Here is a 134,587-nt window from a genome sequence, read left to right on the forward strand (position 1 = left end):
TTTAGCAATTATAACATCTTCGAAAGTGAGTATTTAGGTAGTAAAATAATTGTTTTTTACGTAAATCATTTGATTTTTATATAGGAGGAATAATAAATAAAATAAAAATGTGAGAATTGAAGATGGGAGTTGAGATTCTGATATTTGTCCATCTAGTGAGAATGTAGTTTTTTCAAAATGAAATTGTTATCTACTGTTGCACGGTATCAAAGAAGGCCACGTTGATTGGATAAGAAAAGAAACAGGATGCTCTCCTGTAGGGCCCACTCCAAATATCCGAGGCGTTTGATCATGATTTTTTTTTAAGGATTATACAAATTTTATAAAGTTAAGAGTTAATTACATCTTATTTCTATTTTTTAAAAAAATTACAAAAATTTCTTAAATTTGATGGAATCCAAAAACATTCTAAAACGTCCCGATACATCACTTATCAGACGTCCCGATACATCATGTAAAGTGATTTGTATCCGACTGATGTATCACATAAAGTGATGTATTAGACTGATAAATTGTGTAAGGTGATATATCCGATCGATACATCACTTTAATACATCATGTAAAGTGATGTATCTGAAAATAAAAGAGAGTAGAATTTTTGTAATTTTTTCAAATGATAGGAAATTTTTAAAAAATATGGTAAAATAAGTTATGTGTTTATGTAATTTTACTAAAAAAATTTCGAGTTGAACTTAAAATTTTATTTTCACTTCGACAAAAAAAAAACTTTTTTTTTCAAATTTTACTATGAAACATGATTAAACGTCCCCTTAAAATATGATCTTTTTAGGTCATTTTCTTTCTCTACCACTATTTTTTGTTTTAGTTAGTGGATTAGTTAAAACATGTTTTTGATTGAAAAATCTCATTAACTTAGTTGATTGAGTATTCGAATTTTCATCACCTACTTTGAAAGTATGAAAGCTTTGTTACTACGGCGAAGCTTTAACGACCAAAATCTTATTGGGGAAGATTTGATTTTCATCTTGTCATTCCCTCCCCATTTCTTATTCTCCTGCCTCCATTTTTTTTTGCTTTATTAAAAAAAATAAGTAGATATATGAGCTAAGTTGATGAGAGATTGTTTGATAAGTATAATTTTTTTATTTAGGGTCTATTTGAAAAGTCACTTGGTAATTGGAATTGATGTAATTACTACGGTAGTAATTACTAGCCTAGTAATTACACAGTCTAGTAATTACGATGACCTATTTGTTTGTCAAAGTTTAATTACAATTGTTTTGTTTGGTTGCACAAGTGTAATTACAAGGTTATATTAAATTTAAAAAATAAAAGTTAATTTTTTTAAATTTAAAATTTATATTAGACAAATAAGGATCTTTATAAATGATATTAGATTAAATATTAATTAATAAGCATATGTTCTTAACTAATATTATAAAAAAATAATTTATTTATATTTTTTAAATTAGAATATTTTAAATAATTTAATCAAATAAACAAAAAGTATCAGATTTTTATGAACATCATGAAATGTATATTTGACAAAAATGTTAATATTATAAACATAATGTCATAAACTTATTAAAACATTTGACAAAAAAAATAACCAATCAAGTTTAACTAAAAAATAAATGTTTTGCAATGTGAAATATCAAGTCAATAGTACTAAAACAAATGAAATTGAAAATATGAAATAAATCCTAATTTCAAAAGAAAAAATCTAACATAATGTGCTTATATTAAATTTTAACCCAACGTACATAAATATGGTTTTAAAAATTAGAATACTAACAAAATTATTTTTTTAAAAAATAGAATAATAAATAAATAAATAATATAAAAAATTACATGAAATGAAAAAATAAAGGTTGAAAATGAGAATGAAATGAAATATAAATAAAAAAATAAAAAATATTTATTTAGAAAATATTAGAGTAGTAAAAATATATTTTTTAAAATAGTAGAAATAAGAAATAAATAAAAATAAAAATATATAAATATAAATAAAAATAGAATTTAAAAGTTTTATGTAATTATTACACCAATTTCTTACACTTTCTTGGAAATTGAAAAGTGTAATTACTCCCCTTCAATTACACTTAATTCCTCTCTTATTAAGTAATTACTTGATCTACCAAATATGTTAAAAAATGTAATTACATCCAATTACATCAAATCTCAATTAAATTATTGCTTTCCAAACATGCTCTTAAAGAAAACCATCTTGAAAAAGTTAATTTGTGCTTGTATATTTTTTTCAAACTTATAAGTAACAACAGAAAAATTGCAAAAGATAGTAGTAAAAAATAAAAAATAAAGATTTTTGTCACATCATGAGAGATTAGAAGTCAAATTTTAACAAAAATAAAGAGAAAAAAACAAGTGGTATATTTGAATTTAGATAAGTGGGCTTGACATATCGATGTTATGCCACATTTGTAATGGAGAAAATAAAGTGTATTTGAATGAAATAGTTAAAACTTATAATTTGATCCTAACATCATGACTACGATGTAAATTATCTCTACTTAGTAATTATTTTTCTCTCATAAAAAATTAAAAAATAAAATTATTTTTAAAATATTTCAATTTCATACGCTGAATATATTATTTTTGTGTTTTCGATCTCGATGTGACATCTAGTTACCATCTAAGACCATTTTGCAACTTGTGTTTCATTGTCTTTGTGATAATGTGATTTGATTGCTACTTTTATTCGAAAAACTATAAATAAATCATACGTCATGGATGAAAATAACAAAGAAACAAAAAGATCCATTTATTTAATATCAATAATACTTAACAATGAGATATTATATATTATAAGATGTCAAGGATATTCAAAGTCGTATTAGATTTAAATTTTAAACAGAGGAAGATATCAAGCAATGTATCTGGCCATGTTCTATGACGACTTACCTTTTTTTTTTTAACTCTATCATATCAGTTTTGGCTTAAAATTTACATTTTGAGCTATGATTAAGCTAGCGTTGATCATATGTTTCTAAATATTTTTGAAAAATCGGTTTTGGGTGAAGTTTTAATACTTGTTTAATCATAGTTTTTGAAAAACATATTTTACTTTTTTAAAAAAAACAACATGATTTATATCTGTTAATTCTAAATAATATTAAAAATATTGATAAGTCTGACAATAAAATTATAATTATTTTTATAATGAACTAGATAATTCATTATCCAAAAACTATAACCTGGTATTTTGATAAAACTGATAATAATATAGTTGCCATCTATAACAATTTGTGAAATTACAATTAGATACAAAGATTTATTGATGAAAAAGGAAAAAAAATGATAGTAATTAACAAAGATTTCGTTGATTACTTAAACTTTCAACTTGAAAGTAAAAGTTTGATTTTTCACTTTATAATTCTCTCTTTCTGGTACTTATAATATATAATTAAAAATATTAATAACAAAAAAACATATTCAATTTTTGGCAACTTATTTCAAAAACTTTTATGAACAAATGGGCATATATATTGAAGCTTGGAGGATCATAATTAGTAGATTAGTCTGATTGTTTATCTGAATTTTTACGTTGTTGGTGAGGATTGGTTAACTACTTAAAATTTTATTTTATTGGTAAGAGTTGTTGGATTTAAGAGGAGTGTGAATGGAAAAGAAGAATTTTGGAAAATGCACGGGAACCAAACGAAGGGAAAATGAAAAGTTATTTCTCCCTTATTGGTAGAAAAAAAGTCTTGTTACTTCTGAAAAGACACTTCCTTCCCAAAAGACATTGTGCCTATTCTGAACAAATGAGATTGTTTTGAACAGGCATATTCTAACCCATTGTTGGCTATAAATAAAGAGGTCTCCTCTCAATTTTAAACATCGAAAAATTTATTTTCTTCTGCATATATTTTCTTACAGAGAGATTGTGTTGGAGATTTGGAACATACAGGAAGGCGTCACGATTTTGGGTGTTGCAGGAGTATTACAGTCGAGGAGGTTAAGGGTGTTGTTCGTAGGTTGCGTTGGGGAAGAGCGATCGGACCTGATGAGATTCCTGAGTAATTTTGGAAGAGCGCGAGCTCGGTAGGTTTGGAGTGGCTGACTAGGTAATTTAATGTCATCTTTGAGACGACAACGATGCTCGAAGAATAGAGGTCGAGCATAATGATCCCTCTATAAAAAAACAAGGGGGATATCCAGAGCTGCAACAACTATAAAGGTATCAAGCTTCTACGTCATACTATGAAAGAGTGGTGGAGATGAGAGTGAGGAGAGACGTGTCTATTTCAGAGAACCAAATTGAATTTATGCCGAGACGCTCAACTACAGAAGTCATCCATCTTATGAGGAGACTGGTGAAGTAGTATAGGGAGAGGAAGAGAGACTTGCATATGGTATTCATAGACCTAGAAAAGGCTTACGATAAAATTCCACGAGAGATACTATTGAGATGTTTGGAGGCTAAAAGGTGTACTTGTGGCGTACATTAGGGTGATCAAGGACATGTATGAGGGTGCCAAAACCAGGGTAAGGATAGTAAGAGGGGACTCAGAGCACTTCCAGTTGTGATGGAGTTGTATCAAGGATCAACTCTCAGTCCGTTTTTATTTGCCTTGGTGATGGATGAATTGACGCGACAAATTCAAGGTGAGGTGCCATGGTGTATGCTTTTCATGGACGACATAGTCCTAATCGATGAGAATCGCAGTGAAGTTAAAACTATGCTGGAGGATTGGAGACATACCTTGGAGTCTAAAGGGTTTAAGATAAGTAGGACCAAGACAGAGTACTTAGAGTGCAAGTTCAGTGAAACACCTCAAGAGGTTGGCGCGGAAGTTAGGCTTGGTGACCAGGCCATTCACAAGAAAAGTAGTTTCAAGTACCTTGGGTCTATCATGCAAGGAAGCGGGAAGATTGACGATGATGTCACACACCATATTGGGTCAGGGTGGATGAAATGGAGGCTCGCTTCCGGTGTGCTATGTGACAAGAAGGTGCCACCACAACTTAAGGGCAAGTTCTACAAAGTGGTGGTTAGACCGGCTATGTTATATGGGGTGGAGTGTTGGCTGGTTAAGGTCTCTCACATTCAAAAGATGAAAGTTGCCGAGATGAGAATGTTGAGATGGATGTGTGGGCATACCAGGAGCGACAAGATTAGAAACGAGGCTATTCGGGATAAGGTAGGAATGACCTTGGTGGAAGACAAGATGCAGGAAATGCGACCTGAGATGGTTTGGGTATGTGAAAAGGAGAGATACAGATGCCCCAGTGCGGAGGTGTGAGAGGTTGGCCATGGATAGTTTCAGGAGAGATAGAGGAAGGCCGAAGAAATATTGGGGAGAGGTGATTAGACAGGAAATGACTCGATTACAGCTTACCGAGGACATGACCCTAGATAGGAGGGTGTGGAGGACCCACATTAGGGTAGAAGGCTAGTACATAGTCTCGTTATTCTTCCTTATTAGTAGGCGCATTAGCACACTATAATTTCTTGTTCTCTGATTTCTGTTATTATCTATTATTTTCTGCACTTTGATTACTCTATTTTATCCATGTCGTTCTCGTTATTTGTTTTCTCATATATGCCTTATCTAACCTCTTTTATGCTTTTATTGAGCCGAGGGTCTTTCAAAAACAGTCGTTCTACCTTGGTAGGAGTCAGGTTTGCGTACACTTTATCCTCCCAGACCCCCTGTTGTGGGATTTCACTAGGTTGTTGTTGTTGTTGTATATATTTTATTACAAACAAAGTTCTGTCTTTGTGTGATTATGTTGCTGTTTTTTCTGAGTTTCGCTGATATTATCGAAGTTTGACGTACCGCTACTTTATAAATGTTCTATCAATTTTATTTTGGGAGGAAATAATCCATAACCTTGAGTAGAGTAAGGGGATTAAATTTCTTAAGAACACACAATGAATTCTCCATCTTTTGATCCACCTTCTGATTAATTATTTGACCCCGATGTAATAATTTATTTATTAAAAAATATTGAAGCTTGGAATATTGGTATTGGATATTAGGTGATATGATATATCTTCCTCTTCTACTCCTTTCTTGCATGAACTTAAAGGTCATTAAATCGTGCACTCCATAACTTCCCTAATAACCATACTCGAAAAAGACAAATAATAAATTAGATATTAGTAGTACTACTTTAATCTATAAACCCAACAGTTGTAAAATGAAAGTTACAGGTAAAAGGATCGTAGTGAAGTGATGAATATTTGTTTATTTTTAACTAAATGTATCGGATTTGAGTCTTTCTGAATACAAAATCGTCTTTATTAAAAAATATTTTATCCTAATAAGATTTTTTGATGAGAATTTGAATTTAATCGAATTTCAATATAAATATCAAACAACAAATAAAAATAAGTGTAAGGTGAAGGAAAGAGAGAGCAAAGATTCTAATAAGCAAAAAAACAATATTAGCAGCAATACGTTCACTTCATCTGTCTATTCATGTTTGGTCCAATTGATGAGTTTGTGTGTATTTTGACAATGATATAAACGGCTAATCCAATTTAATAATTTAAAGATTAATATATATATATCCATTTCATACTATTTGGTCTTTGATGATGAGATACACCTTTTTTTAAAAAAAACAATAATTAGAAAATGAGGTATTTCAGAATTATGTTTAGAATTCTGAAATATAGACCACCTACCATTTGTATGTCTTGTATTCAATCAAGCAAAATATAGACCACCTACCGTTTGATTGCTTAGGCATAGCAACTTGTCTATATATGGGTTTAAAAGGTCCACGTAAATAAAATCCTCTTCATAGATTCCACTAATTCATTTGGCAATGGGCAGATAAGATTCAGATAAAGATCCTCCAGTCAGTTTGGACCAGTCTAATAAAATGGTAAAAATGTTAATTTTTTAATTTCAAAATAAGTGTTATTTTAGTAAAATTATATCGATCGACACTCTTTAAGTATATATGACTCTGACACTGATTATTTAGTTTACGAACTAAGTTATTTTGAGATTATAGTTTAAATAGAATAAAATAAGAAAGTTTTATCTTCACTCAAATAAAGTACTTTCTTCGTATCAATTCGTTTGTTCTATTTTGACTTTAGATGGAGTTTTAAAAAGTTATAAAGATTTTTAAATTAAAAATACGTTAAATATATTAAAATATCGATTCCCCATGTCTTTCTTGGTTGGATAAACAAACCCAACTGGCAATTTCCAACCGCAAAACTATGATCCACTATGTACATTTGTTGAGCAAACCATGCCTCTTGCTTTGATGGTGAATAGAATTGCTGTTCTTCGGCCCTTTTGTGGGCTAAATTTAATAGAGGAAAACATGCTTTTCTTTTCGTGATTACAATAAAATAGATGACGAATTTAATTTATTAGAAAAAGAAAGGACGACATCTCTCTCTAAAAAAAAACTACTTATGAGTTAATACTTAACACTTAGAAAAAAAAATCTTTATCTACTACTATCATCCCATGAATTCATCACAACACCACAAATAATGAGACTTTTGTCACGCTTACCTACCAAATAAATCGGTCCCTAATGAACCCCGAAAGGACTATCATCCAATGGGTACACAAAAGTGATCAAAAGAATGAATGATCACTAGAGGGGGGAAATGAATAGAAATTGGTTCCCTAAAGCATCTTCTATCTCCGTGCAAGGGTAAATAGGACAAACAAATTAAAACGACGGAACGTACATAAATTTAATCCGTCCTTTGAACCAAGCAACCCTTATAAAATTGTAAACATGGGATGTGGGTCCCATTCACCCAAAATATTAAAGTGAAACAGTCCAAAACCAATTTTTGGGCCGTTTATCACGTTGAATCTGTCAGTCTATCAATGCACTTATCCTTGGGCTTGGCCTTGATGCTTTTGTGTTGAAAATCATGGTGGAATTATACATAGTGGGCATGGAGTTCCTCGTCCTTTATCATCTACTTACAACAATAACTACGTATTAATATAATTTCATAAATAAAATTTAAATCGAATGATATATAAATAAAAAAATTATTTTTAATAAATCGCTGATCAACCAAAGCATACAAAATATAAGTAAGCAAACCATTATTATTTACTTATTACTCTAGGTAAAATACAAATTAGCCCCACTTTATTGAGGTGTAACATGTGAAAAAATAGACTCATGAAGGGTCCATTTCCTTGTTAGGTATGGAAAAAAGAGAAGGGAATATTACACAATAAAACATGTTACATGTGCTAAGATAGTAGATATTCATGTCCTCTTGTTAGTCATTTCACTTTTGGGTTAAAAATATTTACGCAGTTCAACTTTATTTTAAAAAACAAATTTATCTTTCAACTTTAATAATAGGTATTCGTTCTCTTCTTGAGGGAAGAGTTTGATTTTTTAAGATGAGTTAAATAGTATAATGATTTTCAGCCTTTTTCTTTTTTCTACATTTTCCCTACATGAATTCAATAAAACTTATTCTATAGTTTAATCTGCTTAAAAATCTTAGTTACTGATATTTCTTTTCTTGACGTAAAATTTGTCAAATTAAACCATTTTTTGTAGTATACTAGTTTTTAGAAATCAATGATAGTGCAAACAAGCATCTCATCATCACTATTCAAGTATAGACATAAAATACAAGTTAAGCAATTGAACTGAAATTATGAATACAAATAATAAAAGTAGACATGATCTGTGAACTGCTACATCTACTAGAATTGATGTGGGCATAAGTTCGTTTGAGTCTTCTAAGCGCTCAAAAAGTCTCACTGAGATGACTTGTTTTTTAAGAAGGAATTTCTTGTTTGGGAACTCGATCTGTGATGCTTTTTATATAATGTTTTACCATCAAAAATAGTTGGAGCAGTTGTTATAGATAATACGGTTCTCAAAGTTTATGGACAATTACTAGTAGTGGGACTCCTTTGTGTACGCGACATGATAATCACTAAAGTAGAAAATGACACACTTTCATTTACTTGAATGTTTGAAATCCCCTCAAATGAACTCTATTGTCCTCAGTCTATTCAAAATCATGAATAATGAGTCCAAATTAGGCTATAGAAGCTATTCTCAAATGGTATTGAAACACCCCTCGAGCTTCTTGTATTCCATCTCGAGCATAACAAGTCCAAAAACATTATGTAAACACGCAACAAAATATAAATACTCAAAAAAAGGGATTGAATTGTTACAATCTATGCCTTTCAAATTTTTCAGACTTAACAAATTGAAATGTCTATAATAATATATGACACTGAGAGTGTGTTCGGTACAAAGAAAAATGTTTTTCATGAGGAAAATTAGTGAATTTCTTCTTCTTATTATTATTTTGTGTTATGTGCAAAAAATATTAAAGGGATAATACACAAGTACCTCCTCAACTATAACCGAAATCGCTAGAACACATCTTTGACTATATGACTCCTATTACCCCCTGAATTATTTTAAATAGTAATGATCACACCTTAAACCTATATAATTACTCACATGAAGGGAGTTGTTTTACACTCGACTCCACATCATCCTTACACCAGCGCCACGTCACTAAATCGTCAGATCTAAAAAAAAAATTAAAAAATCATCATATCTAAAAAAAAAATAAAAAAATCAGCAAATCTAAAAATAAATAAATAAATCATCAGATCTAAAAAAAAATAAAAAATCGTCAAATCTAAAAAAATAATAATTTTTTTTTGAAAAAGTAATTTAATTTAAATTGTGCTCGCCATATATTGCCTAAACAAAATCTCTAATATGCAATTTTTTTTTGAATTTCATGTTAAGTGTTTGAGTAGAAAATTAAAAAAAAAGAAAAATTCTTTCGATATTAAACAAATTGATGAAATATCTAGAAAAAGATCAATGGCAATTTAAGTTAGTTTGTGGATTGGTAATCACTCCTGATTTGTAAATCTGCCAAAGTTTGATTCGAAAGTTCAGTTCTCAGTAGTTGATTTTGATGGAATGGTCTTAAGGAGGAGCTCATTTGGAGGGATGAACACCGGCTTTGGAAGATCATAACTCAGACTTTTGGTAACTTCGGTTATTCTTCCTTCTCTTTCTTTATGTTCGAGGACGAATATGACTTTTAGTAGTGGATAATGTATTGACCCGTTAGGTCATTTTGAGAACTAGTCCTTTTTGCTTTAATAAAATATCCTTCTCGCAAAATTTTAAATGAGTATTTTAAAATAATTAATTTAGTTAAGGGATAATTACGCCACATGACCATTCGACAAAAGTAATTACCAAAAAAAATGACCATTCGTTGTATAAGCATGTATAGTCAATTTATATTTCATGAATAGTCAAGTTATATTCAGTTTTTGAGTGTATCATAATGTATATTCCGTGTATAGCTTATGTATAAGTAATGTAAATAAAATACAGCTATATTTGTTATAAACTAATTAGTTTATTGTATATATTTAAAATTGTCCCTTTAATTAATGGTTATTGGGCCAAGTCCATAACTTATTTAAAAGCCTATATCACTTGACCTATGTATTGAAATAAATTAAGAAGGTTTAACAATTTTTAGAATATTATAATTTGAGAGAGAAGACTTATCGGTGTGGCTAATACAAAGAGCAACTGCCTTGAGTTCTTCAACTGGCATGCTTTTTTATGAAGGCACTTGTTTTGAAATAATTTACTACCTCTGCAATTCAAATTGTGAACATTGATAATTATTACTATATTATAATTGTTATGGGATGAATCTAAGTGCATCTATGTGTTTGATATAAAATGGATTAGGGGACAAGTCTTTGAGTGGGAAATCAATTGCAATGATTAGGTAATAATAAGGAAATGATGGAAAAATTGTGAATTGGCAACATTCTGCACATTCAGTTACGTGGTTAGTTACTCCCATGGTTAGAGTGAATTCGATATTTGAGATTTTTCTTTATTATCATATTATTATTTAAGTTTGATTTATTAGTATGCATAATTAAATAATAGGTGTATTGTGTTATATAAACACCATTAAATTTATGTTATTTGGAGAAATCAGGACTTGACCCTAGGTTTGAAATTTAAGAAATATGAGAGTTGCATATTAATTAAAATCCAGATTAGGAACTTGATTATAAATTTTGATAAGTTTTTGGGTCTAGGCTCAACATTAAGTAATATGGGTGTGATTAACTTAAAAATCTTATTTTGATTATTTATTTGAATAGATTGCATCGATTTGGAAGCCCCACGAAAGTCGAAGGCTCAAGTTTCGAAGTAATTATTCGATAAATTGAGGCAAGTGAACTTTTAAAACTTTGTTAAATCTTGTAGAATTTCTGAATTTCCTTTTTGTGTGTGTGTTGGGAAAGAGGTTTTGGGATGTTTCTTACATGATTTAATATAAGTTGAAACACGAGGTTAACAAAAAGTCAATGTGTGTAATCTTGTGATGTGAAGGTGTGAAATGCCTTGATTTCGATATGAATGTGTATTTGATGAAATGCTTTGATAGTTTTATTGTGATTGTGAACTTCTTGAACTTGTCATTCTTCATTATTGTGTGAACATGTCAATTGCATTTTGTTCTTGAACACTGTGATGAGACGGACATGTTGTGATGCCGAGGTCTTTTCCGACGATATTGTGATACCGAGGTCATTTTTGGCGAGAGTGTGATGCCTAGGTTATTGTCGAAGAGAGTGTGATGTCAAGATCATTGCCGGTGAGAGTGTGTTGCCGAGGTCATTTTTGGCGAGAGTGTGATGCCAAGGTCATTGCCGGCGAAAGTGTGATGCCGAAGTTATTTCAGGCGAGAATGTGATGCTGAGATCATTACCGGCGAGAGTATGTTGCCGAGGTCATTTTCAACAAGAGTGTGTTGCCGAGGTCATTGCCGGCGAGAGTATGTTGTCGAGGTCATTTCGTGCAAAAGTGTGATGTCGAGGTCATTGTCGGAGAGAGTGTGATGCCGAGGTCATTTTCGGCGAGAGTGTGATGTCGAGGTCATTGTTGGGAAGAGTGTATTGTCGATGTCATTTTCGATGAGAGTGTGTTGCCGAGGTCATTTCTGGCGAGAATGTGTTGCCGAGGTCATTTTCGGCGAGTGTGTGATGCCGAGTTCATTGCCGGCGAATGTGACTGATACTCAATTATTGTTTGTGTCTGAGCTTTCTTGCATATTTTTGTGTATGATCCGTGTGATACTTGTGATTCTGTCTTGTGATGACTTAACTGTAATTGTGAAATTTATACGAACTATGTAATGTAAACTCTAGGTTAGACTGATTTGCTGTGCAGGTTGTAGTTATGGAGGTTTGGTTGGGATGAGGGAGTTCTCAAATTTTATGAGATTTGCCTAGTTTTATTAGTGGCTTGTTGGGTACCTGTTGTTCGATACTCACTCCTTGCTTCTACACTTGTGTAGATTGTGAGCCTGGATAGTGAGTTTGAGTTATCCCTTATCCTCCGAGGCTTCGAGGTGAATTAAAGAGGTAGCTGATTGACGCCCCGTGATCTCCCTCGTCCCTTTATTTATAATTTGTTCTATTTGAGATACAAGGATATTTGAGACTTGTACTTATCTTTTATTTTGTATTTATTAGTGACTTGTGCACGTGACAACCATGTTTTGGGGTTATTTGAGATTACTAAAGACTTCCACATTTGTTTATCGTATATTGAATTCTTTCGCATTAATTTTTGTGTATGTTGGGTTTATGCTGACTTTTCTTGGTGGGATAGAACGAGTGCCATCACATTCGATTCCGGATCGTGACACATGTGTGGAATTATTTTTTGGTGAAATGAACTTTGTCTTGTCTCCTTTGATATATCCTCCTTTAATTGAACTATATATGTTATATTATCTTCGTACATGGTTATTGAAATATTTCTTTTCAAAGAAAAATCACATACTTCATGAATATGAAGAGTTATCGATTTCAACCAAACACACACCTGACTTGTTTCATGAATGTCTATTATTTCTGCATGATTTGAAAAAGTGACTAGTAGTATTTTTTTTCATTGAATGTCTGTCAAGATATTGTTATGCATTAACATCTAAATAAATATGTCATTTAAGACCGAACTTTATGCAAATCAAATTAATACAATGTATCTTTCCAATATCTTCTCGTTGGGGAGAATCTGAATTTTGCCAGTAAATTCAATGTAAAATAAATATCTGATCAAGTATTAGTAGCAAGGTACATTAGTGCCTTATTGCATTGTGATACGAAGTTTCATCACCAAGAAACTCTTCATCCTTCTCTTGAGGTCGAAATAACTTTTTATTTATATCAAGCGATCACACAATTATTGGGGTACTCAATGGATATTGATTTATCCATGTAACTGCTTCAATTTATTTTTTAATATTTCATTTGTCAAATTTTCAATCTGTAGGCCAAGACAAAAAATTGTCTTACCAAGATCTTTCATTTCAGATTCCCTTTCAAGCACTCAACAATTTTTGAAAGCTTTTCAAGAGTGCCAATGATGTTCAAGTCATTAACATACACAACTATTATAATAAAATTAGGTTCTGACCTTTTTATAAAAATATAAGGACAAATAGGGTCATTTTTGTACTCTTTCTTTCATGATTGTTTCAATCCACATGAGGATTCTTGAAGCTTTATTGAACAAGTTTCTTTCCAACTTGTATATGCTTCAAGGATTTTCATATAACCTTCATCGTCTAGCTACATGACAATTGTTCATTGTACGCATTTAAGTTTTTCATATATTGTCAAAACAAATTAAACCTTATTGTATCTACCACAGGATAACATATATCTCCACACAATAATGTTATGACTTTTGCCAAAAATCTTTATGCCCCAAGGCACAAGACGTACTTGATATGTTACGGTTATACTTTCACACTATAATTTATTTGTACCTCACAAACATTATACCTTGATTTATGGACTATAAGTTCAAAACACCACTTTTTCAAGTGAAATTAAATATATTTGATTGCATATTAATTTGGCCAGTCATTTATCTGTCCATACCATTTGCCAGATTAATATAATAATATTGAATACTACATTATATCAAAAATACCGTCTACGATTATTTGAGCTCCAATACGACATAACTTAACAAGTTTTCTTTATTTTTAATTACCTCAACCTTTGTCAAGATTTATGGAGTGTTATGTTGTGGTGCTCTTTTATGACAATTGTCTTATCATCATAACCATTTTGATCATTTGATTCTCTTCTTCCTCAGGGAGTTTTACATTTGGAGCTGATTGATCTATCGCGTTTCAGGCGTACCAAACACTCTGTCCTTCAAGGACTTCTTATTTGAGCATTTACAACTAAATTATAACATAAGGTTAGCAATTATGTCTAGAAATTGACTTGCAACTTTTTGCAATTATAATGATCTCTAGAACTTCAAATTCACATTTTTTAAAATGATGATCTAGATAATTCATTCTACATATAATACCTAACTGGTAATCATCTTTCTTCCTAATGTTAGGAAATCTAACATTTACCCTAATTTTATTTTGGGGATCCATTTATGTGCATGATGGAAAAATTAAATCAGATACCACATATTTAAATTTTCAGATGAAAATTATTTGGTTCTTGACCTTGAACCAATTGTGGTGGGGGAACCTTGTTGGCTTGATACATACATGTGTTGCTACGTGTTAAATAAACTCATACCAATTTTTATTTGAAAATTTTGTTCTTATAACCATGATCTAGCTATATTAGAGGCATACAAACTCTGCTAAACCAACTAATATTATCAACATAATTTTATAGTTGGCATTGTGTTTTTAATTTAACAATTCGAGCAAACAATCTTACAAAAACTAATTTATAAAAAGCACATGTGACCATTCCATAGATACAACTATTAAAATCATATAGTTGCAAACGGTTCACATGGCACGTGAACGAGCCCATATTCACCTTTTTATCTTTCAAAATTTCATTATGAGTACAAGCAACATAAGAAAATTCTTGAAAAATCATTTATTACTTCAACATATAGTCACGTGAATTCTCAATTACTTTGCATCACATTTGAATTGTAATGGCCAATCGGTCATGTCAAGTGGTCTTTGTTTCAGTAAACTATTTGCATATGATTTCATCATCATGTCCATTTTTGTATACCACAAACAACATAAAAAGAGGGGTAACCTTTTATTGTAGTACAAATATACAATCAATGACTATTTATGCAAAAATAAAATCTCTTTTTTTCTCTAAAAGTGAGTTATGACATATTCAATTCATAATGATATATAACAGTTTCATATTTATTATTTTAAAATATTTCCGTGTAAAAATAATAAATGAGAAGTCAAAGCAATCTTGTTGATTAAACTATGTGCCTATCATTTTCATTTTTTAAATTTTGCATTGCTCGTTTTCCTCTTTTGGTTTGAAAACAAAAAAAACACCCTTTGAATTTAATTCCTTAGTACTATTACTATTTGAATTATCTAATATTTAACTTAAATAATTAGAATAAGCATAAATTATCTTGTATTAGTGTAATAAAGCTGAATTTGGAGGGATATTTATGAAATTATTCCTTAATTATTTATATAATTACTTTATTAAAATACGCAATTATAATAAATTGAATAAAATTGACCAAAATTGACAGTACTCAATAAATATTAAATCACGTAATTATAATAAATTAAGCATAAATTAAGAGTGAATAAATATTGAATTAATGTAGCAATATTAAATGCACCTCAGATTACATATTAGCAAAAATTATATAGGGAAGAGTTTCCTAGAAAAAACTTTCATTTTCCTTGCAAACCTCAAACATGGTTCCTGGAATTGCACGGGATCGCCTTGCTAGAGAGCGCAAATCATGGAGGATGGATCATCCTCATGTATTCTCTGTCCTTATTTTTTTTTTTTTTTGTGTACTCGCTTCGTTTCATTTTATATGATAAAAAAAAGAAGATTTTTAAAAATTTATAATCTAAAATTATTTATGTTATTGAGAATTATTTCTTTAAGAGTAAAATGGAATTTTTTTAGGATGGACTGAAAAAGAAAGGTGGCACTTGAAATAAATGGGATACACAATGATGGGTTCTAAGGATCAGTTGATTTGATGGATCAGTTAACTTTATGTCTCTTTCTCTTTTTTCCTTAGGGTTTTGTGGCTAAGCCGGAAACTGGTCCAGATGGATCTGTGAATTTGATGGTGTGGCATTGTTCTATTCCTGGAAAACCCGGGGTGAGTAATGTTTCTTGTTTTTTTTCACTATCTATTTCAAGTTTTCTATTTTTTTTGTAATTGTTGTATGAATGGTTTATTTGTAAAGTTAGAATTTTTCTGATGCTATTTCTGAAAAGTGGTTTAGATACATACTAATTCATCATGACAACTAATAAAAGAGTGTCTGTTTGTGTGAGCTAGTTCATATTGCTTGTTCCAAATTCAAATAAAGGAGGAAGATTGGGGGTAGAGTGGTAGCTATCGTGAAACGTGTCAGTTCATGATGAGTTCTCATAATTGATTAAAGAGTGTAAAAACATGTATATATTCAGTGGTTTGGTGCAAATTCCTTGTCTGTTATTGGAATTTTTGGGCTAGAATTTGTAGCAGCTTATTGCTGATTATTGTTCCTTGGTCAATGGTTTTGTGTTGTAATTACCCCTACTTCCTAGATTCATGTGGATGTTTATTAATTCTATGTTATGGGAACTATGAAGAAAAGATTGTGAAGTCTAATTAATACTTAGACACATCAATTTGGATGTTTTCGCAGCAGTTACAGAAAGTATGCTATTATATTGGTTGTAACTTGCAGAGTTTTCTTATTGTTGCTAATGTTTTCATACTCCTTTAGTTTTATCTTTTGATTTAGTTCACTGAAAAGATCATTAAAGCAAATAATTAGTTAAAAGTGAATTGAATTTGGTAACAGGAGTAGGAAAAAGATTTAACCAGATCTAAGCTATGTCTAATTGGATGAGAATAGTTGTAGCTTGCATGTTTCTGTTCATGATTCTGGGTTAAGCTTAATTTCGTCAATATGTGGAAAATATTCTCTCTGAACAGAAAATATGAAACTCTGTTCTATTCTGAAAACAGTTTCAGCTTGACAATCAATATAAGATACATTACCTTATCAAAAGAAAAGGGGTTCAGCTTGACATGTAAGTGTATATATTAATTTAGAGGGCTCTGATTTGTAGTTAGAAACATATACTGATTAATAGGGCTCTATTTTGTAACTTAGAGTAGCCTCTTGTCTGCTCTGCTTGTATTTCCCTTACATTTGTTATCTCAATCTGCAAATTTCTTGATAAAAGAAAGAAAAAAAGGGTTTCAGCTTGGCCATTTCAACCGCTTAGAGCAACTTCCAATCGCCTTCTTGGTTCTAATCCTCAATTCAGGAAATCTTTTTTTCTTTTTCCTATGGTTGAAGATGTTCAATGGAGAAAAAGGGGAGCAAGTATTGTATTGCAAAGATTTGTGTGCACTCTACTCTACCCTCTCCAAACCCCATTTATGGGATCACACTGGGTATGTTGTTATTTCAAACATGTAATGCAAGTTCTCATTCTTTCATTAACTCCCAAAAGGTCCATTGAGGATCATAACTTACGCACGACACTTAAGTTCTGATCCTCAATGGACCTTTTGGGAGTTAATGAAAGAATGAGAACTTGCATTACATGTTTGAAATAACAACATACCCAGTGTGATCCCATAAATGGGGTTTGGAGAGGGTAGAGTAGAGTGCACACAAATCTTACCCCTACCTTATATGAGGTAGAAAGGTTGTTTCCGATAGATGAGATTCAATTCATGTTATTTGAAAAATGAAGAAAATGATATGGAGTCTAATGCGTGCATTTACAAATTAGGCAACAACCAGGTATCTGAGTCTCTCTTTGATACAAAAATCTATTAGAAAAATCATTGAAGGTGTTCACAAAATTCATCTTACTGAGTTTTTCACAGAGGTTGTAGTCTGTGATTTTATGGTTGATATTGTCAGCTATGGACCTGAAATCAACTTGTGTTGCATTTTGAGAGTTACTCCAGTCCTTGGAATTCTTTCACAATTTTCTAAACAAAGAAAGTTATAACGTTATAGCCTTGTAAGGTAAGTATGTTGATGATTCCCTGGATTTGATATATGGAGTAAGAAGAATATGATCTTTACGAGGATGCAAAATTCCATTTTCTCAAAGTACCATAAGGTTTGACCTTTAATCATTTTGTTATTTATTAATTGCATATAAATGAAAGAATGTTTCGTTGAAATGCTTTTAGTTTCATAAATCAGTTGTGTAAACAATCATGGGACATTCTTTCCACATTTTATGTAGGAAAAGCTCCCACTCTCTGACTATTTTTGAGTTTCTAAACGATGCTCTAATAAGTGTTGTAAATTTTTGGGAAGTTTATGAATTTTATCACATTTAATCCATTGGGGTTTAAATTGAAACACATTCTGGCTTCTGCAAGTTTTTACGGTGTTGAAACCCTGTTTTCTTGTTCCCCTACTTCTTTCTTCTAATATTTGTCAGCAATAGTGATATAATATATTTTAGTTCTATGGTACAGACTGACTGGGAAGGTGGCTTCTATCCAATAACAATGCACTTCAGTGAATACTATCCTTACAAACCACCCAAGTGCAAGTTTCCTCAAGGTTTCTTTCATCCTAATGTTCATCCATCAGGAACAATATGTCTGTCTATCCTCAATGAGGGCATTGTAAGTTCTTGTCATTGTTGTTTAGTTTCTTTGTTAGTTTTGTCAATTGGTATATTGGCTTCAAGATGAATCTTATGATTATTGTGTTGGTTATAACATTGTTTAGGGGTGGAGTCCTGCCATTCTAATTAAACAAATTTTGCTGGGTATCCAAGATTTGCTTGATCAGCCAAACCATAATTATCCAGCACAAATAGAAGGTTATCATCCAAACATGCTGGTAACTACTCAAGCTTGTTGTGTACTTCATTGAGATTTTTCTTTTAATTTTTTTAGAGTTGGCATTTTGATTTTGTCTATTGAAACTGTTTACCATGATAACTTGTGTATTTGACATTCTATGATGATTTCAATTGTGAAATGTGTACATGGATGCCCAGGTAACAAATTAATTTTACTCTGTATTAAATACATTAAAAATTGTTGTAAAGATACTGTTGGATTGTAGGAGGGATTCCAAATGATAATTAATTGCTTACAAATTTTGGTTAAATTGGTAACGAGAAAATTACTGTTGGTGTTTCTATTCATAGAACATGGTGCATTTGAAATGCGATTATTGGAGTTTTTTGGCTTGTCATTACAATATATGACCTTGCTTTTGCAGGAGAATGTTGAGTACAAGAGACGAGTGAGATACCAGGCCAAGCAGTATTCAGCTCTTGTCTGACATTACTTTGTTATGAATTATATAATTATATGACATTGTTAGTCCTCATTGACACGGCAGCTGTGTGGCTAATTTGGTGCTTATCTTCGTAATGATTGAACAATTAATATATCTGTGTGCAACATGCATGCTATCTGTTATTTTGACAATGTGGTTGATCTATTTCGTTCTCCTTTGTACTTCGACAAAGGCTTTGTTTTTCTATGCTAACAATCCAGTAGTTGCTGACTGTGTGAAACCAAAGAAGCAATCTACTATTAAGCATCCAGCTTTCTTGCTCATTTTCTTGGGGTTCGTCTCCTTTCCTTACCACCCAAAGAAATGATGAATTCTAGGCCTCAAGAGCCAAGACAATTTCATAGAGCCGAGCATCAAAAAACCTCCCCATTCTTCCAAAACAAATGTAAACAACAGAGTTTGGTTCTTGAGAGTCAAGCCAACTTAGGCAGTTGTGTCGCTCTTGAACTGTAGTGTTTTTTGAATTGCTCGACTCTTCTCTCTTTGAAAAGTGAAACAAAGGACCAATCAATTATGTTTTTTACCGTTGATTTCCTTGTAAAGCTCCACATAAGTAGACTGGAATTCATAGATACTGTCATGAATCACGGCATAGCACCGAGGTTCTGTTTCTGTAATTCTCTTCATCATCTCCTAGTATGGCTCTTCAGGGTTGGTTTTAATATTTTCTGGCAATTGAGATCTTTTCATTTTAATCTAATCTGGTAAACCCTGAATCAAGAAACTTTCTGAATCCGAACTTACCTTCTCATCAGGCATATACACGTTCAAACAATGTCCAACACAGTGGAACATAAGATTACGTGGATAAAACGGAAGTCTAGGTATCTTCAGTTGCTCGGCTACGCCCATAGTCCATGTAAGACTTACATCTGAAACTATGCAATGAGGACGAATCTCAACAAATAAGATCTTCCATTGGTTTCAGAAGCAACAATTCCCATAAATACCTTCACTACAACAGAACATGGATTAGTGGCATTTATTTAGAGGCAATTAACTAATTGCCGCTAATTTCTCCTCTAACTTCATATATTAGCTTCAATTAATTTTGTTCGATTATTAGATATTCTAGTGCTTGGGTTGTAATTTGGAAAATTTCTTCTCACACAATCAATTGCATATAGTGTTACAGTTCATTTTTTAAGAGCAAAACATGTTCATGATCTATCTCTCTTTTACCATTCAATGTAATACACCTCTAAATAGAACCCAAATACAAACATGCAATAAGACTTTTAGTCTATAACTGAATTTGATGGTGTATTACTGCTTAATTTGAGTCTAATTGGTATGTGCAGTAGTTGATATAAACTTAAAATATGCTATTTGATTGAACTTTATATTAGGCCAGCTTTGCTATCAGCTCGATTATTGTTTTTTCTGAATACTTATTATAATGAAGCCTTTTTTTTTTAAAATCAAGAAATCCCTGTGGGCAGCTGGCGCACGATTTTAAACTCGGTGTGGATAAGAACTTGAAGAAGCGGGACCGAGGTTCAAAAAGAACTCAGTAAGCTTGAAATGACATATTGCATTAATGTGTTGTAATAAGATTAAGGCCTATTCAAGTAGGTTTGCGTATACTGTTAAAAGTTTGTTTTGGGTAGATCACTGTTAATGGTCCTTTCGGATGTCTATGCTTTAAATTTCGCGATCTTGAATTACTTTGTTATCCTAAATGTATACAACTATGTAGAGGAGAATTGGACTATCTTGTTATTGACGTAGCGAAGTATTCCTTTTTTGTTTGATAAAAAAGATATTAACACAGAGTCATATTCAGAATTCAAAGTTATGTCCTTTTTTAGACAAAAGTAGGTGAAGTTGCTATTTTTATTGTTTCTCTGTATATTTTCTATATATGGGTGGTGATAGGAAACTGAGTTTTTTTACTTATATCCATGGTTATGGTGCTCAGACTCTCCAAAAATATTACCAAGTGTGTGTCGGATCCTCCAAAAGTAAATTCATTACTTTTGATATGACAAATTTCTAACTTCATTACTGCCCGAGGCCAACTTCTGTTCATTTTTACTTTTGCCCAAATTACTGAATTTTCTCGACTGCCAATGTCTGACTTTGTCCTCGTCTTATGCATTTAATATATACTTTTCATGATTGTTTCAAGTTTTGGACTACAATGTACCAGGAGGTTGGAATGAAGTTCTACTCTTGCTATTCTCTGCATCTAATATATACTTTTCGTGATTGCAACCTCTCTGCATCTAACAACTGAGAAAATCTTTCAAACACCTTCCCTTGGATGGTGCATTGAATGGGTATATGCAACTTAAGCACCTGGGGCCGATTTCTAACCCCCGATAAACATTATATCTTCTCAGTCATTTGATTTTGGGAGTGACTATTGTTTTAATGATTCTCACCGATTGGCGTGATTGCTGCTAATGATGGAATACTTCTTCATAACCACATCCCAGGAATTCTGAAGAATCACTTTAGAGGAAAGCCTTATTATATTGATCTTCTTGAATTGTTTAATGTGGTGAGATTTTTTACGCACAAGGAGGCCTTTGAATTAAACACCTTTTATTGTTTCTCTGTTTATTTTCTATATATGGCTAGTGATAGGACACTGAGTTTTTTACTTATAATATTCATGGAAGTTCTGATGATGATAGTAACATTTGTAGAATGGTGTTGTTGATGGTTGTTCTTTCAATTTTTTTGGGATTTTAAGTGATAATTTGGCTATTTGTTGATTTCATTCAAGGCGGTCATTTTGCTACCAATTTAAATCCTTTATGGTATAGTTTTAAAGTCTATATTATTTGTCAATGTGACAGAGCCCTTGTTGGTTGAGGTTGATAAGATTTCTCATCTAGCATGCCTGGCTTCTCCAATTTTCAACAAGTACAATCTCGTTAAGGTATTTCTGATCTTGTAAACATGCTCGTCAACTCCTTCAATATGTCAACTTCACTTAACATGCATTGTGTTATTTTCTTCTTGCTCCTGCTAATGAACTTTAAGTTTTGTCTTCTTCATTTTCTTGTCAACTCCTCTTAGCAAGTAGTACATCGTGATTTCTATTCATAGCTCATTTGCATAAGCTCTCTTATTTACCTTATTGTGTTGTGTTTATTTAACCTAAAATTCAAAGATTTTAAGTCCCCAAAGGTTAAAAAAACTGACATTGAATTTGTAGAACAAGCTTTTCGTTTAACTACTAACATTGGATGTTTCAATAAATGGAGATAAAGCCTTGTACGTGGAACTATATGTAAGTGCCTAATTTTCACTCTCTGCCTTACTCTAGTGCTGATGTATGTTGTCTATAACTTGGAACGATCTTTTTTTCTTTGCAGTCCTTCTGGTAAGCCTACTTCATCAGATGGGAAGTTGAGTTTGTGGATGAAGATCCGGTGGGCACCATCATCGATGGAGGACTCGAAAAGGAGGGCATTGTACTCCTAATATTTTATTGTTAGATCACATGATTTTGTGTTAGGTAGGTTTTTATTAATTCAAGGTATGTTTATTATTATGTTGCAACTATATCATATTCGAGATTAGGAAAAAGTATTGCTTATAGACCCACCGAATTTTATTTTTTTGTTGACAATAAAAGATGCTTGAAATATAACATGTTATTTCGTTTTCCCTTTTATTCTGTCATGTAATACATGCGAGTTCAGCATCCGTGATGCATATTTTAAAATAAATTAGTAAAGTTCGGGACATTAAATTTTCAATTCCTCTTCCAAGGTGCCTAAAACATGGCACTTGAGCTCCTGTATTAATGTCGTTAGATGATTATGAGAAGAGCCTCCTTTTTCCAGAGCCCTCTTTATCATGGCTTCGACGACTTTTGCTCTGTTTCTGATCTTTTTCACTTTCCTTGGAGGTGTTCATCAACATTTTCACACTTGCCTCTATCTTCTCCTTCTTGACAATTGTATCCGTGATGTCAAAAGTACTGTGACACACCTCTGCCCCAACTCCAACCCCACATCCAAGAACCTCCACCAGTTTCTCATTGTAGAACTGCTCTGCGAACAAGGGCCATGTCAGGACTGGCACTCTGGCTGTTAGAGATTCCAGGGTGGAGTTCCAGTCACAATGAGTCATGAACGCTCCGGTTACTGGATGGTTCAACATTTTCAGCTGCGGCACCCATCCTCTGTCTATCAAACCTTTGTTGTTTGTAAGCATTTTTTCCTTGAAGCTAGTAGGCATCCAGCTTTCTTGCTCATTTTCTTGGGGTTCGTCTCCCTTCCTTACCACCCAAAGAAACAATGAATCCGAGGCCTCAAGAGCCAAGGCAATTTCATAGAGCTGAGCATCAAAAACCCTCCCCATACTTCCAAAACAAATGTACACAACAGAGTTTGGTTCTTGTGAATCAAGCCAACTTAGGCAGCTGTGTTGCTCTTGAACTTTAGTGTTTCTTGAATTGCTCGACTCATCTCTCTTCGAAAAGTGAAATAAAAGGACCAATCAACCATGGTTTTTTACCTTTGATTTTCTGGTAAAGCTCCGCGTTAGTAGACTCCAAGTCATAGATAGTGTCATGAATCACTGCATAGCTCCGAGGTTCTGATTGTTTAATTCTCTTCATCATCTCTCAGTATGGTCCTTCAGGGTTGGTTTTAATATTCTCTGGCAATTGAGATCTTTTCATTTCAATCTTATCTGGTAGACCCGGAATCAAGAAACTTTCTGAATCCGAACTTACCTTCTCATGAGGTGTATACACGTTCAAACAATGTTCAACACAATAGAACATAAGATTATGCGGGTAAAACGTAAGTCTAGGTATCTTCAGTTGCTCAGCTACGTCCACAGTCCATGTAAGGCACAATCTGAAACTATGCAATGAGGACGAATCTCAACAATAAGATCTTCGATTGGTTTCTGAAGCAAAGCAATTCCCATAAATACCATAGCCATTTGTGAGGCAGTGACTGCACTGAAGTTTTCGATCCCTTCTGGTAAGCCTACTTCATCAGATGGGAACTTGAGTTTGTGGACGAAGATTTGGTGGTAAGAATCATTGATGGAGGACTCGAAATGGAGGGCATTATAGTGGGTTGTGATAATGCTAACTTTGACACCATCACTAGCAAAAAGTCTAGCTATATCAACTAAGGGGATCATATGACTTGGTGTAAAGTATGGAATGAAAACTACATGGAGTACTTCACCATTCTTTCGTGCCATTAGTGCTCACCTAAGAATGGCAGATGTAGGGTGAGAAACAACTGAAAATGTTACTAACCTTATATTAGATTCAGACATATCACAGATAGCCTAAAAAAGTCATGTTTTTTGTTAGATCATGTGAAAAACATTAAAATACAAAGTGTTATATTTCTTAAAGGAATCTTATTTCGGATTAGTTGTTATGTTAAATCAATACATTGAATGGTTCTCTCTGTTTTATCTTTCTGCAGAGCAGTTGAAAGGGAGATGTGGGCCACAACATACTATTCTCTCTGTTTCAATTTATGTGATATTGTTTGACTTGACACGAAGTTTAAGAAAGACGGTGTGTTTTAAAGTTAAATTGTTACTAAATATAGATGTGTCATTCTTGTTGGAATCGACTAAAAAGAAAAACGTGTCACATAAATTGAGACTAAGAAAACATGTGGTCCTAAAAGTAAGGCATGGATCCAATATTTAAAGTGAGCAGTTGAAATATTGTACCTCAGTAAGTATCATAGACCGCTCCCAATTGAGTAGTGGTAAGTGTTACTGAAGAGACAACATTACCTTTCACTTGTACACTTATGCAGTTTGACTTTTGAGTCGAGGGTATTTCGGAAACAGTCTCTTTATCTTCATAAGATAGTGATAAGGTCTGCGTATATCTTATCCTCTCCAGACCCCACTTGGGATTTCACTGGGTATGTTATTATTGTACACTTATGCAGTTATCATAGTTAAAGCACAAAAATGTCACAGCTCTTGTCTGATATTTGTGCCTTTCGAACTATATAATTATGCAGCACTGCATAGTGGCCCGTGGCATTCTGGCTAATTTGGTGTGTACTTCTTTATATTATGACGATGAGTATAGGCTGTGTGCGCGACATGCATAATATCTGTCATTTTTTCAGCACGGTTGGTCCATTATTTCAGTTTTTACTTGTGATTTATTAGATGAAAGTTCTGTTTTTTCTGTGCTAACAATCTTTCAGTTGCTGATTGTGTGAATGCACCTGGCCAAAACATGATAAACTTACCGTTTGATAAGTGAGTTTTTTTCATGTATTATCACATATTTTGCTGTTTCAAAAATGTAAAGAAATATTGCGACTATATCCCCTATTAAATGCAACTCATTTTGTTAATAGCTATATTTGAGAGAAGGGAAATCATTGCTTACAGATTCATCTAGTTTCATTTTCTTATTTGGTGGATCCCTTGTTTGAAACACACTATAAAAGATTGCTTGACAATAACACCATACCAGTGTAGTTCTACAAGTGGGTTAGGGGAAACGATTGCTTGAAACATAATATGTTGTTTCGTTTTCCCTTTTCTTCTGTCATGTAATGCACACGAAGCGTGATGCATTTTTTAGGAAAAATGTGTAGAGCTCGGGAGGACATTAAATTTCTGATTACTCTTCTGATATGCCAAAAACATGACACTTGATCTCCTGTATTAATGCAGTTAGATGATTATGAGAAGAGCCTCCTTTCTCCACAGCCCTCTTAATCATTGCTTCGACGTCTATTGCTCTACTTCTGATCTTTTCACTTACCCTGGAGATGTTCATCAACATTTTCAAACTCGCCTCTATCTTTTCCTTGTTGACAATCGTATCCTTGATGTCGAATGAATTGTGCCACACCTCTGCCCCAACTCCAACCCCGCATCCAAGAACCTCCACCAGCTTCTCATTGTAGAACTGCTCCGCGAACAATGGCCATGTCAGCATTGGCACTCCGGCTGTAAGAGATTCCAGAGTGGAGTTCCAGCCACAATGAGTCATGAACGCTCCGGTTGCTGGATGATTCAAGATCTTCAGCTGTGGCACCCATCCTCTGACTATCAAACCTTTGTTGTTTGTAAGCATTTTTTCCTCAAAGCCAGTAGGCATCCAGCTTTCTTGTTCATTGTCAACCTTTCTTACCACCCAAAGGAAGGGTGAATCCGAGGCCTCAAGAGCCAAGGCAATTTCAGTGAGCTGAGCATCAGAAAACCTCGCCATACTTCCAAAACAAATGTACACAACAGAGTTTGGTTCTTGAGAATCAAGCCAACTCAAGCAGTTGTGTCGCTCTTGATCTGGACTATTTCTCGAATTGTTTGCCTCTTCCCTCTTGGAAAAATGAAACAAAGGACCAATTAGCCACGGTTTTTTACCTTTGATTTTTTGATAAAGCTCAGCATAACTCAACTCTAGTTCATAGATAGCGTCGTGAATCATAGCATAGCTCCGAGGTTCTGATTCCTTAATCCTCTTCATCATTTCCCAGTATGGTCCTTCAGATTTGGTTTTAATATTCTCCGGCAATTGAGATCTTTTCATTTCAATCTGATCTGGTAATCCCGGAACCTTGAAACTTTCTGAATCCGAACTTACCTTCTCATGAGGTGTATACAACTTCAAACAATGTTCCACACAATGGAACAAAACATTAGTCGGATAAAACATAAGTCTAGGAATCTTCAATTGCTCTGCTACATCCACAGTCCATGGGAAAAACATGTCTGAAACAATGCAATGAGGACGAAGCTCGAAAATAAGACTTTCCATAGGTTTTTGAAGCAGTGGAATTCCCATATATACACCTAGAGCCATTTCTTTGCTAGTGACCACACTGAAATTTTCGATCCCTTCTGGTATGCCTACTTCAGCTGATGGGAATTTGAGTTTGTGGACGAATATTTTGTGGCCTAAATCAGTGTCATGATCGATTGAGGACTCGAAAAGGAGGGCGTTGTAGGGGGTGGTGATAATACTGACTTTAACACCATGACTAGAAAAAAGTCTTGCTATATCAACTAAGGGGATCATATGACTTGGTGTAAAGTATGGAACAAAAACTACATGGAGTACTTCACCATTTATTTTTGCCATGACAAAACTTCAAGAAGGGATGGAAACTCACTTATTTTGGATTATTTGTTCTATTCAATCAATACATTGAATGGTTCTCCCTGTGTTGTCTTTTTGCAGAGCAATTGAAAGGGAGATGTGGGCCACAAAGTACTAATTACTACTCCATCCATCTGCTATAATCATGTGATGTTTGGCCTGATCGGGTGCTTTGACAGTGATCAAAACTCTTTCTTCTTTACTTTCTTTGAAGGTCGAAAGGTGAAGAAGTGTTTATCCACACTTTCTGCGGAATAGTCTTATCCAATTGATTGGCGCATGAACGAAATTTTTGAAATTTTTAATTTAAAATAAATTATAGATATTTATATGTTTATAAATTATTTCATTAAAATAAAATAAGTATCTTAAATTAAAATTATTACTAAATATAAAATTATATATCATTTTTTTTGGAATCTAGGAAAGTATAAAAGGATGTATGTGGTCCTACAAAGTGAGCCAACGATCCAAAATTTTTAAAGTGAGCAGTTGAAACAGTGAGCATTTTTAGTCAGCTCCAACCCAAAAACCAAATTTTAGATCAAATAGTATTAACATCAAATTTGATATAAATTAACTCTAACTCATTGCATTAAATTTTACATAAAAAAAATATTTTTCTTTTTATTATTATATTATTATTTCTTATTTCATTTATATTTTCTTATTTCACCAAACAAAATTCTTTCTAAAATATTCATCATATATAATTTTTATATTATTTCAAATTATAATCATTTAATATAAAATTATTTTATATCATAATTTTAAAATAATATAAATTGCTAGCAGATATTACATATTATACATAATAATGGATAACACAAATAAAAGTGAAATCATTAAAGAAATATAATTAAATAAATATTACACAATTGAAAATTTTACTTTAAATTCTACATGTATAACTTTCAAGATCACTACGGTGCTCTCATAGTGATGTATTTTATATTTCAATTTTGATGTTTGTCAATTAGTAGTTTGTTGAATGTTTATTATTTTCGATAATTCTAAAGTATATTGTATTATTTGTCCACTAATTTATATTTTTGCATATTTAATTTTTGTGAAGGTTAATTGTACATATATCCAATTAAATTTTATAATAGAGTTAAAATAAATTTAATTTTTTAAAAAATCAAGTATAGGAAAATAATTTATAAAAAAAATAAATTTTTAATCTAAAATTAATATTATGAAAATATTACGTAAAAATAATAAAATGTTTAATGAAATAATAATAAAATATTTAAAAAGTATAATTGATGGGATAAATAGTGTAACACCAAATTTGATGTAACACTATGCTCACGCTAAATTTGGTGTGGATTGGAATAGTTGTAAAACCAAATTTTACACCAAATGCTTGGAGATGGCCTTAGTGCGGCTGGTCCATTATTTCAGTTTTTACGAAAGCTCTATTTTCTGTGGTAACAGTTGCTGATTGTGTGAAATCCAAAAGTAAGCTAGAATGCACCTGGACAAAACATGATAAAACTTCTAATCTTTCACAATCGAAAGAAGTAAACACACAAACTAAGAAAAGGGCATATAAACACAAAAAGTAATTTAACCATATATAAATAATATAATTTTTTACTGAACGAGATTCAAATAAACCCCTTGGACATAAGTTGGCTCCGCCGTGCCGATAAGAGTCATTTTTATGTATTATCACATATTAGGAGTTAATATCTCAAAAGACCATTTGGTTATGAGAATTTATATAGCAAAATCATTATACTTTCTTTTGTATCAATAAAATCATTCAACTTAGTATATTTCTCTTACAAAATTGATCAATGAAATTTATTAGAAAAAAGTCAGACATGACAAAATACATTATTTTTTATGTCACGTAAACATGAACTTCACTAGAATTGGAATAAATGCTAAAAAAGTAGAAAATCGGATTAATTCGATTCTTCGATTTCGGTTGTTTGGTTATTCGGTTGGGTGTGATTTTATTTTTTTAAAAGCGTTGTTCTTCAGTTTGATTTCGGTTTAAGAATTCTGGTTCAAGAATTCTGGTTCTTCAATGTGTCATTTTTATTGCCAGCGCAACTAGTACTATTATATGTTTTTGTACATCACTGCGTTTGATTGTAATTAGAAAATTTAGTTATTATCTTTTCTTATAAACTATTATCTCTTATAATTCATACGTATATTTACTTGAGATGTTGTGTCTTCTATGATTAGATTGAGTTGTTGCTGATCAAAATGAGAACAAAAATGTTAAGTATCATTTACCATATGTTTATTTATTTATGTTGCTCAACATATGCCTCTAGCAAGAAGCAACATATCATAATTTCAATTCTTTTCAACTGATTGATATTTTGCTTATAGAAGGCATCAATGGCCAAAACATGATAAACTTCTCATCCGGTAAGTGAGTTTTCTTTATATATTATCACATCCTTTGCTGTCTCAAAAGTCAAAACTGGGGGAAAAAAATTATTGCAACTATATCCAAATGTAACTCATTTTCTTTTTTCTCAACACTAGATTTTGATGTCAATAAAAAATGCTTGAAACGTAACATGGTATTTCGTTTTCTTTTTTCTTCTGTAGTGTAATACATGCGAGTTTAACATCTTGATACATATTTTTACATGTTCATTTCTCGGATGACCACTCAAGTAATAGTTATTATCTCATAAAGTTTCTTTATTGAGGAAAATTGAAATCAAGAAGAAATGCAACTTTTTGTGATAATAATTATTAGTTGAGTAACATTATGAGAAATCAACCCCATATTTTGTTGGAAAATATATATCAAGAACACAAATTTATATAAAGAAGAATACTAAAGAATGAAAAGATACACTCTTTCATTTAAAATATATACCAACTAAAGAATGAAAGGATACACTCCTTCATTTAAGAAAACTTATATTAATAATATAATTTAAACAAAATTTCACATATTTTAGGAAAAATGAGTAGAGCTCGAGACATTAAGAGCATGTTTGGATTGACTTATCACTTATAAGCCAAATGTTATAAGTTAAAATTTCTAACTGATGGCTTTTGATTTATTTTTATTATTTTAGCTTAAAACAAGTGTTTGTAAACACTTTTTTATTTTATCTAAACACTAGAAAACTATTTAAAAACTATTTAATTTAAAAACACCTAAAATAAGTCAATCTAAATTTGGTATTACTCTTCTGATATGCCAAAAGCATGATACTTGATCTCCTGTATTAATGCAGATAGATGAGTATAAGATGAGCCTCCTTTCTCCACAGCCCCTCTTAATCATTGCTTCGACGTCTTTTGCTCTACTTCTGATTTTTTCACTTTCCCTGGATATGTTCATCAACATCTTCAAACTAGCCTCTATCTTCTCCTTGTTGACAATCGTATCCATGATGTCAAATGAAATGTGCCCCAACTCCAACCCCACATCCAAGAACCTCCACCAGCCTCTCATTGTAGAACTGCTCCGCGAACAATGGCCATGTCTGCATTGGCACCCCAGCTGTAAGAGATTCCAGAGTGGAGTTCCAGCCACAATGAGTCATGAACGCTCCGATTGCTGGATGGTTCAAGATCTTCAACTGTGGCACCCATCCTCTGACTATCAAACCTTTTTTGTTTGCAAACATTTTTTCCTCAAAGCCAATTTTCATGAGATCTTTTCATTTCAATTTCAATCTGATCTGGTAATCCCGGAACCTTGAAACTTTCTGAATCCGAACTTACCTTCTCATGAGGTGTATACAACTTCAAACAATGTTCCACACAATGGAACAAAACATTAGTAGGATAAAACATAAGTCTAGGAATCTTCAATTGCTCTGCTACATCCACAGTCCATGGGAAAAACATGTCTGAAACAATACAATGAGGACGAAGCTCGAAAATAAGACTTTCCATAGGTTTTTGCAGTAAAGCAATTCCCATAAATACACATGTAGCCATTTCTTGGCTAGTGGTAGCACTGAAGTTTTCGATCCCTTCAGGTATGCCTACTTCAGATGATGAGAATTTGAGTTTGTGAAGGAATATTTCGTGGCCTAAATTATTGGCATGATCAATTGAGGAATCGAAAAGGAGGGCATTGTAGGGGGTGGTGATAATACTAACTTTAACACCATGACTAGCAAAAAGTCTAGCTATATCAACTAAGGGGATCATATGACTTGGTGTAAAATATGGAACAAAAACTACATGGAGTACTTCACCATTTTTTTGTGCCATGGTTGATTTGTTATCACTAATTAGAGGGCTTTGAAAATGAAGGATTTGGTATATGTTAATTTATATTAGCTTAAAGGGTTAAAAATTACATAGTTTTAGTTTCATTGGAGTCATCGCAGAGTACTATGTCTTTGCTGGGCACCACTTTGCATACGCTAAGTTGCATGTTCGAAACTTGTTACCTACATGTTTTATGCGGCTAAGTTCGAACTCGGGTCATGCGCCAGCGTTCTAGGACCTAAGTTGCACACCGGCCATATGAACCAATCCAACGGATTTGTTTGAGGGGTCCTTTTAAGTTACTACCTGATAGTTCTTTAAGTTAACGGGTTCGTGTACAACTCCAGGACCTAACAATAAGTAAAAAAAAAAAAAAGGCAGCCCGGTGCACTTAAGCTCCCGCTATGCGCAGGGTCCGGGGAAGGGCCCGACCACAAGGGTCTATTGTACGCAGCCTTACCTTGCATTTCTGCCAGAGGCTGTTTCCAAGGCTTGAACCCGTGACCTCCTGGTCACATGACAGCAACTTTACCAGTTACTCCAAGGCTCCCCTTCAGGACCTAACAATAAGTAAAAGTGAAAAACTATTTTTGAAATAATGAACAAGTAATAATGAAAACTTGTTATCCAAACTTTAACTCTTTTTTACCCTCCTTGTCATTATGATAAGAAAATGTCAATTAGTACATGTTCTCGTTAATTATTTTCTAATCTAATAGGAACTAAACCTTTAGTTTGTATTTAGTAATTCAGATTTTCATATTAAATTTGTTGCATTTCATGAAAGACCTTTTAAGTATAGAAATGTTTAACGTGTTCTATCTCTCTTTTTTAAAATTTAATTTATGGTTAATCCGGTTTATAAACGTAACACTACATGATAATATATCCTTAATGATCATTTGTTGTATGAAGAAATTTAATTTATTGTAAAAAAAAATATACATTCTTAATTAACTTGGTGAGTTTTAATTTAGGAGCGGAGCTACGGTGGTGTCAGGATGTTCAGTTGAACGCCCTTTGTCAGAAAATTACATTATATATAGATCAAATCTTACTTTATATTGGTATATATATTGCACACCCTTACAACCAATAGATTTTGGTAGTGCAGTGGCAATGCATTGCACAAAACTTATACGATGCCTAGATTTGAATTCGTGTGTCCATGTATTTTTTTTTTTATTGTAGTCTGCTTAAAATCTGTAGAAGTATGCAGGCATACAAGATTGAATTCCTATATTTTATTTTTTTAATTTACTAATCAAAGTTTAACATTTTTCATGAAATTTTTTACTACGCCATTGAGTTTTATGGTCGTATTTTTTGTGTGCGTATAATCCTACTTAAATAGTCTATTTGCTAATTATAAAAATAAACGTTTTTATTATTATATTATAAATACAAATACATCTGCTTAAATGACACATTCTAATTTTTTTTGTATTAATTCATGTCAAACTATCATCTTTAGGAAGATCTTTCTTCCTTATTTAGATGCTACAATGATTGATTTTTTGGTTTTTTTACATTCGATATTCGGTATGTGAATTGGAGTCCAAATAATGTTTAATTCATATTTAGGGCTCAAAATCATGTTTTTTAATTAAGGAAAAAATGGTATTATTCACTGTATCATATTCGTTGATGATATAATTAAAAGCTATTATTTTTTATAAGTTTTTTCCTTTTTTCTTTCCAATAATAGAATTCAATCACAGTACATTTTTAGTAGTTAGACACTACAAGAAGTATTTCCCTATATTTTCATCCCAATCACTAAATGAAAGGGCTTAACAAGAAAGATTTTGTTGGGTTTAACTGCCTTATTTTAAAACAATTTTTGTGTTTAAGTTGGATCATGAATGGATCGGATCATTTTGGGTTGGATTAGAGTTTTTGGTGGATCAACAAATGTCACATGTTTAATTTAAATTTAAATAAATATCATATAATTGTGTCACAAATGAAGAGATAACTTTAAGATTGAAAATAACATTGGTGATAAATTAAATTTGATTCAATAAGTAGAAGATAAGTATTTTTGAGTTATTTATAATATGCTAAAGATATTTTTTAAAAAAATTGAATAGGTAGAAGAACGGACAAAATTGATCCAACAGGTGAAAGGACGTTTTTGAATTATTTTTAATATGTGAAGGACAATTTAGACTTTTTTTCCTTGTATATAATATTTATTTTGATTATTACTAAAAAGAAATTATTGTATCGTATTGTTAGATTAATCGTTACGTGAGAATGAAAAGTCTCAGTTTATGCAAAGTCGATTTGATGTGACCGCATTTATGGGGAGCATAAATCACCAAATTACCAAAATCCAACCGACATTTATCGTATTGAAGTTTCATTATTGTGATGGACCGAGCTCTGAAAGTTCGGTATTTGATATCTACTTTTAATTATTGATTTATCAAAATCAAACTTTGAAAATATCGAATCAAATATCAAACGCCCACCTCTAACATTGTTGTTTATCATATATATGTGTAACATTAACAAGTGATTTGGATGTTTTGATTGACCTATACCAACAAATTCATAATGTTACGACTTGTGAGTGGAGACCCAACCTTTATACATTATTTCTCTTACAACTAACGTGTCAAATATTGGACAGCTTATGAACATATCTCGTCAAAATATATTTTCTTTCGATGCATATAATTATCAAATTACCGTATCGAAATTTAATTTGCCGTACTGAAGTTTGATTACCAGACCAAACTTTAAAAATTTGATATTTGATATCTATTTTCATTTATCAATTACCAAGATCAAACTTTGAAAATGTCAAACCAAATATCAAACGCTCACACCTAATCACGTCGTTACTCATTTTTTTTTCTCATTTACTCTTTCCTTATTATTTTCCTTTTATAATCTATTTTTCTTTATTCCATCCTTTTACATCAATTCAACCTTATATTATTTTTATTAAATTTATTTATTAAAAATTTAAAACACGACATTATATAATGATAAAAAGATAATATAATTTATTCAATTATTATATTATCAAAATAACATAATATAATACGATATGTTATAAAAACATACGTAATATGTTCAAGGAGATTGCTTGGTATCCAAAAACACCTCGTATTCCGTGCGCACGTGGCCCGAATCTCTTCCTTTCCAAAGCACGTGGCCCGATTTAACAAAGTAGAAGAAACACTAATCAATTTAAACCGGTCCTTGTCGTCATTAATCTTAAACCGGTCTAGATCAGTCCGGTCCAAAATAAAACCGCTGGCTTCTTTGATCATCAAATGAACGGCTGTGATTAATTCGTCACAAACAAAGTTAGGGTTTCTCTGTAAATCGCCGATATATATAAACCTTACAGTTCTCCCCAAATCGGCCGTTGCGGTGCAGTTTTCTCTGCCCTCCTCAACCCTAAAAAACCGAAAAATTCTCTCTTACAGTTTCTCTCGGATCTCCGACGCGACGATTTCTATCTCCATTTTACCCTCTCTCTTTCCTCTATTTTACATCTCAAAAACCCCCCAAAAAATCCCTAAATTTTCGCTTACTCTTTCCTCCATTTCACTCTTTGTAGGGTTTTCTTATCAATAACAACAACAGAGAGAGAGAGAGGGAACTGAAAAAAGGAAAAAAAAAGGAGGGTATCTCTTTATTTGTTCTAGAAAAGTCTATTTTAGTTGTTTTAGAAGGTTAGTTATGGCACAGATTCAGGTTCAGCATCAGACTCCAGTGACCGGAGGAAATGGTGTGGCGGCTGCCGCTGCTGCTGCCGGTGCTGCCGCTGCTGTAGCGGCACCAGGTGGAGGAGTGTCGAATCAGTTCACGTCGACGTCGTTGTATGTTGGCGATTTGGACTTTAACATAACTGATTCACAGCTGTATGATCTGTTCAACCAAGTGGGTCAGGTTGTTTCTGTGAGGGTTTGTAGGGATCTTAGTACTCGGAGATCTCTTGGATATGGCTATGTTAACTACAGTAACCCTCAGGATGGTTAGTAGTTTTTATTTCATGAATTTTGGATTTTGGTATCTTTACTAGTGTGATTGCATGTTACCAGTCTTTATTTTTAATGAATTTGGTGGTTGATATCATGGGTATAATTAAAAATACTACCTCACATTTGGTGAAATCACTAATTTTTGGTGGAAAAAATTGTTCTTTTACCTGTTTTAATACATTATTACATTTAACACTCCTTACAGTAATGTGATGGTAAATTTGCATTTGCTTGTGCTGCTGAAATATTTGGTTTGAACAAAAAAAGGGCCAGCTTGTGTGTTTTTGACAGTATAGTGCCAGTCTTGAGTATATTTAATTCGATATGATGAGGCTGTGTTGGAAAGTTAAATATACATGAAGGTGTTGCATGTGTAACTCAACTCCCTTTTGTGTTCGATGAAGAATGCATTGCATTTTTGTTCGAACAGAAAATGCTCAATATTCTGTTTAATTTGGAATGATGTCGTATGTCTATATTTTTAATCATCTGCCTTGCAAATTGTTTTTGACTTTCTTTGCTCTAATATTTGGTTACAGCTGCAAGGGCAATGGAGATGTTAAACTTCACTCCTGTCAATGGAAAGTCCATTAGGGTGATGTATTCTCATAGGGATCCCACTCTTCGTAAGAGTGGATCAGCAAATATATTTATTAAGGTATTATGGTTGAATCCCGGATCTTGTATGATGTGATTTGTCATTTCATGTGCTTTTTTTGGAAATCTGCTAGCTTCTCTTGTTCCTTCATATATATAGGGACATATACTGGACACATATCTATATTTAGAAATAGTTTGAGTTCTTCTTGTAAGTATCAGTGTTACTGCTTCATTTATATAATTGGAACTATAACATGACAGCAAATAAATGATGCTCACATCTGTTTAATCCTGTTTTTCCGTATCCTTGAAAAGTTTTAGATGGTGACACTGCTGTTGTGAGCACATTAGGGACCTGCAATATGTATTTTTGCTAGATATCTTTTGTATTTTTCTTCCTAATGCATTTGTTTGAATTATTTACACAGAATTTGGACAAGTCAATTGACAACAAAGCTTTACATGACACCTTCTCAAGCTTTGGCAACATTCTTTCTTGCAAGATAGCTACTGATTCTAATGGTCAGTCAAAGGGTTATGGTTTTGTACAATTTGACAACGAAGAATCTGCTCAAGGTGCCATTGATAAGTTAAATGGTATGCTGATGAATGATAAGCAAGTGTATGTTGGACACTTTCTTCGCAAACAGGAAAGAGAATCTACAACTGGCATGGCAAAATTCAACAATGTCTATGTGAAAAATTTGGCCGAATCTGCTACTGATGATGAGTTAAAGAATGTTTTTGGTGAGTTCGGGAGTATTACTAGTGCTGTAGTGATGAGGGATGCCGATGGAAAATCCAAGGGCTTTGGATTTGTCAATTTTGAGAATGCAGATGATGCTGCCAAGGCTGTCGAGGCCTTAAATGGAAAGAAATTTGATGAAAAAGAGTGGTATGTTGGGAAAGCACAGAAGAAATCTGAAAGAGAGCAAGAATTGAAAAGCAAGTTTGAGCAAACCGCCAAGGAGGCAGTTGATAAATACCAAGGTGTTAATTTGTATGTAAAAAATTTGGATGACACCATTGATGATGAAAAGCTCAAGGAACTTTTTGCAGAGTTTGGTACAATTACCTCATGCAAGGTATGCCATTTCTTGTGGATGAACTTGAAGGTCATTGTATTGATTCATTTAGCTTAGATGTTCTATTCTTGTGTGCTTCAGGTTATGCGGGATCCAAGTGGAATCAGCAGGGGGTCAGGATTTGTTGCCTTCTCTACTCCTGAAGAAGCTTCCAGAGCTGTCAGTATTATTATATGTCAAGTCTTTTTGTTACATTGTGTTCATTAAGTCTAACTTGTAACTCGTTTTTTCTTCCTTTTTTAAGCTTTCTGAGATGAACGGCAAAATGATAGTTAGCAAGCCACTCTATGTTGCACTAGCACAGCGTAAAGAGGAGAGAAGAGCAAAGTTGCAGGTAATGGCTAATATCCCAACAGTGTGGCTGTGCTGGAAGGATTTTGTTTCATGCTGCTTTAATTGTTAAGTCGAACACAGAATAATTTGTCCATATTTAGGTTCTCACCTTAGTTTAGAGCTCAAAGGACATCTAGAGTGAGTCTGACTAATGTTTGTTTCAATGTGGACTTAACCCCATGAGGCTGTTTCTGAAATTTTTAATCTGCTGAAATAGTTACCTAGAAATGTATATTGATGAATGCACTAGTCGATACAGGCACAATTTTCACAACTGCGACCAGTGGCAATGCCCCCATCACTTGCTCCTCGCATGCCAATTTACCCTCCTGGTGCTCCTGGGATTGGACAGCAACTATTTTATGGGCAAGTCCCCCCTGCTCTAATTCCTCCCCAGGTACAACTATGTTAATTCTTATCCATAGTCTTCTATTTTTTTAGATCTCTAGTATTTTGCATATGCTCTTGATACTATATTGTTGGGCTAATGCATGTTAAATATATAAATGTCTGCACATGATGTTGGAAAGATTGCATCAGATGTTGTATAGAAATGGGTTTAGTGCTGATGCATAATCTTGTTTTCCAGGCTGGGTTTGGCTATCAACAACAGCTTGTTCCTGGAATGCGCCCTGGAGGAGCTCCCATGCCAAACTTCTTCATGCCGATGGTCCAACAGGGACAACAAGGCCAGCGCCCAGGTGGTCGACGAGGAGCAGGGCCTGTGCAACAAACTCAACAGCCTATGCCCTTGATGCAGCAGCAGGTGGATTTCTGCTTCCTCTCTCTACAATTTTTTTTGTACCTGGTTATATTTTTTTTTGAAGACTAGTAATCTAATGATTATAAAGATTCTCTCCTTCAGATGATGCCAAGAGGAAGAATGTATCGCTACCCACCTGGGCGTAATGTGCCAGATGGGCCAATGCCAGGTGTTGCTGGGGGTATGCTCTCTGTTCCATATGATATGGGTGGTATGCTTCCACGTGATGCGGCAATGGGACAGCCTATGCCAATTTCAACATTGGCTTCTGCCCTTGCAAATGCACCACCTGAACAGCAAAGGACGGTGAGTACATTCAACATTACAGGAATCTCTTTTTGACTGAACTAGGTTTTTAATGCTCTAATTGTTCTCTTGGCAGATGTTGGGTGAAAGTTTGTATCCACTTGTTGATCAGCTAGAGCATGAGCATGCTGCAAAGGTTACAGGCATGCTTCTTGAAATGGACCAGACTGAGGTTTTGCATCTGCTTGAATCACCGGAGGCTTTGAAGGCTAAAGTTTCTGAGGCTATGGAAGTTCTGAGGAATGTTCAACAGGCTACCAGCAGCCCGGCTGACCAACTTGCCTCGCTTTCCCTCAATGACAACCTTGTTTCTTAGTGAGTCGAGCTTGTCCAAGTGAATGCCGGATGCGGCGTTTTTTGATGGATCATCTCCTCCGTAGCGAGGATAAAACAGATTTTGCAGGGATGAGTTTTGAAAAACTGCTAGGGTTTTATTATCTCAGGATGTTTTATCTTGAATATGATTTTTTTTTTTGGATTCTTAAGATTATGTTTTATGTTATGTGGTCTTGAGTTTTTAATACTTCACTGTTTGCACTCTACCCGCTGTTGCTTCATCCCTCCTCTTAACCTAAGCCCTCTTTTTGTGAAGGTGCTTGTGTAGCTTGTGCTTTATGGGACAGGTTCTCATTGAAGTAGTAAAGTGCCTACATTGTCACAAGGCAGCTCCATCCCCCCTTTGTAGTTAGATTGAGCTAGAATTTGGCAGCATATGTTGTGTGTTTTACTTGTATCATAGCTGACCATTAGAAATGTGTTCGTGTTTTTCACATCACTTAGAGGTATGCTGTCTTGAAAATCTCGTTGCCTAATTTAATTTTCAATGTGGGAAATTGATCCTGTGGTCTTGATTAGGCACTAGATCAAATTGATCAAAAACATGGCGTCGGTAATATGTTTGGATTATCCTTGTCTACTTGTCTTAGTACTACGACAACAATGTACACTAGCATCATAAAAAGGGAGTTGCACCAAAAACATCTTTTTCTTACGTGTTTAAAAAGAGGGTTGAACATAGTTTGGGCCAACACAAATTTTAAATTTGTGAATTTCAGATTGGATATTGAATTTAGTGCGTTGATTTTTGGGATATGAAATTTTTAGGTTATATCATGAAGCCGTTTTGATTGGCTTATAAGTTGTTTTTAATTTTTTTTTGAGTGTTTAACTGGTCAATTTAAAGTCATTTTGTGCTTAAAATAAACCTCAATAAATAGTTGGATTTATTTGGATGAACTTATTTTTAAGTAGATTATAAGTTGAAAACAGCTTATAAGTATAAAAAAAAAAGTTGGCCTGCACCTATTTTTTTTAAAAAAAACTTATAAACAATTTTCAACTTATAAGTTGTTTAAAAATAAGTCAATCCAAACAGACTACATTTGTCCAATGCTAGTAAGTCTAATTTTCAAATGTCCAATGTACTAGTACATATAGCACAACTCTTAAGTCTTATTACGATTAGGATGGTCTTAATATTTTGTTAACCGTAGAAAGTTGTACATTCTAAAAAGGAAATTATTAGGTGATTTGAGATTGTCAACTATTATGCCTTGCTTTAAAAAATCAAAAATATCCAAATTGATTAATTCAAAACTATTATCAACCAAATTAATGGTTGTCCACTTTGCATTAGTGGATGATCCTCTATCTTTTTTTAGTGGGCAACTTACCCATTAATGTTTTATTTTCTTCCATTTACATATGGCTATAAATAGCCTTCTTCAATGTAAAGATGATTGATATATACTACATATACATAGTAAAATTTCTCCTTTGTTCTCCTTTCTTATCTTTTACTCTTGCTTCCTTGTTTTGTTGTATTTCATAATACGTTATCAGCACGAAGTCCTAATTTTCTCCAGAAAATTAATCTCTATATCAGGTATATCTACTAAAGAAATTTTATTTTAGTTGTATTTTCTATTTCTAAAATTAATTTCTATCCCAATTTTATCATGTCAAATTTATCAAAACTTGAATTTGTGGCACTTGACATTTCTGGAAAAAATTATTTATCGTGGATCCTTGATGCTGAAATTCACCTTGACGCTAAGGGTCTAGGTGATACTATTAAACAAGATAATAACGCATCAAGCCAAGATAAAGCAAAAGCCATGATTTTTCTCCGTCATCATATTCATGAAGGATTAAAAACTGAATATTTAACTATAAAAGACCCTCTTGAATTATGGACTAATTTGAAAGATCGGTATCACCACTTGAAACTTGCGGTGTTACCAAAAGCCCGATATGACTGGATTCACCTTCGATTTCAAGACTTTAAAACCATGACAGAGTATAATTCTGCGATCCACAAGGTAAGTTTCATGTTAAAATTATGTGGAGACTCTATCACTGATGATGACTTACTTGAGAAAACTTTTTCCACTTTTCACGCTTCAAATGTGTTGTTACAACAACAATATCGTGAAAAAGGATTTAAGAAGTATTCTGAATTAATTACATGCTTACTTGTGGCTGAGCAAAATAATACTTTGTTGATGAAAAATCATGAAGCCCGTCCCACTGGATCTGCTCCATTCCCTGAAGCGAATGTAGTAGCAGCGCATAATCAGTCTGAATCAAGACAAAATAATTATCGCGGCCACGGCCGTGGCCGTGGTCGTGGACGTGGTAGAGGACGAGTCAATTATCGTCATCATGTTGGAAATAAACATGAGAACAATAAAGGTCCTCAAAATAATTCTTCTAGAGGTAAATCCAATTTTTGTCACCGGTGTGGTATGAAGGGTCATTGGGCACGTGAATGTCGTACGCCCGAACATTTTATGAAACTTTATCAAGCCTCTCTCAAAAGGAGAGATAATAATGTGGAGGCAAACTTGAGTTTTCGAAATAATGATGATGAAGCAACCCCCTCAAATAAACATGAAAATATTGAGGCAAATATGGCTTATAAAGATGATGATTTCGCAGATCTTCCAAATATTACTCATTTGGATGCTGAAGACTTTATGAGTATTGATTAAGGAATTTATCATCTGGCGGGGAATATATCTTATAATTAGTAACTTTTACAAAGAGACATATAGTTTGTACTAATGTGTAAAAGCTGAAAGCTCTATATTATGTAGTATGGTCTGTTATTTATTTTTGTTACTTATTTGTCATTTTTATGTGAAAGTTTTGAAAAAGTAAGCAATAAAATCAATCATTGTTTGAAAGTATTTACTTTCTTTATAGAGATTTGCTGAAGCATATTTCCCAGCAAATAATTAGGAAGAAATATGCATTACGCGGGCAATATACAAAAGAGCAATAGTTTCAATGTAAGGCACTTTCCACTTGGGAATGGTATTGGTCAAGATATCACCGCAATCATACTAAGATGCAAATTTATTTTGGGGCTAAAAATAATATAAGAGGAGACACAGCACAAAAGCACAAAGGACTATAATTTACTGATTTCTGATAATATAGGTTTAACGTGAGGTGGAGTCATTGTGGATGTGTGTCATTAAAAACAAATATGGTGTTGAAGGATACTGGCGTTCCAGTGATGTTATTACTTGATTTCTGGTGTTGAACAATATTACTTGATATTTTTTTTAGTTGTATATTTGTACCATTCAAAAACCTAGATTAACACTTCTCACTATGACACTTGTTACCAAAATAAATTGTCAATTGAGTTTATTTATTAAAAGTTTTAGTGTATTGAGTTATATAAAGAAATATGAACCGAATTTCAAGCGTGTTAACATAGTAATTTATTTACGATCTGCAGCCAGTATCTGATGAGCTTTATTAACACATATAATAATACATTATCAAAGATGCTAAAATATGTCAAATTAGCCATTAAGTTATAAAATTAGTGTATACTGTGTATATATGATTTTCACATCATTTGATACTGGCACATAGCCATCTGCATAGATATATGTTATCGCATGTGTTATAATTATATTCAATTAAGGTCATATTAGTACTAATGCTGTTTTTTTTAGCTAATACTTTATATATACAATATTGTCAAAAATACATGTGAGTAAAGAATATTTTTCACACACATTCATGATATTATAGTTACTATTTTTATGTTTTTTGTTTCTTAAAGCAGTTCAATATCTTAAAATTTTTATGTTGTTAGTTTTTCACACTCTTATAATGTATCTCTTTTCATTTATGAAGAATATGGAAATTTCCCAGTCATCAGTTGGATCCAAAATCAATTATGATGATATGTGTCTTATTGATAGTGCCACAACACACACTATTTTAAGAGATAAGAAATATTTCTCTTATTTGATTATGAAAGAAGCTAATATTAATACAATATCTGGTAGTACAAAATTAATTGAAGGATCCAGAAAAGCTAAAGTTGTACTTGTTGGGGGAACAAATTTAACAATTAATGAAGCATTATATTGTAGTAAGTCTCAAAGAAATTTATTAAATTTCAAAGATATTCGTCAAAATGGTTATCATATTGAGACTACAAATGATGAAAAGAATGAATATCTTTATATTACTACAATGACGTCGGACAAAAGGTTTATTCTTGAAAAGTTACCCGCTCTTTCATCCGGCTTATACTTCACAAGTATTAGCATGGTTGAAACACATGCCATAGTAAATCAGAAGTTTACTAACTCAAATGATTTTATTATTTGGCATGACCGGTTGGGCCATCCCGGTTCTAATATGATGCGCAAAATAATTGAGAGTTCACATGGACACTCTTTGAAGAACCAAAAGATTCTTCAGTTTAAAGAATTCACTTGTGCTGCATGTTCTCAAGGCAAATTGATTACTAGACCATCAGTAATCAAAGTGGGCATTGAATCCCCAACATTTCTGGAACGAATACAGGGTGATATATGTGGACCCATTCACCCATCATGTGGACCATTCAAATATTATATGGTTTTAATAGATGCATCTACAAGATGGTCACATGTGTGCTTATTATCAACTCGTAATATGGCATTTGCGAGATTACTTGCTCAAATAATTAAGTTAAGAGCACAATTTCCAGATTATGCAATAAAGGCAATTCGTCTTGATAATGCTGGTGAGTTCACATCTCAGGCATTTAATGATTATTGTTTGTCCACTGGGATAACAGTTGAGCATCCGGTTGCTCATGTTCATACTCAAAATGGTCTAGCGGAATCATTAATTAAATGTCTCCAATTAATTGCTAGACCAATGCTTATGAGAACAAAACTTCCCATTTCATTATGTGGTCATGCTATTTTGCATGCAGCAAGTCTTGTGCGGATCAGACCCACAAGTTATCACAAAGTCTCCCCATTACAATTGGCTTTTGGTCAGGAGCCAAACATTTCCCATCTTAGAATATTTGGATGTGCGGTATATGTTCCAATTGCTCCACCACAACGCACAAAGATGGGACCCCAAAGAAGATTGAGGATATATGTTGGGTATGAATCTCCTTCTATCATAAAATATTTGGAACCTATGACTGGAGATTTATTTACTGCAAGATTTGCTGATTGTCATTTTGATGAATCAGTATACCCAACATTAGGGGGAGAAAATAAGCAGTTCAAAAGAGTAATAGATTGGAATGCATTACCATTATCTCATTTAGATCCTCGTACAAATAAATGTGAACTGGAAGTTCAAAAGATAATTCATTTGCAAAATATTGCAAATCAACTGCCAGATGCATTCACTGACCTATCAAGAGTTACTAAATCTCATATCCCAGCTGCTAATGCTCCAATTCGAGTTGATGTCCCAATAGGACAATTAAATAATGCAAATGAGTCTAAACCATATTTAAAACGTGGTAGACCAATCGGTTCCAAAGATAAAAAATCCTCGAAAAAGAAAAGGAGCAAATAATCAAGATAGTCATGATATGAAAGAACCTGCTCAAGATGAGCGAGGAGACATAACAATTGATAAAACCTTGGAAGAGGTTAAGGCGCCTGAAAATGATAAAGAAATTTCAATAAATTATGTCTCAATAGGAAATATATGGAACCGAAATAATGTAATTGTCGATAATAGTTTTGCTTATAATGTTGCTATGGAAATAATGCAACAAAATGAGGATCTTGAACCAAAATCTATCGATGAATGTAGACAGAGGAATGATTGGCCAAAATGGAAAAATGCAATTCAAGTTGAATTAGCTTCGCTTGAAAAACGCGAAGTTTTCGGACCGATAGTCCGAACACCTGAAGGTATAAAACCAGTGGGGTACAAATGGGTCTTTGTGCGAAAAAGAAATGAGAAAAATGAAGTTGTAAGATATAAAGCACGACTTGTGGCACAAGGATTTTCGCAAAGACCCGGCATTGATTATATGGAAACATATTCTCCTGTGGTGGATGCAATCACTTTCAAGTATCTTATAAATCTGGCAGTTTATGAAAAACTTGGCATGCATCTGATGGATGTCGTTACAGCCTATTTATATGGTTCTCTGGATAACGATATCTTTATAAAAATTCCTGAAGGATTTAAAATGCCTGAAATATATAAAGATTCCCGAGAAACTTGTTCAATAAAACTTCAAAAATCTTTATATGGGCTGAAACAATCAGGGCGAATGTGGTACAATCGTCTTAGCGAATACTTGCTAAAAGAGGGATATAAAAATGATCCAATTTGCCCTTGTGTCTTTATGAAAAGGTCTGGATCTGAATTTGTTATAATAGCAGTGTATGTTGATGATTTGAATATTATCGGAACTCCTGAAGAACTTTCAAAGGCAGTAAAATGTCTTAAAAAGGAGTTCGAAATGAAAGACCTCGGAAAGACAAAATTTTGTCTTGGTGTCACGACCCAACTCCGTAGGCCGTGACTGATGCCCTAGTTGGGCACCTATACGTACCATTAGCCCCACTTAGTACATTAATTGAATAAACATAGGTAATGATCAGAAGGAATCTCTAAACAGATCACAAAAATAGATATAACGCACGAGGGCCTATAGGCCATAACAAAACACACAAAATAAAACCAAAACATATATACAAAACCCACATCTCATGTCTACAGACCTCTACAGACTGATATCATAGTCATATGACGGGACAGGGCCCCGTTGTACCCTGAACAACGTATATATATATATATACAACAAAAAGTGCCAGTACCAAAATAGGACTCCGAACAAAGGAGCACTGTCGACCAACATGGTGGATGTCCTAAGCGAGCGGATCAGCAAACCAATCATCTGTACCTGCGGGCATGTAACGCAGCCCCCGAAGAAAGGGGGTCAGTACGGAAAATGTACTGAGTATGTAAAGCATGAACTGAAATCAGTAAAGTCATTACCAGAGCAGAATGTGCCAAAAATGAGCAAAATATCCAAAAATATCAAATGTTTATCAAACCACATATAATGGGTTGTAATAAGTAAAGTCATTACCGCGATAAAATGTACAAAACTGAGCAAAATGTCCGGAGATATCAAATGCTGATCAAAACCTCAGATAATGTATACAGAAAAACATATGCCATATCCGGCCCCATTATGGGACTCGGTGAACAAAGTGTGGTCGCCCTCCCATCATCGGCGCCACGGCACAGCATAACACCAGAGTAGGGAATATCTCCGTAACAAATCATATCATATCAGATGGCCATATCAAATCATATCATATCATATCATATCACAAACATATATGTACATGGCACAGCATAACTCCGTGGCATAATATTTACCACCCCATGGTACATGTCATACATGCCCCCTCACGTCGGGACACGGCGAATAATGCAGAGAAATACGCACGAAAACAAAACACGGCCCGGGCTCGGTGAAGGAAGCATTGGGGCATCCACGAGTGGAGTAGTGAGAAACTAATGCAAATTAAATCATATTTGAGACTCGATGGAATAATCAGAATGAGCTATCGTTTAAAAATCGAGACGAGACTCATGTCAAGTACCTTTCAAAAGTTACCCGGATTGTATCAAAATAAATCTTCTAGAATCATATAGACGTATCAAAGCATAATAAAATACCTTTTGGAAATCAAGGAATTGTCCATCCTAATGGCTCTAGGAATAGGAACCTCTTTGAAATTATATAAAAGTCATATTTTTGTTTCTAAATACCATACCAAAACAAATATTAGCTTTACATACTTATGTCAAAACATAAAAATCGAAAGAATATGCTTTACATACTTATAACAAATACATGCCAAAAGAAAGAAAGGTTCGCTTTACATACTTATGACAAAGACATGCCAAAAGAAAAGAAAGGATAGACTTTACATACCTCTTACGGATTACTCTTAACTATGCTCGCCTCGTCGTCTCTTGAACCTATTTAACATGAAATTAATACTAAGGTTAATAAACTTTCACTTTCCAATTTCCAACTCTACACCCAAGTAACCATAGGAATCATTTCCTTATCTATGTCTCTCGACTAGTTTATTACTAGCTCCGAATCTACCGAAAATCGGGCAGCATCTCCCCTGTAAATTGAACATCCCTGAGTGTTCAACTCGGCCACCATGTTAACAACCATACCAACAACAACAGCCAGCAGCATGTATACAAGTAAATCACTTCAACTTTACACAATACAAGCTCTATACAACTCATTCCAAACTACGGTACCAAAATAGAGTTTTTAACCTTTATTTCGTAAAATATGTAATCATACCAAACGGAGGGTTGTGTGGCTGCAACCAGCAGCAACCACATCCATTTTTGAGTACTTTACAGCCCTGCAACACGCAATTAAACCACCACCAAACTGCAGCACCACAACAACAACACACTACGCGACTTCGATTTAACTACTACGACTTCCATTTAGTTTGTTTCCAACGTCAAACATCCTTATACATTTTTTTCCACTTCCAGCATATTTTAAGACATGTAATATACTTCATAACATCATCATAAAGTCCAGTTCAAAACAGAAAACGTTACCTTTCCCGAAATTCACCACAACTCGCCAAAACTTGCCTCGGAATTTCCTTTAGCGCAGCTGAAACTTAGGGACTGTTTGGTAACGTTTTGGGCTGCCTAAAACCATAAAATTTTCATTACTAACATCTTCATAACATCATGGTATATCTCATATAATAATTCTTGGAACGGAATCGGAGAACTTACCTTTTTCTCCTCCCAAAATCGTAGCTCTTTCCTTGTTTCTAGCCTAATTTTCTCTTCTCTTCTCTTCTCTTGTTTTTTTTTCTTCTAATTCCGTTTTGTTTCTCTTCAAAACTCTAGATGATTATGGAAACTAATGAGTCATAAGACTCATATATATATATACAACTTTAGGGGTGACACATGTCATCCCCTAAGTGGTGACACGTGTCAAGCCCTAAGTGGCGACAAATGTCAAGATCTAAGTGGTGACACATGTCAAGGTTTCATTGGTCCAACACACCCCTCTTCTCCAATCATGGGCTGCCATGTGGCATGTGGGTCCCACATGAGTCTTCTTGAAGACTTTGTGAAATTCTCATTTTACCCCTAGCCTTTCACAATATTACCATAGGCCACTTTGCGAATTTTCCTTTTTGCCCTTTGCCTTTTCCAATATTTCCACACTATTAATGATCATAAATAATATTCATATCCAACTTGTATATTAAATAAATTTTGGAAGATGTTCATTTCCTTAACTTTACCACGACTACCTTAAAACATCCAACCGTATAAAATACGGGATATAACATCCTCCATGAGAAATTCCAAATTTTGCCCCTTACATTTTCTAATATTTCCAAGTTGAAATTCCAATTTAGTCATAAGAATTTTGTATCCAACAAGATCAACCATAGCGTTTCCCTTGACTTATTACCGTTATCCCGAAATGCCCTAATGTTCAAAATACGGGTTATAACACTTGGTCTACAAATTGAATATTTTGCAAATGGGATATTTGTCCATCAATCAACATATACAGAAAATATTTTAAGAAGATTTTACATCGATAAAGCACACCCACTTAGTACCCCAATGGTTGTGAGATCTCTTGATATTAATAAAGATCCATTTCGACCTCATGAAAATGATGAAGAGCTTGTTGGTGCTGAAATACCATACCTTAGTGCAATTGGTGCATTAATGTATCTTGCCAACAATTCTAGACCAGATATAGCCTTCGCAGTAAACTTGTTAGCAAGATTTAGTTCTTCCCCAACGCGAAGACACTGGAATGGAATTAAGCATATATTTAGATACCTTCGAGGGACCATTGATATGGCATTGTTTTACTCGAATGAATCCCCGTCACAATTGATTGGTTACGCAGATGCGGGATATTTATCTGATCCCCATAAGGGTCGATCGCAGACAGGCTATTTATTTACATGTGGTGGTACAGCTATATCATGGCGTTCAACAAAGCAAACTATGGTTGCCACTTCTTCAAATCATGTAGAGATAATAGCCATTCATGAAGCAAGTCGAGAATGTGTTTGGTTAAGATCAATAACTGAACACATTCAAGAAACATGTGGTCTTTCTTTGACAAAAGACGCTCCAACAATATTGTATGAAGACAATGCTGCATGTATAGCTCAACTGAAGGGAGGATACATCAAAGGAGACAGAACAAAACATATTTCACCAAAATTCTTTTTCACTCATGATCTTCAAAAGAAGGGTGAAATAGATGTCCAACAAATTCGTTCAAGTGACAATTTAGCAGATATGTTTACCAAGGCATTGCCAACTTCAACCTTTGAGAAAATGAGATACAAAATTGGAATGCGTCGTCTTCGAGATGTTAAGTGATGTTTTCATCAGGGGAGCAAAATACGCGTTGTACTCTTTTTCCTTAGCCAAGGTTTTATTCCACCGAATTTTCCTGGTAAGGTTTTTAATGAGGCAGCATTCAATGCGTATTATCAGATGTGTGTACTCTTTTTCCTTCATTAGGCTTTTTCCCACTGGGTTTTTCCTAATAAGGTTTTAACGAGGCACAACATCTATGGATGTTCAGAATAACTATGTATATTGTTTCTTGTAAAGTTTTTAATGAGATACATTTTACGTGGACACCCAAGGGGGAGTGTTATCAACCAAATTAATGGTTGTCCACTTTGCATTAGTGGATGATCCTCTATCTTTTTTTAGTGGGCAACTTACCCATTAATGTTTTGTTTTCTTCCATTTACATATGGCTATAAATAGCCTTCTATTATCAACCAAGTATTATCAACCAAGTAATATCAACCAAGTAAAATGGTTGTCCACTTAAAATGGTGGATAGTCCATTTACTTTTTAAGTGGGTAAAATGCCCATTAATATTTTCCTCCACTTGTAAATATGGCTATAAATATAGCCTTAAACTTCAATGTAAAAACACACAAAACACATAAGAGAAAGAATTGCTATTACTCTCTCTATTAACACTTTCTATATACATATTCTCTTGTTCTTCTTCCTTTATAAAATTGTCAAGTTAGTTAATTCATAACACGTTATCAGCACGAAGCTCTAATTTTTCAGAAAATTAACTTCTATATCAGGTATATCTACTAAAGAAATTTAATTTTTAAGTTATCTTTGTTACTTTCAAATTAATTTTCATCATGTCAAACTTGTCAAAATTGGAATTTGTTGCACTTGATATTTCTGGTAAAAATTATTTGTCATGGGTACTTGATGCTGAAATTCACCTTACCGCTAAGGGTCTTGGTGATGCTATAATTGAAGGAAATACAGCATCAAGTCAGGATAAAGCAAAGGCTATGATTTTCCTTCGTCATCATCTAGATGAAAGCCTAAAAATGGAATACTTGACAGTGAAAGATCCACTTGAATTGTGGAAAGACTTAAAAGGGAGGTATGACCACCTCAGGGCAACGGTATTGCCAAGGGCTCGTTATGAGTGGATGCACTTACGGTTTCAAGATTTTAAAACCGTAATTGAGTATAATTCTGCTGTATTTAGAATAACTTCCCAATTAAAATTATGTGGGGAAAATATAAATGATGAGGACATGTTAGAAAAGACACTAACTACTTTTCATGCCTCTAATGTAATATTACAGCAGCAATACCGTGAAAAGGGTTTTAAAAAATACTCTGAATTGATATCATGCCTTCTGGTGGCTGAACAACATAATGCCCTTTTAATGAAAAATCATGAAGCCCGTCCCACTGGAACTACTCCGTTACCGGAGGCAAATATGGTAAAAGCACATGGCCAGTCTGAAAGAAGACATAATAAATATCAAGGTCATAATAATGTGCGTGGACGTGGCAATGGCAGAGGACGATATAATAATCGTCGTGGTGGTGGTCAACATAAAAGGGAGAACAATATCAGTTCTCAAAATGGCCCTTCAAAAAGTAACTGTCATCGTTGTGGCATGAAAGGCCACTGGAAAAATGAATGTCGGACGCCTGAGCATTTTGTAAGACTTTATCAAAATTCTTTTAAAAGAAAGGCAAATAGAGGTGGTGCCTCTTCTTCTAATGCTCGGATAGAGTCACACTTGGCGTTCGAAAATAATGTTGAGGCAAGGCCTTTGAATAATGATAATATTGAAGCAAATATGGCCTTAAGGGATGATGATTTTAATGACCTCAATGATATTACTCATTTGGAGGTTGAAGATTTTTTTAAGGATCTTAATTGATGTTTAATTTCATGTTTTTCAATATGTTATCATGTACTTCGAATTATTGTGTTTTTACGTTTATGTATTTGAAGAAAAAAATAATAATAATCAAGGTTACATTTTTATGATAATTGTATATTATTTATTACATTGTGCTATTTTACAATGTTGTAATTAATTACTATTAGTGTGCTATTATTTAATCTTAATATCATATTGTTACTAAAAATAATATTCGCCTTATTTAATGTCATTATAATAACTATTTATTCTTGTTAATGTTTTAGACATTAATAATATATAATGATTGTATTATTTTTGTCAATAAACAAATTATCTATACATGATGAATAATATTATATTAATGTTTTATAATATTTTATATTTGTTTTTAATACTTGTGTATAATATTTATTTAAGGTTAATAAGTATGTAATTCCATAAACTAAATTATTGTAACATTCATCATAATTGAATCATATAATTTTTTAAATTCTAAATTACCATAATTTAACTTTTTTTTTAAAAAGGGACTTATGTTTTACTAGCAAAATTGTTACTTATTTTATTTCTTACAATGCATTTTTATTTTATGAAGATAAATAAATTTATCAGTGTTCAATTGGATTCAAGATGAATAATGGAGATATATGCATTTTGGATAGTGCCACAACTCATACGATATTAAAAGAAAAGAAATATTTTTGTCATTTGATTATGAAAAAGGACTATGTCAATACAATATCTGGTAGTACAAAATTAATTGAAGGCTCTGGAAAAGCAACCTTATTACTACCTGGAGGAACGATATTGGTAATTGATAATGCATTATATTGTAGTAAGTCTCAAAGAAACTTACTAAGTTTCAAGGTTATTCGCCAAAATGGCTATCATATTGAGACTTCAAATGAAGGAAAGGTTGAATACCTTTATATTACTACAATAAATATGGAGAAGAAAATTGTGCACGAAAAATTACTTGCACTTTCTTCTGGGTTGTACCATACAAATATTGGTACTGTTGAATCACATGCCATTGTAAACAAAAGGTTTACTGATTCTGATGATTTTATCATTTGGCATGACCGGTTGGGCCATCCCGGTTATAATATGATGCGCAGAATTATTGAGAATTCACATGGGCACACTTTGAAGAATCAGAAAATTCTTCAATCTAAGGAATTCTCTTGTGTTGCTTGTTCCCAAGGAAAACTGATTATCAAACCATCAGCAACTAAGGTTGGGATTGAATCCCCTGCGTTTCTGGAACGTATACAGGGTGATATATGTGGGCCAATTCACCCTTCATGTGGACCATTTAAATATTATATGGTCTTGATAGATGCATCTACAAGATGGTCACATGTGTGCTTATTATCAACTCGCAACATGGCTTTTGCGAGATTGTTAGCTCAAATTATAAGGTTAAGAGCACAATTTCCAGATTATGCAATAAAGACAATTCGTCTTGATAATGCTGTGTGGGGGCATGCTATTTTGCATGCAGCAGCACTTGTGCGCGTAAGGCCAACAAATTATCATGAATTTTCCCCATTACAGTTGGCGTTTGGAAGGGAGCCAAATATATCCCATCTTAGAATATTTGGGTGTGCGGTATATGTCCCAATTGCTCCACCACATCGCACAAAGATGGGTCCCCAAAGAAGGTTGGGAATATATGTTGGGTATGAATCTCCTTCTATTATAAAATATCTGGAACCTATGACTGGAGATTTATTTACGGCAAGATTTGCTGATTGTCATTTTGATGAATCAATATACCCAACATTAGGGGGAGAACATAAGCAGCTGAAAAATGAGATAGATTGGAATTCATTGTCACTATCTCATTTAGATCCTCGAACAAATCAATGTGAGCAAGAAGTTCAAAAGATGATTTATTTGCAGAATATTGCAAATCAACTGCCGGATGCATTTACTAACCTTCCACGGGTTACTAAATCGCATATCCCAGCTGCTAATGCTCAAGTTCGAGTTGATGTCCCGGTAGGACAACTTATTCAGGCAAATGAATCTAGACCACGCTTAAAACGTGGAAGACCATTTGGTTCCAAAGATAAAAATCCTCGAAAAAGGAAAGGAATGAATGATCAAGATGATCATAATTTGGAGGCGAGTGCTCAAGAAGAGCCCAGAGACACAACAAATGGTGATACCACCGAGGAGGTCCAAGTACCTGAAAATAATGAGAATGAAGAAATCTCAATAAGTTATGTCTCGACAGGAAAACGGTGGAACCGAAATAATATTGTGGTCGATAATATTTTTGCTTATAATGTTGCCATTGAAATAATGCAACAAGATAAGGATCTTGAACCAAAATCTGTCGATGAATGCAGACAGAGAAATGATTGGCCAAGATGGAAGGATGCAATTCAAGCAGAGTTAACTTCACTTGAAAAACGTGAAGTTTTCGGACCAATAGTTCGAACACCTGAAGGTGTCAAGCCAGTAGGGCACAAATGGGTTTTTGTGCGTAAACGAAATGAAAAGGGTGAAGTCGTAAGATATAAAGCACGACTTGTAGCCTAAGGTTTTTCGCAAAGACCTGGCATTGACTATATGGAAACATATTCCCCTGTGGTGGATGCAATTACTTTCAGGTATCTAATGAATTTGGCAGTTCATGAAAAGCTTGAAATGCAGTTAATGGACGTGGTCACTGCCTATTTATATGGCTCATTGGACCACGACATTTTTATGAAAATTCCCGAAGGGTTCAAAGTGCCTGAAGCATACAAGGATTCTCGAGAAAATTGCTCAATAAAACTTCAAAAATCCTTGTACGGGTTGAAACAATCAGGGCGAATGTGGTACAATCGTCTTAGCGAATATTTGCTAAAAGAAGGATATAAAAATGATTCAATTTGCCCTTGTGTCTTTATGAGAAGGTCTGGATCTGAATTTGTCATAATAGCAGTATATGTTGATGATTTAAATATTATTGGAACTCCAGAAGAACTTTCAAAGGCAGTAAAATGCCTGAAAAAGGAGTTTGAAATGAAAGATCTTGGAAAGACAAAATTTTGTCTTGGTCTACAAATTGAACATTTTACAAATGGGATATTTGTCCATCAGTCAACATATACTGAAAATATTTTAAAGAGATTTTATATGGATAAAGCACACCCATTGAGTACTCCAATGGTTGTGAGATCTCTTGATATTAATATAGATCCGTTTCGGCCTTATGAAAATGATGAAGAACTTATTGGTGCTGAAATACCATACCTTAGTGCAATTGGTGCATTAATGTATCTTGCCAACAATTCTAGACCAGATATAGCTTTCTCAGTAAACTTGTTAGCAAGATTTAGTTCTTCACCAACACGCAGACACTGGAATGGAATTAAGCATATATTCAGATACCTTCGAGGTACCATTGATATGGGATTGTTTTACTCAAATGATTCCACGTCACAATTGATTGGTTATGCAGATGCGGGATATTTATCTGATCCCCATAAAGGTCGATCGCAAACAGGCTATTTATTTACATGTGGGGGTACAGCTATATCATGGCGTTCAACAAAGCAAACTATGGTTGCCACTTCCTCAAATCATGCAGAGATAATAGCCATTCATGAAGCAAGTCGAGAATGTGTTTGGTTAAGATCAATAACTGAACACATTCAAGAAACATGTGGTCTTTCTTTGACAAAAGACGCTCCAACAATATTGTATGAAGACAATGCTGCATGTATAGCTCAACTGAAGGGAGGATACATCAAAGGAGACAGAACAAAACATATTTCACCAAAATTCTTTTTCACTCATGATCTTCAAAAGAAGGGTGAAATAGATGTCCAACAAATTCGTTCAAGTGACAATTTGGCGGATATGTTCACCAAAGCATTGCCAACATCAACCTTTGAGAAAATGAGATACAAAATTGGAATGCGTCGTCTTCGAGATATTAAGTGATATTTTCATCAGGGGGAGCAAAATACGCGCTGTACTCTTTTTCCCTTAGTCAAGGTTTTGTCCCACTGGGTTTTCCTGATAAGGTTTTTAATGAGGCAGCACTCAAGGCGTATTATCAGATATGTGTACTCTTTTTCCTTCATTAGGCTTTTTCCCACTGGGTTTTTCCTAATAAGGTTTTAACGAGGCACATTTCTCGTGGACATCCAAGGGGGAGTATTATCAACCAAGTATTATCAACCAAGTAATATCAACCAAGTAAAATGGTTGTCCACTTAAAATGGTGGATAGTCCATTTACTTTTTAAGTGGGTAAAATGCCCATTAATATTTTCCTCCACTTGTAAATATGGCTATAAATATAGCCTTAAACTTCAATGTAAAAACACACAAAACACATAAGAGAAAGAATTGCTATTACTCTCTCTATTAACACTTTCTATATACATATTCTCTTGTTCTTCTTCCTTTATAAAATTGTCAAGTTAGTTAATTTATAACACCTTCTTCAATGTAAAGATGATTGATATATACTACATATACATAGTAAAATTTCTCTTTTGTTCTCCTTTCTTATCTTTTACTCTTGCTTCCTTGTTTTGTTGTATTTCATAATAAAAACCAAACTTAAAAAAATCAATCAAATCCAATTTTAGCTTATTTGGATTGGACGGTAATTTCTTCAATTAGAAAATCAAAATTTTCGTAATCAAATCTGAATGACAGGTACATCAGTCCCTCATTTAGCGTTCATTAATGAAATAATAAATATTAAAGATAATTTATTAAGTTATTCTCAACAAATAAGAAAATAAATTTATCACATTCTTTTTAATATCGTGTGTCCTTTAATATTAAGGTATAAGGTATCATCATTGAAAATAATAATAGTAAATTTAATCTTAAATTGCTAAAGTAAAGTTATTTTAAGCCAAATCAATAATTAAAATAGAACGAATTCACTAATTTGAGGTAATATACATTATTTGATCATTCAACCAATAAAATAAAATAAATAAAATCAATTACAATATTACATTCTTTTTTTGTTCCACAAAAATTCCCAAATGGGACCTAGGGTTTTAGCAGGTTTATCACTATTCCCTTTTGCGAATTCATAGATAATTTCACTGTGCCTCCTCCTTCCAATCTAGTGGAGCTTATGAATTAGCTTCGTGTTGTGCTGAAGCTATCACATTCATATAATAATTAGGACCTCTGGAGCATGGCTTTGTCCATTTCGAGGAGGATTTTGCGTTCTTTTGGTTCTTTGAATTCACTTCGAACAGTTTCTGCTTCTAATGGTATCACTCTTTCTCGATTCCTTCTGGGATTTCATGATTCTATTGAAAAAATCAAATCTTTATTGTAAAATTCAGTCTTTAGGTGGATCTTGATGTAATATTGCACCCAGTACTCTTTTGTGACTAATATAAATGTATACTTCACTTACTATGTTTTTGTGACAATGTATGCAAGTTTAATAAAAAGATATGCATTTTCAAGTTTAATATATGTTGTACCTTACCGGATGCATGACCTTAGATAGTTGGTTGTGGAGTATACAGATTAGGGTAGAAGGTTAGCAGGTAGTAGAGTTTTGTCTTAGTCGTAGTAGTATTTCTCTGGTAGTTTCATGTCCTTCAATTTCTGTTACTATCTATTGACTCTTGTGCTTCGATTATCACACTATTTTATTGTAGTTAATATTCTTTTTTTTTAAAATTTAGAATGCTTTGTCATGCTATTTGTTGTGATTTCTTTACTTCCGTTATTTCTTTTTGATTTGCTTTTCCTTGAGCCGAGGGTATATCAGAAACAACCTCTCTACTTCCCATCTTGGGAGTAAGGTTTCCGTATACTTTATCCTCCCAAGACATTGGATGTTGTTGTTATATATGTATGTATAGTTTGTGCAGAATCAACAACAACAACAACAACAAACCCAGTGTGATCCCACCATGTGGGGTCTGGGGAGGGTAGAGTGTACGCAGACCTAACCCCTACCTTAAAAGGTAGGGCGGCTGTTTCCGAAAGACCCTCGGCTTAAGAGAGAAGAAACAAGGGAGGAGAAACAAGGAAAAACAAGACATAGGTCAGTAAAGCCAGGCATATAACAGACAATATAAAGATATGAATAATGAATAATGAATAATGAATAATGAATAATGAGAGCGATAAAGCGATAAAGTCAGGGTAGGAAAGATCGGGGATAAAGGGGCATTAACTACTATAGTTTGTGCAGAATCAGCTGGTTAAAAATTGGATCTGCCTGTCTTCTATTGATGCATAGTTTGTTTATTTTATTTTATAATTTTGTGAGATAGGGAAGGTTAATGTTCTTGGAGATGGAGGGTCTTGTGTGGAATCTTCTGACTTCAGAAAGGTAAATTCTTGTCGCTGAGAATTCTGTTTTCCCTAATTTATTACGTTTATTTGCTGTGAGATATAGAGTAGTATCTTTGTATGTGCATTAGGCACTATATTTGAGGTTCTCTTAACTTGGAGGTGCTATTTAAGCTTTCCAGGCTTGAAAAAAGACGAGTTTGATATGAGTATTTTAAGCCCGTTTCTAATTTCTCAATGCAGGAAGAATCAATCTTCCTCGCCTGTCGAAGGTATTCAGCTTCTATGCTGACTCCTGATTCCAGTGATGGTTCATTTCCCTCAGATCTATTAACCAAGAAATGTGTCTCAACTCCAGAGCATGAGATAGGTATAAGAATTTGACATTTTCATTACTGTCTAGGTCTGTCACTTCTGCTAGAAGTTTTATTATTCATCGTTGTGTATGCTGACCATTAATAGTTAACACCGTTTGCATAATGCTTTATTTGGAACTGTTGGTTGTGTTTGAATACTTGGAACAGGGAACAGTAACTACTACTACTATGCCTCGATCACAAGCATGGGTCAGGATAGGACAGGGAAGAAACAATGTTTTTTTTTATAAGTGAAGGAATTGTATTACAAAAATGGGGAAGACTATGTAGAATAGGTAAAAGGATACCTATCTAAAGTAAGTTCTTTTCATAAAAGCCATCCAATCATCAATACATGTTGGGTATCACGAGTTCAGTAATAGTATACAAAAAGTTACACAATCAGTTGCATTTGCAAAGCGATCTATTTCTTTCCATTTAAACGTTTTTCAGTTCCATTTCCTTCATGTGGTCCACATAACTCCCTGGGGTGTCACTTTCCATGTTCTTTTTCTTCTTGTTTCCCTTCTCTGCTTCCAGCACCCAATCATTAGTACCAAAAAGATTTAGAGCAGGTTCCATAACTTCGTCGCAAACTTTTGCTCGATGCATGAGAAAATGATCATTTCTGCCCTTATCTCTCTGAACATAAAGCACCGGCACATGATGCTCTTTTCTTTCCTCAAGTCCACAACTATCAAATTATCACTCCCATAAGAGCATTCACTTGTCCCTCATTGGTTAGGGTTTCTAAAAGGTTTATAATGACTTGGGAAACTTTTAGAAATCCTAATTAATGAGGGACAAGTGTGTGCTCTTACCCATTGACGTGGGTTTCTAAGGATGTTAGAGCATAAACCTAGAATGTTATTTGGTGAACTTCCTGTGGAATTCCTCCACTTCACCACCTCTTCATCCATTTAGCCAACCCTAGTTTGACTGGTGAATGGTCTTGAGTGCACCGTGTGATTTTTTTAAAATCCTCCTCTTCCCACAAATGACCTAATCCTATTCTAATGGCATTTCCCAATTCTAGTAGAAAGTAAAATCCGTTTCAACAAAAAGCAACTTCAAATTAATGTTTCGTTCTATACTACTACAGGTCCGGAATCTGGTTCTTCCGGAACTGCAAGTGTTCTGAAATTACCCTTAAAGAGCCAGCAAATATGAAATTCTTAGAGAAGGTTGTTAAATCTGGTTGTTGGAAACTAAAATCAACACTAAAATATTTGAAGTCTCGATCTGGTGACAATAAAGTAAACTAGCATCTGGAAGATACATCTTTTACATGACTATCTTATGGTCTAAATCTGGAATGTAATATGTTGGCAAACTTGAGAGTGTGCTACTAATCAATGCCAATCTGCTCCATTTGTGAGAATTTTGTCACCAGCCTACTAGCTTCTTCTCAAATCTCTGAATCACTGAAATCTAAACTGCAAGGAGTCAAAATGTGTGCTGTCTTGTTACTTGGTCGATGACTCGATGTGCTTTGAAATCACTAGGATTGGTAATAATATCCAACCCTGTGCATATCCTGCTCACTGGGATAAGAATGCTCCTCCTAATCCAAAAGAGCGGCGAGCATCTAAGAACAGTAGTTTGGAACGGAATGTTAATAGCATTATATAGATCAATCATCTTGGTAATTGCAATAAGTTTTAATGGGTGACAATATTGAGTGAATGATCATCATATTCGACTAGTATTATTTTTATGAGCCTCCACGGTTTTTACAGGATAGTTTAAAGCATCTCTTCTTGCTGAAAAGATATCATTGGCTTCAACTGCATTTTGAGGGAAGTTCCATTTTTCCTCATTAGTTTTCTGGAAAATTAAGCTTGTGTATTTTTAAATATTTGGCACAAAAACAACTATGCCTCTATCCCAATCAAGATAGGGTCAGCTATTTGGCACAAAATGATTATATAACATGATTAATGGAATCATAGTTCCTCATATTGCCATGACTAACTTAGAAGCTGAAGGAATTTAATGAAAATAAAGTTAGTTATCATGCTTCACGGAAACGTGCTTTCTTGATCGCGACATGCTGGTTTAGGTACAATGTGCTAATCTTTCCCCCATAGCTGGTGAAGTAACAAGAAGTAATAGTTAAAACTCTTTGTTGCTTGCTTTGCATTTCAACATTCATGAAGGAACACTTTCTAGGTCATTCTATATTGTCCTTTGTAAGGATGATCACCTCAAATTGATAGTACAAAAGGGTGTTGGTCTAATTTTGTCTTTCCTGCCTCACTTATACTGAAAAATCATTCTGAATGGATGAGTCTATATTGTTTGACTTTGTGTAACTATCTTATTGATTACTGTATGTGGTAGGGCTCCTTCAGGACCTGGTCATTCCAGTAACGAACTTCCATAATGAAGACAAGGGCTTTATGTGTTTGGCTGGTGATGTTTTTGATGTACCAATCAGGAAAGATATTATTCATCGGGTTGTGAGATGGCAGCTTGCAAAACGACAGCAGGTGTGTGCGCGGTTGTTTTGAATCCCAAAATTTAAGTTGTAGACACAAATATTGGCAAGCTATTCCTTCCTCTGCTTTCTACATTTATGCTTTTTCCCTTGATTCTACCACTTCTTTGTAAGTTATAGTTACTTGCCAAGGCAGTAGAGGATTCAATAGGTACTGTAGACCTACTCTTGGTGAACTTTGCAGGGGACCCATTCAACTAAAACTATTAGTGAAGTTAGTGGTACTGGTAGAAAACCGTGGAATCAAAAGGGCACAGGGCGAGCGAGGCATGGAACACTGCGTGGTCCTCAGGTTACATTATTTTACCTTTTTTTCCTGTTCAGATTGTCTTCAATTCATTATGATCTATGATTATTTGATATCACTTCAGAAAAATTAAAATATGTTTTCATGATCAATGCAGTTTCGAGGTGGTGCCGCTATGCACGGTCCAAAACCACGAAGTCACGCAATCAAACTGAACAAGAAGGTTCGGCGGCTAGGATTGAAGATTGCACTATCAGCTCGTGTAGCTGAAGGGAAGGCAAGCACATCCCATTCCTTGCACACATTTTTTTGGGAACTTTCCTCCCAAAAGAACCTTGGAACTAAAAGAAAGCAAAAGAAAATAGAAACCCAAAGAGTAAATGAAGAGTCATTGAGATGTTTGTATCGTTTGGTTTCAAACACTTTCTTTTTTCTTTTTGGATTTTGAAATCAAACAACAATCTTAGATCAAGCTATCAAAAAAGTAAAAACAAAGGCCAAAACTTTCTGACTCATTTTCTTCCTTTCTCTTGGAACTCCCTTTTCTTTTGGCTATTCAAAAAATACATTTAATAGAAATAAATGTTTCGTCGGTTTTTAATCTATTACTTTTCACCAAATTGAAATCAACCATAATATTTTGAAAAGTGAAAACATTTTTGGAACAATGAAATATAATTTCATGACCTCCTCACGAGTTGAGGAAGAGTTGGTCAGTTTTAATCATTAACCTTAATAAGCTTCCAGAATTAACCAGTTTGGTTTATACGAGTGGCATTTTCCTTTTTTCATCAACACTGGTTATTTGTGTTGTTGTGTAACTCCTGCTTTCCTTCACAATAATCATTTAAACTTTTCTTCTTTTCCATTACTTCATTGATTTAGTTATCTCAATTGCACTGCATGCAGCTTCTGGTTTTTGAGGATTTAGAGATTCCTTCACACAAAACAAAGAACATAGTGAACTACTTCAACCAACTGGAGAATACCAAGAAGCTTCTGGTGGTGGATGGTGGCCCGATCAGTGAAAAGCTAAAGTTGGCTACTCAGAATGTACACTATGTCAATGTGTTGCCTTCAATTGTAAGTTTCTAATTCTATTAACACCATTGCCACAGTGTGCATATAAGCATGTGTTTCCATGATGATGTTTGGGCTTTTCTATATGAGGATCCAGTTCATGGGAGTTTTGTTAAGATGACTTCCATAATCTTGATTTTGGTATGCATGATTTGCTTTTGCCACATCATTCCTCTAGTATGCTGCATTTTTTGTCGGTGACACTATTGGATACAATAGGGAGAAGCTACAGAATTTATTCGAGTTCATCGCTAAAGCATCAAACTTCTTCACATATTCATTACCTGGGATTTTCGCATGCTTTTTTAACTGTAACTCCTCCTGCCCCCAACCACTTCGCCATCACAAGTGAAAAAATTAAACAAATGACTGCAAAAGGCTGATCCTTTATCCTCTTTGCTCCATTCCAGGGTCTAAACGTCTACAGTATTTTGCTACATGATACACTAGTCATGTCCCGTGATGCAGTGAATAAGATAGTCGAGAGGATGCACACTCCTATCAATCGCTAAGGGAGCATCTGAGGTTGAAAGGGAACGGATGTTGTTAGTTTTTGTCAGTTAAGATAAAACATAGAAAATATTTCTTGTATTGTTCTTCGTTAATTTTAAAATCGTAGGGCTGGTTATTTTCCTTGAAAGTATAATCAACATTTGCATTGCATCATGCAAGTAATTGAGCTACTACTTGAGATTCTGTCACATAACATATTTCCTGGTTTAGGAGAACATTACACTGCCTTCTAATGCACTTCTTGTTTAACCTTGACATATAATTCTTGATCTTTTCTTCATACCAATTGTTCTTGTATAGATTTTCTTGTGGATACATAAGTTGTATATTAGCTAGTCCTGATCCTTGAGTCTAGTCTGTTCATTCTTTCTCTTACCAACAACATACCCGGGCTAATCTCACAAGTGGGGTTTGGAGAGGGTAGAATATAGGCAGACGTAACTCCTACTTCGTGGAGGTAGAGGTTGTTTCCGAAAGACTCATTCTCTCTCTTACCATTTTGTTAAATTGTCTTTTGAGTTTTATGTAGAATTATGTGTTTATACATGACCAAACTAGATAGAGGATAACTTCTAGTCTTTGCCTTTGTAGTTTGTACCCATGGTTTCTCATAGTTAACAAGCAACTTGGAAATTACATATGATGTATTTGAAAATGGACGGTCTTTGAACTTTTGACCCTCGCTTGCCTTATGGGCTAAGCTTCAAGGTCAAAAAGTTAAACTTAGTGACCTTGAAGTTTTTTCCATAGGTCAAGCGGGTTCAAAAGTTCCGTTCATATCCAACGTCATTCTTGTAAATCACCTGGAATGAACATGAAAGGTCTATAAGATCCAAAATCTGACATCTATCTACCCATGGTAGGAAGGGATAATTGAATCTTGCTTTAGATTATTGTCTTACCCAAACAAAATTGGAAAAAAAAAATCCAATAAATATATCTGAAATCGAAAGAGCCTTTGGATTAATTTGATTGAACAAAATAATTAGATCAATGTCTTACTTAAACAGCGTCTGAAAATTTTATAATTGCAAGTAATTACGTGAGGTAGTAATCATTGAGGGACCATTTCAAATCCAAACTTGTTTCAATCAAGGACCCATCTTCCAAACAAAAGTCACAAAGTTGTGTCTCCTTTTATGTGTAAGAGTAATTGAAAAGACTTGTTAAAGGGTGACAACTAGCGGCGTTCACGATAAATCAAAAACCAAATCGAAAAAAATTGATATTTTTAAAAATTAATATTTGGTTTCAACGTTTGAAAAATCGACTTAATTGGTTTGATTTCCTTTCAGTGAAAAACCGATTCAATACCTTGAAAATATCTTCATGATTGAATGTTCCTGTCCTCTTTCTACATACAAGATTCTGTTTTTTTTTCTTTAATTTGAGAAAAAATGAAAGAAGAATAAAATAGGCATGCAGATGAGTAGTAAAAGCAATGTCTAAAGGCTCAGACAACAATTAAAAGGCTGTTGGACCATTTAACACTTTTGCATGCCAACTTAGATGTTCTGTTGGATTTTTTACAGATGGTATCGGATCGTCATAATTATTTATGTTAGACATATCGACTTATATTACATAAAAAAAAATATTTCATTTGTCTGGTAATTTCAATTCATTTTTGCTTTTGCTTTTCTAAACTAAGTGGTGTATTGTCTGAAAGTCACTCTATAATCACACGTATTGACAATTTATTTTTTAGTTTGTGCATATGGTTGCAAAGTATGAAATACATCCCAAATTGATGTATATTTCATGTTATTTTCAAACGATGTTGATATTATGTATTTATCGTAATTATTCAGCGAAATAGAATCAGATGACACGAGTTGTGGCTTCATCATTGATTAAAGTTAAACTATTATCTTTCATATAATAAGATGAATATATCAATTGTGTGCGGGTAGATCAGTTTGGTAGCTCACAAGACTCATAATCTTGAAGTCATGGTTATGAAGCTGGTGACCAATTATTTTTTTTATATATATATTGTAGTTAACATGCAATAGAAGGACTGACGTTAAAAAAAAAAACCTTCCATTTTCTATCTTCTTTTTTATCTTTATTTTCCATTATCAAGAGGCCCACAATACCAAAAAAATTGTGGAAAAATAAGTTGCACTAAATAATTAAATAAATCCAATTTGAAAAGGTAGAAAAAGATGTTGAAGGAAATCTTTCAAGTTGTGTATCCATCCAGAGGTAGCCTATTTTTTAAAGTGGATAATCAGCATGAAGCACAAGTTTCCAAAATATGATAAATACGTTTACCAGAAATATTGGGTGATGTGTATAAATTGTTTTATTTAAATTTAAAATATAAATGTGAACTGACCCCTCACTTCTTCTCTATCAGAAGTTACTAAAATTGAAATGAAAATAGTCATAAGTTATACGTAATAAAATAAGTACAGTAATATAGAATTTTGTAATAGGAAATGTAACTATTGGTAAGTACCATCATCAGACGCAAATTTAAAATTTCTAAAATATTAATGCATCACTAAAAACAGAAAAAAAATTAAATAAGAATTGATCCCCAGTCTTATGAGTAAATAATTCAACATTTAATTAAGAGCATCATTTAACCTAATTACAATATCAGATCATTTTTAAAAAAAATATCTAATTTTATAGAGTACCTAAGAATTCACGTGCCTCATTTTTAAGCTATAAATTCACCAATTAGTACAATAGTTGGCGTGAAGATATGAAATGAGAGTGACAATGTCAAAAAAAAAAAGAAGCCTTTTGTACTTGAACTAATTAAATTTACAATTTTTGAGATAATACATGAGTTGTGAAATACTCCATATATTTAATTGTATTCATTTTTCATATACATGTGTGTATATATATTTCAGACTTTAAAATATGATATTTTTTTTCTTAAACAGGCTAACGTATTATCAGATTAGATAGAAAAGTAATCGTTCATTTCAATTTATATGATGTAGTTTAATTGAACTCGAAATTTAAGAAGAAGAAGAAGAAAAGATGACTTTGATTATGATTTCAAATATGTAATAATATTTCTGCAATCTTGTGATTATAAGACTTTTGAAATTTGTTATTTAAAACATGTTACTTGTTAGTATATTATTTGCATGACTATAAACCATGGTTTCAGGAGAAGTAGATAGATCGAAGAAGTATTGAAGAGAGAAAATTCAATATGATATGACACAATTTTAACTTACGAAGGAAATTATAACCTTCAATAGACCGATGTAAAGGACACAAATTTGAGTGGGAAGTTAGTAGGTAGGATTGCGGAGATGTCCATACTAATAGCCACGAGTGCATTATCTTTTTGTCCATACTAGCTGTAGTTCATAGTATTAGTCTTGTACTTTCTTGTTCTTTACTATTGTTGCAGTTCAATTATAATATTATTTTATTGTAGTATTGTTTTGCTAGTATCTTTTATTTTTTGTTATTACTTGTTGTTTCTTGTATTTTCATTGCTTCATTTTTGGACCGTTGTTGTTTTGATCCGAGAGTTTATTGGAAATAATCTTTCTACTTTTAAGGTAGATCGTAGGAATAACATCTGCGCACATTATCCTCCACATACCCCACTTTATAGGATTATACTTAATATGTTGTATTATTGGTCTTGTATAAAAACCTATCATTAAAAATAAGTTAAATCTTTACAAATTCAAAGATAGTGTTAGTTTTTTGGTCAGAGGGGAGTATTTCTCATTCTATATTTATTTTTAAAATAATTGTTTAGTGGAATGATTTGTGACAACTAATGATATATTCCTCTACTTTTAGGCAAATTTTAAAATTAAAAAAATCAACCGTTCAAATATTTCAAATTAAATGTCAAAATGATATAAAAATAAATGTTCAAATAAGAGTAAAATTATTTTTAAAATGACAATAACCTATTTAGTGCAATTCCACAAGTGACATTTAGATATCATTCATTAATGTCGATATCACATGAACCTAATCAACTCAAAATGACCCGATCAAGTTCAAGACAAGCACAACCATCATAATAATCATTTAAAATAAGTGAATACAAAATAGTGTCTTGACAAAAAAAATACAAATAGTTTCAAGTATTTATTTTGTCTTTACCAAAAAAAAAAAAAGAATACAAGTGTATTTGTTTTCATTACGCACAAATGACATGAAAAGAGACATATACATAGAAACAATTTTTTTTTGGTTGCAAAAGTACTGTTTTCATTCGGCGCAAATTGAGCAAATTTTATTTTCGAGTTATACGAAAGGTCATGATAGAGTGATAAATAATTTTTATTATAATTATAAATTTTGAAGTTAGTACAAAGTATGATATTGTTTTTATAAAAGAATATTTTTCAATACAAATTTAAATTTACTCGAAGCTTAATACAATTATCAAATATCGAGTGAAAAAATTAGCCGGTGACAACCTACTCATCTTTATTTATTGTATACTTATTATAATGTTTTTCACTTTCACTTTCACTTTCCTTTACCTAATTTACAAAATTCATTTACTCTTCTCCTATACACTTTGGTACGAAAAAACAATTTAATTACTAGTCAATAAGTACTTTTTACCATGAAAAAAAGAAAAAGAAATCTCATCTACTTTTGAAACTGTTGTGAATAGTGGTAGAACTATTTTATTTATTTATTAAATATAAAAAAGTAAGTAAACGAAAAATTTAAAGCTAATTTATGTTTAATTTTATTTACTAATATACACAATGTAACTTTCAATAAATGTGTTTTGCCACTAATCGTAAAAAATTATCTAGATCTAGTACTTTTACTAATACAATAAATACACAATATTTGATTTTATATACAAAATTATTATTTAAAATAATTAATAAAAAATATTTTCACTAAATCAATGAATGTATAATAATTCATAAGATGCTGATTTTTTTTTCATTTCTTTAATTACATGTGATTCAACAAGTGAAACTGTCAAGTCAAATTGAACCGAAGAACCAAGTCAAACCGATAAAAAAACCTGACATGTGGTTTGGTTTAGTTATTTTGGCGTTGAAAAATAAACCAATCATTGTTGGTTTGATTTGGTATTAATAGAAAAAAAGTCAAATCGAATCCAAATCAAACCGACATAATATATATATAATTTTTTTTACATAAAAAATATTTATTATAATATGCTTTGTAGGTATTTTTAAAATTGGTTTATAACTTTCAATGTTTACATATATTATATCATATTTAGAGTTGTAATATGACTAAAAAAATTGCCATGTGTTATGGCTTTTCGTGAGTTTTTGATATGTTTTTCAAAGATAATATCTTGTAGATGTCATTGTACATCTTATTTTTTTCAATTTTATTTGTTGAAGTGTCTTTGAGATGCCATTAAGCAATATAATCACACGATCAAGGAAACAATTTCTAGTTAAGAACTTCAAGTGCGACATTAAATCATAGAACAAAGGAACAACATCTTCAATTTGATCTCTTTTTCAATTACGATATAATATACCGTAAAAAAAATTGAAAAATCAAAAACACCAAAAGCTTACTAAATCAAAATCGAAAAAACTGACGTTATGTTGATTTGATTTGGTTTATAAGTTTAATAAACCAACATAATTGATTTAGTTATTTTTTAATAAAAAATTAAATCAAACCGACCTATGTACACCCGTAATTCAAACATACTAGTACACAACTTACCTTACTTTTTTGGATTTTCTTAATTTCAAATTTCAAACTTAGCTAGTGTTTGATCATAGATTTTGAAAATTTATGATTATTTTTTTTTTCAATTTCTAAAGCCTTTTTTTTTTAAAAAAAATTCATTCACAAAACTTAAAATTCTTTTCAATTAAAAAAAAATTCTTAGCATTTTGCACCCCAATATGTACATCATTTTTTGATTTGCACTCTATTCTCTTGTTCTTTATGATTTGCCCCTTAATCTATTATTTTTTGCAAAATTGTGTTAGAGTCGTTTTACGAGGGATAAAATAGATTTTTTTTTAGTAAATAGTATAAATGAACTCTAACATAATTCTACAAAAAGGCCAATAGAATAAGGGACAAGTTATATAAAATAATGTATACATTGAGGATGCAAAATGATGTAAAAATTACAATTTCAAACTTCAAAATTTATGGGTCAAGCTTAGTCATTTAGCCATTCTTTTTAGGACAAAAGAATAATTCTCTTATGAAACTTTTCATTTTTAGCCTTGTGGACAAGGGGAGTCGTTTTACATAAATAAATTCAAGATTGCTTGCTATTTCCTCTTCTCTCTCTGTGTGTGTATGTATTCTTTCATTTCCTCTTTCTCCACCCCTTCATTTTCATCTCATCTCCCCAAAATCCCTCTCTCTCTCTCTCTCTCTCTCTCTCTCTCTCTCTCTCTCTCTTCTGTTAAGCTGTGAGTTCTGTATGTTTTTATTTTAGAGAGAGGGATTCGAACCCTCGATAGTTCTTTTATGTTTAAATCATGTAAAGATTGGATTTTTAATGTCTAAAGCTATAAAACAGCTCAAAATCTATGATAATTCTTTCAAGAACTTTGTCTAACGCTTCTTTTTTGTCTTTCTTTTTCATTTCAGGTTGATTTTATAGATCTGATGCTTCTTCTGGCTGCTGTTTCACTGGTAAATTCTTTGATTTTGATCTTCTGTAGTCCGTTTTTGGACTAGTTTTTGCTACTGTACATAAGCATCGATGCCGGATGAATCTGTACACCAATGCTGGGGATTCATGTTTTTGTTACTGTTTATTGGGATTTTCCCCCTTTATGTGCAAGCTTTTTAGTTCTGGTGTTATCTGTGAATTTGTTTTTGTGTGAGATTGGGGGGGGGGAGCTTTCTTGAGAATTTTGATGGGTTTTTGATTTAAAGGTTCAATCTTTTTTGGTTGGTGATGTTTGATTCAATTTAAAAAGTTCTTTGATCATGTACACCAGTACTGGGGCTTCATGTTTTTGTTACTGTTTATTGGGGTTCCCCCTTTATCTGCAAGCTTTTTAGTTTTGGTTTTATCTGTGAATCTGTTTTTGTCTGAGATGGGTTTTTTAATGGGCAGCTTTCTTCAGAATTTTGATGGGTTTCTGATTTAAAGGTCCAATCTTTTTTGGTTTGCTGATGTTTGATTCAATGTAAAAAGTTCTTTGATGCCGGATAAATCTGTACACCAATGCTGGGGCTTCTTGTTTTTGTTACAATTATTGTGTTTTACTCTCTTTATCTGCAAGCTTTATAGTTCTGGTGTTATCTGTGAATTTGTTTTTTTTTCTAAGATGGGTTTTCTAATGGGGAGCTTTCTTGAGAATTTTGATGGGTTTCTGATTTAAAGGTCCAATCTCTTTTGGTTTGCTGATGTTTGATTCAATGTTATAAGATCTTTGTTGCCGGATAATCATGTACACCAATGCTGTGGATTCATGTTTTTATTACTGTTTATTGGGCTTTCCCCCCTTTATGTGTAAGTTTTTTAGTTCTGGTGTTATCTGTGAATTTGTTTTTGTCTGAGATGGGGTTTTTATTGGGGAGTTTTCTTGAGAATTTTGATGGGTTTCTGATTTAAAGGTTCAATTTTTTTTGGTTTGCTGATGTTTGATTCAATGTTAAAAGTTCTTTGATGCCGGATAAACATGTACACCAATGCTGGGGCCTCATGTTTTTGTTACAATTTATCGGGCTTTCCCCCCTTTGTCTGCAAGCTTTTTAGTTCTGGTGTTGTCTGTGAATTTGTTTTTAGTTGAGATGGGGTTTTTAATGGGAAATTCTGTTGAGAATTTTGATGGGTTTCTGATTTAAAGGTGCAATCTTTTTTGGTTTACTGATGTTTGATCAATGTGAAAAGTTCTTTGATGACGGATAAACATGTGCACCATTATCTGCAAGATTTTTAGTTCTGGTGTTGTCTGTGAATTTGTTTTTGTCTGAGATGGGGTTTTTAGTGGGGAGCTTTCTTGAGAATTTTTATGGGGTTCTGATTTAAAGGTTCAATCTTTTTTGGTTTGCTGATGTTTGATGCAATTTAAAAAGTTCTTTGATGCCTGATAAACATGTACACCAATGCTTAACGTTTTTATTACTGTTTATGTTCTCCCCTTTATCTGCAAGCTTTTTAGTTCTGGAGTTATCTGTGAATTTATTTTTGTCTTAGATGGGGTTTATAGTGGGGAGTTTTCTTGAGAAGTTTGATGGGTTTCTGATTTAATGGTTCAATCTTTTTTGGTTTGCTGATGTTTGATGCAATGTAAAAAGTTCTTTGATGCCTGATAAACATGTACACCAATGCTGGGGCTTCATGTTTTTGTTACAGTTTATTGGTTTGACATGGAGGTGTCTTTATCTGGCTTCTTTTGGGAAATTTTGTTTCTTTGAAGAGAATGAGAATACCTTTGAGAGAATGATACTCTCTATGATTGTGGCAGTGATGCGTATGCATTGATTAGATGTAACTGTATCTGAATTCGGTTGTGAAGGCATGTTAATATGCTCATCAGCCAACATTTGGTAGCATGAAAGGAGGAAAATCTTTGCTTTAGTGGAATGGAGTGACATTTTTCCACCAATCTTTTCTGTTATTGGGGCTGCATTTCTTACATCACATATCATAACATGTTGATAATAATTATATTCTACTGCTGTCGTAGGTTAGCTTCCTGAATTTGACTAAGTATTAGTTTAACCTTAAATTTTCCAGGTTTCCTAAGGAAAAAGTGTGTATCCTCTCGCACTACAATACTATCTCAAACCCTCTTTGAGATTGTAAGCTGGGAACTATAGCCCTAATGCAGGGGCAACAGAATACCATTGGTAACCTCCAAGAAACTTTAGGTTTCAATCATGGTTCGACGCCTATTGAAGGTGGTGTAGATCAGCAGATATGTTGGAATAATTTGCAAAATCCTGCACAGAATCACCTGCCAGATTATATGGTATCTTCTAATGCGACCAATGTTCCATTCATCAATCCTATGAACCAAGAGAGACAGAATGTAACCAGGGGGAGTTTAGGAGAATCCAGCTCCTCTATTGCACCGAATTGTGCAAGTCAGAGTGAACGGAAAACAGATCATGGATGGTCATCCACAATGAGCACATATCATGGACCTTCGCATATCTGTAACGAACAGCAATGTGGGTCTTCTAACATTATGTCATTGAGTGATTTATTTTCTCAAGGTTCCAGTTCTAGCACCATTCCTCATGAAATCAACAGAAATCCAGTATTTGAGGGGCGGAGTGACAATAATGACAATGACGATGACTGTCAAGTGATGGAGTGTACTCCATACAAGTCTGTTAGACCAGGAAAAGAACGAATGCCATCTGCTGGTACATATTTAGCTAATGGGTATTTGACTGATGATAGTGGTGATGGCAGGCCAGGAAGTTCATCGGATTCTAGGCGCTTTTGTAAGAGAAAAACACTTGAAGGATATCTAGCTCAATCTTCGGGAAGTGGAAGTTCTGATTATATTCCTCTTGCTGAAAATAGCTTATGGCAATCTGGACCTGCTTCGCATAGTATGAGTACAGGTGCAAATATCTCTGCTCCAACAGAAAGTGTCAGAAGCATCAATATGTCAGAGCATGTGATCCCAAGACTTGGGCTTACCATGGGAGCAGCCGTTGCAGCAACTCCTGTCGGTACTCCGACTTCAAGAAGTGCAGAAAGTTCTCATAGAAATTTCAGGGTGAGGATTGATGGTTCACTTCAGCAAGATTATCTTCCCAGTAATATCTTTCCTGATGTGAATAATGTTGGAAATGTTAATCTGTCATCTGAACAGCAATTACCAGAGCTACTTCCTAATATCCCTTTGGATTTGAGGTCTGTGTCTGCTGCAGATAGTGGAAATATTCAAAGGCAGCCTGTTGTAATGCATGTTCCTTCTCTGCATCGACGTGTACAGACTAGGTGGAGTTCACCATCAAGTTCCAGAACTGGCAGTTCATCAAGTTTTGCTCAAGAGAGAAATTCAGCATTATTTGAAGAGCCTAACTCAAGAAGTGTGTCAAGAAACATCTCACAACATCCTATGTTCATACCTTCAACTGATGGGAGAAACTTGAACCAAATTCCTGCTAGCTTGAATTTAGCTGGAAGAAATATTTCTGTTGCTGGAAATGTCGCATCCAGTTCAGGAGTCCACACATCTTCTCCTACTAGGGTTCTCCACAGATCTCCTCAATATCACCGGAGACTGTCAGAATTAGTCCGTAGATCTTTGTTGTCTCCAGCTAGCACTGGATCTGGAGGTGTTAATGGTAGTAGTCGTCCACTACGTTTGAGTTCTCCTGTCTCACAGGAGATGGCACTTTCTGGAAACCATGAGCATCGTACATCGAGTTCAAGGGAGCGACATCTTGATGGTGCTATAGGACTCTCCAATTCCTCGAGGACTTTGGCTGCTGCACGCGAAGGAAGAAGTAGGCTAGTCACTGAGGTATATTCAGTTCACTGATCATGTTGTAGTTATCACCTCCTTGGCTCATTCAGTATGAATTTTAGTGTGGGCCAGGTGTTATATATCCAGTCATCCCAATGTCATTAGATTTTGTTTAGTGATTAAATTAAAAAAGGGGGGGGGGGGCATCAGGGATTAAACAGGGGCTCACCAACTGTTTATACATGCATACCTGTCCCTAATTTGGATTTATTGATCACGTTAGGGAGGATATGCATCTAATTTGTAGGTTTCACATGTTTTACCAAAACTTCGGCTTCACAGAAGGCTTTTGTTATGCGATTTAGTTTGCATTGTTGAAGCCTTCTATTAAAAACTACTGACCAACCAATTTTTTTTTATTGAACAGATTCGCAATGTGTTAGATCTTATGCGCAGGGGTGAAGGGCTAAGTGTTGAGGTAATATTCTTACCGCTGCCTTAACAGAAAAAATATAAAATATTTTGAGGTTAGATTCTTAATATCACTTCAATGAATGATGGGCATACATGTCCAGATTTTGCATGTCTTCGTCTTATATGCTCGATTATAGATAAAGATCTTTTTCAGTAATCTTCTATGACCTGGTATATAGCAGAGGCAGTAATAATGTAATATAACACGAAATGTTCTGGCCTATTCACATTTTACTTCCTCTTTTGTCTGACTAAATATAATCTAAGTCGAACACAATTCCGTTCTTTTCCTTTTTGTGAAAAGAATTGTTAAGCTGAACCACATGATATGGTAGAGGGGCTAAAGTTGAAGAAATTTCGTTCAACAAAAGCATCAACGAAGTACCATGAACTAGCAAGTATGTGCAGCAACTGAAATTTATAAGTTCTTTCTCTGCATGAATGACTAGTAGGTCTAAAAAGTGAACAAGCTGCAGCAAGTCATTTTACCTCCACCTCTCTGGGGTCCTGGACTTTAATGTATTAGTTTTGTGGCCTATTTCTTTTTTGGTAATCACCAGGTAGAAAGAGATGGGGTGGCACAATTTTCGACTTTGTACCCATTCCCCTTTTCATTACATAATGGAAGTTCACTTGAGTCGAGGGTCTTTCGGAAATAGACTCTCAACCTCTGTGAGGTAGGAGTAAGGTCTGCGTACAACCATGCACTCTAGCCTCCCTAGACCCCACTTGTTGGATTATATTGGGTATGTTGTTGTTACATAATGGAAGTTAGAGGCATGTTAAAATGATAGGACATGAAGAGGTTTTAAATCTGTTCCTTTCTTGTCTTAGCGAAAAGTTAAACTGAGAATTAGCTATCATACTATCTCTTCCTCATATTCCAGGATGTTATGATCCTTGATCAGTCGGTCTTCTTTGGGATGCCGGATATTCAAGATCGCCATAGGGATATGCGTCTTGATGTTGATAATATGACATACGAGGTTAGTGGTCCAAACAGAATCACATTCCATCCTCTATGGGGAAATGATGTGCTAAAACTCTGCCTGTGTGATGTCTTTCCAGGAGTTATTGGCACTCGGAGAGCGCATTGGTGATGTTTGCACCGGGCTAAGTGAAGAAACTATTTCAAGTCGTTTGAAGCAGCGGAATTTTATTAGCATAAAAAAAGAAGAACCTGAGGAGGCAGAACCATGCTGCATATGCCGGGTACTCAATCTGACATTCTCTACTATTATTCCATTAGATTGAACCTCGTAAAGTAGAGTTTTAACGTGTTTTCGATCATTTGCAGGAGGAATATAACAACGGAGATGATCTTGGAACACTGGAGTGTGGACACGATTTCCACACAGACTGCATTAAGCAATGGCTCATGCAGAAGAATTTATGCCCGGTATGCAAGAAGACGGGGCTTACTACCTGAGGAGGAACCATATTTTCATGTTTGAGGGAACTGGATGGCCAATTTGGGAAATATTCTTTGAAAATATTTCCATTGGAAGGTGTTTGTTCTAGAGGTGGAATTAGCTCTAGCAGCATTAGACATTTACGTAGGACAGATTTACATTATGGTTCTCTGGGATTTTACATCTGCTTTTTTTCAATTAATTGATATTTGATACCTTTTGGAATATTTATTTGGTTTAATGTCATTGCTATACTTTTTGAACAAAATGCTTGATTATTCCTATGCATGCCTTTGACGTTTTGCCAGTTTTGAGGATTCGTATGGCTGTGTCCAGCAGTTTCGGATTGAGACGAAGTTATTATTTTCGTTGGAGTGTGCAGGCAAAACGAAAAGGAGAACTGAAACTTGTACCTTCAAGGTCATATGGTTCGTGAACTAAGTTATTTTGGGATTATAATCCTTGAGAACTAATTTATCCCGCATGAGAGGCGGGATAAAATAACACCAAGTTTGATGGGATAGGTGAGATATTCAAGATTAAGTTTGAGATTAAATTTATACTTTGTTTGATTGATATAATTTTTTTTCGTTGTGTTCTTTTTACAAGTGAATTTTTATTCTGACACCTAGGAGATCTTTATTTTTACACATACACCGAGCTCAACCAAATATATATAAGATTACAAAAAGGAAGGTTGATGGATTCATCTATTTAATTGCTGACGAAAATTTCAACCACCTATCGGTACACTGTTGTTTTTGGTTAGAATAAAACCACTTTATTCCAAGTTATCGTCATATGATCAGAAGATTACGGATTTGAGTTAGGAAAATAATTTCTTGGAGGAAGTAGGGTTGGGCTGTATATAACAAATGTACTAGTTGTTTGATCCTTTTCGAACTGTGTGCATAGCGAGAGTTTAGTGCATCAGATTGTTTTTTGTAAATTCTTTATTGTTCTTTGTAGTTATTCATATCCTTGTCGATCATTAACAAAATATTTCGTATTTGTCCTAGAACCTAACGAAGCACAAACCTGAAGTATAACAGAAGGTAATTTCAAACTATAATAAAAAATAGTCAAGTAAATCTGAGTTTTTTTTCAAAATATTTTGACATATAAAATTCACCTGGTTCATGTTGGAGTTAAATTGAAGTCAAGCAAATATGAACCAATTTTCTAACCAAAAAAAAGTATGGATGATTTTAAAGTATAAAACAAGATAAAATTAAGGTATTTCCTATAATATAGTAATGAATTTAGACCTTTGATCTTAGAATTTTTATGTTGTGGGGCACTTTACAAAAACTTTGTTTTGGTTACATATTTTAATTAGTTGATTTGTTTGACAAATCTTTTCTTCTTTTGGTCTTTGCTTATTCATGATAACAAATGATATTTACTTAATTATCTCATCTATCTTGAAATTTTCCAATATCTTGTTCATAGTATAGAAGTTAAGAACAAATGATTAAGAGCCCGTTTGGATGGTCTTTAAGTTGGTCAAACTAATTTATAAGCCTTTTTTTAGTTTTTGGACGTGTTTGTCTAATGCTAACTTTAAGCCATAAAGTTCTTAAAGTCAGTCAAAAATGAAAAGTTAGGATTTCTAACTTTTTTTTCTAAGTGCTTAAAGCCATTTTGTTTGACCATAAAAATTACTTTTATATCCCTTATATTTTAACTAAATTTCCAAACTACCCTTTTTATTCTTTTAACCCTAAAATTCAAACACTTATTTTCAACATAAACACTTTTATCCAAACACTCAACTGCTTATTTATAAAAATAACTTTCAGCACTTTAAAATTCTAAAAACACTTCATACATAAAAGTTATTTTTTTAAGCCCATCCAAACGGACTCTAAGTATACATTTAATAAAAGTGAAGAATAGTATCTTTTTTTTAAAATTATTTATGAATTATATTAAATATATTATTATTGTTATTGAAACAACAACAATGATTTGCATGAAAGGAGGAACAATTAAACAAAATAAACTAATTAGATCACTATCTCAACAAAAATCTTCAATTTTTATTTTCCATCTCTCATTTAAAGAATAATAAATAGGACCACATCTAAAATTTAATTCAATAGATAAAGAGAAAGTGAAAGAAATAGGGATGCATCACTATCAATTATAAAAAATGGAGCCAAACAAAATCTGACAATCTTCAAAAGAATTCTTTAACCAGCAAATTCTAATAAAACACCACAGCCAATGAGCCAAAGAGTAATGAAAGACATGCATACTTTCGTTCATTTTTACTTGTTATACTTTGTTTTTTAATGATTAATTTAATTAATTTCTGAAATTAAATTGAATTATTTAGTTTGATGTTTTTTTTCAGATTAATAAAAAATAAGAGATATTTACTACAATCTTTAGTGGTGCAAGTTTAATTCCATTAAAACATCAAACAATGCTAAGCAAATTATTAATTCATTTAAATTTGATGGGCGATTTGAGTTTATAATTGATTATAAACATTATTTTAGTTATTTAACTCTTTTCACCATAGATAATTACATACTCTTTCCATTTCAAAAATAAAAGATATTTTTTATTTTTAAAAATTTTATTTCAAAAGTACTAACACTTTAGAGTTTCAAGGAATTGATCTTATTCTTTCAAAATCACCCTTGTTTATATAACCAAGACTCATTAATTATCTTTTTTTTTTTAATAATTAGATATACGTTAGTAAAAATACTTTTTATATTTTCTAGTATTTAGTAGTTTCTTTAGGAGTATATCCTAACTAAAAACACTACTCACTTTTAAGCGAAGGGAATATTATAAGGTGACATGTGAAATACATCAATAATTTTTTTTAGCATTAAATTTTTAAGTCAACAAATTAAATTGAAAATTATAAAATTTTAAATATCAAAATTTTAATAGATAAAATTACTCAAAAAATTATATCTCAAAAATAATTTATATCTCGTGAAATTAATCGAGTTAGTGTAGTACCTTCTTCTCAAATTTGACTATCACTCGTTTGGCACGCTTAAACAATTTCCTCCTTTTTAGCAGTCCCATCATTACAGCTGCTCCTCCTTCCCCACCCCCACCCACCCCCACCCCCCTAACCACTCACTTCCCTCTTTTGGACCAAAGAATTCACTAAGCTCCATCTTCCCCCAGCTGCTCTACAGGCTACTGTCTGTACTCTGTAATTTTTCTACTATTATCTCACCATATTGGTCCAAATCCATTCAATCACTAACCCTTTTGCAGTGTACTTTCATTTCTCTGCATTTTCCTCCTGCAGCTGCAAACAACTCTTTGTTTTTTTTTTCATGTCTTCCATTTTCAGTTAACCCCATTATATATTCTTGAAAAAAAAATGTCAGCATTTTTGAATGATGAGATGTCCAAGAAAACATCAATCTTTGGTCTACACTTGTGGGTCGTTGTTGGAATTTGCGTTGGAGCAGCAATTGTACTTGTTCTCTTCTTAATCTCACTTTGGTACACTGCTAAACGCAATTCCAACAACCCCCAAATCCAAAATATTTCTACGGAGATCAAAGAGATCCGAATTGACCCATTTAGGACTCTACCGGAAAACCCCAATTCGGTTCCGGTAGCTGACCCGCTGCCGGAACCCGAAAAAGAAACGACCCAGAACTCAGGTGGGTATCAAAGAATCCAAATTGAGATTGGGAAGGAACATATGGTTAAGCCTGATCGGGTCGGATCGGGTGGTGGGTCGGGTCATGGTAGTGGGGAGGTGCGTTCGGGTGAACAAGGTGGAATTACTGCACCTGAAGTTTCACATTTAGGGTGGGGTCATTGGTATACTTTAAGGGAGCTCGAAATTGCTACTAATTTTTTTGCTCATGAGAATGTTATTGGTGAGGGTGGCTATGGCATCGTTTATCGCGGAATTATGGAAGATAATAGTTATGTTGCTGTTAAGAATTTGCTTAACAACAGGTGTGACGTTTAAAATTGTTTGGTTTGTGCTACTGATTAAAGTTCTTTTCTTTGTGGTTATTGTGTATGCATAGTTCAATTGCTTATATATAGATGCTAACATGTTTAGGTATGTCACATGTTTTTAGCATGAATGTCATGTTGTGTGTGTTCCATGCTCATGATAGATACTGTTAGTTCTGAGTGACTGCAGTTTATTGTGTATGTATACATTTTTAAAAGTTTGTTAATGTTCATGGTCTATCGGAAACAACCTTACTACCTCACAAAGTTTGCAGTGTGTATGACTAGTTGTCGCATTTGCTTTGTATCTTGTTATTTATTGTCATATTATTCTTGCAGTTCTGTTTTGGAAACAATTCTTTTGAGCCGACTTTCTATTGGAAACCACCTCTCTAGACTCCACTTTTGGGATTACATTGGGTATGTTGTTGCTGCAAATGTATATGGTTATTGGTCTGAGCTGAAAGTATTGGGTTTAGTTGAATTAGCTGTGAAGGACTAGATCTGCTTCTGGGTTTTGGTCCTTAATTAGTTTAATGCAAGCTGGAGTTTGATGGGTAGTTATAGGCTTATTTGATGAGAAACATGTCCCGTTTTGTTGTTTAGTATTTTTTTTATGTGACATTCTTTTCAGGGGGCAGGCAGAGCGGGAATTTAAGGTTGAAGTGGAAGCAATTGGTCGAGTTCGGCACAAGAATTTAGTGAGGTTACTTGGTTACTGTGCTGAGGGAGCTCACAGGTATTTTGGTTTCAGTGGTCTGCAGTTTGATTTGATTGATTGCTGTTACATTTGTGTACGTGCAGTCTATTAGGATTGTTAAGAGCTATAGTTATGCTGATTTTAGTATTGAGATTACTGAAGATAATTTCAATGCTGTTTTCAGGATGCTTGTGTATGAGTATGTGGACAATGGGAACTTAGAGCAGTGGCTCCACGGAGATGTAGGGCCATACAGCCCACTTACATGGGAAATTCGGATGAATATTATTCTTGGAACAGCAAAAGGGTATAAACTCAGCTGTTTTTTGGGATGTATAAACTTCTAATGTTTTCATTTTGGGCAGTCATTGTTATCTAGAATGTGTTAAATGGAAAACTAAAACTAACAATGAATGCAGGTTGACCTATCTGCATGAGGGCCTTGAACCCAAAGTTGTTCATCGTGACATCAAGTCGAGCAATATTTTGATTGATAAGCAGTGGAATTCAAAAGTATCTGACTTTGGTTTAGCTAAGCTTTTGGGCTCAGAGAGGAGCTATATAACTACTCGGGTTATGGGAACGTTCGGGTTAGTGCTGATGTCTCAAGTCCACTAGAATTTTCTGTAGTTTCTAATGTTGAAACAACCATGTAAACTGAATTGCCAATCTTCTTGTTTCTGTTATCAGCTATGTTGCTCCAGAATATGCTAGCACTGGCATGTTGAATGATAGAAGTGATGTTTATAGTTTTGGAATTCTTCTTATGGAGATCATTTCTGGAAGGAATCCTGTGGATTATAGCCGTGCTCCTGGAGAGGTTTGTTCCAATTATCTAAACCGTCTTGTTTTAGTAGCATCTTTAATTTGCGTCTTGTTTAGTTCTGACTTTTGCAGTTGATCTAACTCTCAGGTCAATCTGGTTGATTGGCTTAAGACAATGGTTTCTAACCGTAATTCCGAGGGTGTTTTGGATCCCAAGATGCGGGAGAAGCCTTCTTCAAGAGCATTGAAACGTGCCCTTTTGGTAGCATTGCGCTGCGTAGACCCCAATGCTCAGAAGAGGCCAAAGATGGGTCATGTTATACACATGCTTGAGGTTGATGATTTTCCTTTCCGTGACGTAAGTTTGAGCTTTTCCTCTTTAAAGCTGCATGCACTTAAACTTTCATATATTACTAGTCATGATGGCTTAGCATGCATTTTGGTTCCTAGTATCTGGCTTACTTGATGTATGTAAACCTCCTTTCCTTATAAAAGAACTCAACTTCTTCTCTCTTATTTATTTAGTGAAGAACCTCTGAAACATATCCTCTGGGAAATGGAATGACATGAATCGAGTTTAATAAGCACTAAAGTATGGTGCAGTTGTGTTTGCTTTAGAGTGTTTAGTATCTTCTTTCTCTGAATGAGCATTCAATACATGCCCCACCTCTTCTCTACTGGATGATGCTTGTTACACCATATATTGAGTAACGGGTCATTCGTATACTGAAACTTGAATGAATCTCCCTCTCATTTTACAGTACTGATCAAATTGATTGTTTTACAAACCAATATTAGAAATCTGATCAAAGATCTGATATTTAGTATTATGTTCCAACACTGGTTGGAACTTCTGCCAGGAAGCTGTGTTACATAATTGAATCACCTATCCATTTTTATCAATTCTTATAAGATAAAACATTGCTTAACCGTATGATTCACACAGGAGCGAAGAACTGTAAGAGAAAATGGGTGTTCACATCATGATGAAATGAAAGAGAAGGTAATGGATAAGCGCATAATTGAATCAGGTGATAGCAGTGGATTTGAAAGTACTGTTGAAACCAACCGATCTTTGTTGCCGAAGAAAGAAATTGATGATGAGGAGTAGCCTGGCCAAGTGGACTAAAAGGTCAAATTCAAACCCCCTATTTTCCTTTACCATTCATTTTGAAGCTGGCGAATGTACATAAAATTCACTGGTGCAAATTCAGCACTTTCTTTAAGTTTTGTAGAGTAGCTCTTGTTGTTGTTATATGTAATTTGCTTTCAATTTTGGTAAGAGCATACCTCTCCTTAGTAGTATATAATTATATTACAATTTCACTCTTCTAGTTGGATGCACTTTCCAAATGAAAAAGAAATGATCAAATTATGTTGTATCAGTTATGTCTTCATGTGAAGAAACAATGGAGTTGATTTTGATATAAGAAGAAAGTAGCAGTAAGATATAGCTTATGTTTTGCCTTGTATGGGTTTTACCAAGTTCAAGAAAGTGAATACACCCTCTATTCTATTTTATATGTTGTTACTCTTTCCTTTTTAGTCTATCCTAAAAAGCAACAACAACATACCCAGTGTAATTCCACAAGTGGAGTATGATGAGGGTAGTGTGTACGCAGACCTTACCTCTACAAGGTAAAGAGGTTGTTTCCGATAGAATCCGATAGAACCTTGGCTAAATGTATCCTAAAAAGCATGACATGTTTATATATTTGGATTCTCTTTAACTTTGAACTTTTCATTTTGCTCTTAATAACATGCTCTTGTTACCATATACGACATGTTTATGACTACAAATACTAAGGGTATTGTTGATCTGTGACATGTTTAAGACCACAGGTACTATGCTCTTGTAACCAGAATACAAGTACTATGTATACTTTTGATTTAGCCGAAAGTCTTTCTTTCTTATTCGCCGTGCCTATTCAAACACCAGAGTGTTTGCTTTAATGATTTGGTTTATATGTTGGGATAGTTGTTGATGCTGGAGAGGGGTGGGGGGTCCAGTGACCACTATAGTCTCCAGGATGCTAAAATGAAGGAAAACAGGTAGGTATGTTTTGCTTGGCAGTGACTAGAGATACTTTTTGACAGCTAGAGTTGGGCACACATTGTGCATTTTGGACCCCTCACTCACTTATTGTGTTTTCTAGTGTTGTCTCTATGGAAAAGGTCATAGGGGCAATTTTCATTTACCAACTACATTAAAGGCCCTACAAATCAATGATTATTTTGACTCTCTGCATGTGAGCAAGAGTGTTGATAGTTTGAAGTGAAGATGTAAGATGAGTTTCATTAGCTTTAGAAATATATTTCTCTTCCTTTCTGAAACTAAAGCAGAAAGAAATTAAACTTGTGGTTATTAAGAGTTGCCTGACATTCTCTGGGGCTGTCTAATAAACATAGAGTTGTTCTTTTTTTGTTGTCGTCATTTTCTGCTTTGGTTTTTGTCTTCTATCTTTCACTTATTCAGTGTTGTCAAAGGCGCACTTAAAGTGGCTTAACCATTGAAGCGAGGCGCAAAAACATGTTGAGCGTTTTGCCTCGCTTATCTGACATTTCAGTGTTGTAATCAAGGTTCTAAGACATAGTTTCCTTTGCTAATGAGTGGAATCCTGGATAAGTGATTCTAAACAATTTGACACTTCATTTTATCGTATTTTTTTTTTCTAATTTCTTTGTTCATATAATTATTATTCATGCTTGTTATCATTAGTGAGGGCTAAACTTTAATATTTGTGTTGTTTCTCCATTTGTGCATTTCTTAATTAAAGCCCCGATGGATCTTAGAGCTTTTTATGTGTGATAACATTGCACTAAAACGAGAGGGAGTTGTATCATTAAATATCTTATTGCCATATGGTAGTTGGGGGTTGGCTCTATGAATCTTTTAATAATCAAGATGAAACTATTCACAAAGGTTGGTAAAGCTTCAATCACCAACAAGTTAATTGCAAATTATTTGAGGTTGACTCTGAATCTTTTAATTATCAATTCGAAAATTACTAGTTTTGATTCTTGAATGAAATGACTTTAATTAGGGAAGAGATGGATTTTTTTTTTGAGATAATACAAGTTGGTTATTGTTTATGTCAATATTCACAAATGGTAATTTGGTAAAAAAAGTATCAAGGACGGAGCTAGAAGCTGACATATGATTTGACCAAATTTAGTAATTTTTATTAAGAAATTTACTAAATATATGTAAAACTTAAATTCAAAACTCACTCACTAATATTCGATGTTCCTTATCTTAGAATTTAGAACCTGCAACTTTGAAAGTAGGGGTGCCAATAATTTTTAAAAAATCATCGTAATTGACCAAATTGAACTATACCAAATTGATCTTGAGGTTTCTTTTAATAAAAACGATGGGAGGTCTTTTATTTATGAAAATTAACCGAAAAATTATCGAAAGTACCAAATAATACATGTGTAAATGTATTTTATATATTAAATTTAAAAATAGTAAAATATTTGCTTTCAACCTGTGTGATGAAAGCAACTACAAGTTGTTACGCATATAATTAATATCCAAAGTTCTAACACTAAAACTTACTATACTATTGTGATTGCAATTAAATTAGTTTTGGCATCTCGACTCTTGAGTAGTAACTAGTAAGTTAGAAGGTATTCCAATAATTTTGGGTAACAAACTCCAAGTTAATTATTAGATATTTTTCATCTCTTATGATTTAAATTTCTCTTATATTGGATACTTAATTTCAATAGACTCAGTTCATGAGTTTTATCTTAATTGATTTTTTCCTGCTCGTGTAATCTACATTTTGTTGTATTTGCTTAATATTAATTTACAGCATCATAAAATAATCAGATGAATTTGTATTCTTGTTTTCTTGATTCATCACCTTTTAAACAATAAAAATCACTAAAGAAGTTTTGCCAAAGTCATATACAAGTATACATGGTAGCCTATTTTAACTTTTGTATATTTTTAAAAATAATACCAAACATTTACCAAGCCAAATGTAATGACCCGTGAGGTAATTTTGAGAACGAGTCCTCCTCCTTTCATAGAAGACCCTTTTTGTAAATTTAAGTTGGAAATTTTGGACCTTTCGGTAACTTTGGTTAATTAGTTGAGAGATAATTTTAGAGAATTAATTTAACTGATGGGCTAAAGTGTTAATTTATTTGTGTTAATTTATTTAATACCCTATACCACTTTTCTTATATTTATTAAAATTGGTTTGTAGAATTTATAAATTTTAATACATAATTAGTTTGAAAAAGGGAAAATACATAAATAAATAAATTATATATATATATATATAGAGAGAGAGAAAATCTGATGGCATAATGCCATCAGATGTACACAGCGGCGGCAGAAAGCCTAAACATGAAAACGAACCAGAAACGGGAAAAACAAATATACGGAGGAAGAAAGAAAAGAAAGGAAAAAAAAAAGAAAAATAAAGGAGAAGAGAAAAATCGGGATTTTCATTCTAAAGCGTCGAGGTAATTATTATCATCCTTTCCATTAAATTTTCATGTGATTATGAACATATGTTTAGGGTATATTGGTGGAGAAACAATGCTGAAATAAGAAAATATGACCCTAGGGTTCTTCATATAAAATCTTGATTTGGGGGTCGAATAACGATCCGTTTTAATTGAAATTTGACATGTGAGTTTATTTTATCATGAGTGAACATAATCGAAAAGAAAATTTCAGATTTGACTTCAATGACATAGAATGAGTTAGTTTTCGAATTTTGATATGTTGAGATAGATAATGAAATATTAGGTATATTATATTTTATGAATTCCATGAAATTTATGATATTGGGGACATTAGAACCTAATCATAGGCTTAAGATTTGAAAATATGAGAGTTGACATGTTATTTGACATCAACATTAGGAACTTGATTATAGATTTGGGTAGATTTTGGGTCTAAGCGAAACATATAATAATATGGGTGTTGTTAGTTTTGAAATCTTATTGTGGTTATTTATTTGATTAAATTATACTTATTTGGAGGCCCAACGAAAAGGGAAGGCTCAAGTACCGGAGTAATTTCTTGATTAATTAAGGCAAGTGAATTTCTAAACCTCAGTTTAAGCTTATAGATACTTGTATTTCTGTGTCATGTATACTAGGGAGTAATGAAAATTGGACTGAGTTATTGACTGTATGATTGGCCTTAAAAATGGAGATGAGGGTTATAAAATGGTGATCTAACGACATGTATTGGTGAAATTGATATGTTGTGATTATGAGTTTATTTTGGACATGCGAAATTACTATGTTGATGTGAGATAGGAAAAATTATTATTGTTGTCATATTATTATCGTGAATTATATGAATATGAATTGATTGCATTGGTTCTGACATATTGTGTTGAGACTGAAAATGATATGAAACAAAATGGGTCGGGCCACACGCTCCGTGGCAGGTATTATGAAACAAAGGGGTCGAGCCACACGCTCTGTGGCAGGTATTATGAAATAAAGGGGTCGGGCCACACGCTCCGTGACAGGATATATATATTGAGGGGACGAGCCACACGTTCCGTGGCAGGTTACATGGACAGAAATGTCCCCCATGGGTTCCAGACTGTAATTCAGCGGATGTGTACCGATAGGACAGACATGCATCATCTCATTGCATTGCATCGCATTTTGTTGATAATTGTGAATTCGTGTTTACCCATTTATTGCTCTGTATATGCTGAACTTTACTTGATATGATTTATTGATGAGACTATTAATGAATATTCGTGGACTGTATTACTATTATTATTGTACAAGTGTAGAGTTGGGCTGGTTTCATACATGTCGTAGTTAAGGAGGTTCGGTTGGGAGGATAAGAGTACTTGTATCTATTGAGCTTTGCTTAGTTTTAGTGGTCCACTTGCTGAGTACCGTGTTGTTTGGTACTCACCCCTTGCTTCCACACTTGTGTAGGTTGTGAGCCCGGACCTGCTTGATCTTCTAGCGTTTTCTACCACTTTCGAGGCTATCATTCCGAGTGTTGAGGTAGTTGTTACATCCATCTAGCGGACACCTCTTACTCTTTTAATATGTTTTAGTCCTATTCTAGAGACAAAGACATTGTGACTGTATTTTCTTTCGTACTTCGATAATGTATTAGTGGCTTGTATATGTGACAACCAGTTTTGGGGATTTTGAGATTATTTATTTGTTTTTGACTAAGTTAAACCTTACTTTATCTCAATTACTTCCGCATTTACTTTCTGTCGAGTTTTAAGCTGACTTATCTCGATAGGTTGAGATGGGTGCCATCACACCTGGATTTGGGTTGTGACACCAAACCATATTAAAGAGATTTTGAAATGATAGAATAGTTTCGAAAATTCTAATTTTAATTATAAAAAATAAAATATTAAAAAATTGATATGAAATAATCGTTCGAATCGTATCATTAACATCCCAATCTAAATGAGACTGATGATATTTCTTGAAAAAGAAAAGACATTATTACCTCGCTTTGCTTTAATGATGGGACGAGGTTCACATGCATGTTTCCTTCAAAAAACATAAGTCAATTTTAGGAAATTGGAAATTTTCGATGCTTCTGATGTTTGATTGATCAATGAAAAATATTTCTGATTTTAAAAAAAAATTAAAGATTGATAAGTGTATAACAATCGAACAGTGTTTTTAACTTTTTATAAATTTGAGTATTACAGATTGATATTTGATAATAATATTATAAGTATATTTTAGTTGGAACAATGATATGATTAAGAGTTGAGATAGTTATGATTTTTGAAGAAATATTTAGGTATTTTTGGTTTTTGGTCCGATTTCAAATTTAGTTTTAAAAAAATTGAATTTCAAATATATACCCAAAAATTTAAAATATTTTATGAAAAACTATCTTATTAGACATACATCCATATTATATATTAATTTTATCTATATTTTTAAATAATTAGGTTTATTATTAATTAAGAGTTTTCTACCATATATTGAGGAAGATACGCCTATGAACACATATTTTTACTACCAGATACACTAAATATGGAGAGAGACGAGAGATATAGTCATGCATCCCATATATATGTGAATCACACTAGATACTCTAGATACATGTATTTGGTGCGATTCACATATATCAGGGATACTAGATACATAGAAGAGTGATGAGCGAGATGGAGGGGAGGCGAGAGAGATTTGTTATGTATCCCAGATACATGCAAATCCACTTAGATACAGTATATCTGGAATAAATTATACTTAATTTTGATCTTACGTAATCTGAGATATATGTATCTAGATGTATCTGAATACACCAAAATCGTAATATTATAAATTAAAATATATCTAAGTAATTAACTTCAAAACTAGTGAAATTTCTACAAGTTTTTCAATATTTTATATCTTATATTTAGCCTTAAACCCATATCCACTAGACATTCTGCCTAACAAGTCCAATATTCTAATAAATCCCTAAAGGAAAAATTACTAGGAAAAACACTTTTTAATAAATAATTATTGATTTTAGCGATACTTTTTATTTATTACTATTTATAGCAACATATAACAATATTATGATATATCTACTATGTATTAAAAGTGAATTATGCATGCAATATAAATGTATTATAAGTGTTTTAAAATATATTATACTTGTTTGATAAGAAATTGACACAATATATTATAAGTGTATTAAAGTATGTGATAAATATATTATCCATGAATAAAACTTGTATTATATGAGTTTTATAAATTATTCTCGCTAATATATATTAAAATTATATTATAATTATATTATAAGTGTTCAGTGAAAAAAAATTATTATTATAAATGATAAATATTTTCTTCATAGCACATTTACGTAAATTTTCCATCACTAAATATACCCTTGGCCCACTTAATGCATATGTCGCAATGTGACGATTCTCCCCTCATAATGCTTGCCTACTTGCACTAGTATGGCAAGTGCTTTATAAGCAAATCTTTTGTTTCATGATTTTGACATAAATACTTTATTGGGAGGCTTTCAAAAACAACAAACATTACGTTTTAAATAGGACTCTTTAAATACAATTATACTAATTACAATTTGGAGCTATACTTTGATTTTCTATGTATTTTATTTTTTTATATTTTTTTTGCAGATTTTAGAGAAAAAAATACAAAAATAAACTGATTTGTATCAAAATAAATACATATTAGGAGGAGAGAGGTGAGCGAGATCGAGAGAAGGAGGAGAGAGGCGAGAGAGATCGAGAGCGGGAGGAGAGAGGATGAATAAATGTTGTATTCGTTGTATCACAAATACAAAAATACAAAATATAAATACAGTTGAATACAAATTTAGTTTTTTGAATATTTCGAATACAATTAATATAAAATACAAATCTCTTACATATATTTGATATGATACAATTGATACATAGCACAATTGACAAAGAGAATGGATGCATATTGTATTATTGTATGAATAAAAATATAGTTGATACAAAATATAAATATAATTTTTCAAATATAATTGATATAAAATACAAATCTCTTACCTATATTTAATTGAATATAATTGATACACAATGTATTTGAATGTATTTTTTCTTATTGATAGGGAAGAGAGAGGAGATTAGAAATGAGGCTATTCGAGAAAAGGTAGGAATGACCTCGGTGGAAGACAAGATGCGGGAAACGCGACTGAGATGGTTTGGACATGTGAAGAGGAGAGTCCCAGATGCACCAGTGCGGAGATGTGAGAGGTTGGCCATGGATGGTTTCAGAAGAGGTAGGGGTAGGCCGAAGAAATATTGGGGAGAGGTGATCAGACAGGACATGACGCATTTACGACTTACCGAGGACATGATCCTAGATAGGAGGGTGTGGAGGACACACATTAGGGTAGAAGGCTAGTACATAGTGCTTTTATTCTCCCTTATTCGTAGGCGAATTAACGCACTATGATTTCTTGTACTCTGATGTATGTTAGTTATGGTATTTATGTTATTATCCAATAATAATATCTACTGTTTTTTTTGTGCTTTGATTATACTATTGTTTAGACCGTTTTCGTCATCTACTTATTTACTCTAATATTCTTGTCTGGCCTTTTTCTATGCTTTTATTGAGCCGAGAGTCTTTCGGAAACAGCCGTCCTACATTGGTAGGAGTCAGGTCTGCGTACACTCTACCCTCCCCAGACCCCACGATGTGGGATTTCACTAGGTTGTTGTTGTTGTTGTTGTTGTAGGGAAGAGAGAGGAGAGTGGGCAGTGGGAGGAGAGTCAAGGGAGAGAAGGAGAGAGGAGAGATGAAAGATGAGAGAGGAATTTGTTAAAAAAAACAACATATAGTGGTTTATTGTAATTTTTTAAAACTATAGTACTAATATTTTATAAATATGTTGACATTTTTACCTTGTTTCATAATTTTTCCTACTTTATTTGAATGATTATAGTCGTATGTTTTTAAAAAGGAAACTTTACAAATATTATAATTAGATATTCATTTTGTTAGAAGAATAAACCCAATTTATAAACTCCGAAATTTCAAAATAGCAAATTGATTAACGTAAAATAAAACTTAAGAAAATTGAACCATTTCAAACTTTATTTAATTTGGTTTGAATTTGGATTTAACTTTACAAAAATGATTATTCCTCCACGGCAATAAGGAACTAAAAGATCTATTACTTTAATTTCTGTTTTATCCAAACCCCACGCCACTACAAGGGGGCTTAAAAAAAATTTCCCATCCTTAGTGTATAGAACTTCTGTTTTTCTTTTGGTGATTTTTTTAAATATATTTTTCTGTCGTATTCGTTATTTGTTATTTGTATTTATTTGTTATCTATTCGTTAATTGTTTGTTGTTTTTCTCAAATCGTTTTTAATTTTCTATTCTTATCTAACATTTTTTATGCGTTTATACTTTTACTGAGCCGAAGATCTCCAGGAAACAACCGTCCTACCTTGGTCGGAGTATGATCTGCGCATATTCTACCTTCCCCAGACCCCGTATTGTGGGATTTCACTGGGTTGTTGTTGTTGTATTTTTCTGTCATACCATATATTCAACATCTTTGCCTTTATAAGGTGAGGATAAGGCTAGAGTTAAACTCATATTTTTTGCTTTATAGATTTAATTTTAGAGATTTTTAGTATTTAACTCATTATATTCTTAAAGTTATAGGTTTATATTTATTATTTATTGTAATTTTTGTAATTTTTTACACTTAAAATTATTGAAAAACTATCTAACGAGACAAACATACTTATCATATCTGCTAAATCCCTCTTTCTGCTCTCCCCCTTCGCCCTCTCCCTCTTTCTATCGTTCTATCCATCTTTCTATCTATTTCTGCTCTTCCCCCTCACTCTCTCCTTTTTTTTTTCTCAATGGTAATTATACTTAGAGACAATTGATGAATGTATTAGTGTATATTTTGATACCAAATACATGTATCTATGCATGGATATACCTTATCACATATTTTAAAATTGGATATATGTATTTTTGATACTAGATGCACACATGTTTCTATGTATAGATGCACTAGATATTTAATAGTAGATACACTGATGAAATTGATATTGAATACACTATATGAAATTGATATCAAAGACACTGGATGAAATTGATTTTTGAATACACAAATATATGAAATTTGTAACTCAAATACATTGTGAGATACATATACATAAGAGAGGGACGAGAGAGGGAAATAGTTAGTGTATCGCATATACATAAAAATCACACTTGAATACAAATTACACCTAATTTAACTCACATATATACGAGATACATGTATCTATTCCGTCAGATACATATATTGAGAACAATATTTTTCAGGAAGAAAATGTAATTTGGGAAAAATTGTTTCAATATGTAATTAGCATCAATACTAATGTGCTTTGTGTTGTTTCCTCTAAAATTATAATCACGTTAAAAGTATTGGATTCAAATGAATTCCTTACCTTTGAACTACATCCATCCTTGGGTAAAACTGCGTATATATCATTCTTCTTACATTTCACTTTGTGCGATTACACCGAATACATCATTGTTATTGTTATCAAATATTGATGCCAAACTTTCCTTTGTTTTTCTGCATGTATGGACCTGATTGACTTCAGGTCTTGGTATATATCAATTTAAAATACATGTGACTAACTATTGAAATGACTCATAACCAAATAATATTCCTTTTACAATGTTCACACCCCATTTTTTCTCCTAGAAGTTTCTAAAAGAGATGTCACTAGCAAAAGTGAGAATATATTTTATTTACTGCTTTTATAACAAATTTGACTTAAAAGTCTTCTTAAATAACAGAAACTCATGTTACTAGTGGAAACTTTTTGAAAGATAAAAGTCTGGTTGTACCTAATGTTTTTTTGCCAATAAAAAGTGACTCAATTATATTTATCAAAAAAAAACATATGGGTGGTCTTCAATAATTTTCTATTTATAAAATAAATTATTGGTTTGTATGCAGTGTTCCTAATGATTAATGGTCTTATTTAGGCAATTAGAGCCATAATTCCCCTTCATTCTGTAATTTTTTTGTCCATTGCAAGAATCCTGATGTCACTCTCTAAATGTGAACAGAATAATAAAAGAAACAATAAAAGGGCAGTCCGGTGCACTTAAGCTCCCGCTATGCGCAGGGTCCGGGGAAGGGCCCGACCACAAGGGTCTGTTGTACGCAGCCTTACCTTGCATTTCTGCCAGAGGCTGTTTCCAAGGCTTGAACCCGTGACCTCCTGGTCACATGGCAGCAACTTTAAGATATGAAAATGATAAGAATTTGTGTTTATGATTTTCGATATCTGCATTGAAATTTGATTAAATTTAAATTCATGCGTTGCAGACCTATTTTTGATGATGGCGTTCCCAACAAGAGTTTTTTCCATTCTAACATGAGATCTCTGATCATGGGCAGAGAAATCGCAATCATCTTACCGGAAACTATGTTTGGTGAATAAGAATTTGTTAAACGTGTTTAAAAAATTTGGCTAAAGGACAAAAGCTCGTTTGGCTCAGCTAGATAAAGTATTCCAATTGTTTCAAGTTGTATGTCCTAGTTATTATTTGGAGTCAAATAATATTTTTTTTTATCAAGATTATTTAAAATATTTTAAAAATATTTTTAATTGTTAATTATCGCGACTTAGAGTACTTTTATGTAGTTTTTAAATGTGAAAATTTTATTTTTAAAAAATCGAAATTGTTGCAAAGTCTCACATCAGATGAAAAAGGGATGAGTAATTTCTTTAATATAACTTAAATGATCCCTCATAAGCTAGCTTTTGAGATTGTGTTAAACCCAATTATTTCCCGGGGCGCATTAACTTAGCCTAGACCTTATGTATGTGTTAAGAAAACTAGTAAATGCGTACAAATACTAAATTTCAAACACATTTATCAGTACTTGAGAATGTGATTCTAAAATTTAAAATTTATAAAGTTCAAATTATAATTACGCGGGTGTTATTTTGGTTGGTCCTCCTTTATCATCTAGATCGTCAGCTTAAGTCTAAGGACCACTGAAATATAATACTTGGGTGCTACTTTTTATCTATAGAATTTGGAAGTCAGTTTTAGTGGCTATGGCTTGACGTAGGATGGGATACATGATATACTCCTGTTTGTATCTTTGGGTCCATGATTGAGTTGGAAATAAATTTATAATGATTTTTCAAATCATTACACAAATGTTAACTCTTCTGATCAATCATGTTGCATAATTATAACTTATTACTTCCTTAGTCTCAATCAATGTGACAGTAAAATACTGGACATATAGTTTACGAAAGAAAGATGGACTTTTAGAGGTAGTGGTCTAAAACAAGTCACAAAATGTTAAGAACTTTAAAGTTAAATTGGTATGACTTGTGTTGCTTGAACTTTCCAAAATTGATGCCGTATCTATGTCTGATCCTCGATAAATACATAGCTTTCAGAGTATCCGATTCACTTTGAACAACATAGAGTATGACACTTTTTTAAGACAGACTAAAAAGAAAAGTACAACACATAATTTAGGACGGAAGGAGTACAACTAAAGCAACTTTGACATGACAGATTGGGGGAAATGACAAAAGAAAGTTCCTTTTTGAGTGAAGCAGAGTTGGGAATTATTGCAAGCTTCCTTTTAACTTGCAAGTTGCAATTTCAATATCTAGGAAATATGGACAACTGATTGAGAAGTTGGATCTCTATATAAGTAAACTAACGTATGTTCAAGAATACATCCCATCTTCTATTTTGTTCTTTAACAATATGGCTAACTGTATTGCCTTGTGCTTCTGGTTCCTTGCTACTATATTTTTACCATTTTCCATGTCTAAGTCAGAAACTTATATCATCCATATGGATTTGTCAGCCATGCCAAAAGCTTTTTCTAGCCATCGTAGTTGGTACTTGTCCACTCTTGCTTCTATATCAGATAGCTCAAAATTTGGTTCTGTTAGTAACATAAATTCCCTTGTATATGCTTACACTAATGCCATTCATGGTTTTAGTGCAAGTCTTTCTCCTTCTGAGTTACAAGTTATCAGGAATTCTCCAGGCTATCTTTCTTCAACTAAGGACATGACAATTAAAATGGACACGACACATACGTCTCAATTCCTTGGCTTGAATTCCAATTCTGGTGCATGGCCAAAGTCAGATTATGGCAGAGATGTTGTAATTGGTTTGGTTGACACAGGGGTTTGGCCAGAGAGTAAAAGTTATAATGATAATGGGATGACTGATGTTCCATCAAGATGGAAAGGTGAATGTGAAAGTGGTACTCAATTTAATTCCTCTTTGTGCAACAAGAAACTCATTGGTGCGCGTTACTTCAACAAAGGGTTAATTGCTAGCAATCCGAATATTACCATCGCGATGAATTCAGCTCGTGACACAGAAGGGCATGGAACTCACACGTCCTCCACAGCTGCAGGAAGTCGTGTAGAATCTGCATCTTATTTTGGCTATGCCCCTGGTGCTGCCACAGGCATTGCACCAAAGGCTCATGTGGCAATGTACAAGGCTTTGTGGGATGAAGGTACAATGTTATCTGATATTCTGGCTGCAATTGATCAGGCAATTGAGGATGGAGTGGATGTAATATCGTTGTCATTAGGCATAGATGGTCGTCCGCTATATGATGATCCGATAGCTATTGCTGCATTTGCTGCAATGGAGAAAGGTATATTTGTTTCCACTTCAGCTGGAAATGAAGGGCCTGATGATGAGAGTTTGCATAATGGAACACCTTGGGTTCTCACTGTTGCTGCTGGCACAGTCGACCGTGAATTTCTTGGGAGACTAACTCTAGGCAATGGAATTTCAGTCACTGGTTTATCCCTCTACCCTGGGAATTCAAGTTCAAGTGATAGCTCCATCGTTTTCCTCAATACATGCCTAGAGGATAAGGAATTAAAAAAAAATGCATACAAAATCGCGGTCTGCTATGACGCGAATGGATCAATAAGTGATCAAGTGTACAATGTAAGAAATTCAAACGTTTCGGGTGGTGTCTTCATAACAAACACTACTGAATTGGAATTCTACCTCCAAAGTGAATTCCCGGCTATGTTTTTGAACTTTCAAGATGGTGATAAAGTTTTGGAGTACATCAAGAATAGTCCTTCACCTAAAGCAAGACTCGAATTTCAAGTGACACATCTTGGTGCTAAACCAGCACCAAAAGTTGCTGGCTATAGCTCAAGGGGACCATCACAAAGCTGTCCTTTTATTCTCAAACCTGACCTGATGGCTCCGGGCGCATTGATATTAGCATCATGGCCTCAAACATTACCAATAGATGAAATTAACTCACAAAAACTTTACAGTAACTTCAACATTATATCTGGTACGTCGATGGCATGCCCTCATGCTGCTGGTGTAGCAGCACTTCTGAAAGAGGTACACCCCAAATGGAGCCCTGCTGCCATCCGCTCGGCCATGATGACCACAGCTGATGCATTGGACAACACACAAGGTCCCATCCGAGACATCGGTAGAAACAACAATGCTGCTGATCCTCTAGCCATGGGAGCTGGCCATATCAATCCAAATAAGGCACTGGACCCCGGACTTATCTACGACGTTACACCAGAAGACTACATAAATCTCCTCTGTGGTCTAGATTTTACATCCAAACAGATAAAAGCCATCACAAGATCCTCCTCATATGCCTGTTCCAACCCTTCATTGGACTTAAACTATCCATCTTTCATTGGCTATTTCAACTATAACAGCAGCAAGTCGGATCCGAAACGGATACAAGAATTCAACAGGACAGTGACTAATCTTGGAGATGGCATGTCAACATACACAGCAAAATTGACCCCAATGGGTGAATATAAAGTTAGTGTTGCACCTGACAAGTTGGTTTTCAAAGAGAAGTATGAAAACCAAAGTTACAAGCTAAGCATAGAAGGTCCATTGCTAGTAGATAATTTTCTGGTTTATGGTTCTTTAAGCTGGGTTGAAACTAGTGGTAAATATGTTGTAAAAAGTACTATTGTTGCTACTACCATAAGAGTAGATCCTCTGTGAGAACAGAACTGATTAAAACACTATCTAATGAATAATTGTGGAGTAAAATTATGCATTTTTTTTCACTTAGTTAAAGACTAACTTGTTGATTGATGGATGAAAAGTTCAAATGATTATTTTTCTCTATCTTTAACAGTAGTTGGATTAATTTGAACTCAAAACATATAAGATTGAATTATTGACAATTGAGGCAAATAATTATCCAAGACAAGACAGCTCAGCCATTTGTCTTTTGTTAAGAAGAAAATGGTCAATACATCATAAACTCAACAAGAATTAATACAGACTAAAAACAAGATAATAAGTAATATAGATACTAAATTTACACAATTATTAGTATTTGAGGTTGCTGATCTAAAATCTAGAATCCATAAAGTCTGCGTACATTATTTCAATTGGTCCTCCTTTATACAATTATTAGTATTTATCATCAAGATCATCAGCTTAAGTCTCTGGACCAATGAATATAATACTGGGGTAATACTTTTTACCTATAGAATTTGGAAGTTAGTTTTAGTGGTTATGGCTTTACGTATGATGGATACAGGATGCACTCCTGTCTTTATCTTTGGTTCCATGATTGAGAACTATGAGTTATGTTGCTTGAAGTTTCAGAAATGACTGCCACAATCGTGGAAGATCTTAAAAATGCATTGCTTTTGGAGTATCCTACACACACTCCATGTTTTTTTAAAGAATCTGAGTCACATACACTATGACATTCTTTTGGGACAGACTAAAGAGAAAATTACGACACATAATTTGGGATGCAGGGAATACAACTAAAGCAACTTTTGAGATGATAGTGGGGCATTGGCAAAGACAGTTCCTTTAGAGTGAAGCAAAGTTGGAATTAATGAGGGCTTCCTTTTAACTTGCAACTTCAAAATATAGAAAATATGGACAACTGATTGAGAAGTAGGAAGAAAGGGAAAAACTTTGGCTTCTTACTTCTCCATATAAGTAAACTAGCTTATGTTCATGAAAATATCTCAACTTCTATTTCATTCTGCAACAATATGGTTAATTGTATTGCCTTGTGCTTCTGGTTCCTTTCCATCTTATTTCCATTTACTGTGTCTCAGACAGAAACTTATATAATTCATATGGACTTGTCAGCCATGCCTAAAGCTTTTTCTAGCAATCATAGTTGGTACTTGACCGCTCTTGCTTCTATATCAGATATCTCAAATCTTGGCTCTGATATTAGTTTCATGGCCTCAGAAATCACCGGTAGCTGAAAACCATAGCCAAAAGGGATAGCGTATCCACAGAAGAGAGAGTACGGGCCCTTGCCCAACATTTAGTTTAGACCAATCCATTCACTGGAATGTGTTCCACCCTCTCTCAATCCGGTATATCCGGTATATACTAGTTCTGTCGTCTTTCTTTCCATTAGCTTGGTTTGAGAAAAGAAAATATTATCAATTAACTCGCGAGAGGCTTACAGTAACTTCAACATTATATCTGGTACGTCGATGTCATACCCTCATGCTGCTGGTGTAGCAGCACTTCTGAAAGGGGCTTACCCCAAATGGAGCCCTGCTGCCATCCACTCGGTCATGATGAAAAACAAAGTTACAAGCTAAGGATAGAAGGTTCATTGCTAGTAGATCATTACCTGGTTTATGGTTCTTTGAGTTCGGTTGAAACTAGTCGTAAATATGTGGTAAAAAATCCCATTGTTGCAACTACCATAAGAATGGATCCTCTGTAGGCAGACATGTCTTGTGAAAATGTGAAAGATTAATGAATAAATGTGAAGTAAAATTATGTATTTCTTTTCACATGTATCTATTTCAAGGCCAACAATAAGAGTTACATACGAATTTTCACAATTTTTTGTGTGTATTATTTAGTGAATTTTTGGTGAACTAACTTTCAGACACTTATTTATAAAACATTTATTTATAAAACATTTACAGAACCCTCCGTAATGATCTGTCAAAGCAGTACGTATAGCCTCGCCATGATCCGCGTCATTTTTTACCATTTAGGTGCGAGTCAAACGAAATTAAGCGATTTTCTCAATTTTTGTGCGTGTTAGTCAATAAATTTTTTGGTGAATTAACTTTCGGGCACTTTTTTGCAAAACCTTTACACGATCCTCCAGAATTAACTGGGGGAGAAGTATGTATAATTTCGCCATGATCCACCCCATATTTTAAGCATTTACGGGCCACTCAATTGAAATTAGACGATTTTCTCAGTTTTTCGTTTGTGTTAGTCGATGAATATATTTTTGGTGAAATGACTTTCGAGTCTTTTTTGGAAAAATCTTTGCAGGTTCATTCGTAATAACTAGGGGGAGAAATAAGTATATTCTCTCCATGATCCATACAATTTATTTTAGCATTTATGGGTCACTCAACAGAAATTAGGCGTTTCTTTGTTTTCCGTGTGTATTAGTCAATAAATTTTTTAGTGAACTGGTTTTCGGACACTTTTTTTTTGCAAAACCTTTATAGGACCCTCCATAATGACTTCGGGGAATAGTATGTATATAATCGCCATGATCCGCGTCATTTTTTTAGCAATTAGAGGCCATTCAACAGGATTTAGACGATTTTCTTAGTTTTTCGTTTGTGTTAGTTAATGAAATTTTTGATGAACTGACTTTCTGGCCCTTTTTTAAAAAAAACTTTTATAAGACCCTCTGCAATGACCTAGAGAGAAGTATATATAGCCTCGCCATGATTCATATTATTCTTTTGAGCATTTTAGGGGCCACTCAACATGAATTAAGTGATTTTCTCAATTTTTCCCGTGTGTTAGTCAATGAATTTTTTGGTGAATTGGTTTTTCGGGTCCTTTTGTGTAAAGCCTTTACAAGACCTTTTGTAATGACCTTGAGAAGCAGTACGTTTAGCCTCGCCATAATCCAGACTATTTTTTACCATTTAGGGGCCACTCAACAGAAAGTAGGCGATTTTCTCAATTTTTCTTGTGTGCTACTCAATGATTTCTTTGATGAACTGGCTTTCAGACACTTTTTCTGAAAAAACTTTATAGGACTATCCTTAATGACCTAGGGGAGCAGTAGGTCTAGCCTCGTCATGATCCACACCATTGTTTTAACATTTAAGGGCCATTTAAGAGAATTAAACAATTTTCTTAGTTTTTCGAATGCGTTAGTCAATAAATATTTTGGTGAATTGATTTTCGAGCCATTTTTCTTAAAAAAAAGCATTACAAGATCCTTCGTAATGACCTAGGGGAGCAATACGTATAATCTTGCCATGATCCACACTATATTTTTTTGAATTTAGGGGTTACTCAATAGGAATTAGATGTTTTCTCAGTTTTTATTGTGTGTTAATCAATCAATTTTTCGGTGAATTGACTTTCAGACACATTTTTTACAAGACCCACCGTAATGACCTGGGAAAGTAGTACGTATTGACTCGCCATGATCCGCGCTATTTTTTCTAGCATTTAGAAGCCAGTCAATAGAAATTAAGCAATTTTCTTAGTTTTTCATGTGTTTAGTCAATGAGTTCCACTCTCTTTACAAAATCTTTATATGACCCTCCATATTAGCTTGGGGATAAGTATATATAGCCTCGCCATAATACGTGCAATATTTTAGCATTTAGGAGTCACTCAGTAGGAATTAGACGATTTTTTTTTCCTTGTGTGTAGCCAACAATTTTTTTGGTGAACTGGCTTTGGGCCCTTTGTTTGTAAGACTTTTACATGACCATCCATTATGACCTGTGAGAACAGTACGCATATTTTCACTATGATCCATGTCATTTTTTAACATTTAGAGGCCACTCAACAGGAATAAAATGATTTTCTCAGTTTTTCGTATGTATTAGTCAATGAATTTTTTTAGTGAACTGACTTTCGGGCATTTTTTTTGCAAAACCTTTACATGACCCTTAGAAATGACTTGGGGTAGATGTACATATAGCCATGATCTACACTATTTTTAGCATTTAGGGGTACTCAACAGTAATTGGACGATTTTCTTAGTTTTCGTGTGTGTTAGTCAATGAATTTTTTTGTGAACTAACTTTCAGGCACTTATGAAAAACATTTATAGATTCCTCTGTAATGACCTAGGGGAGAAATACTTATAGCCTCTCCATGATCCACATCATTTTTTAGTATTTAGGGCCTTTTAATAGGAATTAGTCGATTTTCTTAATTTTTCGTGTGTGTTAGTTAATGAATTTTTTGGTGAACTGACTCTCGCACACTTTTTGTGAAAAACCCTTATAAGACTCTTCATAATGACATGGGGGAGAAGTATACATATTCTTTCCATGATCCACGCCATTTTTGACATTTAGGGGCCATTCAACATGAATTAGACAATTTTCTTAATTTTCTATGTTTTAAGTCAATGGTTTTTTTGGTAAACAGACTTTTGAGCACCTTTTTTGCAAAACCTTTATAGGATCCTCCGTAATTACCTAGGGGAGAAGTACTTTTAGCCTCACTATGATCCACGCTATCTTTTAGCATTTAGGAGTCACTTAATAAGAATTAACAATTTTCTTAATTTTCCTTGTGTTCGTCAATGAACTTTTTGGTGAACTGCCTTTTAGACACTTTTTTTTGTAAAATCCTTACAGGACCATACTTAATCTCCAAGGGGAGAAGTACGCATAGACTCTCTATTATCCACACCATTTTTTTGGCATTTAGGGACCATTAACAAGAATTAAGCAATTTTTAAAAGTTTTTCATGTGTGTTCGTTAATGAATTTATTAGTGTACTGGCTTTCGAGCTTTTTTTTTTTTGTAAAATCTTTATAGGATACACTATAATGACCTAGGAGAAAAGTATGTATACCCTCGTCATGATACAACTTTATATCCTCGCCATTATCCACGTATTTTTTTGCATTTAGGGGCAACTCAATAGAAATTATGTAATTTTCTGAGTTTTTTGTGTGTTAGTCAATAAATTTAATGGTGAATTATATTTTGGGAACTTTTTTTTTGTAAAATCTTAATAAGACCCACTCTAATAACCTGGGGGAGCAGTATGTATAGCTTCGCCATTATCCGCACTAGCATTTAAGGGGCACCAATATTAATCAGGTGATTTGCTCAGTTTTTTGTGTGTTTTAGTTAATGAATTTTTTGGTAAAGTGTCTTTAAGACCTTTTTTTCGCAAAACTTTTACAATACACTCTGTAATTATTTGAGGGATTAGTACATATAACCTCGCCATGATACACGCCATTGTTTAGCATTTAGGGGGCAGTTAACAAGAATTGTGCGATTTTCTCAATTTTTTCGTATGTGTTATTCAATAAATTTTTTGGTGAAATATTTTCGAGCATTTTTCTGAAAAACCTTAAAGAACCCTCCGTAATGACCTAGGAACAAGTATTTATAGCCTTTTTATGATCCACACCTTTTTTTTGCAATTAGGACCACTCAACAAAAATTAGATGATTTTTTCAGTTTTTCGTGTATGTTAGTCAATGAATGTTTTGATGAATCAACTTTCATGCCCTTTTTTTGAAAAATCTCTAAAGGACCCTCCGTAATGACCTGAGAGATCAGTACGTATAGCATCGCCATGATCGATGCGATTTTGTTAGCATTTAGTGTTCACTCAATAGAATTAGGTGATTTTATCATGTTTTGTGTATGTTAGTCAATAATCTTTTTGGTGAACTGAAATTTGGGTACCTTTTTGTAAAACCTTTAAATGACCCTCCGTAATAACTTGAGTGAGCAACACTTATAGCCTCGCCATGATTCACCCCATTTTATAGCATTTAAGGGCTAATCAACAGAAGTTAAGAGATTTTTTTTTTGTGTGTTATTCAATAAATTGTTTGGTGCACTACCTTTTGGGCACTTTTTTTGCAATACCTTTACTAGACCCTAAAGATATGGGGTAACAATGTCTATAGTTTCGCTATGATCCACGCTTTTTTTTTTTAGTATTTAAGGGACATTCAATAGGAATTGGGATATTTTTTTAATTTTTCGTGTGTGTTAATCAATGATTTTTTTGATGAATTAGATTTAGGACAATTGTTTTGCAAAACCTTTACAGGACCTATATAATGATATAGGGGAGCAATAAATATAGCGTCTCCATGATCCGTGTTATTATTTTTAGCATTTAGGGGCACTCAACAGGAATTATGTGATTTGTTTAGTTTTTTCGTATGTGTTAGTTGATAAATTTTTTGGTAAACTAGTTTTCGGAGACTTTTTTTGCAAATCTTTTATAGAACCCTACGTAATGATATGGAGAGCAGTACGCATAGCCTCGCCATTTTCTGTGCCATTTTTTTAGTATTTTGGGGGCACTCAATAGTAATTAGCAAATTTTTTCAGTTTTTGTGTGTGTTAGTCAATTTAAATTTTTCGTGAATTGCCTTTCGTGCTCGTTTCTATGTGAAATCTTTATTGGACCATCCGAAATGACCTGGGGAAAAAGTACTTATAGTCTCGCCATTATCCACACAATATTTTAGCATTTATGGGCTCCTTAATAGGACGTAGACAATTTTCTTAGTTTTCGTGTGTGTTAATCATTGAAGTTTTAGGAAAACTGACTTTCAGACACTTTTCTTTTACATACATGACCCTCCGTAATGACTTGGGGTAGCAGTTCATATAGTAACCCCATGATGTGCACCTTTTTTAGCATTTAGGTTTAGTCAACAGGAATTAGATAATTTTTTAAATTTTTCAATGTGTACTAGTCAATGAATGTTTTGGTGAACTAACTTTCGAAAAAATTAATAACCTCTCTATTCAACAAAAAAATTAAGTAATTTTCTTAATTTTTTCGTGTGTGTTAGTAAATAAATTTTTTCGGTGAACTAGCTTTCAGAATTTTTTTGTGCAAAACCTTTACATGAACCTCTGTAATGTTCTGAGGACTAGAATATATAACCTCTCTATGATCCTCTTAATTATTTTAACATTAAGAGGTCACTCAACAGGAATTAGGTCATTTTCTTAATTATTGTGTGTATTAATCAATGAATTTTTGGTGAACTGGATTTCGAGATCCTTTTTGCAAAATCTTTACAGGACCGTTCGTAATAACCTTGGAGGAGAAATACGTATAAACTCTCCATGATCTACACCAATTGTTTTTGCATTTAGGGATCACTCAATACGAATTAGAAGAATTCTACGTTTTGCAAAACCTTTATAAGACCCTCTAATGATCTGAGGCAGTAGTACATATAGTCTCGTCATGATTCACATCATTTTAAAAACATTTCGGAGTCACCCAATAAGAATTAGGCGATTTTCTCAATTTTTTAAGTGTGTTAGTAAATTAATTTTTTGGTGAATTGACTTTCAGGCCCTTATTTTACAAAACCTTTACATGATTCTCCGTAATGATCTAAGGAAGTAGTATGTACAACCTTGTCATAATTCACGTCACGTTTTAGCATTTAATGGCCACTTAACAGTAATTAGACCATTTTTTAAGTTTTTTGTGTATGTTAGTCGGTGAATTTTTTGGTGAACTGCCTTTCGGGCAGCTTTTGTTGTAAAACCTTTACAAGAATCTCCGCAATGACCCGAGGTGATGTATAGTTTTGTCATGATTTATGCTATATTTTTTAGCATTTAGGAGCCACCTACAGGAATCAATAGATTTTTATATTTTTCGTGTGTGTTTGTCAAGGAATTTTTTTATAAACTATCTTTCGGGGATTTTTTTTTTGCAAAACCATTACAAAGCCTTTCATAATGACCTGGTGGAGTAGTACGTATATATTTCAATGCTCTACTTAATGTTTTAGAATTTAGGGGTAACTAACCAAGAATTAAGCGATTTTCTCTTTTTTCATATGTATTAGTCAATGAATTTTTTGTGAACTGGCTTTTGAGTAATTTTTTTTTTGCAAAACCTTGTTTGGACCCTCTATGATGTCTTGGAGTAGCAACGCGTATAGGATTGCCAATATCCACGCCATTTGTTTTATCATTTAAGTGCCATTTAATAAGAATTATGTGATTTTCTTAAATTTTTCGTGTGTGCTAATTAATGAATATTTTGGTAAACAACTTTTGGGCATTTTCTTTGCAAAACCCTTATAGGACCCTCTGTAATGACCAAGGAGGAGTAAAATATAGTCTCTCCATGATCTGCGTCATTTGCTTTTAGCATTTAGGTTACTCAACAAGAATTAGACAATTTTCTTAGTTTTTCGTGTGTTATTCAATCAATTTTTTTGGTGAATTGAATTTCGAGCACTTTTTTGCAAAATCTTTACAGGACTTTATGTAATGACCTGGAAGAACAATACGTATAATGTCACCATGACACAGACTATTTTTTTAGCATTAGGGGCCACTAAACAGGAATTAAGTCATTTTCTTAGTTTCTTTCATATCTAATAGTCAGTGAATTTTTTGGTTAACTGGTTTTTGGGCTTTTGTTTTTGCAAAATCTTTACATGATCTTCTGTAATGACCTCGGGGAGCGTTAAGTATATCTTCTCCATAATCTATGCTAATATTTTAACATTTAGCGGTCACTCAACATGATTTAGGCGATTTCTCAATTTTTTGTATGTGTTAGTGAATGAATTTTTTGGTGAACTGAATTTCGGACAAGACCATCCATAATGACCCTGGGAAGCAGTGCGTACTACCTCAGCATGATCTACGCCATCTTTTTAGCATTTAGGGCTACTTAATAGAAATAAGGTGATTTTCTTAGTTTTTCGTGCGTGTTACTCTCGTGAACTATTTTCGAGCACTTTTTTTGCAAAACATTTATAGGGCCCTCTGTAATAATCTAGGGGATCAGTAGATATAGTCTCATCATGATCCACGCTATTTTTTAGCAATATGTATAACCCCGCTATGATCCACACTATTTTTTTAGCATTTTGGGGCCACTCAATAGAGTTAAGCAATTTTCTCACTTTTTGGGTATGATATAGTCAATAAATTTCTTGGTGAACTGACTTTCGGGCCCTTTTTTGTATAACTTTTACAGGACCCTCTGTAATGACCTAGGAGAGAAGTACCCAATATTTTAGAATTTAAAGTCACTCAATATGAATTAGCCGAATCCTCAGTTTATCATGTATTCAATGAATTTTTTGATGAAATTATTTTTACACAATTTTTAAAAAAACGTTTACTTAACCCTCCTTAATGATTTGGGAGAGCAATACAAAAAGGCTCGCTATTATCCGTGCCATTTTTTAGCTTTAGGGCCAACTCAACAGAAATTAGGCATTTTTTTGAGTTTTTCATATGTGTTAGTCAGTGAATTTTTTGGTGAACTGGCTTTAATACACTTTTTTTGTAAAATTTTAATAAGATCCTCCATAATAACTTGGGGGAGAAGTATGTAATGTTTTGTCATGATCCACGCAATTTTTTTAGCATTTAGGAGCCACCCAACAAGAATCATGTGTGTTAGTCAATTTTTTTTTTGAGTTAGTCAACGAATTTTTGATAAATTGACTTCTTTTTTTTTTTATAAAACCTTTACAAGACCCTTTGTAATGACCCCTTGGAGCAGTATGTATATTCTTTCCATTATCTACGCCAATTTTTTAGAATTCAAGAGTCAGTAAAAAGGAATTAAGCGATTTTCTCGTTTTCGTATGTGTTAAACAATAATTTTTTTTGGTAAACTGGCATTTGTGCACTTTTTTTTGCAAAACCTTAATTGGATCCTCTGTGATGACCTGGGGAGCAGCACGTATAGCCTCGCCATGACTTACGCCATTTGTTTCAGCATTTAGAGGTCACTCAATAGGAACTAAGTGAATTTTTCTATTTTTTCATTTGTTTCACCATTATACGCGCCATCTTTTAGCATTTAGGGTCAACTAAACATGAATTAGACGATTTTCTCAGTGTTTTGTGTGTTAGTCAATAAATTTTTTTGGTGAACTGTCTTTTAGACATTTTTTCTCAAAGATTCTCCATAATGACCTACGATATTAGTACGTATAGCCTCGTCATTATCTGTGCCAATTTTTTAGCATTTAGGAAGGACCCCTCAACATGAATTAGGTGATTTTCCCAATTTTTTGATGAAATGGATTTTGGGTCCTTTTTTCCGTAAAACCTTTACAAGACCCTCCGTAATGACCTAGAGGAGCAGTAGGTATAGCCTCTCCATGATCCACACTGCTTATGATGTAATAGAAAATTCATTAGCAGGGGTAGAAAACTGCTGCAGTTACTAAATTGCAGTTTTAGATAGGCCCGAGTGCCCCCTTCTCACTATGAGAATGTATATAATCGTATTTCGGCTTGAAGCATTAGAAGCCGTGAAACACATGATATTGGCTATTATCTTGATAGTTGTTACCGGGTAGGGAAATCTCTGCCTTTTCAAATTCTGCCATTTAGTTTAGCATCTGTCAAGTACCTATTATAATCGTTCTCTTTCTTAATAGACATAATATCTAAGATTTGATACCACTTAGGAAGAGCTTCCTTCTAACTCTACCTTCAGAAGAGTTTCTTTAATCTTATCAATAATTACACTCAATCACTTCTTTTTTAATAAAGTTTGACATGACTAAGGCCATGAAGATATATAGAAAAATGCCATGGTTCATTGTTGAGCTGCATTTAATGTCCATTAAGAACTTAGTTTCTGCTTGATGAATTATAGTTCTTATTATAGGTGATATCCTTCTTTGATGTGACTCGAACGGGATAACTGTTAAGCAGGCTATCAGAAGACACTCAAATCATTAAAAATGCAGCAACAACCAACATATCATAAGCTCTAAGATTAAACCTAACAACTGCACTTATTGGGATTGAATTCGTGTTCTCATCATCCTGGAAGTTGACATGCGAGTATCTCGTAATCAAAAATCTCCGTGCACCCAATAACTGCCTACGCATGCCACTTCTCCTCATATGGTTACTAACACCTGTTGTCGCTATCATAGAGTTTAGAACTCATGAAGTTGGAATCCTGGCTCCGCCTCTAAGCGTTTAATCCAAGTATTTTGATTGTTTATTTTACTTTCCAATTTATTAGAAGCTATTTGTTAACATGATGTGTCAATGCTTATAGGATGCTATGGATTCTCTGATGAGAGGCAGGATAGTTGTTAGAAAAGTGCATAAGAACTGCAGCAGTCTAAGTTCTCTGTATCTATCAGAGGAATAGTTATTTACTGTTTAGTAGATAATTAGTTTCATTCTTATCCCTAATCCTTAGGAGTTAGATTCTTATTTTCAGTTAATTGGTAAACTCTATAAATTAGTCTGGATTTGTAATGAAGTTTGTACTTTTTCTGCTTTCATCAATAATTTTTTACTGGTTTATCAAACTTATCTTCCACTTGTTTAATAACAAGGAAAATCAGATTTTTATTTTCTTCATTCTCTGAAAACTTACAATTAGTATCAGATCACTTATTTCTTGAGGGATCTATGGGTGTTTCATCAAAGTCAGGATTTAAATCAACAAGGCAAGTTTATCAATCATGGAGGCAGAATCAAGTTTTTCAGTAATGACACCACTCGTTTTTATTGGTGATAACTATCAGATTTGGGCGGTAAGGATGGAAACTTATCTAGATGCCATGGATATGTGGGAGGCAGTCGAAGAGGATTATGAAGTTTCCCCGTTGCCTAACAATCCTACAATGGCCCAGATCAAGAACCATAAAGATAAGAAAACCAGAAAATCAAAGGCAGAGGCTTGTTTATTTTCAGCAGTAACTTCTTCCATTTTCACTCGAATTATGTCTCTAAAGTCAGCCAATGACATCTGGATTATCTCAAGGCAGAATATGCAGGGCATGAAAGAATCAGAGGTATGCAAGTGCTAAATCTTACAAGAGACTTCGAGATGCAGAAGATGAAAGAAACTGAAACCATCAAAGACTACTCTGAAAGGCTCTTGAACACAGCAAACAGGGTAAGATTGCTTGGTTCCTTGTTCAATAATTCATGTATTGTAGAAAAAATTCTGGTTACTGTGCCGGAAAGATTTGAAGCAACTATAACTACTTTGGAAAATACTAAGGATCTGTCCAAGATCACCTTCGCAGAGTTGTTGAATGCTTTGCAGGCTCAAGAACAACGAAGGGTTATGAGAGAAGAAGGAAATACTGAGGGAGCATTATTTGCCAAGACTCAAGATGGAGGCAAAAACAGAGAGAAGAAGAACAAAAAGAATGGTGAAGGCATTCCAACGAGTACTACCAAAGGAAAAGTTGGAAACTCAAAGAAAAGTTATCCTCCTTGTAAGCATTGTAACAAGGAATTCCATCCACCATACAAATGTTGGAGAAGGCCTGATGCTAAATGTAGTAAATGCCAGCAATTTGGGCATGAAGCTGTCATTTGTAAGAACAATGGTCGGCAACAGAAGCAGAGGCTCAGATTGTTAATGGAGAGAAAGAAGATCAACTCTTTGTTGCTACATGTTTTTCAAGAAGATCATAAAGCGAGTGTTGGTTGATTGACCGTGGATGCACTAATCACATGAAAAATGATATGTCTCTCTTCAAGGAATTGAAGCCCACGACCATTTCTGAAGTTAGAAAAGGTAATGGCGACCATCTTCCTGTAAAAGGAAAAGGAAACATAATTACTCCAAGTCATTTAGGTACTAAAACAATTGTTGATGTGCTTTATGTACCTGACATAGATCAAAACTTGCTTAGTGTTGGTCAATTGATGGAAAAAGGCTATAAATTAAATTTTGAAGATAAACATTGCTTGATTAAGGATGCTTCAGATCAAGAAATGTTTAAAGTAAGAATGAGAGGCAAAAGTTTCTCATTAGATCCATTTGAGGAGGAGCATGTGTTTTTTCAGCCAAAGAAAGTGTTGCAGAAGGATGGCACAAGAGACTCGGACATTATCACTATGAAGGGTTGCTTAAAAGGCAAAAAGCAAAAATAGTTAAGGACTTGCTTTTTTTTAGAAGTAAATTCTTCAAATTGTCTAGCATGTCAATATGAAAAATAACACAGACTTCCATTTCCAAAGACAACTTGGAGAGCCTCAAACAAATTGCAACTAATTCATACTGATATAGCAGGACCTCAAAGGACTCCATCACTAAAAGGTAGTCTTTACTATATCATTTTTGTTGATGATCTAACCCCCATTTGCTGGATTTACTTTCTCAAGCATAAGTCAGATGCTGCTAATGTCTTTCGAAAGTTCAAAGCAAAAGTAGAAAATGAAGTTGATTGTAAAATCCAGTCCATAAGAACAGATAATGAAAGGGAATACACTGTTGTGGGGAGGAAGCACCACAACTAAAGTTTGATATGATGAAAATAATGAAAATAAATTAGACACGAGAATTTTACGTGGAAAACCCCTCTAACTGATAGAAGGGAAAAACCACGGGGTAGAAGGATCTCACTATAAAAATATGGAGTATACAGCTCTCAAATACAAGGAGAAAACAACAATTAACACTTCTCTCTTGTAAAAGGAACAACTACTAAAGAGGACACTCAAGACTACAATATTTATCTTGGTGTATAACTCTCTTTTTATTCTTACTCTCTCTTTCTGGGATGGGATAAATGAGGGCAAGAAGTCTTCTACTTATAGGAAACTAGAAACGCGTAAAATCCGCGTATTGAACCTCCCTTTTTGACTACGCGTTCAAAACGCGTTTTGTTCCCTTTTTGACTACGCGTTCAAAATGCGTTTTGTTCCTTTTTTTTACTACGCGTTCAAAACGCGTTTTGTTGACTACGCGTTCAAAACGCGTTTTGACTATCTTGCATTCTCCCACTTGAAGATTTAATTGAGAATCAATTAAGTCTTCACACCATCCTTTCTACCCAATTACTGCAATGTTATGTTTCTACTAGGCCAATAGAAGATCGACACCATATGAACTTGTTACTGTTGATCGGCTTCGTAAACATATCTGCCAGGTTGTCATTAGTGTGAATTTTCTGAATATCCACACTGCCTTCTTCCACCTTCTCACGAACAAAGTGATACTGAACTCGTATGTGCTTTGTCCTTGAATGAAATGCCGGATTCTTTGCAAGATGCAAAGCGCTCTGACTGTCACAAAACAGAGCAATCTTCTCTTGTTTGTGCCCGAGCTCCTCCAGTAACATCTGCATCCATATTGTTTCTTTGCTAGCTTGTGTAGCTGCTACATATTCTGTTTCCGTCGTAGATATAGCCACGATAGATTGCAGTTTTGAAACCCAGCTTACAGCTCCTCCAGCAAGAGTAAACACATAACCTGTGGTGGACTTACTTTTATCAAGATCACCTGCATAATCTGAATCAACATAACCTTTAACAGTAAAATCTGATCCTCCATAACACATTGTAACATCTGAGGTACCCTTGATGTATCTCAGGATCCTCTTAACAGTATTCCAATGCTCTCTACCAGGATTAGACATGTATCGACTAACCACTCCCACTGCTTGTGCAATGTCAGGTCTTGTACATACCATAGCGAACATTAAACTTCCCACTGCTGATGCATACGGTACTCGAGACATCTCCATCCTCTCTGCTTCATTGCTAGGACACATACTTGAGGATAACTTGAAATTAATAGGAAGTGGGGTAGAAATTGACTTACAGTCTTGCATCTTGAAGCGTCTCAAGATTTTCTTCAAGTAGTTCTTTTGAGAAAGCCAAATCTTCCTATTATCTCTGTCTCGGTGAATTTGCATCCCTAGAATCTTGCTTGCTGGTCCCAAGTCCTTCATTTCAAACTCCCTAGCCAACTGTGCCTTTAAATTTGTGAGACGATCTTTGTTGGGGCCTGCTACCAACATGTCGTCAACATACAACAGCAAAATAACAAAATCTTCATCACCAAATCCCTTGTAATAAACACAAGGATCTGAACTATGTCTGTTGTATCCAAGGCTTATAATGAAGGAATCAAATCTCTTATACCAACATCTCGGCGCATGTTTGAGACCGTATAGAGATTTGTTCAACCTGCAAACCAAGTTCTCTTTTCCCTGTTCTTCAAAACCTTCTGGTTGGAGCATATAAATTTCTTCTTCAAGTTCTCCATGAAGAAATGCAGTTTTGACATCTAACTGCTCCAAGTACAAGTCAAATGTAGCACACATTGCCAGGACCACTCGAATTGTTGTGAGTCGAACCACCGGAGAAAATATCTCATTGAAGTCTATACCTTCTTTCTGAGCGAATCCTTTCACCACCAATCTTGCACGATACTTCTCCACTTGATCATTACCATTGCGTTTGATCTTGTAGACCCATTTATTTCCAATGGCCTTCCTTCCTTGTGGTAATTGAACAAGATCCCATGTTTTATTTTTATGGAGAGCTTCAATTTCTTCTTGCATTGCTGCCACCCACAGAGATGATTCTTGGCCTTTCATAGCTTCTTGAAAGGTTGAAGGCTCTCCATCTTCTGTTAATAGACAGTATACAATATTACTCTCCATAGAATAATCTGAGTGCCAAGCTGGTTCTCTTCTCTCCCTAGTTGACCGTCGAACTTCTGGAGTTTCGATCTCAGCTTGCTCTTGTTCTTCGTGCTCTGGTGCTGCTTCAGAAGAAACTGGAACTTCTTCTATTTCTTCAACTTCAACTGTAGTAGTCTCTGATTTTTCTTTTGAAGTGCTACCTTCTTTTGCTTGTATCTTGTTTTCAACAAATACAACATCCCTGCTGATTACCACCTTGCGGGCTGTGGGATCCCACAAGCGATACCCCTTGACTCCATCAGCATACCCTAAGAAAATGCATTCCCTGGATTTTGGATCCAATTTTGATTTTTCTTGGGTGTTGTACATAACATAAGCAGGACTTCCGAATATATGTAAGCGAGAATAATCAGCTAGTTTTCCTGTCCACATCTCCATTGGCGTTTTTAGATCAATTGCGGTTGATGGTGATCGATTGATCACATAACAGGCAGTTTTGACTGCTTCTGCCCAGAATAGTTTTTCCAACCCTGCAGTTGCCAACATAGCTCTTGTCCGTTCCAACAAGGTTCTGTTCATCTGCTCTGCTACTCCATTTTGTTGTGGAGTATATGCCACCGTGAACTGCCGTTTAATACCTTCTTGTTTACAGAAGTTATTAAATTCATCACCAGTGTATTCTCCTCCATTATCTGTCCTCAAATACTTGATCTTTTTCTCAAATTCAAGTTTCACCCACGCTTTGAATTCTTTGAAAACTGAAAAAACATCTGCCTTCCTCTTGATTGGATACACCCAATTTCTCCTGGAGTAATTGTCGATAAATGACACAAAATATTTTGCTCCTCCTAGAGACTCCAACGGTGCTTGCCAGACATCAGAGTGAACCAGATCTAGTATTTCCTTGCTTTTAGCAGAGGAACTGCTAAACTTCAGTCTATTTTGCTTACTGGTAATACAATGCTCACAAAAGGGTAGTGAAACCTTTTTGAGCCCTGGAAGAAGTTTTTGCTCAGCAAGAATCTTCAAACCTCGTTCCGACATATGGCCAAGTTTACGATGCCACATCATCGTTGATTCTTCAAATGAACTTGCTGATGCGGTTGATGCTTCTCCTTCTTGGTGTGTTTCACCTTTAAGCACATATAGATTTGCCGTAAGTTTTTCCGTTTTCATTACTACAAGCGCTCCTTTGGATATTCTCATGACTCCACCATGAGTCTTATATGAACATACATTATCATCTAGTTGTCCTAAAGACAATAAATTCTTCTTCAAGTCTTTTACATGTTGTACCTCCTGGATGGTGCGAACCGTGCCATCATACATCTTTATTTTGATGGACCCAATACCAATAACATCCAAAGCATGATCGTTTCCCATGAACACAGACCCTCTTGAGATAGGATTATATTGATGGAACCATTCTCTCCTGGAAGTCATGTGCCATGTTGCTCCTGTGTCCATGATCCAGACATCAGCGAAACGTTTTCTGCCTTCATTATTTGATATTGCCTCACTACATAAAATATCGCCATCATCCGAGGTACATGCAACATTCCCTTGAGCATTTGATGGCTCAGGGTGTTCACTCTTCTTCTTGAACCGATAATTTTTCTTGAAGTGCCCTTTCTTGCCACAGTTGTAGCACTTGATATTCTTCTTACTTCTTGATTGAGATCTTCCATGATTGTGACTCCCACTGGGGCCACGTTCCGTTGGTCTTCCTCTCACCATCATCAAAGCTTCAGCTTGTTGCGAACTTGCTTGTTTGTCTTCCTTATTTTTGCGCCGATTTTCTTCTTCCAAGACAGCAGCTGCAATTTCATCGAAAACTAGACTGTCTGTATTGTTCGTCAGGTTGATGATGAGTTGATCATACGAGTCAGGCAGACTTTGAAGTAGAAGCTCCGCACGTTCAGTCCCCTCTATTTTGCAACCCATTGTTGTAAGTTGCGAAAACAGAGTATTCAAAGTATTGATGTGTTCAGTAACTGACATGGACTCTGCCATTCGAAGAGTATACAATCTTCTTTTTAAGAAGATTTTATTATGTAAAGACTTGGCCTCATACAACCCCGTAAGAGTATCCCATATTTCCTTCGCCGTCCGCTTTTCCGCCACACTAGACAATACTTGATCAGCTAGTGCCAAGTGTAGATCAGCAACTGCGTTGCTGTCTATGTCGTTCCACTTGCTGTCATCAACAAAGTCTGTGGGCCTGCCTTCAATTGCAGCTAAGCAATTGTCTTTTCTCAGTATTGCTTTTATTTTCATTTTCCACAATGAGAAATTAGTTCCATTGAATTTCTCAACGTCAAACTTTGTTGTACTCGACATTGTTATTTGCTTCACACCCTTTTAGATCGTTTCTGAATATTTTTGCGAACAATCGTGACAAACTGTACCGTCACCGAAATTTACTATTCACGTGAATAGTACTGTTCACCAAATTTACTATTCACAAATAGTACCTTCGCATAAAACAGACAGAATAATCGAGGGCTCTGATACCACTGTTGGGGGGAGGAAGCACCACAACTAAAGTTTGATATGATGAAAATAATAAAAATAAATTAGACACGAGAATTTTACGTGGAAAACCCCTCTAACTGATAGAAGGGAAAAACCACGGGGTAGAAGGATCTCACTATAAAAATATGGAGTATACAGCTCTCAAATACAAGGAGAAAACAACAATTAACACTTCTCTCTTGTAAAAGGAACAACTACTAAAGAGGACACTCAAGACTACAATATTTATCTTGGTGTATAACTCTCTTTTTATTCTTACTCTCTCTTTCTGGGATGGGATAAATGAGGGCAAGAAGTCTTCTATTTATAGGAAACTAGAAACGCGTAAAATCCACGTATTGAACCTCCCTTTTTGACTACGCGTTCAAAACGCGTTTTGTTCCCTTTTTGACTACGCGTTCAAAACGCGTTTTGTTCTTTTTTTTTACTACGCGTTCAAAACGCGTTTTGACTATCTTGCATACACTTCTCAACAGTTTAACATGTTATGTGAGGAAGTAGAGATTCATCATCTACTTACTACTCCCTATACTCCACAACAAAATAGAGTAAGTGAGAAAAGGAACAGATACATTATGGAGATGACTAGATGCATGTTGCACGAGAAGAACTTGCCAAAGAAATTTTGGACAGAGGCAACAAATACATCAGTTTTTCTCCAAAATAGGCTTCCCACAAAGGCAGTGAAAGACCGAACTCCTTTTGAAGCTTGGCATGGATTCAAACCATCTTTAAATTTTCTTAAAGTGTTTGGTTGTCTCTGTTTTTCCTATGTTCCTCAGGTTAAACGAGATAAGCTGGATAAAAAAATCTGTCCCAGGCATTTTTATTGGATTCAATTCAGTTTCAAAGGCATATAAAGTCTTCTAACCACAAACTGAAAATATAATCTTCATTAGAGATGTGTATTTTATGGAGAATGAAGAGTGGTATTGGGAAGACTCAAAGAAATTTTCCCTTAACTCCTATGACAAAGCAGAAAAGTTTCCTGCCAAGGTCTTTGAAAAACAAATATCACCCTCATGGCAGGATGAAATGGTGGATCATTCACCAGTTAAAGGTACTCGAAAACTCTCTGATATATATCAGAGATGCAATGTAGCGGTATGTGAACCTGCTGGGTATAATGAAGCCAAAAATGATGAAAAATAGGTGGCTGCAATGAAAGAAGAGTTGTTTATGATTGAGAAGAACATGACTTGGGAGCTTGTTGATCAACCTGAAGACAAAAAGATTATTAGGTTGAAATGGGTCTTTAGAACCAAGCTAAATACTGATGGTTCAGTGAACAAACATAAAGCAAGACTTGTAGTTAAGGGATATGCTCAAATTTTTCGGTGTGGCTTATTTTGATACATTTTCACTAGTCGCTAGGCTTGACACGATCAGGTTACTTCTTGCTCTTGCTGCATAATTGGGCTAGAAAGTGTACCAGATGGATATCAAATCAGCATTTCTAAATGGTTTTCTTCAGGAAGAAATTTATGTTGAGAAACCCAAGGGCTTTATGGTGAAAGGAAAGGATGGAAAAGTTTATAGGCTAAGAAAGGCACTTTATGGACTTAAACAAGCACAAAAGGCCTGGTATGGTCGAATAGATGACCATTTGCTTGGCTTAGTCTTTGAGAAGAGTTTGTCAGAATCTACTCTTTATGTTAAATATAATGGCATTGATATCCTTGTTGTGTCTATATATGTGGATGATGTACGAGTTACAGGGAGCAACACAAGGCATATCGAAGATTTCAAGCAAGAAATGATGCAAGCCTTCGAGATGACTGATCTTGGTCTAATGTCCTATTTTCTTGGTATGGAAATCAAGCAGGGACAAGATGAGGTTTTCATTTCCTAGAATAAATATGCTAAGGAAATTCTCAAGAAGTTTAGCATGAAAGATTGCAAGGAGATGAGTACCCCTATGAACAAAAAAAGAGAAACTAAGCAAGAATGATGGAGCAGAGATAGTGGAGGAAACGTACTTCAGAGGCTTAGTCGGTTGTTTGATGTATCTCACAGCTACAAGATCCGATATTTTGTATGTTGTAAGCACTCTATCGAGGTTAGGCATTGTGCTAGTGAGGTGCATCTAAAAGCAGCAAAATGAATTATCAGATACATCAAAGGTACCATTAGTTATGGTGTCAAGTTCCAGAAAAAAACTACATCTGAAACTACTTGGGTATTCTGATAGTGATTGGGCTGGATCCGCGGATGACATGAAGAGCACATCTAGATGCTGCTTCAGTCTTGGCTCAGGATTTTTTCATGGTGTTCAAAGAAGCAGGACATTATGGCTCAATCCACCGCAGAGGCAGAATTTGTGGCTGCAACAGCAGCAGTGAATCAAGCGTTGTGGTTGAGGAAAATATTTGTTGATCTGCACATGAATCAAACAAAGGGTACTGAAGTGTTTGTGGACAACCAATCTGCAATAGCAATTTCTCATAATCCTGTATTTGATGGAAAGACAAAATACTTCAACATCAAAGACAAAATACTTCAACATCAAGCTTTTCTTCTCGAGGGAAGTGCAAAAAAATGGTGACGTTATTCTGCTCTATTCCAAAACTGAGGAACAGCTGGCTGATATCTTCACTAAATCTTTATCGGGCAACAAATTTCAACTTCTCAGGCAAAAACTTGGAGTTTGCAGCTCTTAAAGCAGGGATGAGTGTTAGAAAAGTGCATAAGAACTGCAGCAGTCCAAATTCTCTATATCTATTAGAAGAACAGTTATTTACTGTTTAGCAGTTAATTAGTTTCATTCTTATCCCTAATTTTTAGGAGATAGTTTCTTATTTTCAGTTAACTTGTAAACTCTATACGAAGTTTGTAGTTTTTCTGCTTTCATCAATATTCTTTTACTGGTTTATCAAACTTATCTTCCACTTGTTTAATAACAAGGAAAATTAGATTTTTATGTTCTTCATTCTCTGAAAACTTACAACAGTACTAGTAAATTAGTAATAGCACATAGGCTTTCTACTGTGAAAAGTGCAGAGATAGTAGCAGTTGTTTCTGATGACTTTAAGCCACCAATTCTATTAAGCTGTCTCTATGTCAGTGTACCCAATATTTACACAATGTGTCTACTTAAAATGTAATAACATGTTACTCTATTGTGACTTCATTTTCCCTTAACTTGCAGCTCGAACTCGAAAGAGAACAACAAATTGATTGGATAGTAGAGTCGTGGAAGCGCTTGTTTCTTCCATATAAATAGTTGGACCTTAGTTCCATGGAAAAATATGTTACATGTGAAACATGGAAGAATTTAATTTTTTGATGATATGAACTGTTTAAACAAGAATTCTTGAGCAACAAACAATTAGTTCAATTATTCACGACCAAGAAATACTAAATTTTCTTTCGGATAGGCCTGCAAGGTATAGCTATCCCGTCTACTTTTAGTCTCAAATCGGACACAAACTGAGGTGAACAGAGCGAACCTGTCTACGTCAAAAGCTTTTGGCTTTTCCAAAAAAAAGGTACTATGTGAAAGTGAGAACACAAGAGTTTTTTTTTTTTTTTTGGGGGGGGGGGGGGGGGGAGGGGCGGGGGAATGTATAAATAATTGGCATGCATGATCTCTTGTGATGGTTTGATTGCTCAACATGTCAATAATGATGCAATCCCCAGCTGACAATTGAAGACATGAAAATCATGTGGAAAAGGAAGATAGACAATAGGACCACTTATGACTTTTGATAGCAAATCGCTTCAATAAACAATACCTTTCGTTCTAATTTATATGAAACTTATTACACTATCTTTCGTCAAAAAGATAACTACATGTTATTCATATTAACAGACAGCCTGCTTTTAGTTACACTCCTATTAAGTTTGTGTATGTAAGTCACTTGAAATATATTGCAACACGTAAAGGTGACCTAATAGTGTAAAACATTACGATGAGAATATATATTAATTTGAACTCAATAATAAATAAATTAAAAAGGAGACTAAAGTTAGTTTGTGGGGAAGATAAGATAAGGTGGTGCAACTGTGATAATACAAAGTAAATAATTATAAAAAAAATAAATCAAAATCCCAACAACAAAATCTCTGTATTCAGACTTCTTTTTATCCAAATCGAACCCGTTTCTTGCAGAGAAGAACATAACGTCTCTTTAGTCATGTCGTTGTTGATAAATTATAGTAGCAATATTTTACTCATTTTTATTGCTCGGAGAAAGAAAAGTGATACTCTGATTCGTATGTTTCAATTTATTTGTCTGATTTTATTTTGAAACAGAAATTAAGAAAGTAAAAAAAAAAACTTTTGAATCTTGTGGGGTTAAATTAAAGATATGTAGAACGTACCAAAATGTCTTTTAATCTTGTGTCTAAAACTTGTCACATATTTAAAGTTAGAATTAAAAAGTTATCAAAAAAGAAAAGAAACTTGTTTAACCAAAATGCCTCCAATCGCATTAAATATAACTCTCTCCGCCTTATTAAGACAGAAGAAATGATAATCGTGAAAGCGAACCAAAATTATAAAGTGAAAGAATAAAATTAGCCTGAGGTCAAATATCGACAGCTAACCAAAATCAACGAATAAGCTTAATCTTTATTGATATGAATTAGAATAATGAACAACAGAGCTTACGAGTTTAAGCATAAGAAATAATGATGTATTATCATTGAATGGATCAGAATTCAATGACATACAATGAGTAGATATACATAGAAGACTTAAAATTATTTATCAGTAAACTCTAGAATAGCAAAATCTATGAATCTCGTCCTCATAAAATTTATGACTATTTGCATCTTATAACGGAGATCTTGAACTCTTCCACAACAATTGTAACCTAGTCTGAACTTATTTCAATTTTATTTTGTCTGGTCATAACCTGATGTCTGATTCATGCTTTCGATCACAACATTGATGGTTCTGATTAGGGCTGTACAGGACAAACCGATAAACCGCACCAAACCGACAAATCGAACCAAATCGGAAAAAAAACCCGACTAGTGGTTTGGTTTGACTTGGTTTGGTGTTTGGAAAAAAACCCGATCATTATAGGGTTGGTTTGGTTTTAACTAAAAAAAGTCAAACCGAACCCAAACCGACCCGATTATAGATATACTACTTTTAAATTATCTTATACATAAAAATATTTATTAAAAATGTAATATATAAATATTTTTTTAAAATTTTTCATAATTTTTGTTTTCTTTCTTACATTTAGATTTGGACTTGAGAAGCTCATCTAAATAATATACAAAAAAAGCATCTTATAAAGTTATATTATAAAGTTAAAATTTCAAACAGTGTTCTGTCTCCATCTTATATGTTGATATATTGTATTAGAACTCTTTTTAAGAATCACTGTTTTGTGCTTTTTATTAGATACTATGAAAAACCCGAGAAATCCGAAAAAATCTGAAAAATCGAGAAACCCAAAAAACCCGAAAAAATCCGAGAAAAATTGATATCGAAAAATCCGACTTTTATTGGTTTGGTTTGGTTTATAGATTTAATAACCCGACATAAATGGTTTGGTTTGGTTTGTAAAAAATCTGAACCAACCCGGTCCATGTACACGCGTAGTTCTGATGATCTTGATTCCAACTCTTTCATGAATAAAATTAGCCTTATCAATTATGTCGTTTTGAATCACTTTTAACCTATATTCTTTTAATCACATATCCTTTTTTAAAATGGTCCACATTCTGTTATTCGAGATTAGAAAATCACCATCCAATTTTTACCCATAAGTTAATACGAGTACGTAGTAAAACAAACATACGAAGCAGTAGTAGTCATGGCAAAACCTGATCCTCCTCGAAATGCGTTCCCAAAATTACAAACTAATATACAGCTAGAGTCTATCATTACAAAAAGTCATACACATTAATTATTGATATAAACAACTAACACTCTTATTCCGCTTGATCAATTTCATTAAAAGTATTGAAAATTTAATATATATTTATAAAAAAATAACTTTTAATTTATATATTTTGTATAGTTGTAATGACTCATTAGGTCATTTTGAAAACTAAAGTTTTTTATTTCATAAAAGACTCATTCCGTAAATTTTAATGGATATTTTGGACTATTCAATAACTATGATTATTTAATTGAAAGGTGAATTTAGATAACTTATTTAATTAATGGACTAAATTGGTAATATATTTAATACCCTATACCACTTATTCTATATTTATTAAAATAAGTTAATAGACTTTGTCACTTTTAATACATAAGAGATTTAGAAAAGAAAAGATAAATACAACTGTGAGTTATTAAACTCACCTGTGCAACGACAATAACCGAATAAGGAAAAACCAATTGCTTCAGGTAAGATGTGTACCTCTATTTCCACCATTAATTGTTAGCACTAAATTATGGTGTATATATATATGATATAGAGTGCTAGTATATTGATAGGCAATGATTTGAAATTGAAGGTTAGTGGCGGCATGTGCCTTTAGGGTTGGGAATTTGTTTCTGCAAATTGTCCGTCGCATGGAATTTTGGCCACTGTCCAAATTGTTCTTCATGATTTTTCAGATTTTTCTTATAATTATCACATTATAATTTAAGTTTTGATATATTAAGATAGATAATTAAATATTAGGTGTAATATATTATACGAATATCATTAGATTATGTTATTGGGGGAATTGAGGCTTAATCCTAAACTTGAGTTTTAGGGAATTGATTATAGCATTGGGTGAGTTGTTGGGTCTAGGTTAAACATATATCTATAGTTTGGGTGTCTATGAAGTCGTTTACTTATGAATATTGTACAGATTGGGAACGTCCTGAGGCATCGAAGAAAGGAAAATCACCGGTGAATTAGCTTGTTGACTTTCGATTTTTTGGTTGAGGTAGGTTATGGTTTATTCTATATTATAGATAGACTCTTAATAGCGATTGATAGTCATTGAGTAATGTGTGAAGTTTACTATGCATTTAATTGTTGTAGTTCGAATGGTTGATATGTTGTTGTGATTGATCTGCAATACCAAGACCGTGAAATCCATAATCTTGAACTTGTCTTATAAAAAGTGATGCCTTGAATAAAAAAGTTTTGATAAAATATTGTTAATGAAGTGGAATGTGATAATAAAGAATGATAAATTAATTATATTTGAATCGGGTGTCACGTTCCGACACGGTACATTTGGATTTGGTGTCACATTCCGACACGGTATATTTGGATCGGACGTCACATTCCGACACAGTATATTTGGATCGGGTGTCACTTTCCGACACGATAATATTAAAGGAAAACATATTAAAATGAATTAATACTACCCAATCTCAAATAACTCATTTCTCAAAAGACCGTGGTGTGGAGGCCTGGGTCCTCATGTATACTTTTGATATTGTTGACTGATTATATAATGGTTCATTGTGTTGTCACTTGATCTTGATCTTGTTGGTTGCCACCTATTAAGTGTTATGGTTGATTTTCCTCTATTACTTTATGCATATTGATTTCTATTTTGAATCGGCCGATGATACCTACTCAGTACATGTTGTCTTGTACTGACCCCTACTTGCATTTTTCTTTGTTTTATTTGTGGAGTGCAGCGAGTGTTACATCGTCTTCGACCTCAGCTCTAGCCGGTGTCCAGCACATCGGGTTCCAGGATGAGCTATTCCTTCTAGCTCGTGTTGGATTCTCTCGGACATGGCATGATGTCCTTAGTTTTTGGACACATTATGTTATTTATTTATTTTGGTGTTTGATATTTCCAAACTTAGTATTTTAGAATTAGATGTCCTTGATGTGATGACTTTTAGATTTTGGGGAATGTTATGTAGTAGACTCTTGTAGATTGTTATTTCTTACTTTCATAAGTTTGAACTTCCGCAATATTGTCTTGTTTTATGAGTTGAATCGCTAATATAAGTTGAGGCTTGTATCGTTGGTTCTCCCACCTAGGAGGTTAAGTGTGCGTGCCACTCATGACCCATTTTGGATCGTGACAATAATATTTTTTATACATAATATATTTTTAAGTTAAGTGCTAAAAATACATATAAACTATTATCTTTTTTTGAGTTTCATATTTAACCTATTGGGTGTGTGAGTTTCATACTTCAATGGTATGTGTAATACACTCTCTTTTTATTTGAAAAAACCTTTCTACACAATATTCCATATGGATAAAATATTTTACCTTGATAAATATTAAATAAACTATTAGTATTAGTTAAAATTAAAGATTAAATTATTACTATCCCCAAAAAAAGAAATTAATTTTTAAAAAATAAAATTTAAAATACATTTCTTACTCTACTCCACCACCTACCCCCCCCCCCCCTACCCCCACACACCTTTTCTAAAAAATTTCTTTTATAAATTCAAAAAAAAAAATCATACTTCACCTCTGCCCCTCCCCCCCTCCAAACCACCCACTCTTTCCCAAAAAAAATTCAACTTATTTTTGTTGTTTAAAAAAATAAAATTCTAACCCATCTCATCTAACTCTCTGCTTTCTTTTTCTTTTTTTACATTTTTCTCATTTTGTGTTAGATATGTACATATGTTTTTAGGAAAGTATTTCTTTCTACTTGCATACTGAATATAACAGAAATAAAAAAAAATATTTAAAAAAAGTCTTGCTGCAAGTAAAAAATACTGTTCTAAAAATATATGTATATATCTAACACAAAATGAGAGAAAAAAATTGGGAGCTGAGGTTAGGTGGGGTGGGATAAGAATATATTATTTTTTTTAGAAAATAGTATCTAAATTATTGTTGAAAAGGTGGGGGGAGGGGATAGATGAAGTAAGATTTTTTTAAAAAAAAAAACTTTTGTAAAAGACTTTTTTTTAAAAAAAAAAACTAAAAAGTTTGGTGATGGGGTGGTAAGGGGAGAGGAGGTGGTGAGGGGGATAAGAAAATTATTTTATATTTTATTTTTAAAAAAATATAATTTTTTTCGATAGTAATACTTTAATATTTAGCCCTTTTAACTAATACTAATAACTCATTTAATTTTTGTCAAGGTGAAATATTTTGTCCATGTAGAGTATGATGTATCAAAAAAAAAATTAAAATAAATTAATTGAAAGAGTGTAGTACACATACCATGAAGAGAGTGTAATAAAAGAGATGAGTGTGTTTCTCAAACTACTGAATGATAGTTTACGTATGAAACTTAATATTTTGTCCATGTAGAGTATGATGTATCAAAAAAAAATTTAAAATAAATTAATTGAAAGAGTGTAGTACACATACCATGAAGAGAGTGTAATAAAAGAGATGAGTGTGTTTCTCAAACTACTGAATGATAGTTTACGTATGAAACTTACACTCTTAATAATTTAGGTATGAAATTCAAAAAAAAGTTGATAGTTTAAGTATGTTTTGACACTTATAACTCTATCATTTTTTTGACGAAAAATGCACTTGATGATCGCCACGTGTACGGAAGAAGCTCCGGCAACTAATTTATCATCGCCGACGAGTTGACTCATTTAAATATATTGGGGTATTTATTTTCATGGGCATGACTACATGAGATCTCTCTGACTACTTCTGTCGTGATGTGATTTATAGGTTATGAGTTTGAATTACAAAAGCAATTAATAATTTTTGTATTATGATAGATGATCTATATTGTATTTTTTAGGGTATGACCCTTCCTCAATCTTGCCCAACTACATGAAATGTTTTGTACGTTAAACTATTTTTTATATATATATGAAAAGAATTTACAATAAAAAAAATTATTCGATTTTTTTTCGAACAAGATCATTTAAATTGAGACACAAAAAGCCGTAAAACTTAAATACAAAAACTTAGACTGGTACATTGTTCCATGAATGTAGATTAATTTTGGTAGTACTATATATTATACCGTTCATGCATCAAAACTCAAAAGCAATTATGTAGATCTGACGCATTCCAAATGGTGGGCTCCTATATATACTTCATTCTTATTATAAAAAATAAAATAAAATAAAAACACTTAAAGAGTAGAGTATTTCTCCAATTATTTTTAGTTAGTCAAAGATGCTTCGAATATTATAAAAGTCATGTTGTGACTTACATAGCCGAAAATGTTTTAAGTTATATATAATTATAACCTAAATAGTATGTATGTTTGTTTACGTTTGATTTGGCATACCTCTTAAAAAGTAATAAATAAAATAATAATATTATTATAATATTTTTAGTTATTATAAATTATTTCAATATTAATAAATAAATATTATTTATTAATAAAAGAGGAAATAAATATTAAATAGTAATAAATTATCTCTTAATATTTTTAAACTCAACAAGTAAAATGGACAATTTTTTAAAAGTATAATTGAGATGTAACAGTGGACAGAGGGAGTATCTAATATGAAAAAGAAAACTAAAGAAGGAAACAGAAGGTTTACCAACTTTCGTAGTGCTACAGTACTACTATATAATAAAATATTAAAACAGCATACTATATAATTAATAATAATAATAATAGTAATAATGTACTTACAAGTTGTTATATATAGCTTTCCCAATGAGCTTTATAGTAGTCTGTTCCCAATATATATATCACTATTTTAATTCCCTCTCAATATTTCTTCTCCAAAAATCAAATAGACTATAGTAGCTAGAGCCTTGCTTTAATATATTTCTGAACAAACTTTCAGTCTAATCTACGTACACTCTGCTCTTTTCAATAACAATATCAATTTTATTTTATTTTATAAAAGAGAAAAGTCATATATATATGGATAATATTGACTTGCTCAAATCCTCACCATGTGAAGATCAAATGGAAATGATGTTGATGATGCAAATGGAGAATGAAATGCCAATGTTGGACTATAGTCCACGAAGAAGCAACAACGACGACAACAATAATAATACTGATCGTAATAATTTTTCTGAAACTATCGATCATCATAATTCACCATCCATATTCTTGAACAATATGCCATCTACCATTTCATTCAATGGATCTCCTCAAATAGTTCATCATCAAGAATCTTCAATAACCCACCCTTTCTTGGACAATTCGAGTCGTAGTAATGGGAAGTGGAGGACTACTTCTGTTGAAGGTGACCGTAAAGAACAAGTATCTACTACCTCGCCTTTGAGTACATTTCCTTCACATACATTGAAGCAAAATTCTATGGCAGCCATGAGGGAGATGATTTTTAGAATAGCAGCAATGCAACCAATTCAAATCGATCCATCATCCGGTAAGAATTTTGGTGTCCTTGTTTCTCTCTATATATTTTTCAATGACGCCTAGATAAACGTGCCCTCAGGCTAATGACTTTGTGTGCAACTTGTATTTAAAGGCTCGATAGTTCATGGTATATTTCCATTCATACCACTATCAAAAAATGGAAATAGCCACGAATTTCGTATTTTAATCTATTGCTAAATAATTTCTTATTCCATCCTTAAAAGGGGATTATCAACGGATTTTATTGTTTAACTATTGAATTTGACCGTCATCAATTTTACTATTGAATTCTCATTGTTTACTATATCTTGATAGATATTGTTTGTTTTTTCTTGTTATTTACCGTGAATATTATTTCTGGATGATCAGTAAAAGCGCCCAAGAGAAGGAACGTGAAGATATCGAGTGATCCTCAGAGCGTGGCGGCACGCCATAGGAGAGAAAGAATAAGTGAAAAGATAAGGATACTACAAAGATTAGTACCAGGTGGAACAAAAATGGACACAGCATCAATGCTAGATGAAGCAATTCATTACATGAAATTCTTGAAGAAGCAAGTTCAATCCCTTGAAAAAGTAGAAATCAATAGGCCTGTGTCAATGTCATTAAGTGGGAATTATTTACCTAATTATTACCCTTATCATCAAAGTCTTCACCCCTAGAAAGATAGTTATGTTTGATTGATATTATTAGAGTAAAAAAAAATGAATAAGGAGTTCTTATTTTTTTAGTATAAATAAATTCATGTGGGGTTGTAGATGTAGAAAGAAAAATATCAAATACATATATAGAGTTGTACTACAAGAGGAATAATATTCGTATGATATAATTATTAGGTTTTATATATACCATGCGTGTTGTACTACAAGAGGAATAATAAAAGTTCATCACCATGATACTCCTTCCGTCTTATTTTATGTGACATTATTTGGCTTGGCACGGTATTTAAAAAAGAAGAAGTTTTTCTAAAACTTGTAATTTAAAACAATCTTTAGATATTTCCATTATTTTATTAAGGGTAAAAAAGAGATTTTAAAATTATATTATTTCTAATTATAATAAGATGACATTCTTTTTTAGACGAGCTGAAAAGGAAAGAAAGTCACATAAAATGAAGTGAAGGGAGAACATATATATAGGGAGTCGGAGGTGTTAAGAAAATGTTTGTTCTCTCTATCTCATTCTGACAAGTGAGGATTTACTTCCCAAAGTATGGTGCACGTGAACTCATGATTTCTCTAGACAACTACTCCTTCGTTCTTAAATATTTGTCATTTTCAATATTTTTTTTACTCCTTAAAAAAAATATTAAGTAGATTAAATTATCCTTATTTATTACTCTTATCGATTTAATACTTCTTTCTTTTGAGCCAAATTAATGTATTTCTATATTTATAACTAAGGGTAAAAGTAAAAATAAATAACTAATTATGTCTTGATTTTTAAAATGACAAATATTATGAATTGTCTATTTTTAGTAAGGATGAAAAATATATATTTAAAAACAAAGGAAGTAGTAGGTATTTTATGTGTATTTTTATAGAATCCTTTTAATATTATCTACTAGATCTTATGCTCTAAAAATGATACACTTAATTAATTAAATGTTGGGTTATTTTTCTAGAGTAAACTAGGGATGATACCTAACAAGGGGATTATAAGCTAAGATATTGACTTCAAGGAATTATTTTTTATTATAATTATAAGTACATAGAAGTCACGACTAGATATTTTCTCCTTTGAAAAACCAAATTGTAATGATAGTTGAAAATTCTTTATTTTTAATTACGTCTTGAATTAAAATTTTGAAAAAGAATGAAATTATGTCGAAAGCATCACTCCAAAAATGAGTCATGCAATATATAAATTCATAAATAATTACGTCTCAATATAAATATCAGAGTAATAAAATCAAAAAAGAAAAAGAAAAAAATTGTTAATGCAGAAGAAGTCCACGTGAATGACTGACATTTTTGGCGGTGGTCTTTTATGATATTGTATTTAAACAATTATGAACCTCGAAACATTGTCGTTTTATCGTTTGGTTTGCTAAATGAACAGAATCTACGTGGCCAATGATTGATCCTACGTGGATATCATTTTATTTTTTGTGAAACCCCAACGTGGATATCTCTATTATACCATAATTGGAAATGTTCTTGTTCATATGTTAAACCAAGCGGGAAAAACAAGTTTAAAGGAACTTAATTATTAACTCAGCTTCAAAAATCGGTGAATATTTCTTAATATAATTTTCCAAATCAATGAAGAACATTTTAACATCCTGCCTCCTATCATCCATCCAAGGCAGGATAATTGGAGCGCGAATAACATATATAATATAAGGATTTAGCATTTAAAAAATTAAAGTAGTTTTAAGGCTAAATACAACTGCACAAGCTAAATCCTATGTAGTGAACACTGTCCAAATCATGAAAAGAGGTTATAATTATATGATATTAAGCGAAAATAAATATTTATCGCCAAGATATATATTACAATTCAACATCAACAACTTTGATCTTAACAAATAAATATAAAATTTGAGTTAAAATTACTAAATTTTCATGAATCTATAAATTCAAACGTCCAAAGTCTGATCATGGTGATTATTTGATCAGAATATATCTATCTTGGTTTGGGCTGCATTGCATCTCATCAACCAATGTAAAACACTCTACTATCATAAGAATTAAAATTGAACTTTATTAGTAATTGCCATTAAATTTATCACATGTTAATTGCACTAATAAATCAAAACAGAAACAACATCAAAATGGCTATCAGTAGGACCCACAAGGTAACAAATAAATTACTCCTATTTTATTGGAAAGTTGAAGAAAAAAATCAGCTCAATTTAATTATGAAAAAATTACCCTTTTACACATATTCTAATACCATATTTACTTGTATTCTCTATTATACCAAAAAATTTCCAAAATCCCTCTTTTTCCTTTAACTCTCTCTCCCTCACTGATACATCACTCTTCCTCCCTAAATCCTCGCCCTAATTCGCTCCTCTTCATCAGTTTTTGAGATTTTGAATTTATGAGTACATCTGTTACTCAATTTCAAGGTTCTAACTAAGGTATATTTTATTTTTTCCTTATATGGAATCTCACTTCATCCTCATTCAATTTGATTTCTCCTAAAATTTGTATCGTTTGATTTCTTCTGTAAATCTTTGAAAAATCTTCTAAAATTGATATCATTTGCTTTCTTCTGTAAATCTTTCTGTTTTTGTAACTCATATCTTCAATGATACATATGGAATCCGTTCATGGTCTCAAACAGTCGAATAAAAATCAAGGAATTCTTGTTTCACCTGGTTTTGATTCATCTTGGGAAGGTTACGACGATGTTAGATCCAAACATCGTAACGATCCAGCAGTGATGGATAAGCTACGTGAGAAATTGAAGTCGAAAGCTCCAGTTAAACATGCACCCAAAGAACTAGACAACAAGATTGAAGGGGTTACAACACGCCCTAATCTCCCAAAGGTATGGGTTCAATTAAGGTTTTTTTTAATGAAGTTTTTATGAAGGTTTTTTGATTCTGATACATATCGTTTATGTATCAGCTTATCATGTATCAAGCGCTAACTCTTCTGATACATACTGTTTTTTTAAATGCCATTTTTTGGAGATTTACTACTTCTGATATATCGTGTTTAAGTGTCAGTTTCTATTGTATCAAGTTTTAATGATTCTGATACATCTACATTTATGTATCAGATTATAATTTATAAAGCCTTACTATTTCTGATACATCTTCTGTATGTATCAGAATCTCATGTATCAAATATTTTAATGCATATGATACATCATATTTATGTATAAAGTTCAAGTTGTATTTAACCATTTTTCATGTCAATGAAGGGAATGAAATATGTCATCAAGAAGATCTTGTCCCACCCTTTGAGATTCGGCACGGCATATAGGGCTAATTTTCTTGATGATTTTGAATCATCAATAGGTGAAGAAGGTATAAAGTTATTTTGGATGGAATTTCTATTCCAAATACTGGACTACATGCCGAATTCTTCCGTTCAAGATATGTCACACTATTGTGGAATTTTGATTGTCGAAGGCCAAGGATGGTTATGTTAGCGATAACGATGATCCTAAACAATCTAAGAGAGATTTCATATCTTCTAGTCAAGAAGAACCGATGGACGTCGAGTAATTTTTTTTTTTGAATTTTGTATTAGAAGAATGTACAATTACCAGACTTTTAAGTTTTTCTCATGTATGAAACTCTAATATAAGATGAAAGTTTATATATCATATTATCAAGTATCAAACTTGACTGCTTCTTGATTCTGATACATACTATTAATGTATCATATTCTAATGTATAAAACTTGACTGCTTCTGATACATATTGTTAATGTATCATATTCTAATGTATAAAACTTGACTGCTTCTGATACATACTGTTAATGTATCATAATCTAATTTATCAAACTTGACTGTTTCTGATACATTCTGTTAATGTATCAGATTCTAATTTATCAAACTTGAATTCTTTTGATATTGTATATGTATCAGCATCTCATGTATCAAGATTTAGTGATTCTGATACATCTTATTTATGTATCAGAATCTCATTTATCAGCTTTAATGAATCTGATTCATCTTGATTATATATCAGATTATCATGTATCAATATTTAATGTTTCTGATACATTTTGTCTATGTATCAACACCTCACGTATCAACCTTTAGTGTGTCTGATACATCTTGTTTATGTATTAAATTCTCATGTATCAAAATATAATGATTCTGATACATCATGTTTATATATCAGATTCTGATACATCTCATGATTCTGATTGAATTTTTTTTCGCACTGATGCTCTGTTTTTAGAATTTTCCTTGATCTTCATAACTGTTTTGTTCTTAAAAGGATTCTTTACCTTATTTAGCACTCTAATTGATTGAAACAATCAATCATAACTTAAATTACGTTACTATCCATAAATAACTCACAAGCATTAATTATTTTACACCCAAAAACTGATGTATCAGGAAGGTGAGTAATGTATCAGAAATTTGGAAAAAAAAAGGAAAATCGGATAATTTAAGAAAAATGAAGAATACATTGTAATTGAGCTTTTTCACTATGAGATTTAGGTAAAGTTTACTTTAATTATTACTATGGTTTACGCCAATGAAAAAGCTATAGTACCCATGGTCCCATCATCATCTACTCTTTCTTTTTCCTCATCTAGCTATTTGTTTACTCATCTAGCCACATGTAATTTATGAAGAAAGGACCATTTTAATCTTTTAAGCACATGACATTTGAAAGTTGCTTTCTCTAATGACTTGCATATAAGTAATAAAAAGTAATATAGAGCGGTCTTTTCTTCAACTTTCTCTAATTCTCCCACTCTCTATTGTCATCTCTTGCTAAGTCGCAATAATTTGTATTTATATTAATTTAAAAAATTAAAGATATTACGAATAAACAAATAGAAAAATCAATATATTTGTATCTAAAAAGAACTTTGAAGCATTTTAACAGAACATTATAACTGACTATTTTTAATATATCCTTATTTCTTTTATTAGTTTCTAATTTTAAAGTAAGAATTTTAGGTTCATTGGATATCTCTATTTTTTTCTATTTTATTCGTTTTAATATACATAGCTAATAAAAATGTTCTTAGGTTTTTCTTCTTTATTTATTTAAGGTTATTGAATATCTCAAGGAAAAACCTATTTGTATCATTCAAGTTGAACATTTGTATCATTCAAGTTAGGCATTGTGTCAACACACCACGTTGATTTTGTTGTCGAAAATCTTATTGACATATATGACAATTTGAATAGTTTAATTAAAAGTTTTAAAATGTTGGACAAAATTGAAATTTGAAAAATTAAATAATAACTCAAAAAACTTTGAATGAAAATTTAGTAAATTCCAAATGTTATTATCATATAAGAAAATACTTTTTAAATTAACCTAAAAAGGTAAAAGAATGAACACACGAAACATAATATTAAATATGCAGGAAGAAGTTTATATGACGAGTATGCTACACTGATTATGTACATTTGAGCACCCTACTTGCTAATACAACTACTTTTACTTGTTACTTTTCATATATCAAGAGACAAATATATTTTTTCATATTTTATTCTCAATAGTAATCACTTATTTTTCAAATTATTTTTCAAGATCTGAAATAATATATCAATTAATATGAGTATTATGGTATAACACTCATATTAATCATTATTTCTTAAAGGATAAATAATTAACATTCAAAGTGGACAAGTAAAAGAGAAAGTAAAGAGTATACAACAATAGAAGTAATAATGTTACACTATTATATACTAATTTTTGGATGATTGTATTTTGAGGAAACAATACAAATTCCGGTGGTTTAGGTCGTAATTACGCCCGGACATAGTAGTTTAACAAATAAACTTTTGTACTACTTTTTGTTCGCCAGATACATGTATAGGCTCAAATAGATGTATCTCAAATACATGCAGGTCACATTAGGTGTAATTCAATTTAAATTCATCGTATCCAAGCGTGATTTGGGCATGTGAAGTGGAGAGACACAGATGTCCCAGTGCGGAGGTGCGAGAGGTTGGCCATGGATGGTTTCAGAAGAGGTAGAGGTAGGCCGAAGAAATATTGGGGAGAGGTGATTAGACAAGACATGGTGCAGTTACAGCTTACCGAGGACATGACCTTAGATAGGAGGGTGTGGAGGATCCATATTAGGGTAGAAGACTAGTACATAGTTTTGTTATTTTTCCGTATTAGTAGGCACATTAGCGCACTATAATTTCTTGTGCTCTGACTTCTGTTAATATCTTTCTATTACTTTCTGTACTTTGATTACTCTATTTTATCTGTGTCTCTTTCGTTATTGGCGTTATTCGTTATTTGCTTTCCCATAACGCTTTGAATTTCTTAGCCTTATCTGATCTCTTTTTATGCTTTTTTTAGTCGAGGGTCTCTCGAAAACAGCCTTCCTACCTTGGTAAGAGTAAGTTCTGCGTACACTTTACCCTTCCCAGACCCCACGTTGTGCGATTTCACTAGGTGGTTGTTGTTGTTGTTGTTGTTGTATCCAAACGTGATTCACATGTACACCTTTCTCCTATATCTCCTGCCTTTTTCCTCTCTTATTCGCCACTCTTCCTATGAATCTATATTTTAGATTGTCCGAGTTTCACAAAATTTTATGTATATGTATCAATTTCAAATATATGTGTATCTAAAATCAATTGCACCTAGTGTATCTAATATCATTTTGATCTGTGTATCCCATATCGATTTCATCAGTGTATCTGGTATGACATATTTAGTAATACGTGCATAGATACATGTATATGGTATCAAAAAATGCACTGATACATTTATCAATGTAGTTGTGCATAAGGAAAGAGCGCTAGGGGGGAGAGCAAAAAGAGAGCGAGAAATATTTTCCAAATCAACTTAATTTTCTCAAATGTAAAGAAAAAGACTTCCTTTAAAAAGGTACGCAAAATATTTTTCAAAATCATTTTGAACCTTTCACCTCAACTTTTCATCTTAATTTAAGTCTCAGGTATCGATTCTCGATACTAATCTTGGATCCAACTTCTGATTCTCAATTCGAGACTCCACTCTCGACCTCAATATGAGACCTAACTCCCAAGTTTTGGATTGAGTTGGAGTTGAATATCAAGTTAGGATTAGAGTCTCAAATCAGGTGTTGAGATAGAGTTTCAAGTCAGCTCTTAGAGTTGGATTTTGGGTTGAGAGTCGAGGTAGTGTCTCATGTTAGGTGTCGGGTTTAGGTCCCGAATTGATCGTTGGAGTTAGATATCAGAATTCGATGTCAAATTTGGATCTTATTTTGAAAGTTGGGTCCTAGATTGGATCTCACGGTTGGGTCTCGATTCAAAATTGAGTCCTAATTTTAGTATTGGTCCTTGATTCAGGTGTTCGTGTCTAATCATGGTTTGGAAATTGAAAGTCGAGTGTTGATGTCAAGGTTGGATCAAAGTTCGACAGTTAGGTGTCCAGGTTGGAGCAAAGTTCGACTGTCGGGTCTCTAATTGGGTGTTGAGGTCGGGTCTCAGTTCGAAAATCAGCTCATATTTTAAATGTCAAAATTGGGTCGAGAATCGGGGTCAGATCTTATATTGAGATCGAGAGTTAAAATTGGATCTCGAGTTAGAATCAAGTCTCGGGGGTCAAGGTCTGGAGTCGAGATTGGATCTCGAGTCGAAGATGATATCGGGTCTCAGGTTGGGATCGGATCTCAAATTGGGTGCCAAGGGTCAGGACTCGAGTCGAGGTCGGGTCTCGAGTAGGGGCTGGGGTCTGGTCAAATCTCGGATCTAGTGTCGGGAATTAAGTCTCGAATTGGAGCTAGGTCTTGAGTCAAGATCGGGGATTTGTCTCGAGTGTCGAGGGTTGAGGTCATATTTTTGATCGAATCTTGGATCAAGGTTAGAGTTGGCGTCGGGTCACAATTCAAATATCGAGGTTCGAGGTCGGGTCTCGAGTCGAATGTCAGGGTTCGAGATTGGGTGGTCTCGAGTCGTGGTTAGGGTTTGATCTCGAGACAAACTGGAGGTTGGGGCTCGAGTGGAGGTCGAGATCGAGTCTCAAGTGGATTTACATTGGCGTGGGTTCAGGATTAGGGTTGGGATTGAGTTGGGATTGGGGTCGGGGTCCGATCTCTGGTGGGGATCGGGGTCGGGTCTCTGATGGGGATCGAGGTAGGGTAGGGAGTCAGGTCTCAGGTCAGGGTCAAGTATCGATTTAGGGTCGAGTTTCATGTCGAGTGTAGGGGTGATTTTCAGGTCGGGGTCGGGTGTCGAGGGTCGCGGTCGGGTTCGGATCAGGGTAGGATCTTGGGTAGGGTCAGGGTTAAGTCCAGGTCTCGAGTTAGGTGTCGGGAGCCAGGTCAGGGTCAGATCTCGGATTAGGGTCGGGGTCGGGTCTTGGGTCGAGCATCAAAAATATTTTTCATTCACCAACTAAACATGAGAAAATAAGTTAGACTTCAACTTATTTTTCAAAAAAACATTTTCCATTGAAAACATTTTCCTTCATACCAAACACACCCTAGGAGAAAGAAGGAGAGAGCGAGGGGTGAGAGAGAGAGAGAGAGAAAAGAGAGGAGAGATGAGCGATTATATAATTAGTTTAGAGTATGAGTAATTATTTTGAATTATAAGAAGATTTAATAGATATGGTAGGAATGTTTGTATTAGATTTTCCTTTAATTTTTAATGAATATTTCCATTAATGTTTGACCTTTTACTATTTCAAAGGAAAATGCTAAATGTGCAATATTATATAAAAAGGGGGGGGGGGGATTTAACACTATAATAAACTTAATTATGCTTCTTAGCTATAGTTTGCATATTTACGGGTTGTAGCTATAGTTTAAGCTGCTTCATTTGTATAATTCATGGATTTGTATAATTCGCGGTAATTGAGCTATTTTTGCACAAACTCGAAATAACGAATTAATGCAAACAAAAACATCGGAACTGTAAACATTTAGACAAATTATATTATACAAAATTACATTATACAAAAGTTATACAAATTATATTATACAAATTTCGACCAACCATAATTAACGCTAAAAATGTTAATGGAGAATTATAAATTAGTTAAATTATATCTATATTAACTAATTAACTAGTATATATTTATTTATTCGAGTAATTTTCTAAAAAAATGGCTTGTAAAAAGCTCAACTAAAAAAAAGGGACCATTTGAAATGATATATTACTATTTACTATGGGCCTATCTTGTTTGAGAGCCCAAGAGAGCCAGCCAACCTTTATCATTCGTTCCATTTGAATATTCAATCAACATTATTTATTGATAAAATATAACATGGCCAAAAATTAAATAGGACATAGGTGTTCTTATAGCTAACAAGTCTACGAACACTCATCGTAAACTCGCGTTTAATTTAGGTTTTTCTTTTGGTATTTCAAAATGAGCATACTTACATGATCTTGGACAATTTTCACCTCATGAAACTAGCTATTAGGTTAAGTTAAACTCAACATTTTATTTTTTAATGGGAAACTTACATAAATATACA

General features: G+C 33.5%; 9 protein-coding genes, 1 long non-coding RNA gene and 3 pseudogenes across 15 annotated transcripts; 8 read left to right on the top strand and 5 right to left on the bottom strand.

The window, feature by feature from the left end:
• The first annotated feature begins 15,665 nt into the window (after positions 1–15,665).
• Positions 15,666–20,828, top strand: LOC129880782 (SUMO-conjugating enzyme SCE1-like). 4 transcript variants are annotated; one of them, XM_055955000.1, is made up of 6 exons: positions 15,666–15,790; positions 16,060–16,143; positions 18,490–18,642; positions 18,749–18,842; positions 19,250–19,293; positions 20,757–20,775. In XM_055955000.1, exons 1-5 carry the CDS (start codon positions 15,722–15,724, stop codon positions 19,258–19,260), a joined length of 411 nt encoding a protein of 136 aa, XP_055810975.1. In that variant the 5' UTR covers positions 15,666–15,721; the 3' UTR covers positions 19,261–19,293; positions 20,757–20,775. The 4 variants fall into 4 exon arrangements, with proteins under 4 accessions (XP_055810975.1, XP_055810968.1, XP_055810960.1 ...); XM_055954985.1 differs by having other exon boundaries at positions 15,669–15,790; positions 18,749–18,862; positions 19,250–19,349; positions 20,757–20,828; XM_055954993.1 differs by lacking the exon at positions 20,757–20,775 and having other exon boundaries at positions 19,250–20,217.
• Positions 19,443–20,362, bottom strand: LOC129895043 (UDP-glucose flavonoid 3-O-glucosyltransferase 7-like; annotated as a pseudogene).
• Positions 20,829–22,923: 2,095 nt separating the features above from the next.
• On the bottom strand, positions 22,924–24,562 carry LOC129880773 (nuatigenin 3-beta-glucosyltransferase-like; annotated as a pseudogene).
• A 1,334-nt stretch (positions 24,563–25,896) lies between these two features.
• Positions 25,897–27,417, bottom strand: LOC129889978 (nuatigenin 3-beta-glucosyltransferase-like). The gene has a single exon (XM_055965469.1). It carries the CDS (start codon positions 27,387–27,389, stop codon positions 25,923–25,925), a length of 1,467 nt encoding a protein of 488 aa, XP_055821444.1. The 5' UTR covers positions 27,390–27,417; the 3' UTR covers positions 25,897–25,922.
• A 3,161-nt stretch (positions 27,418–30,578) lies between these two features.
• On the bottom strand, positions 30,579–31,622 carry LOC129889988 (nuatigenin 3-beta-glucosyltransferase-like; annotated as a pseudogene).
• A 3,364-nt stretch (positions 31,623–34,986) lies between these two features.
• On the top strand, positions 34,987–39,255 carry LOC129880808 (polyadenylate-binding protein 2-like). Of its 2 annotated transcripts, none has more exons than XM_055955012.1 (9): positions 34,987–35,619; positions 36,166–36,284; positions 36,655–37,311; positions 37,393–37,470; positions 37,556–37,645; positions 37,895–38,041; positions 38,234–38,410; positions 38,510–38,713; positions 38,790–39,255. In XM_055955012.1, the coding sequence occupies exons 1-9, from the start codon at positions 35,325–35,327 to the stop codon at positions 39,027–39,029; spliced, it is 2,007 nt and encodes a 668-aa protein (XP_055810987.1). In that variant the 5' UTR covers positions 34,987–35,324; the 3' UTR covers positions 39,030–39,255. The 2 variants fall into 2 exon arrangements, with proteins under 2 accessions (XP_055810987.1, XP_055810996.1); XM_055955021.1 differs by having other exon boundaries at positions 37,904–38,041.
• Positions 39,256–45,704: 6,449 nt separating this feature from the next.
• On the bottom strand, positions 45,705–47,849 carry LOC129889998 (uncharacterized). Its single transcript, XR_008766978.1, has 4 exons — positions 47,801–47,849; positions 47,615–47,710; positions 46,950–46,996; positions 45,705–45,902 (listed from the first exon to the last, which is right to left on the bottom strand). It is a non-coding gene; the product is annotated as an uncharacterized LOC129889998 (long non-coding RNA).
• Positions 47,850–56,266: 8,417 nt separating this feature from the next.
• Positions 56,267–62,519, top strand: LOC129880820 (uncharacterized). The gene is made up of 8 exons (XM_055955034.1): positions 56,267–56,519; positions 57,543–57,601; positions 57,805–57,931; positions 60,261–60,409; positions 60,602–60,709; positions 60,822–60,941; positions 61,574–61,747; positions 62,155–62,519. The coding sequence occupies exons 1-8, from the start codon at positions 56,441–56,443 to the stop codon at positions 62,254–62,256; spliced, it is 918 nt and encodes a 305-aa protein (XP_055811009.1). The 5' UTR covers positions 56,267–56,440; the 3' UTR covers positions 62,257–62,519.
• A 5,959-nt stretch (positions 62,520–68,478) lies between these two features.
• On the top strand, positions 68,479–74,781 carry LOC129880826 (probable E3 ubiquitin-protein ligase RHG1A). 2 transcript variants are annotated; one of them, XM_055955055.1, is made up of 7 exons: positions 68,479–68,531; positions 68,831–68,875; positions 70,935–72,684; positions 73,055–73,105; positions 73,989–74,087; positions 74,170–74,313; positions 74,399–74,781. In XM_055955055.1, exons 3-7 carry the CDS (start codon positions 71,023–71,025, stop codon positions 74,528–74,530), a joined length of 2,088 nt encoding a protein of 695 aa, XP_055811030.1. In that variant the 5' UTR covers positions 68,479–68,531; positions 68,831–68,875; positions 70,935–71,022; the 3' UTR covers positions 74,531–74,781. The 2 variants fall into 2 exon arrangements, with proteins under 2 accessions (XP_055811030.1, XP_055811022.1); XM_055955047.1 differs by lacking the exon at positions 68,479–68,531 and adding an exon at positions 68,538–68,649.
• Positions 74,782–77,593: 2,812 nt separating this feature from the next.
• On the top strand, positions 77,594–81,388 carry LOC129880838 (probable serine/threonine-protein kinase At1g01540). Its single transcript, XM_055955066.1, has 7 exons — positions 77,594–78,467; positions 79,105–79,209; positions 79,355–79,477; positions 79,590–79,760; positions 79,861–79,990; positions 80,084–80,293; positions 80,882–81,388. The coding sequence occupies exons 1-7, from the start codon at positions 77,875–77,877 to the stop codon at positions 81,044–81,046; spliced, it is 1,497 nt and encodes a 498-aa protein (XP_055811041.1). The 5' UTR covers positions 77,594–77,874; the 3' UTR covers positions 81,047–81,388.
• An 11,694-nt stretch (positions 81,389–93,082) lies between these two features.
• Positions 93,083–95,495, top strand: LOC129880847 (subtilisin-like protease SBT3). The gene has a single exon (XM_055955077.1). The coding sequence runs from the start codon at positions 93,177–93,179 to the stop codon at positions 95,445–95,447; it is 2,271 nt and encodes a 756-aa protein (XP_055811052.1). The 5' UTR covers positions 93,083–93,176; the 3' UTR covers positions 95,448–95,495.
• Positions 95,496–106,873: 11,378 nt separating this feature from the next.
• On the top strand, positions 106,874–107,856 carry LOC129895049 (uncharacterized). The gene is made up of 2 exons (XM_055970683.1): positions 106,874–107,206; positions 107,248–107,856. The coding sequence occupies exons 1-2, from the start codon at positions 106,874–106,876 to the stop codon at positions 107,854–107,856; spliced, it is 942 nt and encodes a 313-aa protein (XP_055826658.1).
• A 16,081-nt stretch (positions 107,857–123,937) lies between these two features.
• LOC129890004 (transcription factor HEC2-like) lies at positions 123,938–125,162 on the top strand. Its single transcript, XM_055965496.1, has 2 exons — positions 123,938–124,509; positions 124,869–125,162. The coding sequence occupies exons 1-2, from the start codon at positions 124,035–124,037 to the stop codon at positions 125,159–125,161; spliced, it is 768 nt and encodes a 255-aa protein (XP_055821471.1). The 5' UTR covers positions 123,938–124,034; the 3' UTR covers position 125,162.
• Positions 125,163–134,587: the final 9,425 nt, after the last annotated feature.

The sequence above is a fragment of the Solanum dulcamara genome, chromosome 1, assembly GCF_947179165.1.
Source record: "Solanum dulcamara chromosome 1, daSolDulc1.2, whole genome shotgun sequence".
NCBI classification, from domain to species: domain Eukaryota; kingdom Viridiplantae; phylum Streptophyta; class Magnoliopsida; order Solanales; family Solanaceae; genus Solanum; species Solanum dulcamara.

Excerpts from the sequence above, each read along its gene's own strand:
- LOC129880820 (XM_055955034.1), top strand. The coding sequence starts at position 56,441 with ATGGCTTTGTCCATTTCGAGGAGGATTTTGCGTTCTTTTGGTTCTTTG. Across the intron at positions 57,932-60,260 it reads AACTCCAGAGCATGAGATAG|GGCTCCTTCAGGACCTGGTC; the intron begins GTATAAGAATTT and ends TGTATGTGGTAG. Across the intron at positions 61,748-62,154 it reads TCAATGTGTTGCCTTCAATT|GGTCTAAACGTCTACAGTAT; the intron begins GTAAGTTTCTAA and ends GCTCCATTCCAG.
- LOC129880826 (XM_055955055.1), top strand. The coding sequence starts at position 71,023 with ATGCAGGGGCAACAGAATACCATTGGTAACCTCCAAGAAACTTTAGGT. Across the intron at positions 73,106-73,988 it reads GTGAAGGGCTAAGTGTTGAG|GATGTTATGATCCTTGATCA; the intron begins GTAATATTCTTA and ends CTCATATTCCAG. Across the intron at positions 74,088-74,169 it reads TTGATAATATGACATACGAG|GAGTTATTGGCACTCGGAGA; the intron begins GTTAGTGGTCCA and ends ATGTCTTTCCAG.
- LOC129880838 (XM_055955066.1), top strand. The coding sequence starts at position 77,875 with ATGTCAGCATTTTTGAATGATGAGATGTCCAAGAAAACATCAATCTTT. Across the intron at positions 78,468-79,104 it reads AAGAATTTGCTTAACAACAG|GGGGCAGGCAGAGCGGGAAT; the intron begins GTGTGACGTTTA and ends CATTCTTTTCAG. Across the intron at positions 79,991-80,083 it reads ATAGCCGTGCTCCTGGAGAG|GTCAATCTGGTTGATTGGCT; the intron begins GTTTGTTCCAAT and ends TCTAACTCTCAG.
- LOC129889978 (XM_055965469.1), bottom strand. The coding sequence starts at position 27,389 with ATGGCAAAAATAAATGGTGAAGTACTCCATGTAGTTTTTGTTCCATAC.
- LOC129880847 (XM_055955077.1), top strand. The coding sequence starts at position 93,177 with ATGGCTAACTGTATTGCCTTGTGCTTCTGGTTCCTTGCTACTATATTT.
- LOC129895049 (XM_055970683.1), top strand. The coding sequence starts at position 106,874 with ATGGAGGCAGAATCAAGTTTTTCAGTAATGACACCACTCGTTTTTATT. Across the intron at positions 107,207-107,247 it reads AGGGCATGAAAGAATCAGAG|AAGATGAAAGAAACTGAAAC; the intron begins GTATGCAAGTGC and ends TTCGAGATGCAG.
- LOC129890004 (XM_055965496.1), top strand. The coding sequence starts at position 124,035 with ATGGATAATATTGACTTGCTCAAATCCTCACCATGTGAAGATCAAATG. Across the intron at positions 124,510-124,868 it reads TCAAATCGATCCATCATCCG|TAAAAGCGCCCAAGAGAAGG; the intron begins GTAAGAATTTTG and ends CTGGATGATCAG.
- LOC129880782 (XM_055954985.1), top strand. The coding sequence starts at position 15,722 with ATGGTTCCTGGAATTGCACGGGATCGCCTTGCTAGAGAGCGCAAATCA. Across the intron at positions 15,791-16,059 it reads GGAGGATGGATCATCCTCAT|GGTTTTGTGGCTAAGCCGGA; the intron begins GTATTCTCTGTC and ends TTTTTTCCTTAG. Across the intron at positions 18,863-19,249 it reads GTTATCATCCAAACATGCTG|GAGAATGTTGAGTACAAGAG; the intron begins GTAACTACTCAA and ends TTGCTTTTGCAG.
- LOC129880808 (XM_055955012.1), top strand. The coding sequence starts at position 35,325 with ATGGCACAGATTCAGGTTCAGCATCAGACTCCAGTGACCGGAGGAAAT. Across the intron at positions 35,620-36,165 it reads CTACAGTAACCCTCAGGATG|CTGCAAGGGCAATGGAGATG; the intron begins GTTAGTAGTTTT and ends ATTTGGTTACAG. Across the intron at positions 38,714-38,789 it reads CACCTGAACAGCAAAGGACG|ATGTTGGGTGAAAGTTTGTA; the intron begins GTGAGTACATTC and ends TTCTCTTGGCAG.